The sequence below is a fragment of the Piliocolobus tephrosceles genome, chromosome 2 (genome assembly GCF_002776525.5).
Source record: "Piliocolobus tephrosceles isolate RC106 chromosome 2, ASM277652v3, whole genome shotgun sequence".
NCBI lineage: Eukaryota > Metazoa > Chordata > Mammalia > Primates > Cercopithecidae > Piliocolobus > Piliocolobus tephrosceles.
This window is the reverse complement of record NC_045435.1, coordinates 16,201,352-16,345,530: the sequence shown is the minus strand read 5'-3', so window position 1 is coordinate 16,345,530 and position 144,179 is coordinate 16,201,352. Positions and strand designations below refer to the sequence as shown.

The following is a 144,179-nucleotide window of genomic DNA, read 5'->3' as shown; positions in this document are numbered from 1 at the left end:
GTCTGATGATTTGATAGAAAAGAAATAAAGATTTTTTTCGGAAGAAACTCAAGCCCGCTGCAGAAATTAGCATATGTAACAAGGAGCCCAATGTTAATCACCAAGACAATGGAGAAAATGTATCCAGGGCATGTTAGAAACCACAGCAGCACTTCCCATCACAGACCTGGAGGCCGAGGAGAGAAAAATGATTTTATGAGCTGGGTCCAGGGCCTCCCTGCTGCTCTGCGCAGCCTCAAGACTTGGTGCCCTCCTTCCCAGCATTGGCTAAAAGGGGCCAAGGTACAGCTCAGTCCATTGCTTCAGAGGGTGCAAGCCCAAAGCCTTGGTGGCTTATGCATAGTATTTGGCCTGCAAGTACAGAGAAGTCAATAATTGAGGTTTGGGAACCTCCATCTAGATATCAGACGAAGTATGGAAACACCTGGATATCCAGACAGAAGTTTGCTGAAGGGACAGAGCCTCATGGGAAACCTCTACTAGGGCAGTGCATAAGGGAAATGTGGGGTTGGAGCCCACATCCAGAGTCCCCACTGGGGCAGGGTCTGGTGGAGCTGTGCAAGAGGGCCACTATCCTCCAGACTCCAGAAGGGTAGATTCACTGACAGCTTGCACCATGCCTCTGGGAAAGCCACAGACACTCAATGCCAGCCTGGGAAAGCAAGTAGGTGGGGGAGTTTACCCTGCAAAGGCACAGGGTTGTAACTATGCAAGGCTATGAGAGCCCAACTCTTGCATCAACATGTCCTGGATGTAAGACATGGAGTCAAAGGAGATCATTTTGGAACTTTAAGGTTTAATGACTGCCCCTTTGCTTTGGCCCATTTCTCCCATTTGCAGCTACTGTATTTACCCAATTCCTGTGCCTCCATTGTATCTAGGAAGTAACTAACTTGGTTTGGATTTCACAGGCTTATAGGTGGAAAGGACACGTCTTGTCTCAGACGAAGCTTTGGACTTGGACTTTTGGGTTAATGCTGGAATGAGTTAAGATTTTGTGGGACTGTTGGAAGGGCATGATTGTGTTTCGAAATGTGAGGACATGAGATGTGAGAGGGGCCAGGATAGAATTACATGGTTTGGTTCTGTGTCTCCACCCACATCTCACCTTGAGTTGCAATAATCCCCAGGTGTCAAGGGTGGACCAGGTGGAGGCAATTGAATCATGGGGGTGGTTTCTCCCATGCTGTTCTAGTGATAGTGAGTCAGTTCTCACAAGATCTGATGGTTTTATAAGCATCTGGCGTTTCCCCTGCTGGCACTCATTCTCTCTCCTGCTGCCCTGTGAGGAGGTACCTCTCATCATGCTGTATGTGGCCACATTCCAAAATGAGGTGAGGCACGATGTATGTAGACTTACTAAGAGAGTGGCAAGACTGGATTTGCAACTCTCAACCTATCACCCACTTTCAAGCTAAGATTGTAGATAAATTTTCTGGAGTGCTTTACCATCCACCCTCCCTCCCTTGCTGGACGTACACAGACACACCCACACACAAACACACCCCCATGCACTGGGAAAGAAAAGAGGCGGTTCTTCCCTTTTGATCTAAGTCAAGTGATACCACTTGGCGCTTGAGGTTTGTTAGGTACAGAAGCTGATGCCAGTTGTTACCTTCAAAAGTCCACAGGGAATAGACTGAATGGCAGCGGTAAGAGACTACAGTGGGAACAAATCCCATTAAAGGCAAAAGAAAGGTATATGGTGCTGTCTGGCTGGTGAGTAACATAAGCACCACGTGCAGCCTGAAGCCCTTTTAAATGCTACCACAGGTGACTGCCTGGTAGGTTTATATGACCCCAGTAGAGTGGTGGGCCTTTGGATGCTCAGGGCGGGGGCCTGAAGGAGGGGGTATATGCGGAGTGAAATGGACTAAGTGAGAACAGTATTGCTCACCACAAAGATGCCTCAATCAGAAGTTCCCAGCTGTGCATGTGCCTGAGGGAACCCAGGAAGGCATCTAGCAGGGAGTATTGGTATTAGCAAACAACCACATTTAGAGAGCACCGTCCACTAGATTACACCTGTGCCCGTCAGTAAGCTCCTTCCTGTTTCTTACGTCTCTCCTCTTTCAGTCATTAACCTGGAAGGGAGTCAGGGCCATCCCAGAGATGAATGGTAGGAAGGGGTGTGGAACAGCAAGGTGATGCTCGCCCTGGATAGATTCTCCTTATCCCTGGCAAAGTAACTGGGATTAGAACTGTGGAAAGTGAGAATGGAAAGTAAAAGCAGGTTTTGGAATCAGGAAAAGATGTTACAACAAGTTTTTCGAATGCAAACTTTCCTTCTCAGAAACTGACTACAGAGTTTTTTGAGAATGTGTTTATATACAATATTCTAAAATTTATACAAATTTGATGACATGCATTTACAGCATTTGGTGGTTCCTCGGGCTATGGAACTAAGCTCCTCTTAGCCATAGGTATTCCATGCATTTGAACAGGTAATATAAAATGCCCTAGGGCTTTTCTCAGAAAGGAAAATAAAACATCAACCCCCCTGGGAAGTTTTCTCACTAATAATAAATAAATCTTTTAGAACACAATAAACTCTCTGGCTCGAGGAATTTAAGAACCTGGGGAAATATTCTGTGGTAACCCCTCTGGCAACATGTTAATTATGATGCAGTCTCCCCTCCCTGCTCAATGAATCCAATCTATTATAATATGAACACCAATTTATTTACTATAACACATTAAGAAATCCAAATATCTGGAACAGGTCATATCTCATTTGCTATTGCTGATTAAAACAAATAATAGGATAAGATGGCTTTCTGCCAATTTTGTCACTGCACTTGTGTCTAAGACTGCTTTTGAAATAGAACTAATACTTTAATACTTGAATAAATACAATTTTCTAGTTGTACTCATCGTATGAAATAGTTTGAAAACTGTTACTTTAAGTATTTTTGCAGTGGTGACTTAGGAACTCTCACTTATCAAGACTGTGTATTTTGCTGAATACATGAAGGAGGTAATTCTGACACATCATCACACTATGGAAAAATATGATCAGTTACAGAAAAATAAAATTCTCTCTATTTGCCATTTGATTAATAGATCATTTTGTAATTATTGGCATGACCTCTAGTTTCTATTATTTTTCTATGAACTGTAAAAATGGTGCTAAAAGATGGCGTAGAGCATGCTACTAGATGCTCAGTTAAGTGACAAGCAATGGGTAAAACTGAGCCTTTCCTAGGTCTGTCACTGCATGCCCCGTGTTAGAGGACGGACTGTCATTTCTCCACTGTCACTCACTTCATAGTTGTTAGCTATTCTTTTGTGAGTTTAAACAGATTTCTTACACTCCTGTTGAAACACCATTAGTTCCACTATTCATACAAAGAACAATCTTGAAAAGACAGATTATCTATGCATACAGGAAATGATTTACCCTGAAGGGCATTTTCTTTTTCTTTATCCAGGGTATTTTTAAATGTCTCAAGTGATGAGGCTGGTTGTTCAACCAAGTTCAGGAACACACTTTAATTCCACCCATTATCTATCATTGTGAACACAAACCTGCTGTTTTTCTCTGCTGATAATCTATCATCTTACAGGAGTGAGGATGGCTTCAAACCACAGGAGCAAAGAGCAGTCACAGATTTGGCTTACAAGGAGATTTATAAATTGAACTCCACACAGAGAAATATATTCAATTCAACATTTCCTTGTGCAAGTTATATATAATGTTCCTTCCCTGTGCCCTTTTTGGAAACTTAGCTACAATAAAGAAAAGTAACTGGATAATGAAGACAAAGTAGGAATGGGTAAATCTAAAATGTATATCTAGTCTCTCAAAATTAATTTCCAGAATATTGTTTTTAATGGGAGACAAATCCTTATTTTCTGCACATAAATAGAAACCAATGGGGATGTCCTACTGAAGGACTCTCTCTCCTAAATGTCCTTATTCTTCCTTCATTATGCTATCTATTTTCCCAGGATAGCAACATTAATTTGACATGGCTGAATTATGCTACCTACTGTTTCCTGTATAGCACTTTCAGTGCCTCGGGCTGGGTCTCCCGCTTTGGGGATAGGGCCAGAAAGATATTTCTAACTCTCCTGTAGTATGAGAAGCAATTAAGCTACAAGTTGCTTAGCTGTAAGCAGTTAACCTCACAAACCTAATAAATTATTTGATTATATGGAATGCTTAGAACTTTGACCCCTTTTAGTAAATATGCATGAAATTGCAAAACTTACTTTATTTGTTTCACTTGATTATTTTAATATCCCCCACTTTACTCCATGCTTGAAGATGTACAAGTAGCAAATAGAATAGATGCATATGTTCTCTCATTGCCAAATCATATGACTCTATTGTCTTTGCTGCTACTATTTCCATTGTTTCAGTTGAAGATTGTACCACTTTATTTCTGCATGTGAGAGAGAGCAGCACTTCTGTCTTTTCCCCTCTACTCAATTAAAAACAAACCAACAGGCATAAAACATGGACACTAATGAACCAAAAACGGTCTGTAATTAATTTTAAATTCACTACTAGTTTAGAAAATTAGCCAACACTGCAAATTGCATTGACCATGATCAGACCCTTGATAACAAGGCCTATTGTGTGAAATGTGCAAGTCAGCAGAAACACAAATGAAAACCTTTCAGCTTTAAGCATTTCTACCAGCATGAAAATTGAACAAAGCAAGATGAAATCTGAATTTTTACAAATAGCTTTAACAACTATGTCTCACACAAGTCCAATTAATAAATCACTTCAAAGTACACTTTCCTTTTTGCACATTCGTTTTTATGAGGTCAACCCATGAGAGGAATGACAGGTATGAGAGAGTAAAATTCTGTCTTTTATTTCTAGAACCTCAATAATAATATTCCAGGCAGTCTTAGTGCTCAGATTGATAAGTGTAGAAATAGCCTTTATTTGACTGTGAAAATCAATTTGAAAATATGCAAAATTTTAAAAGCTTGCACCGTTATTTTATGCAAACAAAGGGAAAATGTATCCGAACTTTATAGCTGAATAATTCCCTAATCCTGTTTATACCTAATTATTCCTGAGATTGCTTGGCTTTTAAAGAAGTGCTCTGACAACTAAATCAGAAATTTACTTTCATTCTCATTCTCCTGATATGTTATATAGTATTCACCATTTACATATTTAAGACTTGTAGTAATAATTTCACATATATGTATTTGTTGTTGTTGTTGTTGTTTTTCTTACTTTCAAAGCAATACAACTTTGATCTGTGATTTTTGAAATAGTCCAAATGGTACAAATATAGTTCTGGATCACAGTTCATCCTCAACTGTGATGCTCCCTGGGTTTAAAATTCAGTCTCATCAGTTGTCAACTAAGGGAAATTGTTAAATCTATTCAACTCTTAGTTTTGTTAGCTATATAGTCGAGAAATCTGTTATTCTTATCTTGTAGAGATAGTAATTACAGGAGCAATCTATAGGACTGAGTCGCAGAATACAGAGAAGATATTTGTTCTTCTTTTATAATTTTTCTGTTGATAATCCATTTCCTCTGAATTCATGCCCTCACCTTCTCTAGATCTCCAAACAGCTCTGGAACTTGTGGTCAATATTTTTGTTTTTCATCAGTTTTCATCATTATTTGCTTTCTGAGTCCTCTCACTCCTGAGAGGATAACTTTTCCTCATCATTCACATTCTTTTTTTTTTTGAGATGGAGTTTTGCTTTGTTGCCCAGGCTGGAGTACAGTGGGGCGGCCTCGGCTCACTGCAACCTTCACCTCCCAGGTTCAAGCGATTCTCCTGCCTCAGTCTCCTGAGTAGCTGGGATTACACCTCGCCCGGCTAATTTTTGTATTTTTAGTAGAGATGCGGTTTCACCATGTTGGCCAGGCTGGTCTTGAACTCCTGATCTCAGGTGATCCACCCACCTTGACCTCCCAAAGTGCTGGGATTACAGACATTCTCTTTCTTGAATACCTTTCCAGTGAAAAAGTGTACACAACACTTCCTCCTATCCATTGAAAAATCTCACTTCAAATTCTTTATGACTTCCCCAACAAAAGAAAACAGATGCTCCCCCCAAAACTCCAGATGCTGTACGATGTCTGACACCACACACAGCTAATCTGATATAAACTAAAGATTCATTTTTTTCTCTCCTTTATTTTTTTCTATAGCACATTGTTCTGCTTATGAATGTTATACATACAGTCAATTATCTAAGCTAATGGAGGCAAGCTGTGGGAGAGATAATTAAGAACAGTACATAATCTACCCTGCTATTAGTGCAGGTGTCAGCAAAGAGTCTGGCCTGAGACATCTTTGTAGGGGGTGTGTAGTGAGGAGAAGAGAGGCTTGTAATCCCAAGACAGTTATAGAGTGGCAGGGAAAAGCCACTGAGGAGAGATGGGGGAAGCAATCCTGGTGAGGAAGAAAACGTTAAGAGAGATGATCACTCATTAATATGAATGTTGTGAATAATCTGGAATTTACTGTTATGTTTAAATGCCTATTTGGAATATGATACTAATTAGCTTAAAGCCATAAGCTTGATTTATATTATGAGCAGTTTCCCTACCCCACTGGTTATATTTTAAGGTGACAGACCTTGCCGTGGGTCTCAGAAGTCAATCTTACAAATGTGCCCTTATGATAAGTAAAGAAAGTGACATAACCCACTTCGGGTTGGGTAGATTGAAACAACCAACATATTCAGTACAATACATTGAACGTTCCTGTCATTCAACATACACATTCTATAGATTGAGGGTCATTTCTGTTCATTTTGTACATAAAAATCAAGCAGTATGTTTGAAAGTTATAATCAATGGGTGCTTAATACTTTTTTTCAGCATTGTTTCAATCATATGGTCTGTTTAAATGCACAAGAAAATGTGAATTTCTCCTTATTAATTCAGTAACTATTAAAGAAAGGCCTATTATATTGTTTCCTGCCCTATTAAAGCTTATGTCCTGATGAAATTGTGTATATGCAAGAAGGCAATAAACTCTTTCTACATTATAAAGACATAATAAACACTTCACATATACAATGAAATCAAAATCAACCACTGAAAATAAAGAAGCATTAAAATATATATGGTAAAACAGCAAGAGCTGTCCAGAATTACTTCTTTCAATGGCTTAAAAATGATAATAATGGAAATTCCTTGGCAATCTAAGGGAGTTTGCCGTTTTTTTTTCCCCAGCAATTGCATCAAAGCAGGAAAAGAGTAGCAGATGCAGACCTTCAATTTATAACCATCTTTCCCATAGCTTTATGCTCTGGTCTCCGTTGGGCAGTAAGACTCCAGGGTCTCAACTAGTGAATTTTTCAATTGCTGATACTATCCTGCCCTGAGAGATAGGAAGTGATAAAACAACAAGTAAGAAATCATTTTTCATAATTCTTCAGAGTCCAATCTAGCCTTAAACCCGCTTCTCTTGCAGTCCATTCATGCTATGGAAGCTGAGTTTTAGTGGATTCTATTGCCTCAGAGTGGAATCACTTCACATATTTTTCAGTAGATTAGCCTCTGGAGTATTTCTTTTTTACTCACAAAGTCTAGTAAAGCAGAGTATAGCCTATAAGCATCCTCACTAAGGAGACATAAATATCAAAGAAAATAATTTTAAAGTAGCCTTGCTTTCCAATATTTCAAACAATGTTGGTTTCTTTTAATAAGCATCCCAACATTTTTTCCCCAACTGGTTGAAGAATTCTGGAATATTTAGATTAAGGATTCAGTACATAAAATCCCAGTTGATTTGTATTCCAAGAATTATGAACATTATGAAAGGTCTGCATAAAAGAAAGTTGACTATACACAGAAACTCAATTATAACTTGTTATAAAACAATTTCCTCTTTCAAAGAAGAGGATCAATGACATATTGAATTATTAAAAAATAATACAAATAGTCCATTTTAATTGCTTTACTTTTGAGGTCAATAGATAATGACTTTCATTTTTATAAAATATTTCCATGTTAATGACTTCAAGATCTATTGTCTCAGGGATTTTCCCTAGGCACATGAAGCTAAGGTTGAAGCAGTTAAGGGTGCTTAAATTCCTTTACAAGCCTATTATAAGTCAATATTCAATCAAAACGATTATTGCTAGCCATTAAAAAACCCACTAAGTATCAAGGGTAATAACTCTTGCATGTTATTACTGGGAATTTCTACAAAGCAAAGGGCTTTTGTGTTGCTGTTTGCAAAGACTGCTTAATTTATTTGACATCCTTGGGAAGAAAGAAATCTGCTGTTCAACCAAGAAAAAAAAAAAGAGTAGGTTTGTCCCCATTATCTTTGAACAAGAACTGCCAGGAAGCTTCGGGCTAGAATTAACATGAGATAGGCTATTACAGTTGTAAGAGCATTTAGCAGCCTTCCCTACTGACTTCAGGGCGATAATATATACAGCGTGAGTATAATCTGTCTCCTCTGCTGTTCTTTCTTCGCCTGTCCTCCTCTCCTTCTTTACTAATATGTATGCCTTATTGTAAATCATGAAAAGAAGTGAACAGCAGTATTTTTCTACTAAAGTGACATCATTCAATTGGAGTTTTACCTGTGGCAAAGTCATATAAAGAATCACCGTTTATATGTAACCATTTTTAAAAGCCAAACACAACATTCAAATATAAGAATATTCTATGACTCATGCTTTAGAAAGTAAATTATATCTGGTATCTTTTCCAATAGAAAAGGTGTTTTCACATACTGTTAATTTTCACAGCCAGAGAATGCAATGCAAATATTATTTAGACTATGGTATCATCATTTATGAAATAAAAATCAGCAGTATTAATAACTGAAGAATCTTCATCACTTATTGTTTCATGATTAAGAATACGTATAACTATTGTTGTAAATAATATCTACCCGGTACTGAGTATAGTCCAAAGTGCATTTAAGCAAAAACATCTTCTTTCTTGAAACGTGCAAGATGGAATGCACCACAAGTGATGTTTGAGTATTTTTAGTTACTGAATTTCTCCAGGTGTTTTGAGTTTAATTTCTCTTAAGTTGATATTAATCCTCATGACATTAAAAATGCAAAGCAAAACAAATAAACAAAAAAATATGCATGTCATTCAACAATTTTAAAAGGTCAGGCATCATAAAATCCAACAAACAATGTTAGGGTATAAAATTATAAGAAAATTTATTTATCTATGGAAATTTCTTTAGGTCAATTTGTTTTCAGTCTTTACACTACTGACATTTAGGGTTGTCTCGTTCTTTGTTATTGGAGGCTGTCCTGTGCATTGTAGATGTTTAGCAGTACACCTGACTTCTACCTGTTGGATTTTATAAGCGCTCCCAATTCACCCCACAAACACAACATGAATTGTGATAACCAAAAACATCCCTGGGGGGACAGAAGCACCCTCATTGAGAACCACGGCTCTAAGTGAAAAACCTAGTGTAAGTTTGACAATATTATAATTATATCATTAATACTGGGAAAAGAAACTATCACCAAACTGTCAGTTGTAACACATATATTATGGAGAGCAAGATAGAGCTGGGCTTCAGACATATTTCCTATACACATTCTAGGAAATTGAAATATAACAAATACATCAAAAACGTATGATTCAAATATGACTTTTGAAATACCATTGTCCTAGTCTGTTTGAGCTGCCATAACAAAATACCATAAAGTGAGTGACTTGACCAACAGAAATTTATTTTCTCACAGTTCTGAAGGCTGGAGGTCCAAGATTAGGGTGCCAAAAAGCGACATGGTTGGGGTCTGGTAAGGGCTCTTTTTGTAGCTTGCAGAGAGTTTCCTCCTCTTTGTGTGCTTACATGATCTCTTCTTGGTGAATGGGGTGGGGGTGGGGTCAAAAACAACCTCTTTAGTGTCTGTTCTTATAAAGGCAATCCCATTACAAGGTCCACACTGACAACTCATTTAACCCTAGTTACCTCCCAAAAGCCCCGGCTGCAAGCAATACCACACTGGGGGTTAGTGCACCAACATATGAATTTTGGGGTCACAAACATTCAGTTCATAACAACCATTAAATTTCTAGCTCAGAAATTGCATATTGGTTGAGACAAGAAGTAAAATATCTGTTCCTATATTCCTGGAAGAATAAGATAAATAATTGTCAATTGCTTTTAAGTGTATCACGTATCTTCATTGTGTGTTCAAATTAGATAAGCATTATTAACGCTACTGGACATTTTTATTGATTAATTTTAAATTATGCAGGGTCTTCAACTTATCATGAGTTTGTTTTATTTATATTTGTATATAATAAAAGAAAAAGAAAGAAAGCAAAAAATTACTCCAAAATATATAGGATCCAAAAACTATGTAAAATAGCACTTTTACTATTTACTAAAACACTAGTCTCGGTACTGAAAGTATGAATGTGGTTACTCTGACCCACAGGGAAGGAAGAGTGACTCTGAGGGGTTGAGAGGGTGGGTCTAAGAGGATCCTCAGGGTGTCAGAGTTTCTAAGCGGCTGTTTCACGGCAAAGTTGGATACACGTTGTGACTCATCAAGTTTTACACTTAGAATTTGTATATTTCTCTTCATATATTTTACAACATAATAAAATATGTAAGAAATGTTATGAATCATGCATTTATGAATCACACGTTTGCTGCTTTTGCAGGAAAGATAAAGAAGACAGCCTCAACCCTCAAGCAAGTCACAGTCTAAAGAAAGATTCAGACCTGCAAACAGATTGCACAACACAATGTGGTAAATGATAAATGACATATATGAGCAGAGTTCTTTACTAACACAGACGAGGAAATAATTAACTGTGCCTGGGGAAATCAGAAAAGATTTTATGATAAGTAGCATTTGAACTGGGTCAGGAAGCCTTGTGAGGGACCATATTGCTACAAGTTAGTTACAAAAAAAGTAAGTTAGTTTTGAAGAAAAATTATAAATATAGGTTACCTGATTGTCGATCACTTTCTGGTAGCTCAATATTTATTGATTAACACCCAAAAAAATGTGAACCAGATGCAACCAGGTAAAAAAATCCTTGCCTTATTACCCAGAGCTTGATCTAAAATAGTAATAGTAAGCCTGTACATGTGCTTATGCTCCAACTGTGGATGTCTTTGTCACTGGAATAAGTTTTTTGTTGTTGTTGTTGTTAACCATGTGACAATGAAAGGCAGAAGGCAAGGAGGCAATAGAAGAAATGAAATGGTAAAATGTCACATAAATGCTAATGGAGTACATTATGCAAATGGATACTATGCAAATACTTAAATGTGGTCTTAGTAATGAAGACATATGAAAACATGAAAAAATTCTTCAAAAATGGTTGCCAATCATCAGTGGCTGATTATGAATACAAAAAACTAACCCTTGAGGAAAAGAGCAATGGTCATGTTCTCATAGATCCAAGATTTAACTGGAAGGAGATGCAGGCTCTGAGATACAGAGTCACAGCAGCATCCATGTTAACCAGAACTAGAGTTCAAAGAGGAATTACTCTCCACCTTGTATGCTGGTAAGAGGGTCTGTTTCAGAGAGTAGTGAGAAAATGCATTAATTTTAATAAAATAAAATGTTTGGCTTAGGAATTTCTGTTTTAGTGGAACTGTATTCTTGAGTACCGCTCTTCTCTGTCAAAGCCACTGTTGAATGATATGCTGGAAAAAATTACTCAACCAGAAGTAAAAATTCACGTTATTTAAAACCTCTATTTACTTTACTATAATTTTAGTTTGGGAAATTCTCATTCTTTTTTCTTTAGCAAAACTCTCTCAATATGGAACACTCAAATTAGTCAACTCTCAAGAGTGCTCCTGTAAGCTTCAACTCTTAAATTGTGGTTTACTCCTCACAACCACCTAAAATTTCAGAATTTTCAGTCTCTTTCTCCACACTGCATATTTTCTTTAGCCTCAACTTGAGAATTCAATAATTAATCCTACTCTATTTTGCAGCTCAATGCTGAATTTAACATAATGGCATTTGCCACACTTTCCTGGATTCTTTCTTTTTGTCATCTTTCTGCTATACTCTCAAAACTATTTGCTACCCATGAATCAATACAAGCCCCACCTTTAACCCTCTTTTATGATGGATGTCTCACCCACTGGTAAAGATGAATCACATTGCAGAGTCCCTTGGCATTCACACAAAGATGTGTTTTCTACTTTAAACTACATCAATAAGGTGCTTCCTATTACAATTGCACTTGTTTTCTATTATTTGAAACATTTGTTCCAAATATTTACTATGCTCTTCAAATCCCCAAGCATATTCCTATCCCACACTGTTAGTAAAGATACACATCAGTCAAAAATCCCATAACTTCCCTAACAGGCTCAGTTATCCACATCCAGTGCTGCGCACCCACTTCTCCTTTTCTCTTTCTCTGTCTCTGAGATCAAACTTCTCCAATTCTCAGACAGTAAACCTTTGACCTATGAACTAGAAATTATATTCTCTTTCCTTTTCTGTGATCTCACTCCACTAATTATCTTCTTTATTTTTTGCATTATACTGATTCTCTTCTACTTACCTAATTAAAATAGGTAAATTCTACTCAATCCAAAAACAACTCTGACTCTTTTTCCCAGAGAACAACAAAAACCATATCTCCGTGTTCCTGTAGTTACTGACTTATCTCCCTTCACGCCTTTTTTCTGTTTGGGCAAACTTCTTGAAAGGATACTTTAGACTTCCTTTTGTTTATATCCTGAATTTGTATTTATTTCTTGTAAAGGGGTAGAGAAGTGAAAATCCGACTTGAGCATGTATAGAAGGCTGTAATGCTTTCTATAGCCTTATGGACAGATTATATAAGTTTTCTAAGTCCCAATTTCCTATTCTATAGAATGTTGATACCCACTGTGCAAAACTGGTAGAGGAACTGAATAGCATAATATTTTGAAACACTTAACACAATACTTGATATAGTATAAATGCTCCATAAATATTGTCTATCATTATTCCTTAAACTATTGCTCTTCACCCCTCTATTACCACTTCTGCCCAGAAACCCATCCTGCACAATTCTATGGAATCACCCTTGTGAGAGTCACCAACAACCTTATCAAATCCAATGAACTACATTAAAAGTTTTTGTTCTGCTGTAATACTAATATTTGATGTTGTTAGGTGCTCTTGCCACTTGGAATACTTCCTTTATTTGATGTTTACAATGTCTCCCTCCCTCTTAGTTCTTCCCTCTGCTTATTCCTTATTTGGGTTCATCGTTGAATCCTTGCTCTTAATGAGCGGCTAAATACTGGATCTCATCAAAGTTCCATCCTTGATTCCATTTTCTTCACTTCCTTGGATGTTCCTTAGGAGAGTTTACTTGAATAAAGCTGATGACTCCAGCTCCACATCCTCATTGAGCTCTGAACTATTTTCAGTTCGGTGCTGGAGGGCTTCACACAGATGTCTCATATACATATGAAACATAGCATGTCTAGAGTGGAACTCATTTGTATTCCTCTCAAATAATGTGCCTCCTGCAATCTTTATCCTAATTTTCTCTATCTACTAGTCTGCGGTTCTAATTTTGGACCTATCATAACTCAACTGAAATATTCATTTGTTTTTATCTAGTGGATTTGCACACCCAGTTTATCTTTCATACAATTGTCTTCTCAAAAATCACATATTGGCAGTGAGCCAAGATCGTGCCACTGCACTCCAGCTTGAGTGACAGAGTGAGACTCTGCCTCAGAAAAAAAATATATATGTATATCAAATGTAGGTACCACAACATGAATGTACTTAATACTAGTGAATTGTACACTTACACATGATAGATGTTATGTTGTATGTATTTTACCACAATAAAAAAATCAAAGTGGTTCAAATGCTGAGAACATTTAGTGGTCTTTAGTGGTTCCCACTACTACAAGCTCTTCATCTTTGCAAATAAGATATTTCAGATGGGGTTCCAGTTCAATTAAGTCACGACATATGCTTTTCTAAAGCTTACAGATTTAAGAATTTTATTTATATTTGCTGAAAGAGCTCCGTCTTTTCTTTTGTTTTTCTCTCTGTGTTTTTTTGTTGTTGTTGTTTTTTGTTTGTTTGTTTGTTTGTTTGTTTGTTTGTTTTGAGATGAAGTTTCTCTCTTGTTGCCCAGGTTGGAGTGCAATGGTACAATCTCAGCTGACTGTAACCTCCGCCTCCCAGGTTCAAGCAATTATCCTGCCTCAGCCTCCTGAGTAGCTGGGATTACAGGCATGCGCCACCACGTCTGGCCAATTTTTGTATTTTTAGTAGAGACAGCATTTCACCATGTTGGCCACGCTGTTCTCGAGCTCCTGACCTCAGGTGATCCACCCGCTTCAGCCTCCCGAAGTGCTGGGATTACAGGTGTGAGCCACACTGAGCCTTTTTTCTCTTTTTTTTTTTGAGACAGAGTCTCCCTGTGTCATCCAAGCTGGATGAAGTGCAGTGGTGCAATCAACTCACTGCAACCTCGATCTCCCAGGCTCAAGTAATCCTCCCACCTCAGCCTCCTGAGTAGCTGGGACCACAGGCATGCAACACTATACCTAGATAATATTTTTGGAACTTTTAAAAAATTAATTTTTAATTTTTGTGGGTACATAGCCAGTTTATGTATTTGTGAGGTACATGAGATTTTCTGACACAGGCATGCGAGGTGTAATAATCACATCATGGGAAACAGGGTACCCATCCCCTCAAGCATTTATCCTTTGTGTTGAACATAATTCGTTTATACTCTTTCAGCAATTTTTAAATCTACAATCAAATTATTTTGACTATCGTCATCCTGTTATGCTATCAAATTCTAGGTATTCATAGTAACATCATGGAGAATGGGGTAGCCATCCCTCAAGCATTTATCCTGTGTGTTCACAAGAGTGTATCCACTTATACTCTTAGTTATTTTTAAATATACAATGAAGTTATTACTGACTGAAGTCACCCTGTTGTGCTACCAAATAGTTGTAATTTTTGTAAAGACAGGGTTTCACTTTTGCCCAGGCTGGTCTTGAACTCCTGGGCTCCAGCAGTCCTCCTGCCTTGGCCTCCCAAAGTCCTGGAACTTGCCAGGCGCGGTGGCTCACGCTTGTAATCCCAGCACTTTGGGAGGTGGAGGCGGGTGGATCATGAGGTCAGGAGTTCAAGACCAGCCTGGCCAAGATGCTGAAACATCATCTCTACTAAAAACACAAAAAAATTAGCTGTGTGGTGGCATGCACCTATAATCCCAGCTATTCTGGAGAGAATTTCTTAAACAGGGAAGGCGGAGCTTGCAGTGAGCCGAGATCGCGCCACTGCCCTCCAGCCTGGGGGCACAGAGTGAGACTCTGTCTCAAAAAAAAAAAAAAAGTGCTGAAATTACAGGCAGGAGCCACAATGCCCAGCGAAAGAGGTCTTTTAGCCGCTTCAATATTATTTAAAATTATTTATTACAAAGCTTTTAATTATTAATTATTTTATGAATACACATAAAGAAAAATGCAAGCAGACTATATCATCTTGGGCAGATTACATGACTTTTCTAAGTTTCAATTTCAATTGGTTATGAAATTCCTACAATATATTCAGAGTCAGAGTCCCACTCTTTTGAATCTCTTTTTGATTTACTCATCACTGACTATGTTTTCCCACCAATTACCATTCTCTGTACTTCCATGTGTTTTGGATGCACAGTTTTTTCTTATGACCTCACTATTTTTTTCAAGATTTTCATCTGAACTCTGACCCCTGTTCAGCAGGTTTTGGTACCTGTCACTTCATTAATCTTACCAGAAGATATCAATAGGTATTTTTCTTTTGACAACAAGGACTTACACCCTTTCTCAATGGTCCTTTGATGGTTGGTTGATTGAAAACTTGGAGATTGCTGTGGTCCACTCTTACTAACTGCAATAACAACCATATAGTTTTGGGTACGTTTATTTTTAAACACAACTGATGTATAGCCACTATCTAACTACAACCAAAAAGTGAAATAATGACAAATGTTAAAAAGGGAATGTCCCTGTTTCATATAATAATAGGCAGTCCATTAGCTCAGTCATTATCCTCCATTTGTGTGTGTATGTGTCCATGTGCACTTGTGTGTGCATGAGAATACAGAATAGCATTTTGGGGGAGATATTCATCAGAAGTATTTTAAAGTCAAAAATTCAACAGAGAAGAAATGTTTGGTGATTGGCAGTTATGCACAGCTTCACAATGATATCATTGCCTTTCTTCATCCATGTTCATAATATTCAACTTTTTAATGTCTTTAACATTGACAGGATCATTGTGAGACATATTAAAGAGCTCCAAGATTCACTGGCTTAGCCTACTTGACTCCACTTATGTTTATGGTTTTCCTCAGTTGAATCACATGTTGTTCAAAGTAAAAACGCTACTACTCAATTAGCTGAAAATTTCTGACAAGCTGCTATCAAACACCTCAAAGATAGTCCTGTGCTGTAATTGAATTAGTCACACAAACTTCTCATTTGTTTTGATATTTCATCAATCTACTCTGAGATACACAGCAATTTCCCTTACCTTGGGTTGCATTGCCTTTTATATGATAGCCAATCTTTTGACAAACATCTCAGTAATAAATATTTGACTACCTCATATGTGTGGATCCCATTAAAGCTTTGGTTATTCTTTATAAGAAATTATAGATTTGTGTTCATCCTCCTCTAATGAATATTTGCTTCATTAATGTCAAATCTATGCCCCACTGCTCTGTTTTCATGCCCTTCCAAGTACACAACAACATACTGTTTTAATGCCAAATCACAGAGTAATCTTTTTGATGACATTTTTAGCAATCCACATAACTCAACTTAAGTGACAACATGAATAGCTATAATGGAGTTCCCACATGGGCTGGAAATAACAATTCCATCAAGATTTAGCCAGCCCTCAGCTATTAAAATGGCAGGGAAAAAATGTGCCTTATAAACAACAAAATATTGTTGATTCTTAGAATATACAGAACAATGACTATTCTAAAAATTCTTTTCTTTTCTCTCAACTGACAGTTTCACCCATTTACTTCTTTCTCACTCGATGACTTCCCTTTCTACGTTACATAGAGAATAGGGGTGTGATAAGAAAGCTGCTTATGTCCTCACATCTCATCCAGTCTTTGTTCCTTTGCTTACATCTCAATGGCAAAGTTATTCTTTCTCCTTTCCAGGGATAAACTCTTTCTTTTGATCTTGGACTGGCAAATCTGTGGACATAGATAACAGCCCAGGTGACTGATGTAGGTAGTTTCCAGATCAGTTTAATAAATAATGGTGCTACTATCTTTCCACTGAGAGCTTTCATCTTGTTATAAGTATACACAGGCGGCAACATAAGTTTTCTGTTCCTTCTGTTCCTTTCCTTTAAGGTAATCAATATTAGTAGAGAATTGTTTGTCTTTTTGATGTTACACTCAAAAGAATACAGATGTTCTAAACTATTCTAAACTGAGGACACGATGAAACTTTAAAACAAGAGAATTAGTTGCCTTGCCTGCAAAATACTCTATTGACTTTGATCCTTTGAGGGTGAGAAGAATGAGAAGAAGATGAAAGAGAGAAAAATCTGTGAATGATAAAAGGTAAAGGTACTTCTGGGCACTCATCGAAGGCTGGTAGAGTATGGACTAAAGGGAGCCGTGAATAAAACCTAATACAGTTTCTTACCTTTCTCCATAAGCTATGTGTGTTTCAATCTACTAATTAAAAGAGAGCTGCTGGAGCGATATACACAGCCATTGTGCCATAAGGCACAATGGTGAGGTTATATGTCATTTCAAGTGTCTTGGAAACTACCTACTTCCTTTCATTTTACTCTGAAACTTTTGAAGTGTATTCTATCCTTGATGCCTCCACTTCCTTTCCCACCATCAGTTGGTCTTTAACTCAATGCATTTTGACTTTCTGCCTTTATATTAATGAAGCTGCATTTCTGAAGGTGATCAGTTATAATCACAAAATAAAACGTCTTTTTCTCCATTTCATATTTTTTATACATTCTGTATAATATTTAACAGTTTTGACTACTCATCCCTGAAATTCTGTTTCCCTCTGACTTTCCCAACACTAAATCAGGGTGGTTTAACTTACTTATTTGTGTTGTTTATTTTTCTTGTAATAAGCTCAAACTTTACAAAAGGAAGAAACTCAGAGAGGTTGTTAAAAGAAGGTGGTATATTGAAAGAAAATTCCTACCAGAAAGTCATACAAAGAAATACATTTGGAAACATATTTGGAAACTCTCTATTTCCAAACTGATTTTCTTTAAGGCATGGTAAAGGGGTTAAGACAAAAAGGCATTTATCAGGTAATACAGAGTAAGAAATATTCTCTCAAGCATAAAGACAAGAAAGTGAGCATGTTATCTTTCTCCTGTATGCAAAAAGACATTTAGTAACATACTTTTAGAAACCACGAACAGAGGTGATTTCTTGATTCACAATAATTTCTTTCACAACTGGACATAGCACATTACTTAGTGGCTACATTTGTACTCAGTGCTCTGTATTCTGAGTGTGCCTGAATCGCAGGGGTAGACATTTGACCCAAATTAAGAATACAGATTTGCTAACCTTGGAATCAGACATTTACAAGGAAGTGACACAAAGATTTGCTGGGCATTTTATCTGGGTCCTGCTAATAAATGTCAGTATCTAGAAAAAAGAGGAGTTCCTCAAAGTGCTTACAGTTGCCCTAGTCTCTCCTCTTCAGATATACAGTGCAGCGCTCAATCTTTTAATTAAAGGTGTAATTCAGTAATAAATACTGCATAAACTTACAGAGATAATCTAGCATTACCTGGTCCCTCGTGTAACAGATACTGAAACACTCCATAAGGGCAGAATGTGTTTTTCTCCTTTGTGGTTCCTCATAGGTTTTGGAATGTGGATAAAGTTAAATCATATGAAAACTTTGGTATTAAATAGTGTTAGAAAATGTTTCTCTTTTCAGGTTAAATGCTTCATAGAGTTTCATTATAAAGTTCAATCTGTTTTTTGTATCTCTTAACCATTTGTTTTCCTTACTGTCTTGGCTCAGAGAATGCTTGCATGTTCAGAGTTACTTTTTATTCTCTATCCTTTACAACACACCTGTGAGTTAACAAAATATGATTATTCATACTCTACAGATGGTGGGACTAAGGTATAATGCCATCTAAAAGCTTAATAGCAGAGTTGAAACCAGAATTTATGATTCCCCAAACCTCACATAGAGCAGTATTTTCTGGGATATCGCTGCCCTCTCTTTAATGTTATGAACAAAAGGCTGCGTATAATTTCAATTTCAAATCAAAATGCCAACTACATTTTCAGAATGGGTTTGGTCTTTCACTTCAGTACAGTATAGTGTATTAAAATAAAGATAATGTTATCAGTCATCTTATCTGATCAGTTTACCAAAGATTCTATCTTGTAAAGGTATTTCAGTTTTTCAAGCTTTGTCACAAATGTAATGCCAATCCCTTTTTTATCATCTTAGTTTATTTTAAAATTTATTTGCCTCCATCAAAGAGTATGTCAGAAACATAATTCTTAGTTGATTTTAGAAAGTCCAATCTTCTGTATTATGCTTAGGTTTAATTCCTTTCTTGTTTGATTTCTTGTTTGGGGCAGGTTTATTGAAAGCAAGCAGTGATTTCTGGTGGAAGTAACATGTTGAAAACAGCATGTGCTATAAAGTACAGTGCTCAATCTTTTAATTAAGGTATAATTCAATAATAAATACTGCATAAACTTACAGTGAGAATCCAGTATCAGCTGCTCCCTCACTTAACAGATACTGAAACACTCTGGAGGGGCAGGATGTGGCTTTCTCCTTTGTTGTTCCACTTAGGTTTTCAAATGTGCATAAAGTTAAATTACATGAAAATTTGGGTAATTAAATATTGTTAGAAAATGTTTCTGTTTTCAGGTTAAATGCTCAACCTTACATGCCAGGTTTGGAAACCTGTCAGCTTGATCATTCCGAGTAAATCACATCTTATGCCAAGAAACATGAAAATTCAAATTAAACATACTCGACTTCTGATAAAGAAAGGACAGAAAAATAATTTGCACTGATATACTTTTGCTCCTATTTATAAAACAGCTATATATCAATATTAATAAAAAGTTATTTTTCCAAAAATGTTTAAGTACAGGAAGAAAAGGTATTGGCCTGAGTATGTATTTTACCAATTTCTTTTCTTCTAGGGCCAATTTTGTAGTAACTCAGTTAACGGAACACATAGGATAATATCACAATTAATTTACCATAATGCAGAGCAAAATAAATATTTGCAACATTTATCATTTAGAATTAAGATTTCTTAAGGGATTTTCAAAGTTTAGTTTGCCACCCGTGTTGTTCTGATTTTCTTTCTGTCCATTAATGCAGCACAGGGGCTAACCTAATTCATGTGATTTCCATCTGTCATCTCTGCAGCAGAGACGAAACCCAAAATGAAATTCCATCCTTCATTCAATTCCTGTACCTTGATATTAGTTAGGTAATCAAGCACAACTCCCAGACTCTTGTGTTTTCAGATGAGGAAACTAAGGTCAAGTGACTTGCCCGGGGTCACACAGCAAGACATCATAAGAGCAGGGAACCGATCCAGTAGCCTGGGACTTCCTCAGACATTTCCAAGACCACTGAACCATACTACCTTCCAGGTAATTGCCTTTTGTAATATTAAGTGGGTCACATCTTTTTTTCTTTGTAAGCAGAAACCATTTCTTTTTCTTTTTTCTTCTTTTAAACAGGCATGTAGAAATGCTGTTCTCTGTTTAGTATTTCTGGTAATTATCTTCAAGAAAATCAGAATACAAATTTAAAGTACTCATTAACATGCTGATTAGGAATTTCTCTCAAAGACTCAAAAGGCTGGAAGAGACCCCCAGAGATGATCTGATCCAGCCCCTGACTTCAGGCATGTTTCACCTAAACAGTTTCAGGCAGATGGAAAACTGTATTTATGACCCCCAAGGAGAGAGTCCCCAGCCTCCCTTGATAACACAACCTTGGGCTTAGATCTGCTCTTCTACATAATGGGTTATGTGCAAAATACAGAAAAAGAACCTGCCCTCCCTTGTAATGTCAGATATTACTAATATGGCTAAGATTATCCATATGTGTTTGTATTCATGTAACTTCTTATCTGACCAATATTTCTGATTCTATTTTGGAAAAGTCTTCCTAGTCACTAGGCATTCTTTTACATAAAACCTGTTCTGATTTGTTTTTCAATTTAAAATTGTATCCTCAAAGACTCTGAATGTCTCTACAATTTTAACTGAGCTCAAACGTCTGTCTTTTTATTTTTATGCTTTTCTGCTTCTGCAATGAAGAATGTACCCCACAGAAATACTAGTACTTTCTCCCAATCCCTACCCCTTCACCCTAAGCAGGATAACTTCAGACTGGGCTTGAGAGAACTGTGAGAACTAAAAGCTAATTTTCCTGGCTTAGAAATTGTACGATGACATGTGCACATCATGACTTGTGGGAATTGCCTTCCTCACTTTAAATGTAATCTTCATGATCTCAATCCCATTTCTGCTTATGTTTTATCAGAGTCTGATCTCATCTTAGCCCAATTTTGCTTCAGTCCTAAAATAATTTTCTATTTACATTAAAATCATAGTATCTTTATATGAATATTAATGAGTATATTTCTAAATCTCCACATTGAATGACAGAAAACATTTACGAGGGAGAAAAAGAAAGTTCTTAGTCCAAATGTATCTAACAGAATGAGAAGTTTTCCCAAGAGGCTGGCCTCTGATGTTTACACATTCAGCCTGAGTAAACTACATAAATTATACCCTGGGCACTGAAGGTGGTAGAAACATCCTGTCATTTCTTCATATGCCAAAATGTCTGATTGTATCAACAATTTGTACAGATTGCTGAGAGCTTTCCTTCTAGATCTTCTCTCCTCTTCTTTATTTTCTGCTGCTTTATTAAGACAGATCTACAGTACGGGACAAGCATTGGGTTGAAAGCTGGATCACGTGAATTCCTAGTTGTAGACCTTCTGCTGAAAAACAGGTATGCAATTCTGTGAGGTGTGGCAATTCTTTGTTATATGTTCTGATGCACCTGTTTGTAAAATGAAGTCCTTATAATAGATGACCTCTAAGGTCCCTTTAACCTCTAAAATTTTAGCATATGTAAATGAACACATGAATAAATGAATAACAATATATAATTATTGAAAATGTTGATCTAGTTCTGCCTAGTTTGTCTTTTTACAATAAAAATTGAATGGTATTTATCAAATATGCATTTTTAAAATGTATTTCTAAAGTTATTTTTATGGATATTTCAACTAAATTATTGAGTGTCTTAATTACATCTTTTTTTTTTTTTTTTTTTTTTGAGACAGAGTCTATCACACAGGCTGGAGTGCAATGACATGGTCTCGGCTCAATGAAACCTCCACCTCCTGGGTTCAGGCAATTCCCTTGCCTCAGACTCCCAAGTAACTGGGGGACTACAGGCGTACTCCACCATGCGGGGATAATTTTTGTGTTTTTAGTAGAGATGGGGTTTCACCATGTTGGCCAGGCTGGTCTCCAACTCCTAACCTCACATGATCTGCCTGCCTCAACCTCCCAAAGTGCTGGGATTACAGGTGTGAGCCACTGTGCCCAGCCCAAATGTATTTTAATCATAAATTTAACATAGATTGGATTTTTTTGTTTTACTTAATATAACAAATATGCGACTGGGTGCAGTGGCTCACCCCTGTAATCCCAGCACTTTGGAAGGCCGAAGTGGGTGGATCGCCTGAAGTCAGGAGATCGAGTACATCCTGGCCAACGTGGTGAAACCCCATCTCTATTAAAAAAAAAAAAAAAAAAAAAAATTAGCCAGGCATGGCGGTGTGCACCTGTAGCCCCAGCTACTATGGAGACTGAGGCAGGAGAATCACTTAAAACCCGGGAGGAAGAGGTTGTCGTTAGCCAAGATCACACCACTGCACTCCAGCCTGGGCAACAGAGTAAGACTCCGTCTCAAACAACAACAACAATAACAACAAATAATATGTATTGGATCCTTAGGTGCCAGACATGTGGAGGATAAAATAAAAAGGCAGTCCGTTATTGAAACCATTTAAAATGTGCTCATGGTGAATGCCATGAATGCCACATTAGCCTCAAATTAAATGTCAATTAAGAAAAATTTCTAGGCTGGATACAGTAGCTCATACCTGTAATCTCAATACTTCAGGAGGCTTGCAGTGAGGGGACTTCTTGAGACCAGGAGTTTGAGAACAGCCTGGGCAACATAGTGAGGCCCTGTCTTTTAAAAAACAAACAAACAAACAAAAATTAAAAAAAAAAAAAAATTTAGCTCAGCTTAGTTGTGCACACCTGCAGTACCAGCTACTTGGGAGACTGAAGAGGGAGGATTGCTTGAGCCTGGGAGTTGGAGGTTGCAGTGAATTATGATTGCTGCACACAGGAGGAGACACCATCTCTAAAAACCCCCAAAATGACAATACTAATAAACAAAACTTTTGTTAAATACTAAAGTGGTTTATGCATCCATAAAGCAGGTCTTGGAATAAAGCATTAAACCAAGTCTGTTCCAGTGAAAAATGTCATGTCAGGATTTGTACAATTCATCTTTCCTAGAAACATTCTAGGGTTGATGTGAGAAAACATCAGGAGTACTTCTGCCATGTGAAGGCCAATTAGGTCAATATTTTGAACATGTCTAACCATAATGCACAATGGTAGCAAAGGACAGCATATTTGTGTCAGGAATGTCAACAGTGCCCTTAATAAACATATGGAAGGTGTCAGGTACCATTGGGAAAGCAATCTACAACTCAAATAGCCCAAAGAATACCACGTAGGGCCAATGAATATATACTTTATTTAAAAACTTAGTCTCATCTATGGTAGGCAGAATATTGTCCCTCAAATACGTTCACATTCTAATCCCTGGAACCTGTATATATATCATAGTACATGGCAAAGGGGAATAAGATTACTGATGGAGTCAAGGTTGCTGATCAGCTGACTTTAAAATAAGGAAAATATCAGATAATATTTGAGTGGGTCCAATGTAATCCAAGAGTCCTTAAATGTGGAAGATGGAAGGGCAAGAGAGTCAGAGTCAGAGAGAGATCTGAAGATGACAGGCTGCTGCCATTGAAGATAAGAAAGGGGCAAGTAGGTAAAGAATGCCGTCAGTTTCTGGTTGACAGAAAAGGCAGGAAATAGATTCTTCCCAGAACCTCCAGAAGGAGAGCAGCCCTGATGAAACATTGATTTTAGCTCAATGAGACCCATTTCATACTTCTGGCCTTCATAACTATAAAATGATACATTTGGGATTTTTAAGCCACTAAATTTGTAAAAATCTAGTAGAGCAGCAATAGGAAACTAATACAGCATCCTTCTGTCCCCAACTGAGGGACAGCATCCAAGAGAGTTGGGAGAAACATGTCTGAACAATCTCTCTTATAAATCAATATCCTGTTCCACCTGAAGTCAAAATTGTTCTTAAGACTCTCCACACCTCCAAATGAAGCAGATGTTGGCATAATAACTGTTGTAATCCATAAAGTCTGTTGCGACATGATAATTCAACTTGTTATTCTGAAGTACAAAGTTAATCCTCTTAATACAAGGTACTTTGCCTGTGTGATTAATTGTCACTGTATTAGTCAATTTTCATGCTGCTGATGAAGATATACCTGAGACTGGGAAGAAAAAGAGGTTTAATGGACTTACAGTTCCACATGGCTGGGAGGCCTCACAATCATGGTGGAAGGCAAGGAGGAGCAAGTCACATCTTACATGAGTGGCTGCAGGCAAAGAGAGAGAGCTTGTGCAGGGAAACCCCCCTTTTTAAAACCATCAGATCTTGGGAGAATTATTCACTATCAGGAGAAGAGCATGGGAAAGACTCACCACCATGATTCAATTACCTCCCACCAGCTCCCTCCCACAACACATGGGAGTTGTGGGAGCTGCAATTCAAGATGAGATTTGGGTGAGGACACAGCCAAAGCATATCAGTCACCAACCAAAATAGATTCTCCTTATTTTGATAAAGACCCTGTCTTAATACTTATTTATAACTCTTTATGCAATGTATAGAATAGGTCATCACTAAATATGATTATTGATTGCATTATCCCAAGGAACTCTTAAAGGTTAATCTCAGGTAAAGAGCCATCCCACCACAGGTATAAATACATATTATTGACAAAATTCCAACAAACTGAATGTGTAGGTCTTTGTTTATGAATAATTACCTAAACATTTTATAATATAAAAGTAATATTCAAATTCTAACTTTTTATTGCCTTCTTTTAAAATGATGGTTAGTAGCCAAAATTTTATATTCTCACAAATAAATTAGAAACTGCAACTAAGGATAAGCAATTTTCGTATTAAACTCTTGAAAATATGATACAATATTTTTCTAGAGTCTGAACATTATATACATTCAGATATTACTTATCATTATTGTGTCTATCAATAAATTCATGGTTATACATTTTAGATATTATATTTCCAGATATAAAAATATCTAAAATTATTTTTAAACTTGTTTCAGTTTTTCATCCGATCTTAGGCATGTTTGAGCTTCTGAACCACCTCTTGTATGTAGGAGAAACAAATTTAAGTGAAGGTATCTTTTTAATCGGCATATATTTTTAAATATAATACATGAACTATAGCCCAATTATTGACAATATTTCTAAACAAAATTTGCACTCAGAAATTCAATCACTTATGTAATTTTGTTAGTGACCCCAAGTTGTATAGCTATCTATGGTATCTTGATGTAGCTCCCATAACTTTATTGGACTTTTAACTCCTTTGGAACAGATCCATATATAGTTCATTCATAGATTCCTCAGAGTGACTAACTAGCACTATGCATTTCATATAGCAGGTGCTCTATAAGGATTTGTTAGATGACTAAATTTAAAAAATGCACAGAAGACCACATAAATGCAGCTTGAAATGGTGATTATATAAAGGCCACCTTATTTGTATAGAAAACGCAATGCCATTGTTTTAGTTAATTATTCATACTTAGTAATAAACATCCAGCCAGCGCCTCTCTTAATTCCTATTCATTTAAAATATAAAGTGGGATAGCTATTACAGTTTTATTTCATTTTATTGAAGAACCAAATACATTACTCCCATACTTAAGTTCATTTCTATTTTCTATGGGAGTAGCTCTGCACTCTAGAGTCCTTATTGAATTGAAGAGCAAATATATACATATGCTCTGTTGTGCCAGGGGGCACAAATTCTGTTTTGATTTAGTCATGTGCAACTCCTATTAACACTGAGGAATTCAGGGCAAAGTTTAGTTTATTTTTCAAGAAGGATCATGTTGTTACATATTCCAAATAACACATGAAGTCTTTTAGACTATAAAACCAATGATGTGCAGCCATACACATTTAGGGTACTCATTTAGCTTTCCATTGACTAAGTCTCTCAATAGTCTCACTCATTCTTTATGGCATAGAGTTTTAAAAGCAAGATTTGACAAAGAGGAAATGTGCTGAATTCCTGGAGCTATTAAAGTATAAATGCAAAAATTATGAAAAAAATTCCAAATTTTAAGGTTTACATACTGAAACATGAAAATAATGTTCCATGCATTATTTGGTATGAAATATACAAAAATTATACCTGTGTTTAGGTTAACTTTATTTAATTGTTGTCTTAGTTAGAATAAGTGCTGTCTACTTGCTCTGAATTTGGGTAAGTTGAGAGAAGGGAATGAAGACAGGAAAGTAATATATAACAGAATTTCCTTCTAGTTAACCCTCTCCTGAAACCTGACCTTTTGTATTCCTCTGTGAGTAAGTGTGGAAAGTGACAACCTTAGACAGGTCAACACTCTTCACTGTCCTTCCCCCTGAGCACATACAACCTAGCCAGCTACCATCTCAAGAAAACGGACAAACAGCTTACATTGCTGGTTACAGGGTCTGAACATTCAAAGAGTCTGTCCTCACATATTCTGGCTCAACACCTTACTAACTATGTAACGTGGGGCAGCCATTTTATTTCTGTATTGATTGCTTACCTCTTATTATGGGCTGAATGTTTGTGTCCCCCTAAAATTTAAATGTTGAAACATAATTCGTATTGTGCTAGTATTAAGAGGTGGAGCTTTTGGAGGTGTTTAGAAAATGAGGGCTCTACTCTTATTAATAGAAATACTGTCCTTAAAAAAGAGGTGTGAGGAGGCTTATTGATATGGTTTGGCTGTGTCTCCAACCAAATCTCATCTTGAATTGTAGTTCCCATAATTCTCACGTTGTGGGAGGGAGCTAGTGGGACGTAATTGAATAATAGGGGTGAGTCTTTTCCCTGCTGTTCTCATGATAGTGAATAAGTCTCACAAGATCTGATGGTTTTATAAAGGGAATTCCCCTACCCACACCCTCTTGCATGCCACCATGTAAGACGTGACTTTGCTCCTCCTTGCTTTTGGTCATGATAGTGAGGCCTCCCCAGCCACGTGGAACTGTGAGTTCTCTTTTCTTTATAAATTACCCAGTCTCAGTTATGTCTTCATTAGCAGCATGAAAATGAACTAATACACTTATTCATTCCTCTATCCATGTGAGGACACACAGAAGGTGATATCTATGAAAAATGGTTCCTCACCAGATGTGGGACCTGCTGGAACCTTTATTTTGGACTTCCCAACCTCCAGAACTGTGAACAATAAATCGGTTTATAAATTACCCAGTCTAAAATACTTCATTATAACCGCCTGAATAGATGAAGTCACTTATAAGAAATATTTTTTGACTTTAAAAATGATGATTCTCTTTGTCCTAAGCTTCTATATATCTCTAAAAAATTTTTCAATGTTATATAAATTAATGTTTTATTCTTAATTTTGTTTATGATAGTCATGTAGCATTATTATAGTCACTGTAGCATTATTAAATGTAAAGCAGAATACAATGTAGTTAGTGAAATAGCAAAACAGCTTAAAGTATGCTCAAATTTGAATCTATGTGAAACATGAAACAAATGAGTTGATGTTTACACTAAATCCTTACGTAGGTACAGAATTATTTATTGACTTTGATTTGGGTTCTCTAGATCTCTACTGTTCATGGAGATAGATCATGTTAGCTGCTTTTCATATATATACTTGAAGTTAAATGTGTCAAATCAACAAAAATGTACCAAATGTGTGTGTATGTGTGTGTGTGTGTGTGTGTGTGTGTGTATGTCATTTGGTGTTAAAACATTGAAACATAGATAATATGGAAATCCTATTGCATATTAAGTTTCTATTAAATATATTCATATTCTAGTAGGAAGGTTATTGAAGGCCCTGACAAGACTTTCTCTCTGAACCCAAGGAGTTTAAGACTGAAGCTGAGGAGAAAAGACAAACAGAAACAAATCTGCCCTGAACCCTTCCAATACCAATTTTAGACCATATTTCTATAACAACAATCATGTTTCTATAACTATATTTCTTTTTATTTTTTTTTTGAGACGGAGTCTCGCTCTGTCACCCAGGCTGTAGTGCAGTGGCCGGATCTCGGCTCATTGCAAGCTCTGCCTCCCGGGTTCCCACCATTCTCCTGCCTCAGCCTCCCGAGTAGCTGGGACTACAGGTGCCGCCACCACGCCAGGCTAGTTACTATATTTCTATAACAAGTCAATGTCTATAAAAATAATAGATTTAAGAACAAGAAAACCATTATCTTATTATTTATTTGTTTATTTTACTGTAAGTTCTGGGATACATGTTCAGAACGTGCAGGTTTGTTACATAGGTCTTCATGTGACATGGTGGTTTGTTGCACCTATCAACCCGTCATCTAGGTTTTAAGCCCCACATGCATTAGGTATTTGTCCTAATGCTCTCCCTCCCCTTGCCCCCCACCCCCTGACAGGCCCTGGCATGTGATGTTCCCCTCCCTTTGTCCATGTGTTCTCACTGCTCAACTCCCACTTATGAGTGAGAATATGTGGTGTCTGGTTTTCTGTTCCTGTGTTAGTTTGCTGAGAATAAAACCTTTTTTTTTTTTTTTGAGACGGAGTCTCGCTCTGTCACCCAGGCTGGAGTGCAGTGGCCAGATCTCAGCTCACTGCAAGCTCCGCCTCCCGGGTTTACGCCATTCTCCTGCCTCAGCCTCCAGAGTAGCTGGGACTACAGGCGCCCGCCACCTCGCCACCTTGCCTGGCTAGTTTTTTGTATTTTTTAGTAGAGACGGGGTTTCACCGTGTTAGCCAGGATGGTCTCTATCTCCTGACCTTGTGATCCTCCCGCCTCGGCCTCCCAAAGTGCTGGGATTACAGGCTTGAGCCACCGCGCCCGGCCAAAACCATTTTTTTATTAAGGAGAAAGAAATGGGCTAATTTGGGGAGGTGGTGGCTGATAGGGTGAAGGTAACCAAGATCTGCATCAGAAAGCCTAAATCTTCAATTTGTGTTTTCCCTACTACAGAGGAGAGAATTTCAAAGTGAAGAGATTACTTGAGAAAGCATAAAAAGGTAAGAGAGCTGGGAACAATAGTACAGACAGCTAATACCTTTTGAATGATTATTGTGTGCTATGGTGTGAATGTACCCTCCCAAAATTCATGTGTTGAAACTTAATCACCAATGTGATAGGTTTTAGAAGTGGGATATTTAGGATGTGATTAAGTCATGAGGGTGGAGCCCTCACGAATGGGATTAGCTCCCTTATAAAACAGGTGTGAGGCAGCTGTCTACTGCCCTTTGACCCTTCTGTCCTTTCTGCCACGTGAGGACACAGCATCTCTTTCTTCTTGAGGATGCAACAGCAAGGCACCATCATGGAAGCAGAAAGCGGCTCTCACCAGAAACAAAACCTCTGGGTTCCTTGATCTTGGACTCACCAGCCTCCACAACTGAAAAATAAATTTCTACTGCTTATAAATTACCCGGTCTATGGTATTTTGTTGTAGTTGCACAGCCGGGCTAAGACATCATGTGTCAAGGGTCTAAGACATTATGTGTCAAGCACTACTTTGAGTGTTTAATACATTAACTCATTTAATCCTTGCAACAGCTATTAGGTTGGTACAAAAGTAACTGTGGTTTTTGCCAATTACTTTTGCACCAACCTAATATATGAAAGGTGGACTAATGTTATCTCTATCACATATGTGATGAAAGAAACACGGAGAGCTTCAGTGAATTGCCCCAGGTCTTAAAACTGGAAAGTCACAGAATTGGTTACAGACCTAAGCAGTCTGTGTTCAGAATCAGCACTCTCCAATGTGATGCTGTCTTTCTTCAAAAGCTCAACAAGGAGAAGAATGCACCCATTCCAGTTATAACCCGAGGTACCCAAACACGAAAAAACGGCAAATATTTCAGTTTCGGAGGAGGAAGCTATGTTATGAAATACTCCAGAAAACAACATATATTTAAGTGTATCATGCCTTTTAAATAAGGAGTGATATAATAATACAAAATGTGTACAGGTGAAATGTGGCCACCAACTAATCAGAATGGACTCTAGTTAGACAGGTGCAATCAGCTGAATATCGGTCTTCTTCAAACTATGGGAGAACAAGCTATTAGAGTACCGAGTTTAAATAGTAAATATTTCTATTTTGTCTTTATTGTAATGAACAAGCCCTGTCTTTAGCTCCTGCTGTGCACTTTTGGAGGGTCTTCCATATGGTTGCTGCTAAGTATTTTGGCATTTTCCCAACTGTTACAATTGGGTCAGTGGGGGGGATTGTATAGGAGTAATAAAACAGGGTGACTACAGCAGGGAGGGGTACGATTACTACACACATAACAGCTTATTGCCTCTCATGCGTTCAAGCACAGCTCTATGCCATTCATTACAACAGACAGCCAGGGCAAACTGCCATAGAGCTCACTCCAGAAAAGGCCAGGTCTTGAGAGCAGAGACTAAATCTTCTCACTTACATGTCTTCCTAATGTTTCCTTACTTCATCTTCCCATATCAAGTATAACTTGAGGAGAAGCAAAACAATTATATCTCGCATATTACTATGTCATTCTTAAGAAAGTTTTCTTGAACAGACTCTCAGCTAACTTTTATCGGCAGCAGCAGCATTATCAATGGCTATGAGGGCTTGGATATCTCAGGAGGGGAAAAAATGGGAAAGGCTGGCTTGATTATCATAAATATTCAATAAGCCTTTTTGATAAATCCAGAAGTGGCTAATAATAGTGTCAATATTCTTCCATATCAGAGATCATATTTATGAAAAAAAAAATGCTACTATTATTTTTATCCTGTGGAAGGCAGTGTTGCTTTAAACAGTAGAGAGCGTATACAGGTACACACGCGTAGATTGTATTTTCCATTTTATACATGCAAGGATTCTTTAAATAATTCATTACACTTTTTCTTTAACATACGCAGTTTTTCACAAAAAACCCAAGTAAAGGGCTGTGAGGACTTCTAATAGGATCACCGTATAGCCATGACACTTTCTGATTCATGATTTACAAGAAATCAAGAAATAGAGTTGGAGACATTTAGACTAGCCTACAAATCTGTGTGTGTGTGTTTTAATGTTTCCAGCCAAGAACCTTAAACAAAAAGTGTAGCATTAAAAAACTTCCCTTCGTCTCCGAGATCCCCCAACTCTAGACACTGGATCCCCGGAGACCTAAGCTGGGTCATCCAAGTCTGGGGCGCCTGGCGGCAGGTGAGCGGCTCGGGTCCCGCAGGGGTCTGCGCGGGTGGGCGCCGGGAGGTCGCCGAGCCAGTCAGTGCCGAAAGGACCGTGAACTCTCCAGGGGCCAACGATCACCGGGTGCGGAACTCAACGTTTCCGCCAGTTCCTGGACTTACTCGAGTAAAAACAAACAAACAAACAAACAGCAGCAACAACAAAAATACTAACAGCAATGGGACCGTAATAAATCAACTCGGGTGGGTGCAGGCGGTTCCGGGACAACCCACACTTAGTCTAGGATCCCGAAGATCCCTCATCCAGCTTTCCCCGGGGCAAGTGGTGAAGCGCTAAGTAAGGCTGATCACTGTCCTCAATCATCACCGAACCCGTGCACAGAACCCGTGGCCCCACGCTCTCCTACTCCCGCCAGCCCCAGACCAGTCTCACTGCCACTCCGCACGCAGGAGGAACTGGCAGCCGCGGACGTGAGGAAACCTGCTGCGGCTTCAAACTCCGTAGTGCGCAGGCGCGACACACAACGCGCAGGCGCCGCCTGCAAGTGACTTCTCCAAAAAGTGTCTTAGTTCCTGGTCACCTGAGCTCCGGGTGACGCGGCTGCGGTAGCTGCGGATACACGCCTTCCGCGGGTCCTGCCTGGCGACCCCGAACTCCTCCTGCTGTCTCTCCGCTCCGCCACCCCAAACCCGCCAAGGTCGTGTCCTTTTCCTCCTGTCCTTTCCCAGCGTTGGGCCGGACCGGGCCGAGCCGGGCCGCCCGGGCACGGTCTTGAACCATGGCGTGCCTCTTCAAGAAGAAAACCGTGGATGGTGAGTTCCAGGCCGGGCTGAAGGGGCCCAGCCCTGCGTTTTCCCAGCGTCTTTCGGGGCCTGCCGGCCGGGATTCTGCCTACTGTCTGTCCCTGGAGGCGGGGCTGGATCAAATGGTCCCACAGGTGACCGCCCTCGCTGCACCACTTCTCTGCCTCCCTCTTGCTTCTGACTCACCTCACCTTAGGCTCACCTAGGCAGTCTGGTTACTTCCCTATCCTCACACTTCCCCCACCCTCGGGTTTTCCTCAGCGGGATGCTGAGCGTTTCCAGAAGGCTAGCGGGGTGCTGCTGGCCCTTGAGTGTCAATGGATGGGAGAGCTGATGGATTTCTTGTTGGTTTCCTCCGCTTCGATTGTTGCTCTTCGGTTGGGAGACGTACTACTTGTAGGCATCCAGACGGGGAACTTGCAGCCTCGGAATGGGGAGGGGAGGGGATAACAGGCTCTGGTTAAGAAATGAAGTTGGATCTGGGTCGGTTGCTTCTTTAAGAACACCCCATCAATAAAGAGATATGAAACAAATGCTTTTTTGACTGACCCCAGTAGAAAAATAAACCCAAGAGAAGGGCCTAGATTTAGTTTTCATAATGGATTTTTCTCCCTTAAGATTATCATTTGCCAACTAAAATAAGAGATGGGGTATATATTGTCTTCATAGAAGTTTAACATGTAAAGATACTTGGGTTGTTTCCCACATTTAGCTTAATATCATCTTGAGGGGAGAAAAGTGAATGTAAAAGAATGTACAAGTTTTATGGTGCTCATATGCGATGCCTGTAATGTGTTTATATAATACTTGATATTTTCATTGACTGCTACCAGCAATTAAATTCATCCAAGTTATTTAAAAATTGTGTTCCCCATTATATGCTTAGTCTAGGTTGTTGCTGGTTCAGCCAAAGAATCACTTCTTTGTAAGGGTCTAATTCTGCCACAGAAGGAGCAGTGGTAGCTAGACGGTGATTGGTACAAATAGGGTGCTCCGTGCAGACCTGGAAGTAATTCCTTCATTCCTTTGTGTTGACTATTCCAATGCCAGCAAAATTATTTTGGGGAGGATAACAAAGAGGTCATCTCTGCCCTGCTACTCTACTCTTCATTTCAACACATGATGCTACTTTACCTCTAATTTATCACATGACATAATACATTTTTCCTTAATCTGGGTGACTGAACATTTTTTTTTGATTTATTGACTTTTTATTAAGTACCATTTGCAATACCTGGAATAACTACCAACTTGGTATATAATGTGATCAATGATGTGAAATGGATTTTATGTGTGCTTTTCATGAGAATGCTGCTTAATCTTTAATATGGCACTTTATTTTTTCAATGTTTTAGCTACCACTGTTGTGAGCTTCACTTATTTTACAGTACTCCAGGGAGTGGAGATGGGGGAACGATTTATTTTCTTTTTGCTTGAGTTTTATATAGTTACAGAGTTTTTTGTTGTTTAGCTTTATGTAGTGAGAATTTACTAAATGGAGGAAAAATGGTTTAATCTCCCTTACTGTGATGTTATGATTAGAGTTAATTTTTTTTAACAATAAAAACCAAACATTCTAGTTTTAATTGCTTAATACCGTCAAATATTTTCAAAGACATAAATCTCAGTTCTGTGCTTCCTGGTGCCTTTGGAAATCTAGTGACTATTGTACTTGAAGTGTAGAGGGGAGAAAAGAAAGACAATGGGGATGTACAATGAGTGTTTAACTGTATACTCATTTGCAGTTATTTCTTCCAAGAAATAATGTTTTTGCTGAATAGATTTATTTGTAAAAAAAAGTCCTAAGGACTCTTGCTAGGAACTATGCCACTAAATTAACCATATGTGCAATTTCCAAATGTAAATTTGGCCAGCAGGTACATTTACTATAAACTACCAAGATGCATACTTGATGTTTTCTTACATTATCATTTCCATTCCAATCATTTACTGACATCTTAATAAATAGATCTGTATTTTCATTATTTTGATGTAGAGCTTTACTTTTTTTACTCTCTGTTTTATTGAAAGGAAGGTTTTTTGTTTTGTCTAAAAGGTGACAGCATTCTTCTTGGTAATGAGGCTGTATATTATGAATATGAAATTTAATGTATTTTTATTTCTTTCTCTCAGATCCTTGGATTGATCATGAGCTCTTTTATTGTGTGCTGACTTTTAAATCTGTTCCAGCAGTAATGAAATTCTGATATATCAGAGAAATATGTACCTGCCTATAGATCTGGGAAATAATTGAATCTTTTTTTCTGTTTGGATTGGCTGGAAGAGTTATATACTGTATCATTAAAGACTACTGCACATGTAAATTAAAAAGGAAGACAACATTACAGCACTTATTACTATTCAGAGTTATGTTTAATTCATTTTTGACACAAAGATGTACAAGTCTCTGCAGTGTATACTTTGCTAAAGAAATTAATAAGAGGTATACCTCAAGAGAAGGGAAGAATCCTTTGGAATTTGAAATTACAATTGAGTACTACTTGTGTAAGGATATACATATATATATATTATTATGTTTACCTACAGTGTTTATTTTCCCCCTTTGTAGACTAATAGTGACCTATTTAGGGAAGCTAATTATGAACCTGTAAATCAGGATCCCACTAGGACTTGTCATAAATGCACAACTAAACATGCCTTAAAAGTGAAGTTCTTTAAACACTATATAATTTTTGTCTGTTAACCTCGGTAGAGACAAATTTGACTAAACCAACACTGTGCTAACCATTGTGCATGCAGTATCTTATTTCTCGTAAAACCTGCAAGTACTCATATAACATCCTTAAATGAGAAAAGCAAAGGACTAAGTCATGTGTTCAAGATCATACAGCTATTAAGTGTCAGAACTAGGACCTCTTCCCTTTGAGTATTATTACTACTTTTTTCTTATTAGAGATTGATAATCAAACAGTTTAATTTTGCTCCTCTTATCAAGCACATGAAATTCTCAACGTTTGGTAGATACCATGCAACGTTTACATTCTTTCTGGAACCAGACTTTTCTTTTGGAATTAGTGGTAGAACTTTACTTTGTAATGGTGGTGAAACTGGAAATAACCCACTCCTGACTCTCCCTGGACACAGCATTTCTTCGGAAGTATGACCAGTTTCTTTTTGCTTTTATCTAAACCTTTTGAAGGAGTAGTGATGTCGTATCTCCACTTCTTTACTTAACAGAGTGCCTCCCTCACCTTATAGCAGTAGATGTTGCTTAGATCATCAGTAACTTCTAGATTGTAAAATCTAATGGCCGTTATTAGTGATCATCTCTTGGGCCTGTGTTTTGCATTTGATCCTGATCATTAATTTATTCTCTGAAATTCCCTCTCTTAACTTCCAAGACATAACACTCTCTTAATTTTCCCCAAATTCCTCTGACCACTCCTTTCTTTCTCCTTTCCGTATTTTTTTTTTTTTTTTTCTTAAACCTACCCCTTATATGTTAATGTTCTTCTTGGTTCCATCCTAGGCTACCACTGTTCTAACTGCATTCTCTCCCTGCATGATTTTTTTTACTCCTATTTTAATTATAACTTAAGTACTGATAGATCCCAAATCTGTGTCTCTAGATGTATTTTTGAGTTTCAGGCCAGATGTGCAACAATTCGCTGAGTATCTGTACCTAGGTGTCTCACAATACCTCAAACTCAAGATCCCATACAGAACTCATCATCATATCCTCTTCCAGTGTCGACAGTGCTTGATGTTGCCCTCTACCATCAACTCATTACCAAGTCCTGCTGCTTTTGCTTCTTAAATATTGAACACATAGGATCTTCCTCTGTGTTCCTGCAACTCTTTGCTCAAATTCGGATCCTACTTACCTTGTACTTGACTATATCACCTTTTTGCTTTTCTTTCCTGTAGCTTCTTAGCCCTTAAATCCTTCATCTACAAAGTTGCGTGTGTAATTGAAACTTGAACCCAAATCTGACTATGTTACTCCTCAGTGTAAACCCCTTTATGAAATCTCTGGCACCAACAGGATCCACTGTGAGTGTTTCAGTAATGCGTGTATGGCTCTCCTTGAACTGACTCTTCCCTTTCTAGCCATCTCTCTGGACATTTGGGTGTCCAGCAGCACTGTTCCTCTGTTCATTGGTATCTACCGTACTCTTTCTCGCCCTGACGTATTTTTGCTTTTGATGCCCTTATGCCTAGAATTCCCTTTTTCTCTTCCTCTAGCGCACCTGAACTATCCTAGGTTTGTTTCTTCTCAAAGTCTCTATTAAGTACCTCGCTACTTATGTTCCCCTTTTGTGGCATTTTTTTTCTGACTTGGATTCACTAGAACCATAATAGAGCCTCCTGCACTTTCAAAGTTGAATAATGCTTATTCTGAGTCTCTTCTACATTCCATGTTTGTAAGGGGCTTCAGAGTCTTCAGCAGAAATGAAAATATATCTGCAAGAGTTTCTAATTTAGAGATTAAATCTCTAAAATAATATCATTTACTAACCAAAGTAGTATTTCCAACATCCAGGGCTTGGAAGAACCTGGATCCACACTTTGCCACCCACTGTGAACTTTAGTGCAAGTTAGAGGTAATTTGAAAAACACTACGGAGAGAAGAGGAACAAAGCTTCTTGGCTTTTGCTTCATTGGGATGATATTTGCATATGCTAGTTGTCCAGAGTTCAGAAACTATGAGGTTTTGACTAAGTTGGGATAAATTGCCTGTCAGTGTATCAGTTGTGATGTCACATTTCTGATGTTAAAAGGAAGTAAAATGGAGTATCTTTCAGAAACATTTTTTTTTCTCTATTCCAGAATAAAATACACCATTCTTCTGGTGGCACCTGCAGAATTCAGGTCTTTCCCAGGATGTCGTGTGTCCTTTTAGTGCTCCTTATTCTGGATATTTAAAAAACTCAAATTTTACTTTCTACTTAATCCCTCCATTCTTGACATACCATAGAAAAATAATTGAACATGGGATTGAGGAACACAGTATACTCCTCTGAGCATTTTCTTAGAAAAACGTTCTTCCTCCTTTTAGAACAGTTATTTCTGTAGGCAAAATGTGTTCCTTCTGTATTTCTGCATCCCCAGCATGACACCAAAGACAGACATTTCCTTTCCGGCTGCCATTTCATATCTTCAGGTCCATTGGCCTGTGAGGCTTTTCTTCCAGGACACATTCCCTCTCATTCTCTCATTTATCTAAGCTGAAAAATGCGCTTTGACAGTTTTCTGAACTGAAGTTTTATTGATGGTGTTACTAAAGCTTTAGTCATTGAGGACCAAACGAGACTCAAAAGTCTGCTGACATGTGCCCATCTCAAAACCTTGTTTTAGTTCTTGAAAACACTGGCATTTTTATAATTGTAAATTGTTTCAGATTAATTCCTCAGGGCTTGAGTGACTTTTGAGAGTTACTAGTAGGAGAAAAAAATTATTTATATGCTACCAGGGGTCTTGGCTTGACTCTCCCATTTTCTCTTCAGTGTTTTGCCTCTTCCAAGTCCTGCTGTTTCTCAGCTTAAACCTGGTTCTTAAGTTGATTGGCTCCCTGACCATGTATAGGTAGAATAAAGCTGTTGGCATGATCCCCCTTTTTTCTTTTTGTTTTCTATAGTTGCCTTTTGTTTTCTTTTTACCATGTATTAGAACTGATTTGTCCCTGAGTGTCAGATATACCATTCCCAAAACCTGAGAAGCAAATTTGGTTTGCATATCAAATTCTAATTACTTTGTACCCACTCTCACTCTCATTTTCCTTGTGCATTTGAGTAAATCTTGTTCCTAGAACCAGAACTTTCTAGATAGTGACCTTTAATGTTTCTTTTTAATGCCTTAGCTTTTGAGTTTGTAATATTTTTGCAATTTTTTTTTTCTCTTCATCAACCCAAGATGAAACATCCTCACATAGCCAGGACCTCTTTTCACTTTACTGTTCATTGGCAAGCTCCATCATGCCTAGTTAGCTGAATTCGCACTCACTCTGGGATTTTCTTATAGCCATAGCACAATTAGGGTTTGTCCAGTGCTGTTTCCAGCGTCACAGTGCTCCCTGTTCCCACTGATACTAGCTGTTACAGAGCTTGTAGGCGAAGTCTCAAGTAGAAGCTGCCTCTTCCCTGGAGATCTTGATACCTTGAAACTAGTCAATGGAGATTATAAAGCAGGATATGGGAACATTTTGTTTCTATCTCAATTCATATAATGATTAGGTTTAGAGGAACTGATAGGCAATAAAATCGCATAGATAAAAATGTATTTTCTCAAATTAAATACATTTAATAGTAGGAAATTTGGCTTATTAAATTAAAAAGTCTGTTATGATCTTATAGTGAAAAACACAACATACAGTATAGTGGCTACTTGTCTGCTAGATCAGCTTGAATCCTGCTGACTGGTGGTGATTTGTGTACTGTTCCCGCATTCCTGAGGCACTCATCCTGAACTGCCTTACAAACTTGAGATAGCCCCCCACCTTCCCCCAAAAGAAAGGCACTTTAAATAGTGTTACTCACAAATTAATGAATGTCCATATTTATACTTGATAAATACTTTTCGCTTTTATCCTCAAATGTACAAATTATATCTAAACTAATAATAGGGAGGACAGGCATGATTCAAGTTGGGGCTTGCCCTCAAACCCCAAGCAGAGAATTCTGGTGAGCTAGACTGGACCATATGGGAGACCTTTTTTGTTTTGTTTTTATTTTTTATTTTTTGACTTTTTATTTTTTGTAAGCAGGTAAACCATATTGACTCAGAACCAAACAAGGCAGAAACAGCTGTCTCTTAAGTCCAAGACTTAAGTCTGTGATCTTATCACTCTGCTGTGGACCTGTGTATTTCCTTCAGTAAGAAGAACCTGAAAGACTTGAGACAGGCTTTTAATGCCCAGAGTGGAGCTGGCCTGGGTGGCCTTTTCTAAGTGCTGTGCTGGGCATGGGCGAAGAGTGGGTGTTGGATGAATCAAGCCTCCAGACCCTTTTTATCTCACTGAATGGTAAGAGAGAGAATATGCTATATCATATCCATGTACCTTTGGCATTTTCACAGTGTGAAGTTTTCTATTACCCCCTATTGTGATGTCTTTGCAGCAAACCACAAGGTAGATGAAGTCCTAGAGAATGAAAAATTCAGTGTACACCCTTATCTGCCTGAAGAAAGAAGCAGAGGATAGACAGGAGTCAAGCACTCTGTCTCTCTTAGGTGGCCACAGTACCCTGTACATGTTTCTGTCATGATCTTGCCTCACGTTGAAAAATGGGGAAGGTAGAAAGTTGTAAGGGAAATAGCCTATTATTTCAGTGCTCCACGTTTCCATTGTAGAAAGCTAGCTGTCATATTTCAGATTTTACTATTGTTAAATTATCTTTTTTAACAACTGATTTTGTTTTATATTTTAAATACGTGTTAAATATGCCTGTAAGAGGAATCCTTTCACATTTCAATGTATGTGTTTGTACTCCCATAGATCGCTACTAAGTATGATGTATTGGGATGGTATTTGCGTGAAGAAAGGTGGTACTACAAACAAGCATGTATTCGCTTCTCTTAAAGAGATTGTAATCTTGGGATGAAATCATACCTACTAAGAAATAAATCTAGTGGATAATAAACCTGGCTGTAAAAACATGAAAATTGTCTCAGACTGTTTTCATATTATTCCTTCTGAATTATCTAGAAGACCAAATTATTAAACATGGATTTAATATAGCGATTGTTTTTAAAAAAAGAAGAGTAATTTGTTAGTTTTATAGTATATTTCTGTTGTCTCATATGAAAATATGTTTTACTGTCTTTCCATAATATGTTTTAAAGTGTTGTGATTATGTTTTAGTATGTAACATTAGCCGCTCTGAGTTTATAGCTTAGAACTGTTTAAATATTAATAGGCCTATTAACAACTATGAGTCTGTGGAATATGCGGTAGTTAATTTTCTGTATTGTTCTTTTATAATATACAGTGACTGTTATGGTGCATATAGTTACATTAAATTGAGAAAAGTGAAATCAAACTGTTTTACTTAAATTACATGTTTTGTTGAATTCGCATGTAATCATACTTGTTTTTCCATAAAGATGGCTATACCTAGCCTCGATGATTCTCAGATACCTACTGGGTGTTCAGCAATTCAGTTCAGTTCTGACAGTAATTATCTAGAGGTAGGGCAGACACTATAAGTGAAAGACAGTCCCGCAAGACTGCCCTGCTTCAGATGCCACTTGGAAGTCCTAGGTTGCCACCAGTACTTCTGACTGACCAGGTTTTCCTACAACTTCATCTTCAGGTCTGATAATTCACTAGGACAACTCTTAGAACTCATCAGAGTGCTTCATTTACTGTTACTGGTTTATTTTAAAGTGTACAACCAGGAATAGCCAAATGGAAGTGATCCATAGGTCAAGGGTCGAGGGTGGAGGACAGAGCTTCCACGCCCTCTCTGGGTATGCCATCTTCCTAGCATATCAATGTGTTCACCAACTGAGAGATTCTCTGAATCTCTTAGTTAAGGTTTTTTTATAACCTAATCTCAAGCACCCACCTCTGCTGACATGTGGGGGTGGGGTTAAAATGTCTCACCCTTTAGTCAACTGTTTGATCTTTCTGGTGACCAACCTTTCTGAGGCTATCAGCTGCCCTCCCACACCTACCCCATATACTCAGATATGGTGCACAGGAGCTTGTTGTGAATAACAAAAGACATTCCTATCATTCAAGAAATTTCAAGGGTTTTAGGCCCTCTGTGCCAGGAACCCAGGACAAAGACCAAATTTATATGTTTAATTATATCACCCTCGTAATGAAAAAAATGTATATAGATAGAATTTTAGATCTTAACTTTCAGCAGTTGCTGTGCACCTGTGACAATTATCTGGCCACAATTTAACTTCTCAGTATAGTGGCTTGTCTTTCTGAGGAGTACTGTTGTAGCTTGTATAAGACCATCATCATGACCTGGCGCAGTGGCTCATGCCTGTAATCCCAGCACTTTGGAGGGCCGAGGCAGGTGGATCACCTGAGTCAGGAGTTCGAGACCAGCCTGGCCAACGTGGTGAAACCCCGTCTCTACTAAAAATACAAAAATTAGCCAGGCTGTTGGCACATACCTGTAATCCCAGATACTCAGGAAGCTGAGGCAGGAGAATCCCTTGAACCTGAGAGGCGAACCAAGATGGCACCATTGTACTCCAGTCTGGGTGACATGAGTGAAACTCCATCTCAAAACAAAACAAAACATCTGATACTGCCAATTCATCTTATACTAGTTGAGTTTAGGGAGTCCTTAATACACAAAGGAGTTGTACTCCAGAAATTCATTTATTATTTGAGTTTAAAATTTAGAGCACATTTTCTATGGAAACAGTGGGGTAAGTGGTAAATGTTTTTTATATCAGTCCATTGGCTTTGACAAAATAGGGAACTAAGTCCAAAAGAAGATCAGGTGTGTTTGAGTGTTGCGGATGAAGAGGTTCATGATTCCACTGAAAGATACGGAAATGAGAGTATGTTTGTTATTTGGGGTCAGTCTATAGATGTCTGAGGAAAGGTGTGTATTACAGACTGAATTGTCCCCTCTGCCCCCCACAATTCATATGACAAAGCTCTGACCACTCGTGACTATATTTGGGGATAGTGCCCTTAAGGGTGTAATCGAGGTTAAATAAAGTCAGATGAGGCCCTGATTCAATGACTGCTATCCTTAGAAGAAGAGAAAGATCCACAGGGAAAAGGCCATCTGAGAACACAACAAGAAGGTGGCCATCTGCAAGCCAAGGAGAGAGGCCTCAGGAAAAATGAAACCTGCTCTGGCACCTAGACTCCTTTCAGCCATCAGAACTGTGAGAAAATACGTTTTTGTTGTTTAAGCCATCCACTTTGTGATATTTCGTTGTGGCAGCCCTGGCAAACTAATACCGCATGTTCCAATCCATATTCTAGGGGATACTAGTGTCTAGGAAATATTAATAGATATTTCTTAAAAACAATTCTTAATACATTTGGTCAATAATCTATGATATATTCTCCATTTAAAGATTAACAATGCATACCCATGTATTAAACATTCCCAGAAGCCTTGAAGCAAAGAAATGTGTTTAATTTTTTTTTTCAGTTTTAACATTTCCCAAACATTTATCTGTGGGTCTTTCACACCCTCTCTTTAAATGAAATGTATGTTTCCCATGAAGTCTCACTCATTTTAGAAGAAGAAAGTAGGTGGCAGGAGAGAAAGCCTCCTCTTTCTTGATCTCTATTAGAGATATGCTATGGTTTCATATTCCTGTATTTAAACAACATGTAGAATACCTTACTAGTAAATCCTAAGTATTAGATGCCCACCAGTATAACATTGAGAAACAGAATAAGCAAAAGAGATATGATAGATGTCTTGTAGGTAGGATATAGGAGTTTTGACATCTTATTTTAACTTTTATTCAGAAAGTCATTGTGGTTGATTAGTTTTATCAATAATATGACTATAGTAACTATTAACTGTAACTATTATAACTATAGAATAACTATCTTAAAAAAGATAATGCTTTTTGACTTTGTTGTTTTAATTGAAGTTAAATTCATATAACATTAACCATTTTAAAGTGAGCAGTTCAGAGACATTTAGTACATTCATTCACAATGGTGTGTTACCACTACCTGTATCTAGTTCTAAAACATTTTCATCACCTCAAAATAAAATCCTATACCTATTAAACAATTCACAATGGTGTGTTACCACCACCTATATCTAGTTCTAAAACATTTTCATCACCTCAAAATAAAATCCTATACCCTTTAAGCAGTAACTTACCATTCTCCCTTCTCCCCAACCCCTGCCATATACCAGTTTGCTTTGTCTGTATGGATTTACCTCTGATATATAAATGTAATTATAAATTGTGATGTTTTCTATCTGGCATCTTCACTTACCATAATGTTTTTGAGGTTCACGCATGTTGTAGTATGTATCAGTACTTCATTCTTTTGATAGCTACATAATACTCCATTGTATATATACACCACAATTTGTTTATCTGTGCACCTCTTTGTGGTCATTTGGGTTACTTCCACCTTTTGGCTAATGTTACTAATGCTGTGAGCATTCATGTAGAAGTATTTGTTTGAATACTTATTTCACTTCTTTCCGGTAGATATCTAAGAGTAGAATTACTTGGTCATACAGTAATTTGATGTTTCACTTTTTGAGGAATCACCAAACTGTAAAGCATAGTAACCAAACCATTATACGTTTCTATGAGCAATATGCAAGGGTTCCAATTTTCACATTTTCATTAGCACTTATTTTCCTTTTATAAAAAATTATTCTAATACATGTGAAGTAGCATTATTTTCTTTAGGACTAATGATGTGGAGCACCCTTTTTATGTGTTCATTGACCATTTGTATATCTTCTTTGGAGAAATGTCTGTTCAAGCCTTTAGCCCATTTAAAAGTTGGGTTGTTTGTGTCTTGTTTCTTGAGTTATAAGAATTTTTTATATATTCTGCATACCAGACTCTTATCAGATATATTATTTGCATGTATTTTCTCTTATTCTATAGGTTGTCTTTTCACCTGATAATGTCCTTTAATGCATAAAAAATTTTAATTTTCACCAAGTCCAATTTATCTTTTATTTTTCTTTTGCTCTTTATGCTTTTAGTGTTATATTTAAGAATGTAATGCCAAATCCCAGGTCATAAAGATTTACTTGTGTGTGTTCTAAGGTTCAACTCTTACATTTGGGTTATTGATCTTTTTTGAGTTAATTATTGTATACAGTGTGATGTAAAGGTCCAACTTTATTCTTTTTCATGTAGATGTCCAGATTTCCCAGTACTATTTGATGAAGAGACTGTTCTTTCTCTGTTGCTGCTGTTGTTTTTAAATCTCTTTGTTAAAAATTAGTCTCGTGAAGTAGTTAAGATCAGTGGTTCAAGAGACAGAATGGTTGGATCCAACCAAATCTGGTGTTACTACTTGCTACTTACGTGGCTTTGGGCAAGCCACTTAACCTTCCTAACATTCAGTTTTCTTATATATAAAATAATAGAAACTCCATAGCCTTATTATGAACATTAAATTGTGTAATGTCTGTAACTTAACACAATTTCTGACAGTAAGAGATCAGCGTTGCCAAGAATTAACTAACACTGATACCTGATCTTTTGAAGAAACCACTGTTGAGTAACAACTAACCCAGATTACAGTGCATCAGGCCTAGAGTAAAATTTTAATTCTTCAAAAGGTAGGTCTAAAGAATCCAAATGAATTCAGATAAATTGGAAAGATATTATAATTGAGAAGATACTTACAGTATGTCAGAGCATTTGTATGTTATTTACTCCTTACCGTCCTTTCTTATGAAAAAGAAAGCTGAGGTTTTGAGTATCAACTAACTCTTCCAAGGTGTAATCATGATGATCAAGTGGCTGAGGTGAGATTCAAATCCAGATCTGCCTCATTGGAAAGTCTGGTGTTTCACTCTGTTAATACTTACTGCAGAAAACCAAACATATTTAATAAACATGTAACTTGTCTTCCTTTCTGAATTTCATACAGTATTAAAGTAAGGAGACATGAGAAGGGTGTGTGTGTGTGTGACATATATATGTGCTATATAAAACATTGTATACTAATCAGTTCTCTAGGGGAATATTTTATTGTGATTTAATACTTTTGGCTAAATCTCAGACTGTAGCATATTTGCATTCACCTGTTATCAATTCTTTATATTTTATTAATATTTATAATTCAGGTTTTAATACTTAACTAATTTTTTTAGCATATTAAAGTAAAAAAAATTGACATCTAATAAATCTAAGGGTTTTTTTTTTTTTTTGGAGATGGAGTTTTGCTCTTGTTGACCAGGCTGGAGTGCTGGAATACAATGGCATGATCTCGGCTCAACGCAGCCACCTCCCAGATTCAAGCTATTCTTCTACCACAGCCTCCCGAGTAGCTGGGATTACAGGCATGTGCCACCACACCCAGTTAATTTTGTATTTTTAGTAGAGATGGCTTTTCTCCATGTTGGTCAGGCTGGTCTCGAACTCCTGACCTTAGGTGATCCACCCGCCTCCACCTCCCAAAGTGCTGAGATTACATGTGTGAGCCACTGTGCCCAGCCAATATAAGATTTTTAAAAATCATGATCTGTGAATCCGGTATTTTAAATGTTATGGAAAATTTTACAACCCATAAATGTAGGTTTCTTTTGTGATTCTCCTAGATGTAATAAAGGAACAGAATCGAGAGTTACGAGGTACACAGAGGGCTATAATCAGAGATCGAGCAGCTTTAGAGAAACAAGAAAAACAGCTGGTAAGTAGAACATTAAATTTCAGTTTAACTTTTCAAACAAATTTGGAAATGACTGTAGGAATAATTAGCTAACTTAAAAAAAGGCACATGGCAGGTGGCAAGTGATTTACTTAACTAAGAAATGGCAGTTAATAATTTTTGTATCTTCTGCTTACCTTTGTTTATTGTGTCATTCTGCTGACTTTTATCGGGATTCTGTGTATTCTGTTGATTATAGAATCAAATTATTCTTCAGTTTGTGAGAGTCATGAGTATCTAGGAAGAAATATTGCTCAAGGCAGAACCACCTTCTTAGTTAACAGCAAAGATAAAATAGTCATGGAAAACAAGGAAAGGTTATTTAAAAAATTACATTAACTCAGAGGAGTCTTGCTTGATATTTTAAAGATCATTGTGTCTTTGACAGTGAATGTACTTTTATAGTAGACTGATCTGCTTCATTTTTAAATATTCTTTATGGTATTTTTTATGTGTATGTTGCCTCAAATCTTTAAAAAATAGCTTTATTGAGGGATAATTGACATGCAGTAAACTGTACATATTTCAGGTGTACAATTTGATAGGTTTTGACGTATGTATAAACTCATGAAACCATTATTACAGTCAAGGTAATGGACATACCCATCTCCCCTAAAAGTTCCCTTGTGCACTTGGAAATCCCTCCTACCCATCCCGGCCCGTCTCCCTTTTTCCGGGTGAAGCAAATACTGATCTGTCGCTGTAGATTAGTTTTCATTTCTAGAATTTTATGTAAATGGAATCAGAATATCAACTCCTTTTTATGGCATCTTTCACTCAGCTAATTATTTTGTGGTTAATCAGTGCTGTTTCATGCATTAGTGTTAATTACTTTTTATTGATGAGTATTATTCAATTGTTTGGATATTTCACAGTTTGTTTATCTGTTTACCAGCCAGTAGACGTTTGGGTTGCTTCCAGGTATTGGTTGTTTGAATAAAGTTGCTTTAAACATTCAATCAAAGTTTTTGTGAGCATGGTTTTCATTTTTCTTGGGTGTATTCCTGAGAGTGAGATTGCTGGGTCATAGGGTAAATGTATGTGTAACTGCTAAAAAATTAAAATTAAAGTGCTGAAAAATTTGCAGAGTGCCCGTAATGTTTTCTCTTCCCATTAGTAATGTATGAAAGTTACAGTTGTTTCCCATACTTGGAGTTGACAGTCTTTAATTTTAGCCATTTTAGTGGGTGTATAGTAGATTGCCATTTTAAATTTCATTTTCTTAATCACTAACGCTGTTGAACATCTTTTTATATACCTGTTTACCATCTACTTATCTTTTTTGCCAGAGTGTCTATTCACATATTTTACCTATTTTTTCATCAAATTGTTTTCTTACTTAGTTACAATAGATTTTTATATATTGTGGAAACAAATGCTTTATCAAGTATATGTTGTGAAAATATTCTTTCCAAGCTCTTAACCTTGTCCTTCATTTTCCTAAGTGTCTTTTGAGGAATGAAAGGGTTTTTTTGACTTATTTTGATCAAGTACAATTTTTTATTCTTTTATTCTTTTTTTCAATGTTGGAGTTTCTTACAAATGTCAATTGGTTCAAATTTGTGATAGTATTTTCTAAGTCTTCTGTATCATTGCAGATCTTCTGTCTACTTGTCACAATTAGAGTGTATGCATAAGAGTGGAGTTGTTAATATTGCTCATCCTTTTTTCTATAATTAGTACTTTTAGTGTACTACTTACTTTTAGTGTACTAGCTCTGAGTGCCTAACCCAAAGTCAGTAATATTTTCTCCTATGTTTTCTTCTAGAAATATTACCGTTTTAGTTCTTACATTTAAAACTGTGAACCATATTGAATTAAGTTTCAGTATGGTGTCAGGTAAGGGTAGAGGTTCACTTTTTGCATATGGAAGGTCAGTTGTTTCAACATAATTATTGCTGACACTTTCCCTTGTCATTTTTGTGGGAAATCAGTTGTCCAAATGTAGGCATCTTTCTGGGCTCTATTCCACTGATTTATATGACTGTTTTTAAGCTAATACCACATTATTTTTGTTAATAAAGGTTTAAAGTAAGTCTAAAAGTTAGCATTAATTCTTCCACTTCACACTTCTTTTTTCATAATTGTTTTGGCTGTTTTAGGTGCTTTGCATTTCTATAGGAACTGTAGAATACAGATCAGTTTCTACAAAAAAGATCAGATTTTGATTGGGATTATGTTGAATATGTACATATTAACATTGTGTCATAAGACATATTAACATAGTGTTAATTAACATTAACAGAAGACATATTAACATTATGTCTTCTGACCCATGAAGATATTACATCTCTCCATCATTTAGATCCCTATTTATTTAGATCTTCAATTTTCCTCGGCAGTGTTTTGTACTTGTTGAAATGGTTGTGTGGTTTTCCTTTTTAGTCAGTCAATACAGTGAAACTTTGATAATCAACCTTTTGTTCCAGGCACACACCTCACTTGTTAATGACATATTTTTTAATGTATTTTCAGTTTGCTGAAATTTTAAGAATATCTGCATCTGTGTTCACAAAATATACTGATTTGTAGTTTTTTTTGTGTGTGTAGTGTAGGAAGCAGTGCAGTGTTTTTATTTGATTTTGATATCAGGGTAATAATGCTGGCCTAGTAATGCTGGCCTCATAGCATGAGTTGGCAAGGTACTCTTTTCTTTACTGGAAGAGTTTGTATAGTTCTTCCTTAAATGTGTGATAGGATTCATCAGTAAAGTCATATGTGAATGAAGATTTTCTTTGTAGGTAGATTATTAAACCACAAATTCTTTTTTAAAATAGATATACAGTGGATTAGGTCATCTGTCTTATTGAATGATCTTGGTGGCTTTAGTCTGTCAAGTAACTTGTCCATTTCTATTAAATTTTAAAATGTACTGATATGTTGTTTATAATATTCCCTTACTATCCTTTAACATCTTTAGGATAAGAAGTGATGCCCTTCTTTGCTTTCTCAGTGTTTGTAACTGTGTTCTTTCCCTCTCTCTGTCTGTCTCTTTCTCATTTTTCTTCGTCATCAGCCTGGTTAGTAGTTAATCAATTTGATTGATCTATTAAACACACACACACACACACACACAAAACAGCTTTTGCTTTTTGGTTTCGTTGATTTTCTGTATGGATTTTTTTTTTTTATTTTGTGATGGAGTCTCATTTTGTCACGGGTCTGGAGTGCAGTGGCGCCATCTCAGCTCACTGCAACCTCTGCCTCCCAGGTTCAAGTGATTCTCCTGCCTCAGCCTCCCAAGTAGCTGGGACTACAGGCACCGCCACCACGCCCAGCTAATTTTTATATTTTTAGTTGAGACAAGGTTTCACCATGTTGGCTAGGATGGTCTCAATCTCTTGACCTCATTATCCACCCGCCTCGGCCTCCCAAAGTGCTGAGATTACAGGCGTGAGCCGCTGTACCTGGCCAGATTTTTCTTTCCTAGTTTGTATATTTATTTTCTTGTTTATCTTATTTCCTTACTTTGTGTTTCATTTGTACTTCCTTTTTCTATGTTATGTTGAAGCTTATGGAGTATTCGTTTTTTTCAAATGCAAACTTCAGTGCTGTAAACTCTTCTAAGAGCAATTTTAACTGCAGCTCACAAATTTTTATGTTGCATTTTCACTTGAGTTCAAAATACTATTTCCTCTGTGCTTTTTTTCTTTAACCCATGACTTATTTAGAACTATTATTTTTAAATTTCCACTTATTTGTGATTTTCTTTTCATATTTTTCTTAGAAATTTTTAGTTTCATTGTAGTTAACATACTTTGTGTGATTCCAGTCCTTTAAAATTTATTGAGCCCTGTTTTCTGATGTAGAATATGGAATACTTTGGTGATTGTTTAGTGACACTTGTAAAGAATGTATATTCTGCTGTCAGTGTTGGAGTTTCCTACAAATGTCAGTGAGGTCAAATAGGTGATGGTGTTTTTTAAGCCTTCTGTATCACTGCAGATTTTCTGTCTACTTTTAGCAATTAGACTTTATGCTTAAGAGTGGAGTTGCTCTCCAAGACACATAATTGCCAGATTCACCAAAGTTGAAATGAAGGAAAAAATCTTAAGGGCAGCCAGAGAGAAAGGTCGGGTTACCCACAAAGGGAAGCCCATCAGACTAACAGCAGATCTCTCGGCAGAAACTCTACAAGCCAGAAGAGAGTGGGGGCCAATATTCAACGTTCTTAAAGAAAAGAATTTTAAACGCAGAATTTCATATCCAGCCAAACTAAGTTTCATAAGTGAAGGAGAAATAAAATCCTTTACAGATAAGCAAATGCTTAGAGATTTTGTCACCACCAGGCCTGCCTTACAAGAGACCCTGAAGGAAGCCCTAAACATGGAAAGGAACAACCGGTACCAGCCATTGCAAAAACATGCCAAAATGTAAAGACCATCGAGGCTAGGAAGAAACTGCATCAACTAATGAGGAAAATAACCAGTTAATATCATAATGGCAGGATCAAGTTCACACATAACAATATTAACCTTAAATGTTAATGGACTAAATGCTCCAATTAAAAGACACAGACTGGCAAACTGGATAAAGAGTCAAGACCCATCAGTCTGCTGTCTTCAGGAGACCCATCTCACATGCAGAGACATACATAGGCTCAAAATAAAGGGATGGAGGAAAATCTACCAAGCAAATGGAGAACAAAAAAAAGCAGGGGTTGCAATCCTAGTCTCTGAGAAAACAGACTTTAAACCATCAAAGATCAAAAGAGACAAAGAAGGCCATTACATAATGGTAAAGGGATCAATTCAACAGGAAGAGCTAACTATCCTAAATATATGTGCACCCAATACAGGAGCACCCAGATTCATAAAGCAAGTCCTTAGAGACTTACAAAGAGACTTAGACCCCCATACAATAATAATGGGAGACTTCAACACTCCACTGTCAACATTAGACAGATCAACGAGACAGAAAGTTAACAAGCATATCCAGGAATTGAACTCATCTCTGCACCAAGCGGACCTAATAGACATCTATAGAACTCTCCACCCCAAATCAACAGAATATACATTCTTCTCAGCACCACATTGCACTTATTCCAAAATTGACCACATAATTGGAAGTAAAGCACTCCTCAGCAAATGTAAAAGAACAGAAATTATAACAAACTGTCTCTCAGACCACAGTGCAATCAAACTAGAACTCAGGACTAAGAAACTCAATCAAAACCGCTCAACTACGTGGAAACTGAACAACCTGCTCCTGAATGACTACTGGGTACGTAACGAAATGAAAGCAGAAATAAAAATGTTCTTTGAAACCAATGAGAACAAAGATACAACATACCAGAATCTCTGGGACACATTTAAAGCAGTGTGTAGAGGGAAATTTATAGCACTAAATGCCCACAAGAGAAAGCAGGAAAGATCTAAAATTGACACTCTAACATCACAATTAAAAGAACTAGAGAGGCAAGAGCAAACACACTCAAAAGCTAGCAGAAGGCAAGAAATAACTAAGATCAGAGCAGAACTGAAGGAGATAGAGACACAAAAAACCCTCCAAAAATGCAATGAATCCAGGAGTTGGTTTTTTGAAAAGATCAACAAAATTGACAGACCGCTAGCAAGACTAATAAAGAAGAAAAGAGAGAGGAATCAAATAGACGCAATAAAAAATGATAAAGGGGATATCACCACCGACCCCACAGAAATACAAACTACCATCAGAGAATACTATAAACACCTCTACGCAAATCAACTAGAAAATCTAGAAGAAATGGATAATTTCCTGGACACTTACACTCTCCCAAGACTAAACCAGGAAGAAGTTGAATCCCTGAATAGACCAATAGCAGGCTTCGAAATTGAGGCAACAATTAATAGCCTACCCACCAAAAAAAGTCCAGGACCAGATGGATTCACAGCTGAATTCTACCAGAGGTACAAAGAGGAGCTGGTACCATTCCTTCTGAAACTATTCCAATCAATAGAAAAAGAGGGAATCCTCCCTAACTCATTTTATGAGGCCAACATCATCCTGATACCAAAGCCTGGCAGAGACACAACAAAAAAATAGAATTTTAGACCAATCTCCCTGATGAACATCGATGCCAAAATCCTCAATAAAATACTGGCAAACCAGATTCAGCAGCACATCAAAAAGCTTATCCACCATGATCAAGTGGGCTTCATCCCTGGGATGCAAGGCTGGTTCAACATTCGCAAATCAATAAACGTAATCCAGCATATAAACAGAACCAAAGACAAGAACCACATGATTATCTCAATAGATGCAGAAAAGCCTTTTGACAAAATTCAACAGCCCTTCATGCTAAAAACGCTCAATAAATTCGGTATTGATGGAACGTACCTCAAAATAATAAGAGCTATTTATGATAAACCCACAGCTAATATCATACTGAATGGGCAAAAACTGGAAAAATTCCCTTTGAAAACTGGCACAAGACAGGGATGCCCTCTCTCACCACTCCTATTCAACATAGTGTTGGAAGTTCTGGCTAGGAGGGCAATCAGGCAAGAGAAAGAAATAAAGGGTATTAAGTTAGGAAAAGAAGAAGTCAAATTGTCCCTGTTTGCAGATGACATGATTGTATATTTAGAAAACCCCATCGTCTCAGCCCAAAATCTCCTTAAGCTGATAAGCAACTTCAGCAAAGTCTCAGGATACAAAATTAATGTGCAAAACTCACAAGCATTCTTATACACCAGTAACAGACAAGCAGAGAGCCAAATCAGGAATGAACTTCCATTCACAATTGCTTCAAAGAGAATAAAATACCTAGGAATCCAACTTACAAGGGATGTAAAGGACCTCTTCAAGGAGAACTACAAACCACTGTTCAGTGAAATCAAAGAGGACACAAACAAATGGAAGAACATACCATGCTCATGGATAGGAAGAATCAATATCGTGAAAATGGCCATACTGCCCAAGGTTATTTATAGATTCAATGCCATCCCCATCAAGCTACCAATGAGTTTCTTCACCGAATTGGAAAAAACTGCTTTAAAGTTCATATGGAACCAAAAAAGAGCCCGCATTGCCAAGACAATCCTAAGTCAAAAGGACAAAGCTGGAGGCGTCACGCTACCTGACTTCAAACTATACTACAAGGCTACAGTAACCAAAACAGCATGGTACTGGTACCAAAACAGAGATATAGACCAATAGAACAGAACAGAGTCCTCAGAAATAATACCACACATCTACAGCCATCTGATCTTTGACAAACCTGAGAGAAACAAGAAATGGGGAAAGGATTCCCTATTTAATAAATGGTGCTGGGAAAATTGGCTAGCCATAAGTAGAAAGCTGAAACTGGATCCTTTCCTTACTCCTTATACGAAGATTAATTCAAGATGGATTAGAGACTTAAATGTTAGACCTAATACCATAAAAACCCTAGAAGAAAATCTAGGTAGTACCATTCAGGACATAGGCATGGGCAAGGACTTCATGTCTAAAACACCAAAAGCAACGGCAGCAAAAGCCAAGATTGACAAATGGGATCTAATTAAACTAAAGAGCTTCTGCACAGCAAAAGAAACTACCATCAGAGTGAACAGGCAACCTACAGAATGGGAGAAAATTTTTGCAATCTACTCATCTGACAAAGGGCTAATATCCAGAATCTACAAAGAACTCAAACAAATATCCAAGAAAAAATCAAACAACCCCATCAAAAAGTGGGGAATAGATATGAACAGACATTTCTCAAAAGAAGACATTCATACAGCCCACAGACACATGAAAAAATGCTCATCATCACTCGCCATCAGAGAAATGCAAATCAAAACCACAATGAGATACCATCTCACACCAGTTAGAACGGCAATCATTAAAAAATCAGGAAACAACAGGTGTTGGAGAGGATGTGGAGAAATAGGAACACTTTTACACTGTTGGTGGGATTGTAAACTAGTTCAACCATTATGGAAAACAGTATGGCAATTCCTCAAGGATCTAGAACTAGATGTACCATATGACCCAGCCATCCCACTACTGGGTATATACCCAAAAGATTATAAATTATTCTACTACAAAGACACATGCACACGTATGTTTATTGCGGCACTATTCACAATAGCAAAGACTTGGAATCAACCCAAATGTCCATCTGTGACAGACTGGATTAAGAAAATGTGGCACATATACACCATGGAATACTATGCAGCCATAAAAAAGGATGAGTTTGCGTCCTTTGTAGGGACATGGATGCAGCTGGAAACCATCATTCTTAGCAAACTATCACAAGAAGAGAAAACCAAACACCGTATGTTCTCACTCATAGGTGGGAACTGAACAATGAGATCACTTGGACTCGGGAAGGGGAACATCACACACTGGGGCCTATCATGGGGAGGGGGGAGGGGGAAGGGATTGCATTGGGGAGTTATACCTGATGTAAATGATGAATTGATGCTGACGAGTTGATGGGTGCAGCACACCAACATGGCACAAGTATACATATGTAACAAACCTGCACGTTATGCACATGTACCCTAGAACTTAAAGTATAATAAAAAAATAATAATAATAAAAAAAAAGAATTGGAACTCTAAAATCTTCATCATGGAAAACCAAGAGAAATAGATGAGACAGGCAGGAATGGAATCTGCAATATCAAGCAATGTAAGTTTTTCATTACAATTAATAAGATAACATAAAGTAATCTTTATAAATAGTCATACAAAAATTAATGGATAAAATATATCATTTTGATTGTAAAAAAAAAAAGAGTGGAGTTGCTGATATTTCTCATGCTAATTATGCATTTGTCTATTTCTCCTTTCAGTTCTGTCCATTGTGTTTTATATATTTTGAATCACTTTTATTAGGTACATATACATTTAAGATTGTCCTGGTATCTTTATGTATTGATTCCCTTATATCATTAGAAATACCCCTTTCTGTTTCTGGTAGTATTCCTCGTTCTCAATTTTATTTCATCTCTATTAATATAGCCACTCTAGATTGGCAGGTTTTGATAAGTACGTGTATAGCGTATATTTTTCTGTCCTTTCACTTGACTTTGTTTTTGTATAAGTTGGTGTCTTCAGATAGCATATAGTTGGGTTTGCTTTCTTATCTAATCTGACAGTCGGTCTTATAATTGAGGTATAAAATGGACTATTTTATTTAATGTAATGATATTATTAGTTTTAGATCTATCACCTTGCCCTTTATTTCTCTGTCCCACCAAGTCTTTGCTTGGGTGTTTGTTCTTTTTCTCTTACCTTCCTTTGGATAGTCTTTTTTTTTTTTTTTAATTTTCTTCTGAGCTCTACATGTGCACTGTTTTGTAGACTTGCTTTGTATTCATGGATGAAGATACTAGTTCTGTCCTTTCCATGTAAACATGTAGGCTAAATTTCCTTCTTAGATTACTCTTTTGCTCTATGACTTTATAATAGCTCCTTCCCCTCTTCATGATCGGGGAGAAAGGGTCTGTTATGTATATTAGATCTGTTCTTCTGAAATAAATTATTGAGGACTACCCCTTAATGATTTTATTTTATTTTGTTTGTTTCTTCTCTTAGGAATTAGAAATTAAGAAAATGGCCAAGATTGGTAATAAGGAAGCTTGCAGAGTTTTAGCCAAACAACTCGTGCATCTACGGAAGCAGAAGACGAGAACTTTTGCTGTAAGTTCAAAAGTTACTTCTATGTCTACACAGACAAAAGTGATGAATTCCCAAATGAAGATGGCTGGAGCAATGTCTACCACAGCAAAAGTAAGTGGGAGCTTTTATATTCATAGATTTATAATTTTATAAGTGGTATTTAAATATCAATATTGAAAGCAGATTTAAAAGCACCTTCTGGTATATATGTGGTACAAAATGTGTGTAATTTTTAGTAAAATGAGTTATAATACTAGATAATCCAGGTAATTACTTCTAGATTCTTTATTGATATGTTTTAATACAAAATTTATTGTTTGAGGACAATCTATTTTCTTTTTTTTTGTTTGTTTTTTTTTGAGACGGAGTCTTGCTCTGTCACACAGGCTAGAGTGCAGTAGCAAGATTTCGGCTCCCTGAAGCCTCCCCTCCTGGGTTCAAGAGAGTCTCCTGCCTCAGCCTCCTGAGTAGCTGGGATTACAAGCATGCACCACCAGCACACCTGGCTAATTTTTGTATTTTCAGTAGAGATGAGGTTTCACATGTTGGCCAGGCTGGTCTCGAACTCCTGACCTCCGATGATTCGCCTGCCTCAGCCTCCCAAAGTGCTGGGATTACAGTTGTGAGCCACTGCGCCTGGCCAACAATCCCATTTTCTAAAGATCACATGTAGCTTCTGATTTTATAAAATTGACTTTTAAAAGTATTTACTTTTTTCCCCTCTAATTGTCAGATGATTTTTGACCTAATCTCATTGTATGTTCTGACTACCTTTGAGTGATAATTTCCTCTTGATTCATTTTTATGAATGTGTCAGAAGGTCACATGAATAGTAAGAAAGATTTATCAGAATGTTTGTCTAGAGCTGATGTTTAACTTACTGCACACACACACAAACACATTTTTCTATATCTATAATCAGTGTTTTTACTGTAGAGTTTAAAGGACTCTGATTCTTTCAGTCATTTAATAAATAAAGCACTCCTTGATACTGTTAGTAATCAAAAGAGGCTAAGACAGAAGCTCTGCTTTCACAAATTTTATACTTCAGTTGGGGGAGCTTAAGATATATCTCTAGGAACCTACCCACTATATCAGTCGTGCTAAGCTTTATGAATTGCACAGACCTTTGAATAGGGTGATCTAAAATATATTGCATAAGACAAAGGTTTTAAGAATATCATTAGAGGTTAGATGTACAGAAGAGGGATTATGAATATGAAGTGCAAAAGAAAAAAAAAGCTTCAGAGGAAAGTACAAGCTTTATGTTAGGGAAATGGTATACACGGGCGGTTTTTTTGTTATTCATAGTAGTTATGTCCCATGAAGTCGGGAACACTGAAATAGTGCATATTGAACCGTTGCTCCCAGGGGAAATACTGAGTTATATTTCTGTGAGCCTTTGCCCACAACATTTTTTCATCACCTAATCTGTACCTAACTAACCTTGCGTTTCTGTGTAAAGATGCCATATTTAATAGAGAGTTGATTTGCTCATATTGAGCTCATGACTAATGGGACCCTATCATTCCGGAACAAAGCTTATCTAACATATATTTTCTCCATAAAGCGCATCATGTCCTTCTTTCACTTAGGAACACTGGGCAGCATGTTAATACAATGTTTGGGGATCATTTTTTATCAGTGAAATCACCAACAAAAAGTACAAAAGTGAGAAAAATGTGACACTAAATACACTGTGGAAAGGACACTTAATTTGCAGTAAGAAGGCAGAACATCAGCTTGTTTGACCTCAGCTGGAAATGTGCATGTTGGGTGACTCAGATGTTTTGCTGCTTTGTAAATGTCCACAGATAAGCCTTAAAACACTGCAGGTATTTATTTGAGGTTACAAATACATTTTAATGAGTAGGTAAATTCCCAAATATGGAATCCACAAGTAAGGAGTATTAACTGTAATTGTGTTTTAGACAGCAGAGCACATGAAAGTCGAATGCTGTTCAAACTTAACAGTTAGAAGGAATAACTTCAATCTTTGATAGCAGAGTAGGGAGATTATAGTTAACAAAAATATGTTGTCCTTGGGTGGTGGACACCCTAAACATCTGACTAGATCACTATGCATTATATGTGTGTAACGAAATTTTATATGTGCCCAATACATTTGTGCAAATAAAGAGTAGAGTGCATCCATTTTGTGAAGTCCAGAAAGTACAGTGACCCATTATAATCTTTAAAAAGAGAAAGTTTCAAGCCTCAAGCCGGGCATGGTGGCTCATACCTGTAATCTCAGCACTTTGGGAGGTCAAGGCAGGCAGATCACTTGAGGCCAGGAGTTCAAGACCAGTCTGGCCAACATGGCAAAACCCCATCTTTACTAAAAATACAAAAATTAGCTGGGCATGGTGGTGGGCATCTGTAATCCCAGCTACTTGGGAGGCTGAGGCAGGAGAATTGCAGAAACCTGAGAGGCAAAGGTTGCAATGAGCCGAGACCACGCCGCTGCACTCCAGCATGGGTGACAGAGAGAGACTCTGTCTCAAAAAAAAAAAGAGAGAGAACGTTTCAGTATACATTTTGTTTCTCAAGTTACCTTATTCTTTTTGATTGTCTGATTTTTGAGACGGTCTTGCTGTGTTGCCCAAGCTGGAGTGCAATGGTGCGATCTTGGCTCACAGCAACCTCTGCCTCCCAGGTTCTAGCGATTTTCCTGCCACAGCCTCCCAAGTAGCTGGCATTGTGGGTGTGAGCCACCATGCCTCGCTAATTTTTGTATGTTTAGTAGAGATGGGTTTTTACCGTGTTGGCTAGGCTAGTCTCAAACTCCTGACCTCAAGTGGCAAGAGAAAACATAGTGTGTTTAAGGAATAAAAGATGTGTCTAGAGGGCAGTAGTGCAAAGTTTAATCCATGTTAGGGCTCATAGGCAAATTATGGAATTTGACTTTTAGCACTTAAGAGCACTGGAAAGCCACTAGAGAGTTAGGTGTGTTGGGAGTGGGCAGGGATGAGGGGAATGCAGTGTCATACTTGGAAAGAATACTTTGACTACAGCATTGCATGCAGTTGAGAAAGGACTGTTTGCTTCATATCTTTGAAATCAACATGTTTTCTATTGTATGGTTTCTTTTAATATACTGAATTAGCTATATAATGCATACATATATGTTTATCATGCATATATTATGCATCATATATATAAAAATGCAGTCATGTCTGCCTTAACATTCTGAAAAATTCATCTTAGGCAATTTCATCATTGTGCAAACATTGTGGAGCATATTTACATAAACCTGGTGATACAGCCTACTACACATCTAGGCTACATGGTATAGCTTGTTGGTCCTAGGCTATACTGTACTGAATTTTGTGGACAGTTGTAACATAATGGTTTAAGTATCTGTATATCTAAACATAGCTAAACATAAGAAAGGTATAGTAAAAATGGAGTATTATAATCTTATGGGGCCACTGTCGTGTATGCTGTGGGTCATTAACCAAAATGTAAGCACATGAATTGTAAATAAATTTTGGTGATACTAGAGAACATTAATCTCTTAATGAAATGAGTTGTGAATGTATAATGTAAGAGAATTGTTTTCACAGTTTTTCAAAACTCACATTTTTATATTTTTTTAAAGCATCTTTTAAATGTGTTAATAGATTAAGTATGTATGCTAGTATATCTTCTAATCTTTTTAAATTTAGACATTAAAAATATTAATGAAAGTTTTTATAAAAATTAAATTTAACAATTTATTGACATTACCTACTTGCCACATAAACAGGTAAGTTTAATTTTCCTATTTGAATAGCAAAGGATCTTATGCTAATAATGTTTTTTATTACATAATTTCTTGCCTGCTGTTCAGATGAGGTTTTCCACACTGGTCTTTATTATATAGATGTTAAGCAGATGGTTTCCAAATGACTATTTCATGTTTTTCTAGAATATTTACCACTGTATGTTTGATTACGGTAGGATGGCTATCTTTTAAAAGCCTGTCTATATTTGATGTGTTCCCTTTTGACTTATTTCATAGTAAAATTTTCCGAATTACGAAAGTAACATGAATCTTGTAAATACATTTAAAGACAATGCAGGCAGTTAACAAGAAGATGGATCCACAAAAGACATTACAAACAATGCAGAATTTCCAGAAGGAAAACATGAAAATGGAAATGACTGAAGAAATGAGTAAGTTTAATAAGTTGTAATGAAATGTATAGTTTTCTTATCTTTGAGTTAGACATTTGTTTACTTTAAGTCTCATATTCTCATTCACGAAGGTAGAAATGATGAAACCAAAAATGACAGGCTCAAAATTCGATTTGGATTTAACTGAGGGAAAGGTGTAAAATATGTTATGCCGTACCTCTATTACACATGGGCTTTAGCGGTTTTACTTTATCGATTAGTATACAAAAACCAACTTGTGAGGTAGATAATTCTTCATGACATCAGTCAGGCAGTTTCAGAGTTACGTCGACTCTTCGGTACTATAGAAGATTTGCCTGTATTAGGGGTAGAGGTAATGGAGCTCTTTTTTGTTTGGTTTGTTTGTTTGTTTTTCTCATTTTTTTCCCTCTCACAAGAGTCTTCTAATATTTAGTTTTTGTCTTTTTGAATATAAACTAATTGCATGTTATGGTGGAAATACAGAGAATACAGAGACAGAGCATATAAAAATCATCACAGCACTCAGGTGTAGTTACTGTTAATGTTGTACATTTATTTTCTGTTTTTCTCTCATAATCTTGATCTACAAAAGTGAAGTCACCTTTTATGTACAATTATGAATATCTTGCTTTTTAAAAACATAGTAGTATAACATAAGCATATACTTGTGACCTTGACATTAAATCTTTTCTGAAGTCTTTTTAAAAAATAGCTTTAATATCATTTAACATCAGTATACGCTAGTTTATCAAACCATTCTTGTGTTGGTCAGTAAGATCGTTGTAAAATTTTTAACGTGTTTGATAATCCTTTTAAAATATGTTTAAGCATTATCTTTGACTGAATTTCTGCAATCTCCTTAGAATATTAGCTTTTATAAGGCTCTCGGTTTGTGCTACCAATTCTTTCCAGAAAGACTACACCGATTTTTATTTCACCAATAATGACTGACCCTTCATAGCACCCTGATCAACATTAGATCATTATTTATATTATGTTAAAAACTGGCATCATTGTTTTATAAGTATGTTTTCTAAATGTTTTACAACTATAAAACATGAAAAATAGAAAAATTAAATGTTTTACAACTGTGTAGGGATATACCAGTTTAGCTTTGCTTATCTGCTAGTATTTTAGTTTGACAGCATTTAATAACATTTAGTGTATAAAATAGTATCTAATTAAGTTACCAGGGTTAATAAACTCATTATTATTCTAGTATTCTATTTCAGGATGCCTATTTTTATTCTCGGTTGTAATAATATTGCCTGTTTATCTTTGACAGCTCCAAAAGTTCTGTAGTTTTTACTTCAGGCCTTTAGTTTGAAAACTATGAGTTTTTTCAGGTTGTTGAAACATCATCAATCATATTTTAATGACTGAGAGAACTGTTTCTTATATAAACTGTTATTTATATAATGATCATAGTATTTAACATGTGATTTCCAATGCCAGTGATGGCAGTCTTTACCAGAGAAATTAACTTTTCCATTAAGCTATAATGAAAAGAATCAATAACCCTTACTTAATCAGATATCTATACCTACTGCAGTTGTTCTCATTTGTATTTTAATACATTGCAAATTAGTCTATAGTATAATAGTAGTTATTGATGGTTACTCATTTTTTTAACAACCTAGTAAAATACACTAACAATATTTTCATCCCAAAATAAATTCAAGGTGTAAATCAATATGTCTTTTTCCAGTTGGAATTTATATTCTACCATGTTGCTCCAAAGCTTGTTCACATTTAAGTTAAGACACAATCTCTTTGGGAAATCTTATAGTATACCTGTGATGAGCATTATTACACTTTTTCTGAAAGCGTTCTTCTTTGTTAGTCTGATTACACCTCTCTCATCTTTTTCTTCTATCTACTTCATTCATTTTTTTTTTTTTTTTCTGCAACCACTTCTTTACTTAGGACCTTATAAACTCCGCATGACCTGGACTTCACATCTCCCGTATTACTTTGCTAAGTTACATCTGAGTAACATACGGCTAAATTATTTTTTTCCAGGATCTTACCTCTGAGCATATTGATTAAATTCCTTCAGGAGTTTTCTGCTTACTACAAGATAAAATCCCCAAATTTTAAATAAAAAACACGAAGGAAGTATTTAGGTTATGAAACATCTTCAGTTTATACCCTGGATGACTGCCTACCTCACGTGACATTTTCCAGGGAGTCATGGTGCATAAACCCATAGATGATAGGTTTGTTACTACAGCAGTCCTAAACCAAGACACCCTGGCACAAGCGTTCCATAGACAAGGACTCTGGGAGTAAACATTAAGCCTGTTGGTCAGGAGCCACAGTTACCAACACGATTACAAGGAAATCAGACTAGGTTACCTGTCTTTCTTCTTCTGGGGACATTCCTCAGATACCAGGAGAGGAACAATTTTAGGCTAACTGCTGTAATTTTTTTTTCTCCCAGATGTTTTCCATTTATGTACCTTAAATAACAACCACACAGAAGAACTTACTCTTTCTCGCTTGTGTCCCTGTTGCCTCACCATGGCTTCGCCCAGGCCGTTCCATTTCTGTGTCTCTGTGTGGTTAAACCCTGTGTGTCCTTGCCGGAGTACTTCACAGGTTACTTCCTCCCAGTTGGATGTAATCTCCTTCTCTGAAACTTCGTAATCATTTATCTTTTCTCTTACCGCAATCTGTTGAATTTTGTTTCTTTTATACTCAAGTGTCAGCTACCCGAGGTCTTTATTTTTCTCCGTCTCTACACCCATTGTATTTGTATTGCATTTCAGGCACTAGGTGCCCAGTTTCAAAGATAAAAAAGACACAATCTCAATCCATCAAAAATTGTTTCCCCACAACTCAACATGATGCATTCTATACAGAGTGCTTTCAGTAAATATTTTGGGGAGGGAAGAGAGGTAGGAAAGGTTGTAGCAGTAATAATCCTGTTAAATCGGACATCATTCTTTAGGCAAATTTATTAAAATACTGAACCTTAGATTTCTTTAGAATGTTCTACATGTATCTTGAATGTAAATTTAAGAGGTATAAAAATATGATTATAGATATAAAAAGAGTAAATTGTTTTCCAGATATTAACAGGATATTTTATTCTTGCATATTCTTCCTCTACCAGCTTAATGGATACAATTTGTGAAATAATATTTACAAATCTTAAACATGTAGGTGTGAATATCACATGGTTTTTGTCTATTAGATGTAATTTTTTAAATGGCTCAAATATGTATTTATCAATGTACTTCACTGACATTTTGAAGGATTTTTTTAGTTCACTGAATTTGCTTCTGTAATATACAAAATAGTTGAGCTAGACTGTAAATATGTAAATCTAACCTGAAATTTGTTTGAAAGTAAATGCTTTGCTCCTTCTCCCTTATCCCCCAGTCAATGACACACTTGATGACATCTTTGACGGTTCTGATGATGAAGAAGAAAGCCAGGATATTGTGAATCAAGTTCTTGATGAAATTGGAATTGAAATTTCTGGAAAGGTATGGACATCATCTTTTCTTAGTTGGAAATAGTTTCTACCTACCACCTTTGTCACTTAATTGTTTGGTTTTTACTATTAGGCACATGGTTTTTATTTCTGTTTCAAAAGTAAATTAAAGAGACCTCTTTACAGCACATCCTGTTATGTCCTAGTCCAAATGTTTGCTAACGCACATTTTTGTTTTTCTTTGTTGAATATAGATGGCCAAAGCTCCATCAGCTGCTCAAAGCTTACCATCTGCCTCTACTTCAAAGGCTACAATCTCAGATGAAGAGATTGAACGGCAGCTCAAGGCTTTAGGAGTAGATTAGTCAAAAAATGTCATAATATTTTGCTTACTTATGTAGTATAAACCAAGCACAGTGCAGATTTCTTTTACAAAATACATGTATTTTACGGGAAAAAAAAAAAAAAATGAGACTGTGAGTGAACAGTTGTTTCCTAACCCGTGGCTATTTTGAATCTTTTGCCAAAGAATGACAATGATGCAAAAATGGGAACAGTTTGGATTTTAATTAGAACTATTTAGGAGTGATGATGTGTAAAAACTTGACTTCTCTTTTGCATGGCACAGAGAAATTATATTCCTTACTTGATGTCAGTTTATGTTCTAAATCTTTTTCACTGAATATAAAAATCTTGTTAAATGCTGTTAGGCACCAACTTCAAGAGGGTTGTAAAAATATTAAAAGTATATCATTAATTCTGTATCTGTTGCTTGTCTTTTGTAAGTGATTATGTGTTATGACCATAGGCAGGTACAGCTGCCACATTATTTTTAAATGGTCAAAAAGAAGAGTGCTATTTAAACGTCTGTCTTAAACAAAAACTGTCATAGCTTTTCTTTTTCTTTTTCCGTTGGGAGAACATTCTAGTTGGTAAGTTTATTACCTTTCAAAATGTGCTTGGCACCTGCCTTAAATAGCACAGATCTATTGTGCACATCTTAAATCGTTTCAGCTGGCAGAAAAGAATTACATTTAAAACCGAAAGCAAGGCCTCAATACAAAGATTATCCTGGCTCTTTTCTATCTCTGTGGGCCTCATTGAAATATGTACTCTTATTTTAGACACTCCTCTCTTAAAACAGACCAGGTTGCCCTGGTCTCAGAAGAAACCTATGATGACTTGTCCCTTTGATGCCATTACTGTGCATTGAATATAATTAGTAAAAATAGACAATGAATAAATAACACTTTATAGTAAGTAAACAATATATTTTGGCTGTCTAATCCGTTTGAGGATTATAATTATATGAATTATAATTTAAACTGTTTAATTTTGTTGAATGTGTATATTGAATCTTCTAAATTGAAGCCATTATTCTCAATTAAGTACTACATCTATGACAATGCTTGACCTACATTTTTAAAATAAAAATTAACTTTTTTTGATAAATAAAGCACAATTTTACCAGAAATTACTGTCTAAATGTGTATTAGCAGTATTTTTTAAGGTGAAATTGCCATGGTATCTAATGAATGTGTAGACAGAGAGAGAAAAGGAAGGAGTGCCAGACTAGTTAGAATAGAAGTTAGGATTAGGTTAGTTTTGAAAAATGATGTTGTAATATATGGGTTCTAACACATCCTACCATGAAAACTGGAGGAGATATGTGTAACCTGGTTAATTTAGGATGGTGGACATTTTGGGCTAATACTGACAAAATACATCTTAGGACTACTATACATGTGACACGGATTGCTAGGAGGAATGAAAAAGTAAACTGTATAGTTTATATTCCATAAACCATTTTATAATGTTCAAAGATTAGGTTTCGTTATTGATAGTATTAAATACACAGTTTCTCTTAACAGTGATGGGTCAAAACATTTTACTGGATTATGGAACATGTTTTGATTCTTGGATGTACATAATAATGCCATCTAACTTATTTACTTTCTTGTTTACATGTGAGAGCTTTTGTTTTTAAAAATTATTTTGTTAAAAAATATCTCAATAAAGATTTATTATTGTTGTCCTTTTCTTACCTTTTTTGCTCTTTTTGGTTGCTGCTAAAATTAAAAATTTTATTCTTATTTAGTAATTTTTCAAAAGGATGATCTTTATTATTTTCCCAGAAGTATAATTAGATAAACTCTGCTACTTACATTTAAAAAAAAAAAAAAAAAAAACTATCTTTTTAAGAAATAATTGGTAGAAGACTAGTGTTTGTGAATGTAATAAGCCTAAGATTTGGTGGTTTCACATTAATAATTTTTTCCCAATATTCCCAGGGATTGAACATTTTTAAGTTTTAATTTTGAACATGTAAGTCCTAGTGACTTATTTCATTTCAGTCAAACATGGATACCACAAAAGAATTTGTACATAAAAGACAGAGAGGTCATCTGATTTGGCTACATTTATAAAGTGTTGTGGTGGCAGTTTTCATAGTCACTGTTACCCTATCCTTTGCTAAAAAGAAAGCAGTGACTTTTGAGCCCTTAAGGAATAAGAAATAAGGGTTCTTATAGATTGAGCTTAATGAAAATACTGTTTTTTTTTTTTTCTTTTTTTAACCTGCTTTTTCTAAAAGTTTTCTTTAGGCACACAAAAAAATGTAACAATTGTAATCAAACAAGAGGTTGCCATAGAAAGAATAGAAGAGTATCTCTGTTACCGAAAAGGATACAGCCCAAAGCCACATTTTGTTACCAAATGAAAAAGTTATTTATGGGGGAAATTTCAGAGTACCAGAGAAGTAGAATGTGATATGAAAATGTCAATACTAATGATAACACCTGTTAGAAAACCTAAAATGACCATCTGTCGGATGATTATGTTGCACACACTATACTGTGTGCTCTGAGGGGAGTATCTGGTTATTGCAAGAGCTAATGGAAAGGGGCTCAAGACTGTGACCCTATGGCACAGAGAGAGGAAGCTGTCAGCCTATGGGCTTTATGTTGTTCGACTTGCACAGTGATGTATATTTTACTAGCATTTGAATGTCTTTAGAAAAAACCTGGTACTCTCTTTTTGGCCAAAATGCATTTCCTACCGTCCTAGTTGCCATACTTCTCACCTGATCTCTGTGAGCCTAATTGAAATATGTACTCTTATTTTAGACATGCCTCTGTTAAAACAGACCAGGTTTTCCTGGTCTCAAAAGAGACCTGTGATGACTTGTCCCTTTTATGCCATTACTGTGCATGAAAAGGTGTTGGCAACTTCAGAAACACAGATCAACCTTCCAATTTCCTCTCTGTAGAAGCTGAGGATTCAAAACCATTCTAAGCTTAGTTGTTTTAGTAGTCAATTGGGTTGGTATTGCTGTAGAGGAAGCCTGAAGACTGTGAAACCAGATTTCAGGTGCCCTATTGTTGGAACACCACATTCCCCTAACAATTTGAAAATACACACACACCCCCACCATCCCCAAACACTGAAAATATTTGACTGGACAAATCCTTTCCACCTTTAGAGATGGAAAGGTAAATTGTATGAATGAGTTTATCAGCCGCCTTTACTAGGTAAAGTTGAATGTACCAAACTAGTAGAAATGACAAACATCTTTCTTCCATTTTAGTGGACAACTCTACTGAATTCCTGCAGACTTAAAGAGTTCACAAGTATATAAGAGGGAAAGACTATGGCTAAAGTCAGCCTTTGTCATTGATTCCCCAAGTATGAACATATCAGTCTACACAGTGAATTATATGTCATTTGTTTAATTGAGGTTTAGCATTCTAAATGGCATTAACCATTTTCTGTTGTTCTGAAGATTAATCAAAATATATTAAAGTATTATTTTAATGTAGTTAGAAAGTAGTCTCAAAACAATACAAATGAGTTCTGTATAATACAAAACAATACAAATGAGTTACTGGTATTTACTGGTTGGGAAGGCCTCGGGAAACTTACAGTCATGGTGGAAGGTTCCTCTTTGCAGAGCGGCAGGAGAGCGAATGAGAGCCCATCTAAGGGGAAAGCCCCTTATAAGACCATCGGATCTCATGAGAACTAACTATTGTAAGAACAGGATGCGGGAAATCGCCCCCCTAATCTGCACTTGGTCCCTCCCACCACACGTGGGGATTATGGGAACTACAATTCAAGATGAGATTTGGGTAGGACATAGCCAAACCATATCAGTTAGCAAAGAATTGCTATTTCACTGGGCACACCGGTTCATGCCTGTAATTCCAGCACTTTGGGAGGCTGAGGAGGGAGGATCGCTTAGGTCTAGGAGTTCACGATCAGGCTGGGCAACATAGGGAGACCCCTGTCTCTACAAAAATTTTGAACATAACCAGGCATGGTAGCATGGCACCTATAGTCCCAGCTACTCAGGAGGCTGAGGTGGAAAGCCCAGGAGACTGAGGCTGCAGTGAACAATAATCATGCCACTGTACTGCAGCCTGGGTGACAGAGCGAGATTCTGTCTCAATAATAATAATAATATAATAATAATAATTTGCTATTTCAATAGTAAGTATTAAAATAATTTATTTTAGGGAAAAACATGGTTCCCAATACTGGTAGTGTCTAAACTTGAAAAGAATGACCTTATGGATGAATGTTTGATGATACTGATTACGATCTAAAACATATTGATGATGTAAGCATATATACACGCTTATTTTTGTTACATAAAGAGGAAACATTACCAGAGGAATCATATTTAAAATGCAAAACAACCACTAATCTAGATTTATACTGCATGACATTTCTATTTGCAAGTTTCAAAGTGCATATATACATTTTTGCATATATACATATACATTTATGTATACATGATCTGGCTTTTAGCAAACTGAAGAATCCCTTCCCCAGTTAATGTGTTTTAAGTAGGCGAAGAAATATTGAGTTATCCAGAGAAGGAACTTGAATGACTGTGTGGCTGAATAATTTGGAATTTACTCTTAAATAAGAATGTTGTATTTCATATCTTTGGGATGCTGAATGTGTGCTTAAGCATGGATGATTAGGCCACTGAAAGCTGTTTTGTTAGTTAAATGTCTATCTTTGTTAGTAATATATCAAATTTTACCCATCCAATTGATGGTGATTATGTATGAACATACATATATAATCTATGTAGATTATGACCTGTAAAAATGCTAGGTCTTTAATAATATCATAAAAAGAGACTGGACAGTGTAATTTATTTTGTAAGCATTCTAATTCAACAATAAAATTTGGTCTAATTGTTACCACTTTTGTTATATAAAATAAGTTAGATAAACATAGCCAGCAGATTTACATTCCAAATGCAAAAAATAGTCACTATTCTAAGTTAATATCACATTACAGTTGGCTTCTACTAGCATGTTTCAAGGTAATGCATTCTTATAATTTAAATAAATATGTTCTTTTCGATACAATTCTCAGAATTAAAATTAAAATCTCAATATGTCAAACTTTTTCACAAATAGTAAATCGGATTCTAATCAATTATACCAAAAGTGATCATGTCTTGTTATAGAAACCTGGATAATTTTCCAGATTGTGAGATTTCAAAAACATTATAATTTAAAATTAGGTGATACCGTTCACATTTGTAGCCATTGTTAACATTACACTCCTTCATTTAACAAATATTGTGTGCCTAATATGAGCAAGAACTTTCCCAAGTCCTGGAGAAATAACACCAAAACAAGCCAGATCTCTTCCTGTCCTATTGCAGCTTATAGGCTAATGGTCTGAGGCTCAAGAATCCATAAAGCATTATTTTCTACATCTACATATCAAAAAGCTAATATTTAAGAAGAATAAAAAGATCGAAAATTAATGTTTCCACACATCTCTTTTGAAATAGTTCTATCAGCTATATGCCCTAACTTTTAGCTTCAAAGTATCAATTCTGATTGAGGCTTATTCCTTAAAGGTAGTAATAAAACTATAAGACACCTCCAGCTCTAAGTTCAAAACTTGTAGTTCAGACAAACTAGTAGAGTTGGTAGAAAGCAGAACATTGGCTAATTAATTTTTGAATTAGATATTTCTTGTGATGTGCTTTACATATGTGTCATTACTGACTTAAATGTTAAAAACTAACACACATAATTGGAAAAGGAATCTATAAACTCATATGCACACTCATATGTCAGTGTATGTGTGTGTGTGAGAGAGACAGAGATCGTTTTATTACTGTTAATATATTTGGCTTAAAATGTATAATGTGGCCTCTGAGAATAATTATTTCAAGTAAATAACATCACTATAATTTAAATTGTTGGTTTCTTTTTTTAAAAAAAGGTGGAAAAGTAAAGCTTCTGTAAAAGCTATTGATATAAAATGATTTTAAGTCAACCAAGTAATTCCTGTTTTTCTTGAGGAAGAGAAAGGAATGAAACAGGGGGGAAAAAAGGGCTATTATACAGTAGAAAAATCTTATCTGCACTCAAGATGCTCCTTAGAAATAGAAAATAAACTCTGATTCAGACTTGTTTTCACCCGTTTTTCTCTTTGCCTCCGGTTGCAAAACCAAACTCTTACTACTTCTTTCTCCAGATTCAGTTCTTCAGCCATCCGCATGATCTCTTGAGAAGAAGGTTTATTGTGTTCTCCAAAGTGTCTCTCCAGAGCATCTTTAGCAGCAATGCTGGGGTGGGGTGGACATAGGGGGTGAAATTATGTTGTTTTTAGTGAAGTTTGTGGTGGATCAAAATTAAGGTAGGTTGAATTTCCTAAATATTAACATGAAAAGGAAACTAAAAACTCTGAACACACATGCAAGACACTTTAACAAGGAAAAATGTATAATTTGTTAAATGTGTAGATGTTTTGTCTTACGCAAGGTAGAGTTGCACCAGAGTCACAGAAAGAAAGAAGTAAGGGACCCAGGCTTTCTATGTTTATCCCACTTTGTGCCACCAGAGGGCACTGAGTTCTTGAAAAGGAAATGAAGATGTTCCTAGACATTTCTAAATATCTCCCCAAAATCATTTAGGGCTGTTTTCAATAAAGAAAATCGCTAGTGAACAACTGACCAACCAAAACAAAACCTGTCTTTTAGTATTTCCTAAGCATGTCTCACAGAAACTACAAAAAGATCAATGAACAATCTTTCTGGGTTGAAATGCAAGAGGTCATGTTGAACTTTAAGAGACGGAAACACTGATTACTAGTGTCACATTTTTAAATACTACAGACACCATGCATACTACATTGCCAGAGCAATAAGTTATATCTAAAAGGGGAGAAGATATGGCCACTCTCTTAGAAATGATTGTTTTCTTTCTGTTTATATTCATAATTTCTGGAGCAAAAGTGTTCTTGAATCAAACAATACATAATTTTCCATCAAATGTTAAAAATTATTAGCTCTCCATTTCTCACAGTTATTACATTATTTTTTTATAACCCATCCTGTTTCTTCATTAGACTGTATTTACCTATTTTATTTTATTTTATTATTTTATTGTTTGAGAGTCTCGCTCTGTTGCCCAGGCTAGAGTGCAGTGGTGCAATCTCGAATCACTGCAACCTCCGCCTCCCAGGTTCAAGCCATTCTCCTGCCTCAGCCTCCTGAGTAGCTGGGATTATGGGCACCCGCCACCATGACCGGCTACATTTTATATTTTTAGTAGAGACAGAGTTTCACCATGTTGGCCAGACTCGTCTCGGACTCCTGACTTCAGGCCCGCCTTGGCCTCCCAATTCACCTTACATTTATATGTTATGTTACACCTGCATTACACTCAAATGCTCATTCCATTTATAAAATACCAGTTTCGTCCTCAGTAACTTTTAATATAAAGAATACCTTATAGTTGTTCTTCGTTTTCTTTTCCTTTCATTTGCTCCCACTTTTTCATTGTACAAAGCTATAATGTGGAAAAGAGAGATAATTACAAATACAAAGTAGACTTTTTATAAAAAAACTATCTGATTTGGATTTCAATTTGTTTTCATAAAACAATGCAAAATAAAAATGCCAGACATTTTTGTCTTAAATTTTTGCAGTCTAAGTCATTTTCTATTACAGACCTTAGTGAAAAATATCAACGCAGAAATAAATGTTAACCTCGCAAAGACACTTTCTACAAATAATATCCTCACTTTACTTTTGTTGGAATGCTTGCTGTAACTACTCTCAAACCTCACTGTTTATCCAGCTCTGACATTTGTATGAGTAGATAATTTTATCTCATTAAGTTGCATATCTAGCAATTGCTTATATTATTTACTTGGAAGACTGGTGTGTGCAAATGTTTGTGTACACTAATATTGGGATGCAAATGTGATTCACATATAATTTCTCTAGTATAAAAGAGAGGAAAAAAATGGATGTGTAAAAAAATAAGCATTTTACCCCTTCATGCTAATGCCAACTTACCTTGTAAGCTTTCCTTATATAGCTTATTCTCTCCTCAATAAATTTATCTCCATACTTACATTGCCCTTCCTTTTTTGTTGTTGTTTTTAGTGTGATATAACAAAATGTTTATTTTTCATCTCAAAGAGAAAAGGAGGAAAAAAAAAATCCCTCAAACTTCCTGCTTTAGCATTAATCCTACTGATTGAAGCCATTATTTTTAGGTTAAAACATAGCACTGCCTTCAGAGACACAGTTTAGTACCTCCTACTTGCTCAGCTTCCTCCAGCCATTTGGATAATATTGCTTTCAGTTTGCATGCATTTTTAAAGCTGAGCTGCAGATTTTCAAATCGGCAGATTGTTGTTTGACTGAATTCAGAGCCATGCACAGCTGCCAGGGCCTCCCCAACATTTGTTTGGGTGTATCCTGTGAAGGGATAATAAAGACCATCAGCTCCAACTTTCCAAAAAATGTTAATTTTGGTTCATTGTCACACAAATCTTTGTATCTTTGTCAACTATTACATACTGTTTTTTAACTATATAGTCTTGGCAAATCAGAATTATTTAGTAAGATTCATTATACTTTGAAGTATTTGTCCAATACTTCAAAACATATTTCTTCTAGTTAATAAATTACTGTTATCTACTCATCGAAATAATTCAGATAGAAACATCTGCCATTCATAATATTTAGCCAGTGTTTAGGCGTATCCTAAACACTTTATAAGGCACTTGAAAATTATAGCTCTTTTTATCATTAGTGTTAAATATCAAATAATATATGCTCAAAAATCTTTAATATATTAACTATAATGCATAAAATATATGGTTATATATCATAAAATTTTTTATTTCAACTCTAAAAGATTCAATGATATTGTTGAAGGGTACTAGATAAAACTAAGAATTATTCTGCTTTCCCTAAAACCGTGTTTATTAAGAGGTTACGATTACGCATTTCACGTATACCTCTGAGCCCGTTTTATAGTTTTTGGTATTGCCTCTATCTTCAGATTAATGATCCTTATTGTTTGTCTGAAACATTTTTAGAGTACAGCTGAAATAATCAACATGTAATCTGAAACATTCACAGTAATATAAATAGAAAAATGAAAATGAATTTCACAAAGATTCCTACTACTGTGTTTACTACATGTAATAGCTACATATTATTTCAGGACCTAAGGCTATATACCTATATGTATAAAATGGTTGCATATGATGTCCATCAATAAATATTCTTATTAAATTACCTATGGTTCATTCTGCAAGTGCAGAGGTTTGAACTGTTATTTCAATCCATTGAAAAATATACACCACTTTATGCAATTTAACCAAAGTTAATTGTCATAGTTGTTTTATTTTAAAAACACTTCAATAGAAAATGAGCAAAGACTCTGAACAGATAGTTCACAGAGAAAGAAACAGAAATGATTGTCAAGCACATTAAATAATACACTTTATAATCATAATAAAATAAATTTTAAATGAAATGGCAGTGAAATGTCACTTTGACCTGTCTGATGTGCAAAGATCTAAAAGATTAACAGCGTATTTTTTCCTTCAACCACTATTTATTTATTTTGTGTTCTAGTTACACTCTTCTAGATGCTGGAGATATCATTAAGCAGAAAATAAAAAGAAATAGATTTTAAAAACTCATGCCGTTTTGGAGTCTATATAGCCTGAGGATGTTGAAAAAGATTCTCACGGTGACAGTAAAATTTGGTACAACTTCTCTAGAGACCAGTTTGACAACATCTATCAAAATTACCAGTACACATACTTTTGATCGAGCAATTGTGCTTCTAACATTTTTCCTACACATTTATTTATATGGATGCAAAATAACATTTATAGGGTTAATCATCGTGGCCTTGTTTCTAACAGTCAAAGATCAGAAACCACCTGAATTTCATCAGGAGAGGACTGGTCAAATAAATTGCAGTATATTCATAAAGTGGAACTTGACAGCTCCAAAAAGGAAAAAGAGCTCTAGAAAAATTACTACCGAAAACTTCAAAAAATACTTATGTTGGGCACAATACATATATTTGCATATATATTTGCTTATCTATCCATGAGCTATCATTGGAAAGATACACAAAGAACTAACAACAATGATAAACAGAAAAAACAAGCAGAATTACACGTCACTTACACTCTTTTGTACTTTTGGATCATATAAAAGTATGGCCTCACACATTTCACTACATATTAATATATCAATATGTACGGTTCAAATAAAATATAGCTAAAAATGGGCACTTCGAAACTAAAGTTGATGTCGGTAAGTTTTGAAAGAGTATTATTAATTTTAAATTATCTATTTAGGCTCTTAAGAAATTATCAATAAACAAAGGTTTTTGGAGGATTTCCACAACAATTAACTACGTCCACAGTACAGATGAAGAATGACAATCATCTTATACATTTGAGTAACATATAAGAGATTTAACAGCAATAAAGATTTGCAAACCAAGTTCTTTTTCCCGTTGCCTTTAACAAGCACATACCTAACTTAATTCTTCTCACTTTAAATTCATTGGCAAACTTTTCGAGTTCTCTGATTTCTGGAGAATCCATGTCTATTGGCTCTTCCACCAATTTACTTTTCCGCCTGAGTTCCTGCTTGAAATCAGCCGCTGTGGGGTCCTCTGCCAGGAGAGGCTGGTGTAAAGGAGGAAATCCATGACTCAAAGTGTGGTCAGGAAATTTATAAAGACAAGGGGTTAAACTACCTGTGAGTAAACAAAGAAATAAAATGAAAAAGACCAATTGTAATTCTTCCTTATTTCTATATAAGAAAGGATTTTACCTGATTTAGCCCATTATTCTGCTCTAGCCTGTCTCAATAGTTAAAAGGTTACCTTACATTCAGTCTTCTGAAGAAGGAGTCAAAGTAGCTTAGTAGAATTGAGATTATTTATCTTCTACCTTCTCCAGAGCAGCAAAACCAAAGATAGGGTTAGATAGGAAAGAAGCAGGGGACTGCGAATAACTAAAATAGAAACAAACAACTTCTCTCGGAAGTGTACATTTGCTATCATGTTTTTCTCCTAAATGACACCTATTCCTGGGAATCTGAGGTTGAACTCTAACCAGAATCTCTGCATTGAACTCTGTTTTCTTAATTCATTGAACAAATAATGGGTGATGTTTGTTGTACTCATGGCACTAAATGCTTCAGCTAAGTGCTATGCTGAGAAGTTTTCTTGTGATTGGGAAATTGATTTCACAATATAAAAATGCCCCCCTATTTAATCAGTAAAAACTTGACTTTATTAGGAAAAATCACATCTTTTTTAATTAAATGAAGGTAGGCAGAAAAAGGATGATAAGAATATAAAATATATTAATATGGCTAAATAGGCTTGAGGAATGATTCAACATTAACAAAAGGTAACCTCGAAAGTTCTATTAAAAAGTCACTAACAAGATTTCTTGAAAAATATACAATAGAATAATTTCTTGATTATTATTTAAGGAAAAGCAAAAATAAGTAGCAAGGAAGTTTGCGACTTTATATACGATAAGTAATTACCCATAAATGATAAAGCATTGGCTCTATTGAGTGGATACGTTAAAGCACAAAAAATGTAAAAAGGTCTGAAATTATTATACAATTGCTTCCAGACTTCCTTCTTCATTGGAAGAGTCTATCTCAGTTGGGAAGTATAGGTGAGAGAGTAGTATATAAGCCAAATTCCAACACATTTTGTTTCTTGTTTTCTTTATCAATGCATTACAATTTTGATGGACAAAGATTTTACTTCAATTTATATTAAATGACATGTCTAGTGTGCCTTCTGTATCCATGGGTTCTGCATTCATGGATTGATGCAACAGTAGATTAAATACATTTAAAAAATAAAGTAAAAAATAACAACACAGAAAATCATACAAATAACCCAATAGAGTATAACAATTATTTACATAGTATTTGCATTGATTTAGATATTATAAGTAATCTAGAGATGATTTAAAGCAGAGAATGTGCCTAGGTTATTTGCAAATACTACACCATTTTATGCTAGGGACCTGAGCATCCGAAGATTTCAGTATCCTTGGGGGTCCTGGAATCAATGTGCCACATATATAGAAGGATGATAGTGTAAGCAAGACATTTTTATACAAAAATATTGAGTAATTAATCATTTTCTTATAAGTGTAAATATTTTAAAGTAAATTACTATGGAATACACGCAATAATGATTCTTAGAAACTTACTGAAAAATATACATCAAGAGTTCATGCCACCTATAATTACTCTACACATACATTCTCAAGTCAAAGACATGAGTAATAGTATATTTTCCAGAATACATAAATCTTACATTAATATATCAATATGTAATGAGCAAAGAATACCGCAACTCAGCAAATTGTTGGTTTATATTATTTATATAAAGATATGTAATTATAAAGTGCACCCCATCTAAAAGGGTATATTATTTTCCTAAAGCAAAGTAAACATACAAATGAGAGATTAAACAAATCATCATAAAATAAATTTGTCTGCTTTAAAGCTGGGAAAAAGATGTGAAAGAAACTATTTTTGTCTTTAAAAAATTCCTGCTACTTTTACAAACCAAAATTATCCAGGTTTACTTTTGTAAAAGTCAGTTAACTATCCAGTTTATGCTTTATTGTGTGGCATCTTAATCAGCCCAGAGAACATTCTTAAAAACAATTTCACCAACTTTTATTATATAGCTTTTCTTCAAAATGTTTATTGCTGTGGGGTTCATTTTTAGCTTTTTATTAATTTTAGTTTTCTGCTAAATTAAAAGAAGGACTAATAGATGTAAAAAGAAAACTGATGACATTTATGTTAGCATCTATTTAATCTGATATTTATCTGAAGAGTTGTCTTGTGCTTATACTTTCAGAATTGATTCACACATATATTTATAAAACCTTCACTTCTTTTATTATTAAGGTCCATCAGGTATCACTTAATACATTTAATGATAAAATACCATGAGAAAGAGTACAAAGAAAAGCCAGGCTACTGTTAGATTTTGTGCATTTAACATATTTTAAGACACTTTAGATGACTCATTTAACCTATGTCAAATTATGTTTATCTTATATAAACAATTTGTGTGTTTTTTACATATGCATACTATAAGGTCTGAATTTGTTATCAAATTTTATTATTATTTGCAATTTCTCTTGCTGTTCATAATCATGTACTGCTACAAATCTTCTATGCAACACTTTGTGTTGCGTTAATTTCACATTTGTCATCATCTTTGTCTTTATACAAAAAAAAAATGAGTCAGGAAAGATATATATTTTTCACCATAATTTACAATGTAGAAAATTTAAGTAGAAAGAAATTAAATAACTTGCCTTCAGTGCCCAACGAATTAACTTTGCAGTTTCAACCAGAACTAAAGTCTAGTAAGCATTGCAGCAAGCCACATCAAAATAATTGCCTGGTTCATTTTCCAGGCAGTTTATACTCACTAAATTAAATAACTTCCCTTTAAAAGGTTTTCTCTGCATTTAAACACCTTTGGCTATTTTAAACAAATGCTTTTAGACAAAAAATATTACAATAAAATGTATATAAAATGTGTCATCCTTATTTCCATAAAATTATTTATTTATTTATTTATGCTTATTTATTCTTTATTTTTAGAGATGGGGTGTCACTCTGTCTCCTGGATTGGAGTGCAGTGGTAAAATCAGAGCTCACTGCAGTCTCGAATTCCTGCCCCGAGCCGTCCTCCCACCTCAGCATCCTAAGTAGTATCTACAGGCATGCACCACCATGCTCATCTAATTTTTTTAATTTTTTGCACAGATGGGATCTCACTGTGTTGCCCAGGCTGGTCTCAAACTCCTGGCTTCAAGCAATGCTCCTGCCAAAACTTCCTAAAGTGCTAGGTTTACAGGTATAAGCCGCAGAACCCAGCTACAAAAATTGAAAGGTAGTTTATACATTGTAAGTACTCTGGTGAAGTGGACACACAGGAGAAAACTTTGAATGGAATCCAGGAAAAATACACAGAAAATACCATTCTCCAAGGTTTGGCATCCAGAACAAGAAGCAAAATGTGTTGTGTGATACATTTTTTTCTTTTTTCCTTTTGCTTTTGGTTTTTTTTTTTTTTTTTTTTTTTTTTTTTGAGACAGCATCTGGCTCTTGTTCCCTGGGCTGGAGTGCAGTGTGCAGTGGTGCCATCTCGGCTCACTGCAACCTCTGCCTTCTAGCTTCAAGCAATTCTCCTGCCTCAGCCTCCTGAGTAGCTTGGACTACAGGCGCCTGCCACCACGCCTGGCTAATTTTTGTATTTATTTATTTTTTTATGTATAATTTTATGTATAATTTTTTGTTTAGAGACAGGGTTTCACCATTTTGGCCAGGCTGGTCTCAAACCCCTAACCTCAGATGATCCGCCTGCTTTGGCCTCCCAAAGTGCTGGGATTACAGTTATGAGCCACTGCACCCGGCCCACTTTTATTTTTCATTATATGAAAATATCTACAATTATCTGCAAGGTCACAGATTTCCTGGAACTAACTTCACACAGAATTTCATCACAACCATTTAAAAGAACAGCCAAAGTAACTTCTGTTTCTAGCATCTGAGACTGCATTTGGGGGAGTGTGGAGAGTGATTGGAGTGATACGTATAGCAATACATGTTTCAAATCGTTTTAAAACCTAGATTACTGAAAAAAGTAGAAATAAGATGAAAGATGTGGTGAGTCATGTGCAACAGAGGTCTCATCAACATTTTCTGAAACATGGATAAAGAAAAATTATCTTGAGGCCTGGACAGCACACACACACACATAGCTTGGAAGTGTTTGCACACCATAGTTCCAAATACATTTTCACGTTGAAGATTAATTCACCAGAGCCTTTCTAAATTGCTGTGTATGCACTTCTGTGTGACAGAGGAGGGAGAAGAACAGAGGTAAATCTTTTAAAGCAGGCAATGGGGGTCAGAGATAGGACTTGCCTTACTAGGCGCTGACTCAATGTACCATAGCATGGGGCAAATTGATCTTTGCAGCATGTGGTTAGCTTACAACATCATCTCAGGTTACTGGCTTGATGCCTTAAAAAAACAAACAGGGGAAGCAGAGGGACACAGTAAAATACGCCACCCTGCTGTGCTTGTAACACGCACAGGAACATGTATCTGAATATTTGCATATATTCCCCTGTGTTCCTTAGGCATAAAAATTCAAAGGAAATTATATACTTCCACTGTGATCTTTTCACTTGTGTGCATTGGTAAATCCTATCCATGTACAGCAGGGGCCCATTGCCTGTTTGGTTTAATTTGAAACGCCTATTTCTTTACATACAGCCTGTGACTGCTTTCCTGCTACAATGACAGAGTTGAATAGTTGCAACAAAGACTAGAAAGGTTGAGATATTTACTGCCTGGTTTTTTACAGAAAAGGGTTGCCAACCCCTAGTCTGGAAGTGAAAATACATCATGTTACTGCTACCAAAAGACCTTTCATGATGCAGAAGCAAAAGATCTTCCGAATTACTTGTTTCCTTAGAGTTGTTACAACCAGAACAATTTAGGGCCAAATAAAGCAAAGAACTAAGGAAAATAAGTAAATTAAGAGAAAAAAATTTCAAACGTCAAAAAATGAAAAGATGGGTTCCCAAATAGACTATACCCCCTGTCAATTGTCAGGCTGATTTCCACTTTGTGTGCAGCAAGAATATTTCCAGCCATAACAATCTTTTCTTTTAATATCCATTTCTCATCAATAAGAATTGGATGCTCATCATCTTGTTTAAGTCCCAAACTCTTGGGACTTAAACCCTGTTTAAGAGTTTGGGACTTAAACAAGGTTTTCGTTTTGTTTTGTTTTCCCCTTGAAATTAATTTTTAAAGCAAGGACTTTCACACCACTTCTTGGTTTGACCACTACATCATGTAAAGAGGGTGGGTTTAACATTCATCACAGTGAGGTTGATTTGCTGTTTCCACAGGACAGCGGAAAGGGTGAACCCTCAATGAGCTTGTTTCCTGAATTGTGCTCTGCTTCAGATACTGGAGAACAGAAACAATCTCTCAGAAACCCAAAAGTCAGGGTTGTGAGAACTCTTTTTTGATATTTTGTTTTGTTCTGTGTTTATCTAGGAGAGACTTTGAACAGCATTTGTCATTCTCGATTTTTTATTATTTGTACTGTAAGATGTTGAATTTGAATTCTCTAAGTTCTCAGGAGTGAAAGGACAGAAGGAATGTAGCTGCAAGAGTATCTGAAGAGAAGGTCAAAAGAGAAATCATTCTGAGCTGACACAAATTTGCTACTACTCAATCCCAATAGAGTTGTAGTACCCACCACCACTTAGATATGAAGAGACTGAAACTCAGAAGTGCTAAGTCACTTGAACCATGTTAGTAATTAGTTAATGGTATGGATAACTCAGTACTCTCAATTAGTCATTCTCTTTATTTTGCCTGCACCTGAACTCTTAGGTATGGTGAATTCATCTGATCATTAAAATTCTACCTACCAACCTGACAAAATATTACTTATAGCTCTTCTTTTCCTGTCAGTTATTAATTTAATGAAATGCTCAAACTAAATGTAAGCATCAGAGTATGGGTAATGACATAGCCATATGAAAATAATTTCGTATCTTTTAAAAATATAGTTCTTTCTGTAGCTTCACTTTTATATAGAGTATGTGACACCATGTCATTGGTGTTGTTAAGACACTTCTGTGGATTGTGTGGAAGTGGCTGATTTGATTCATGCCGTAAGACTTCTCAGAAAATTCAAATGACATAATCAGGTTTCTATTGTGTACTTTATACATTTCTCTCTTATTTACCTTTTCTCTTTTATTTCTGAATTGCTGTATTTTGTAACTCAATTTATGCAGGTTTACTGGAGATAAAGGCAGGAGAGTTCAGATTCTCTAAGATCTAATCTCTCATGAAGCAAATGCTAATACTGAATCATGTCCCAATATAGACATTCTGACATTTAAAGCATATCACATTTTAACAAAATTTTTGAGAGAGATTTAACAGTCCCTCTCAAAAATATTCAAATATCGGCCGGGCGCGGTGGCTCAATCCTGTAATCCCAGCACTTTGGGAGGCCTAGACGGGCGGATCACGAGGTCAGGAGATCAAGACCATCCTGGCTAACACGGTGAAACTCCGTCTCTACTAAAAATACAAAAAACTAGCTGGGCGAGGTGGCGGCGCCTGTAGTCCCAGCTACTCGGGAGGCTGAGGCAGGAGAATGGCGGGAACCCGGGAGGCGGAGCTTGCAGTGAGCTGAGATCGCGCCACTCACTCCAGCCTGGGTGACAGAGCGAGACTCCGTCTCAAAAAAAAAAACAAAACAAACAAACAAAAAAATTCAAATATCTTTTTGCTTGTGATGGTGAGTTTTTCTTTCAGTCGCAGAATATATTTAATTTTAGACCACAGCCATAGCTCCAGACCTCGGTGTAAGTCTCGTGCTCTTGATGTCACTAAGCCAGGGTTTTGAATCATTTTGAAAGGTTCTTCCGGGGGCCTTTTCGTTTTAATTGTAATGAGGAAGTGGTTCATGGCAGAGGGTTTGCTGAATTCCTGCTGGGGGAAACTTGTATCAGAAGGACATGAGCTGCCAACACTCTCCATGTGAACATCGGCATATTGGCTCCAGTCCTGGAAGCAGGAAGGGTGTTAGAATTCTGAGGCCAGCTGCAAACTCCCGACGCCAGCGGTGGCCCTCTCTGATTTGGCGGGGTGGGAGGTGGTAGCAAAACTATCTGACGGTATTTGGGCAAGAGATTATTGGCCGCCGGTCTGTGACTGGTTTTAATCTCGGTGCCAACCTCAATCAACTGGCAGGGACTGCCTCTGTGCTGGGTTAAGAGAGAAACTAACGACGTACCTTGGTTCCTGGGAGTTCCTGTAAATGAATTGTAAGGTCTTTCCGCCAGGAAACAGCAGCATGTGTTTGTCATTTCCTGTCTCCTAATCAAAACGTTGTAAAGGCCACAGAAAGCATTCCACCTGCACCTCTAGTAGCTAAACACATTTGTTTTACTACTTTATAATGAAAGTAGTTCATCATTGAGGAAGGCTATTCTCATTAACTATGAATACTATTTAAGCATGTTGATCATAAATAATCCATTTCCAGAGAGGAAGAAAAAATATGGCTTTATTTCTTAATTATTAAAAAAAAATCAGAATTTACAGGTCATCGTTAAGAACCCCAGTCTTCATTTAACCATAAATGTTAGGATACTGGTTTATTAAGAATGTTGCTTGATAGAATGTAGGAGAAACTAATATTTTCCTGGATTATTATTTTAAAGTTTTAATGTTTTATTTAGTCTTAAGTAGACAAATTTTGAGACATCAAAGGTTAAACAATTTAATTAAAATTAAACTATTTGCTCCATTTTACTTGAAAAATTATAGGAATAAATCAATATTTGAATTTTGCTTTTTTTTTTTTTTTTTTTTTTTTACTGCTTATCTGAATGATAACAAAACACAAGTCAGTTAGAAAAGATTTCCCTAATAGATGATTCCTTTATCCAAAGTTTCTCCCTCATTATCACACACATACACATGCACACACACATTTTCTCACACAGCTTTAGTTTGTCATCAATAAGAGTTCTTTTCAAAGAATTTCTTTAAAAATAAACCAACAAATGAAAATCCTGTGCATAATAAAACTGTGCACTTTTTAAAAATGATTAAAATCTTATGTGGCCATGCCATGAAATTAAGCAAGAATTTTTGATGAATAGATCTCATAAGCCAGATCTGCCCATTCCTCAAAAACTCTGCTTCAATGCTTTTCTAGAAGGATCAATAAACAGGTAGCTATACTTGATACAGTCATACTTTACTTATTTATAGGAGAAAAGTATGTAACTTCAATGATTTCAATCTAAGACTCATTCAGAAGCAATTCAGAAAGGGCTGCTAAAGCCTGAAACAGCTATCACTAAAGCCCCTGCCAATCACTCTTACCTTCAATCAATGTCTTATTTATCTTTATGGACCACATGTCCAGAAGGAATATAATGATGAGGGGAGGTGTTCTATACACCTGTGCTGTCTGATATGGGAATCACTAGCCACATGTGGTTATCGAGCACTTGAAATACAGCAAGTGCAACTGAGAAAGTGAATTTGAAATCTTATTTTATTTTACTTAGTTTACATTTAAGTTTAAACAGCCACATGAGGCTAGCAGCTACTATATTTTTAGTGAAGTTAAGCCTGCCAATAGCATCAAGTTACAATTAACAGTTTGACAATAGCGAATTTGAATAAAAACCATACAAAGCAAACTCAAGAAGCACAGCAGTTCAGGGACATGTGAGTAGGGAAATTAGGTATAACCCCTATGGTCTCTGCGGGTGTCACAGGAAACAAGAAGTGGTGATTTTTAACGGTAATTTTCAAAGTTAAGAAATCGAATTTCATGTCACACTCTGATCACAATTATTTCAGGCCCAGAAAATCCATCTAATTGTCCCCAAATACAATAACATGTAAAAGACAACTTTTCTTACCTGCCATCACTCCATAGCTTGATGGCTGGTTTCCATAATGACAGGAAGGAACAGAATAATGAAGTCCCGTTGCTGTGTTTCCCAACGTTGTCACCAAGAAATGTGTGCACAAACATTTAGGAGTTTGGATCAAAGACAAAATAGATGGGACTGGTAAGAAAATGTATAGGGATTCAAGACACATTCATTTTATTTCAAAAATACACATTTATGTGGTTCCTAAAGTTATATGCCAATATTTTTTCTCATTTTGGGTAAGTTCTCTGATGAATAGGTTAAAACAAGGGGGGATCAAAGTTTGTCTCATGTAATGAGATAATAAATCATCAAAACGAACTTCATTAATTATCCTGTGCTCTGTGCTGTGGCGACGAGTGCCTCATGAAGGGGTGACTGAGCAATTTGGACCTTGGCTTTTTGGGACTTGTAGAATTCTTGTAGGTTCTGTTCACTGCAAACATTGCAACTCACCGACTAGAAGAATAGTCCCTTAAAATTCTTGCGTTGCATGATATTATAAAGCAGTCTGTATGAATGAATACAGAAACTATCTCTTGAACACTGTATTTTTGCTTATTTGTCTGATGAATGTGTTTCATCCAGGTGGAAATGGCAGAGCAACTAATCTTTTATTAGATACAATCATAAAAATCTCACCAATTCAGAGTGCTATTAAAAACCTGTAACAATATATGATCTATTTATTTTGATGTTGAAACTATGAGGTTGTAAGTTGTCTGCATATACACAATTGATACAACCATTCTAATGATAAAGCTGGTCAAAAAATAAGTTCATTGATTGGGTGACTTAACATCCATAAAGCCATAAAGCTGTATATAAACGTAACTATTCATAAATGGTTGTATGCTTCAGGAAATCAATGTGTATTTTGAAAGTAAATTGGAATTATTAGACTTTTATTAAGTTTTAAACACAAAGCATCAAGTTGAAAGGGAGTGCAAAATAGTGACAATAAAACCACTGGTCAATATTTCCTTATATATTTTATTTTCTCAATTTTTTCCTTCATATTCTGAATATATTGGTTAGTTTTCATAAACATAACTATCTTCTTTAATAAATGAGATGTTATAAAGTACAGTTAGAATCCTTTGAGAATACCGATATACAATCTAGTGATTAAAGACATAAAGTAAAATATGTTATTTTAAAATAGAGAAAAATGTTTAATTTTTAAAAATCTGTATTCATTTTTATTTTATAACTAATAAGTCAAAAGAACTAAAGTCATTTTGCAATATAATGATTACATATAAAAGTCTTACTGTGCATTCCAAAATTAAACAAATTATCATTAAGCACATTTAATACTCAAGTGTTCCCATTTAAGTCACTGTTTCTGTAATAGTTCCTTAGACAATTAGATGGATATGATTAAAATTTCATTAAAATATTATAAATCAATGCTATTATAATTTAAAACATTTGTAGGTCACTTTTATTAATTATAATTCTTTTTTAATTTTAAGGCTTAAATAATGTTTGCGTTTCAGATTTTCGGAAGTTAACTACAGGATAGGCGAATTTACTAAATGAATTGTCACTTATTTTTAAGTAAACAAATGGCATTTTTAGCATAAAATTAGATTTTACTAGATTATTATCTCAATTCTGAATTTTATTTTCATGCTGGCCAAATTATCTTCAAACACAGAAATAATGTATTATTCTCATTATCCTCAATCTACAGGATGACATACTATTTAAAATATATGATTAGCTATGTGTTAATTGCTTAGATTTATTTATAGCATATATTTTTGATAAAAATTCTTTATTATCTTTTCCAAAAATGATGTTGGAGGATACTTCCTATATTACCCTTTACATTAAATTATAGAAATCTTTGGTGGATTTCCATAATTTAATTTAAAAGGTAATATTGAAAAATCTTTACATTAAATGATTTTACCAAAGTCTAAATATCTGACCTCCAGATTCTTTAAAATCCAGAAGATTGGTGCCAAACTTACACATATATTTAGAAAGTGCTTAATAATAATAAAAGATAGAGCTTAAATCCTTCAAATCAGAATATGAATGTATCACCTCTAATTTTGATTTCTAAATGTATATAATTTCATTCCTAAATATAAGGCAGGTTGCATTTAAAACAAATGGAATGTAAATATTATATTGTTATTGAATGCAAGAAATTTACTCAATTCAAGTCTCTGTCCATTTGTAAATCAACTTTAATACACTTTGTTACTGCATAAAGAATGAATACATTGGCAAAACATACGTATTTGGCTGATTGTGTTGAGCCTTTGAATTCTTAAGTTTAATTTTTGTTTTAAAAAGTTATGTGAGATAAATGTTAAAACATGCTTATAAGTGAGGTAAGTCTCTTCAGAATGCAATCTTGAGAAAATTTACCTTAGTTAATGGGCTTTAAATGCCAAGTTATTTGTGGCTATAATTTCTGTATCTTACGCTAAAAATATGTTAATTAAAACTCAATTATTTTATTCTATGAAATCCATTGTTGTTGATATTTGGATTTTTCTGCTGTGTTTAATATAAGGTTTATAGCTGTTTTTAGATAGTAGTAAATGTAATTTAACCACCAAATAAATCTTTAAGATAAAGAAGTAGCACCTTTTAAACATTACGTTATTTTATAATATTCATTTCATTTGCTCATTATTCTATAAATATTTCCATTAAATGGTTTTTAGATTTAAAATGTCCAAGTTCACTCTTTCCTTATGTAGAAAACAGATTTTCTTTCTCATAACAAAGCCAACAATGATTTAAATTACTATACTTACTAATATTTCTTTAAAAAATCTTTGGCATGTTGACTTTTTAGATATGCTTAATACTTACTTCACTTAAGACAAATTAAATTGGAGGGGTAAAATGAAAGAAGCAAAGAGATTTTTAAGTACCAAGATTCAAAGCATTCATTCTGAAATCTTTAGGCCCCGCCAGATGTAAACTGTCATAGGATGCAGTACCTGTAGACATCACATTGGTGGCATGGTTGGAGACTGGTAGACACTCGGCAGCACTGTGATGCATTATCAGAGGCAGGGTTGCAGAGGCGTCAGAATTCAGGGGTATAAAGGTATCAGCTGAAGTAAAAGCTTGGCAACTCATTCCCACAAGAGAGTAGAAAAATAAGGAGAACCGCTGCTCCCCAAATCAGAGTTTTACTATATTACTGTCTCAGAGGGCCGATTCAATTCTCACTACCTGCATATATACATCAGGGAGGCTCTGAGGCACCAGGAGGGTGCGCGCTAGTATTTATATTGCAAGGAAATCCCTTTATACATGTTAATAGTCTTTTCCCAGGAGTATTGCTTTATCAATCTGAACCGTCTTCCTTTTTTACCCAAACATAATCCATGGCAGAAAAATAAGCTGATTCTGGGGTATAGATGGAGGGGAAGGGAGAAATCTGAAACCTTATTTGACAACTTCAGTAGTTCAGACCTTTTAGAGAGGAATCAACAACTTTGAAAACGTGTCCCTCAAAAAAAAAAAAAAAAAAAATGCCACTGTAAACTGAAAAACAGTAGGTGACTTTTTGCTACTAACATGATTGCGAATGTATAAATATGAGATGTTTTTAAACAACTTCTCATTAAATCTGTGATATAACATGAAACGAAGTGCAGACTATTATACATAACCTTAAGAAACTGAATATTTAAGATTATATTGAGAGAAACGTATAAGACTAAATATGAGAAAATATGTTGTCAATTACTGATTCATACTCAACAATGCGCAGCTTTTACAATGAGATCACTTGGACTCGGGAAGGGGAACATCACACACCGGGGCCTATCACGGGGAGGGGGGCGGGGGGGGTTTCCTTGGGAGTTATACCTGATGTAAATGACTAGTTGATGAGTGCTGACAAGTTGATGGGTGCAGTACACCAACATGGCACAAGTATACATATGTAACAAACCTGCACGTTGTGCACATGGACCGTAGAACTTAAAGTATGAAAACAAACAAACGAAAAAAACGATGACAACCAATATAAGTTTTATTATATTAGAAGTGGAAAATTGGAAAAAAATTGGATAAAATGTAGTAATGATAGGTTAGTGCAAAAGTGATTGCAATAATGGCAAGAACCGCAATCACTATTACACCAAAGTTAAATACAAATAACATATAGGTAATTGTATCTTTACCTCGATTTCAGTTTACTCATCAAGAACCCAATATTTAGTAAGCTGTTACTAGATGCTGACAGTATTCTAGGTATTTATACAGTTATGTCATGCAAATCTCACATCTACGTGAGTTATGTACCTTGCCATTCTCACTAAGCTAGACTCTGCCAGAGGCTGAGATCTTGGTGGTTCTGCCACAAAGCCTGAGATAACCATAGTAGTTGCTAACTAGATGCAAACTTCTCACACAAAATATATTGACTTTATATGAGAATGAAAAAAAAAAATACGCTAGAGCCAACTATTTCAAAGATAAATATCAGCATCAAAATTTTACAAATTATGAGTATATAATGAGTAAATAAAGTACTATTTATGTATTGTATGTTAAGGTAATATAGCAAATAGAAGTAATTGAACAGGAATAGATATTATGGATGTGAGTAGACATTAATTTTGTACTATGGAATGTTTCAAGATAATTTGGAACTGGTTGCTTTGTGTCAAATTTAACATTAATATTGATACGACATTTTCAAAACAATTGAACACTTTGTCAGTAAGTAGCTGGTATTTTGAAGGAAAATATGTAAAAGCTTGCCCAAATCATTAGATACGGAATGAAAATATTTATTCTAAAAATGACATTTTTTTCATTCTGAATTCTATATCTTTGAAGCTCTATTAGTCTTTTCTAATGAGAGAAAGTTTCAAGTAATCGAAAGCATGATTGTACCCTTGCAGAAGTCTGATCGTTTTCAGACTTCACATGTACAAAAAAGTGATTTTCAGTATTCTATTTGGAGTTTCTGTTAAGAAAATTAAATAAAAATATGTTTATTGGGCATCATGTATGTTAAAAATTAAATAATATTTATAGAAAATAGAATTTGAAAATGTCCTTTAATAATTTTACTGTTGTTATATAGAGTCATTGGAATATGTTGGTAAAGTATGTGAAAAATATACTTTATGAAGTATACTGAAGATATTTTATGAAGTAGCATAAAATCTGCCTAGCAAACAATATAAAAATTTCCCAGTTATTTACCATGATATCTAAAAATGTTTAAATTGCAATCTTAGAATTTCTTCCATAATGATTTTTAAAAATTAAACACCTGTTCTGTTAAAATGAGGTAAAGTCAGGAAATAAATGTTTCCATTACAGTCTTCTACTATGTAATATGTCCATAGGATTACCTGGAATGTACCTCTTTAAAATAGATTCTTAAAAGTAGAAATACTAAGCTTAAGTCTTACAAACTTTTAACATCTTGAAAACATTACTAACTTGCATTTTCAAATAACTAATTATATTATGATTTTGATGTAAAATATCAGGAATAAGTCAAGCAAAAAAGAATTGCTTATTATCAGGAGACTCGGGAGTTTCTTGGCACTCACAGAAAAGAAGAAAGTCAGGCCATAGAGAGAGACTGAATAGAAAATGAGGGCACACCTCTCTGACTCTCCTAATTGCTTTTTTTTTTTTTTTTTTTTTGTCTCTCACTTTTTTCCATCTCTGTGTAATAGCTTATGCTGATTCTCCATCCATGATCACCTCAAAAATCTCGAGATCATGCCTTAAACTTCAAGGAGACAAAGAGACTCTCTTGTAGCTTTCTCAGTCGACATTTATGATTTTTTTTTTTTTTTTTTTTTTTTTTTTTGAGAGTCTCACTCTGTCACCCAGGCTGGAGTGCAATGGCGTGATCTTGGCTCACTGCAACCTCTGCCTCCCGTGTTCAAGAGATTCTTCTGCCTCAACCTCCCAAGTAGTTGGGATTATAGGTGCTTGCCACCACACCTGGCTAATTTTTGTTTAGTTTTTGTGGAGATGGGGTTTCACCATGTTGGCCAGGCTGGTCTCGAACTCCTGACCTCAAATGATCCACTCACCTTGGCCTCCCAAAGTACTGGGATTACAGATGTCAGTCACTGCTCTGGGCTGAGAGAAATATTCTTATTGGCTATAACTTTTTGGTAAGTTCCAGAAGTATAAAGGTGGTTCTCAGTGGTCCACACTTATGAATGGGGAGGATTGTCCTAGATACATTCAGATGTTTGTAGACAAGGAGGGATAGAGCATTGTCTTGGAAGACACCCTTAAAATATGACTGATGCTCTTATACCATCTTACACTAGCATTAGTGGTGCAAAATTCACAATTGTCTGTCATTCTCATTGTTAGTAATAAAGTGTAAATACATATGCCTTATTAATCTGATAGGATAATATTTTAATCTGAATTTTTAATTGCTAATATGATCTGTTTTCAGATTTATATTTGCTACCTGTATTTATCATTTCGTTAATTAAGAGATTCTATATTTTTTCCTTTTATTTAAAGGGCATTCAGTTTTATTATCCATTTGTATCTTTTACAAATACACCGAAAATTTTAATTTTCATTGTTTTGATCATTGTATGATTAAAATTTTCTTAATGTCTCCTCTTCTAAATTTATGCTGGACCTTGCTATACATAGTATTTTATGTAAGAGCTAAATATTTAGTTCATTTTTTGCATGCATTTTTAATGATTTCAGACTTTAAAATTCTACCTTATCCAAAGGCTTATTTATTTATTTTTACTTTTGTTTTGTTATTTTGGCACCTTAAGAAATTTTCTATTGACATTTTAAGCTGCCATATTCAGTATGTTTCTAGAGCTCATTTATAATCACTTAGATAATAACGCAAATTGGAGCTCAATTTGAAAACTACCAGATAAATAAGAAGAAAATTCTCCTTCAATCTAAGTTGATAAAAGAAAATATGCAGAAGAGAAGTCTTCACCAGGTGTTTTTAGCCTAATTCATTCACTGTATTTCCTCTTAAATTAAGCAAAGGATTGATTTTTTTAAATACTCTGAGTTTCCAAAGAAAATCACATTTTGAGAAAAATATATATAACCCCAGAAAAAATCCTATGTCATTCTAATATAAAGACACATGTACACTTACGTGTATTGCAGTACCATTCACAATAGCAAAGACTTGGAACCAACCCACATGGTTGTCAACGATAGACTGGATGAAGAATATGTGGCACATATACACCATGGAATACTATGCAGCCATAAAAAAGAATGAGTTCACGTCCTTTGTAGGGACACGGATGAAGCCGGAAACCATCATTCTCAGCAAACTAACAAAGAAACAGAAATCCAAACACCGCGTGCTCTCACTCATAAGCAGGAGGTGAACAATGAGAACACATGGACACAGGGAGGGAAACCTCATATACTGAGGTCTGTCAGGGGGTTGGGGCTAGGGGAGGGAAGGCATTAGGAGAAATACCTAATGTAGATGACGGGATGATGGGTGCAGCAAACCATCATGGCAAGTGTATATCTATGTAACAAACCTGCACGTTCTGCACATGTATCCGAAAACTTAAAGTATAATTAAAAAATAAAAATAAAAAATAAAAAATGGCTGGGCGCAGTGGCTTGCGTCTGTAATCCCAGCACTTTGGGAGACTGAGGCGGGCAGATCACCTGAAGTCACGAGTTCCAGACCAGTCGGGCCAACATGGCAAAACCCCGTCTCTACTAAAAATACAAAAATTAGCCAGGTGTGGTGGTGGGCGCCTGTAATCCCAGCTACTTGGGAGGCTGAGGCAGGGAGAATCGCTTGAACTCGGGAGGTGAAGTTGCAGTGAGCCAAGGTTGCGCCAGCCTTGGCGACAGAGCTAAACTCTGATAAAGTCTCTGATAAAGTCTAAAAAAAAAAAAAAAAAAAAAAAAAAGAACAAGAAAAGAAAAAATAAAAATATATAACATATAACCTCAGAAAAAATTCTATTAGGAAATAATATTCAAATCTATCTCTGGGTTATATATAAAATTAAAACCTCTTTTCCTCTTTTTATTTTTCATATTTATGTTTTCTAATTTTTCTACTTTTTTTGAGTTCAGAAGCAGTATATATATTCAGCATGGAGAGAGATTCTGTAATTAAACTGTCTGGCTATAAATCCAAGCTTTATATCTTAGTAGCTATATATTGATGGACAAGTAATTTTATCTTTTAGCGTTTTGGGTTATTTTATCTGTAACACGGAGATAATAGTAATATTCAACCCACTTACAACAACGACTGGCCTGTAATAAACTTTCAATAAATGTTAGCAATTACTAATTGCAAAGCTTTTTAACTGTTGGTTATGGTTAGTGAGTCTATGTGCTTTATATGTATTATCTCATTTTATTTTCACATTAACCTGGTGAGATAGGCACTAGTTTACACACTGGGAAACTTGGACACAGGGTAAATTCTTACCGAAGGTCATTCAGTAAGCGGTGAAGCCGGTGTAGTAATATAAGCCACTTAAAACCTGAGCAAACTACCTAACACTGTCCTCTACTGTATACGGAAAATCTATATTGATATTGAAATTTGTCTAAGTCTAATTTCGTATCTCATCTGTGTATCTTCATATGCAGACTTTTTGTTTGTCACATAGATTCAGAGAGAAAACATGGAAAGAAAGCTGATTCTTAATGATGTAATGATCTTTTCAACTGTAACTCAGTACCACCCCGTATTAGTACTGTGCTATAGTACACGAATGATAAGGGCATTATTCCTTTCAGAGCGATGGACTGGAAATGCGGAATAACTTAACCCCATTCAATAATGTGTTCACTTGATGCTAATAATCGTTATTTCCACTAACTCGCAATTCAAATAACTTTGAACGGATTACAAGTTGTGGATAATTCATACACACACACGTATGATATAAAGACAAAGGAGTTAAGACGGGGGCTTCCATTAGGATAAGAAAGTGAAAATGAATCTAAATTAATGTATTCAGTTAGCTTAAGTGGCAATAAAATGTTGTACTCCCACAATTCCCATAACTTTTGAAAAGATGGTAAGTTTTACTCAAAGTAGTTTATTAAGGAAAAGATTACTCAGTCTTATGGTTTAAAAAAGGACTCTGTCACACAGAATGCAGACATTATTTAAGGTGCATATCAGTCATGCATGCCATGTTGGGATTTTTATTGATAGCGAAAACAACAATGAATATACACATTATGTAGATTTCCCTTGCTTAAATTATTTTATATACAGAAATCAAGGTTCTTTATTGCCCAAGGAAGAGATAACGTCGACGGTTTGCCACCTTGCTGAAGATGAATACTCTCTTAATGCTGTCTAAAGGGTAAATTTGTAACTTATGGCAAATAAATGTCAAGGTGAGACACTGACTTAGAAACGATGCTCGCCCCTAAGGGCTATCTCCCTGTTGTATTATAGCTCGTGGGCAGATTTATCATTTGTCTCATTTAAATAGATCCAGCCTTGTCCAAACAATATACCACTGTGTCTGAGTTAATTTAGTTGGAAAATCTCTTTGCTCTGAGTTTTCTCAGACCACATTAATAGACAATGCATAGAGGTACATTTTAGAGTGTGTAAATCTTTCACAAGAGATACATTTGCTAATGCACTTGAATAAGAAGTCAGATTTTCATTCCTTATGCCCACGATGTAAATAAAAGGAAAAAAAAATGATTAGCTCTTTAGTAGTCTTACTGGGTGACACAAGGATATCATATGGTGTAACAAGAAATGAATACAGAACATTGCAAATTAAATGACATTGTGCTGAGTGAGTCTGCCACCTTTTTTCATTTAGGCATCTCTAAAGATGAAAGAAGCAGAATGCTTTCTTAGTTACTGCAATAAGATTATTTAATTATAATCATCTGGCTATGGCTTAGTTCATGACACAAGATAATCTAACGTAGGGATTGCAGAAGGGAGATGAGGTAAACAGGGGTGCAAAGCGGGAAGAAGAAAGGTGTTTCATTTCCTCTGATGGAGATCAAAAGTTGTATTTGATTATTTGGGATTTCTCAGTGTTTTGTTTTGTTTTGTTTTGTTTTTGAGGGGACCTGGACTATGTTAACTAAAAAATTCAGCCTATCAGTACTGTTTAAGGAACACTCAGTCATGTCTCTGTAATCCACAAAATTTGGTAAAACAATTTCATAAAAGTGAAGGTAGGCAAAACTTACCATAGATCACAATGAAGAATTAGAAGGCTTTCAGAAGGAGGATTCATCTCATGTTCTACTTTAAGACAATCTATGCTACGATAAATTGTTTATACAATCTCTGCCTATCCTTGTTTATTTTTTAACTACTATATTTCAAAGTCTAATTTATGCTGTCTTCTTTTTCCCTACCTAATATGCAGACATGTAATGGGCAGATGAAGTGTTTATAAATTTTTGTTCCTTCCTTTGAGAAACTGGGGATCTAATAAATTAAACTTTCATAAATCATAGTTATTCTGAATCACTAAGGAAAGTAGATGTGGCTGAATCTTACTTGATTTATGATTCAAGCAGGAAAAAAATGAGTGGTTTGATGGATGTGAGAGAAATAAATGGCAGCATAACTAAATGTATTGAAAAATCCCAGTGACTGGGGGACATTACTTAGTGCTTAAGGCTGTTCCTGGCATATAGGCATAGGAATGTAGTACTCTTTTTGATTATTTAGTGATTAATCATTTAGTAATTAAGAATGTAGTACTCTTTAGTGAAAAGAAAATTGTTTCTTTTATAATAAGATAGTTCTTTCTGAATTCAAAATCAGATTCAGTTAATGTTTATTGAACATCTACTTTGTGACATATTTGTACAATGTACTTTAAAATACATTGTTATTCTACCATATGTTGTTTACATTGTTATAATTTTAGTGCTTTCTCAGTCATCTGCTCATCTCTGTCCTGTATTTTCACAATAGTGTTGGAGAGATTATTGTTTGTAAATTTGTCATTTACCTTTTTATTAGTTTTAAAACAATATGTTCCTATATGTTTCTTATAGTGTTACTATCACAGAAATATTCAATATTCTGGTTTATATTCAATATTCTGGCTCATATTTAATTTGAAAATCATAACATTCACACATACTTTTTTTTTATCAAGTACTAGAACTCTTTCAGTGCAGGAACTGAAAAATTACTGTGCAACTAAATGTGGTGATAAATTCAAGTTTAATTCTGAAGTGTCATGCTGAACAAGTGAAATATGCTGTCTATGCTGGAGAAAATGGAGAGAACAGATTAAAGACAATTTATATGAGAATACTTCCTTATGTCCCAAATAGCAATGAAATATGCATGTATATGTGTAGGTATGAATATATGTATGTGTATATATGTGTGCATGCATGTGTGTGTATATATGTGTGTATATGACTAATTGCTGTCTAGATAATAAAGCTCTGAATAAAACAAATACGATTACATTACTTTTGATAGGAGCCTGGAAATTTAAGAAAAATTGAAGGATTCAATAATGGGTAAATAAAATTATAATTTCTCTCACTGAGACACCTACCTTATACTACATTGATTCTGCAAATGAAAATTGCCACTTTGTGCCCTGCAGAAAAGGAACTGTGTCTGCAGCTAAAGCTGTTCTTCTCACGGTTCTCAGAGAACATGCAGGATGTAAACAAAGTGCTTTGACAGAATTTTTTAAAACTAGGTTAGTTAAATTCTGAATTTTAAAGGATGATAAATAATCAATCTGAGTAAAACAGCTGACCTGAAAATGTTTGTAGACAATATATTTAAATGCATAAAATAAATGAAATCAATGACATTGATATTATTAAGATACTACAGATAAGTGAATATTAAAAGTGAGTTTTCATGAAGTCAGGTAAGGAACTGTAAAATCAGAACTGACTAGAATCTTCTAATTACTTCATCCTATGAAGTAAGATTATTTTTAAGTACATTACATGCTATAATACATACAATTATTATTTTTCTAATGAAAAATTGAAAAGCTGATTCAGAAGTTATGGATGATTAATAGTTAAAATGTTGCTAATATTTACAAAATATAAAAACACATGACAATGTTTTCTAAAATACATTCCCTCTTAATAAGCCTACGTATTGACTAATACACAGTGAAATAAACATGTACCTTAACTTGTCTTACTTTAACTCTATATACTTTCAAGGAATTAAATAGACTAGAGAGGATGAGGGGAAAGAAAAGGATAAGGAAGAGAAGAAGGGGTCCAGGGCAGTAAGATGCAGAGACAGAAAGATTGATCATATACCATAAATCTAAAAGGCCCATGTGTGTATCATGGGAGGTAGGAACATGCACATGGCACACATACAGGATAAAATACTGTTCATGATTCATATGTGACATATGCAAAAGAGAAATATATCATATATAAAATTCAGTTTATTGTAATAAAGATAGTGCAAAGGAAAATATTGTAAAGGATTTTGTTTTTGTACTCTTAAATTATTACTTGTAGTATCTGCTCTATTTGCACTTGATATTCGTAATTTGGAGAGAAAAATTAGAGAGATGGGAAGGATGAAAATAGAATGCGTAGAACAAGTTCTTAGGATCAGACAATTACGCAAGTTCGTAAAGCTAACTACAAAATTCTAGTTTAAAAATGACTAGTAATGAGAACAAAAGTTCTTTAGAGTTCATGGGGGCTTTGCAATATTTTAATTGCTTCTTTTGTATTGAAGAAAAAAGTACAAATCATAATGATGTTGAGAAACGATGACCAAATGGAGATTAACATGAACGCACTCAGAAAATCCTTTTCATTTTTATTCATACCTGAACTTTGGGCACATACTTCTGTTTAATGAATATTGATGCAATAGACAGAAAAACATCATCTGTTCAAACACAGTCGGTAGATTAAGGTTTCATTTTTCTATCAAACATCTTGCAGACCAAGTGATTTCATCAACATATTCAAACCAAAGTCTAGCACTTACTAAAGGTCACTTGTAATACTTTGAAACATAAGACAGAGAAGACAAGATTTTAACCTGAAAACATTATAATGGAGTTTTTTTCTAATAAAGTAGTAATTAAAATTTCATATTTATAATGATTCATTAAATTATACTAATAATTTCAAAATCACTTATACAAATCTCATTGTAAACATTTAGTTTCTGATGAAAATGTTTTTAAAATGAGTAGGAAAAAATGTTATCTAATAAATGGTATGGTGACACCTGGCTTACATTGAAAAATATTTTGAGCTTCACTTCCGACCATATACTATATAAGCACACATAGACTAAAATGTATTGTATAAAAGTGCAGTTACACAAGTAGAATCTATAGGATATTATTTCATCTCATGTTGAAAATTGACCTTTAAAGAAAAAAATAAGGATTCTTTTTGGAAAAGACATATAGATTTGTATGTATACACATATAAAAATGTCTATACATTAAAATCACCCTAAACATACTAATTTTAACACTTTCAGCTCTGAAAAAATGACAGTCTTATTAATGGAGAAAATGTTCTGCCACAACTAGGAATGTTGTATAAAATAAAGTTTTTAAATGTATAACTGGACTCACATACACACACAAAAGAAACCACAAAGAAAAGGAAAAAGAAAAAGAAAAAAGAGAATGGGAAATCTTCAGATATCAGGGAAAAGGGAGGTAAATATGTTGGTGAATCTATGCCACACTTGGGTTACTGGTGTGGTAGAACAAATGCCTGGCTTAGCAATAGTTAGCAACTTGGGTTTTAGTCGCACATTTAATGTACAGGAAACAAAGGCATGGATCCATACAAGGTGAACAATTGGATTCTAGACAGCTCTATTACTACATCATCTTCTAACGCCTGCACTTTCACTGGAAAAAAGAATTAGAGAAAAAGTATCTGCTAACAGAGTAAAAGAAAGATGACAAAAACAGCAACAACAACAACATCAAGAAACCTATCTCTGCCTGGGCTACTGGTGAAACACACACACACACACACACACACACACCCAAACATACACACACACACACACACACAAAAGCTTCCCTTTATACTTTTCCTAGAAAAGAGGTATTTTTCACTCTAAGAAATAATGATAAAAACTATTCCTGTGAGAGTCATAGTCACACTCTCTATAAAACTACTAGAAGAAAACAGGGAAAATACTTCCGAACAATGGTCTAGGCAAAGATTTTACAGCTATGACCTCAAAAGCACAAGCAACAAGAACAAAAATAGACAAATAGGACTATATGAAACAAAAAAGATTCTGCACAGCAAAAGAGATGTTCAGTAGAGTGAAGAGGTATCCTGTTGAATTTAAGAAAGTGTTTGCAAAATTATTTATGCAACATGGGACTAATATCCAGAATATACAAGGAACTTGAACAACTCAATAGTACAAAAAAGTGGACAAAGGACACGAATAATTTCTCTAAAGAAAACATACAAATGGCCAATAAGTATATGTTTTGTCTGTGTCCCCACTGAAATTTCAACTTGAATTGTATCTCCCAGAATTCCCACATGCCGTGGGAGGGAAGCAGGGTAGGTAATTGCATCACGGGAGCCGGTCTTTCCCATGCTATTCTGGTGATAGTGAATAAGTCTCACTAGATCTGATGCTTTATCAGGGGTTTCTGCTTTTGCTTCTTCCTCATTTTCTCTTGCCGCCGCCATGTAAGATGAGCCTTTCACCTGACCTCATCATTCTGAGGCCTCTGCAGCCATGTGGAGGTTTTTATACATTAGGAATACAATACAATTGAAAGTGCAATTAAACCTTTTTTGTTGTTGTTCTCAGTTTTAGGTATGTCTTTATCAGTAATGTGCAAATGAACTAATACAAGGTATATGAAAAAAATGCTCAACATCACCAATCATCAGGGAAATGCAAATTAAAATCACAATGCCACAGTTATAATGGTTATTATTAAAAAGACAAAACAACAGATGCTGGGAAGGATGAAAAGAGAATTCTTTCATCATTGGTGGGAATGTAAATTAGTACAACCACTATGGAAAACAACATGGAGATTCTTCAAAAAGCTAAAAATAGAGCTACCATATGAACCAGCAATCCCATTACTGTTTATTCATAGGAAAAATATTTGTATATAAAAGGGATATCAGCACTTACATGTTTTTCGTAGCACTATTCACAATAACAAAGATATGAAATCAATCTAAGTATCCATCAATGGGTGAATGAATAAAGAAAATGGAGTATATGTTCACAATGGATGACAATTTGACCATAAGAATGACATCCTGTCATTTGCAGAAACATGAATGGAACTGAAGATCATTATACTAAGTGAAATATTTCAGGCACAGAAAGACAAATAATGCATGTTCTCACTCATATGTCAGAGCTAAAATAATTCATCTCAAGGAGGTAGAGAATAGAATGACAGATACCAGAGGCTGTGAAGGGTGTGTGGGTAGAGGGGTGGATGAAGAGAGGTTGATCAGTGAATATAAACATACGGTTAGATTAATATTTTTTATTTTGAGATAGAGCTTCACTCTGCTGCCCAAGCTGGAATGCAGTGGCACAATCTCAGCTCCACCTCCCAGGTGCAAGCGATTCTCATGCTTCAGCCTCCCGAGTAGCTGGGATTTATAGGTGCCAACCACTACATCCGGTTAATTTGTTCTATTTTTAGTAGAGACGAGGTTTCGTCATGTTGGCCAAGCTGGTCTCGAACTCCTGGCCTCAAGGGATCTGCCTGCCTGAGCCTCCCAAAGTGGAAGGATTACCAGGCATGACCCACTGCACCTGGCCTCAAAGAAATAAGTTCTAATGTTTAATAGTAAAGTAGGGTGACTATGATCGGCAACAATGTATTGTATATGAAAGGGGCTAGAAGAGAGAACTTGAAATGTTTCCATCACATAGAGACACTAAATACTGAAGGTGATGGTTATCCTAAGTATCCTGACTTGATGATTACATTAATACATTACATTAATACATTCTAAGCATGTAACAAATACTCACATTTACCCATAAAAATGTAAAATACGATGGATCAGTTATAAAAGAAAAATCTGGGCCTGGAACCGTGGCTCATCCTTGTAATCCCAGCACTTTGGGAGGCTGAAGTGGGTGGATCACTTCAGGTCAGGAGTCGGAGACCAGCCTGGCCAACATGGTGAAACCCCGTCTCTGTTAAAAACACAAACATTAGCCAGGTGTGATGGGGGGTGCCTGTAGTCCCAGCTACTCGGGTGGCTTAGGAGGGAGAATGGCTTTAACTTGGGAGGCTGAGGTTGTAGTGAGCTGAGATCATGCTACCACACTCTAGTCCAGGCGACAGAGCGAGGCTCTGTCTCAAAATAAATAAATAAATAAAATAAATATAAAAAAGGAAAATCTAAGCAATAAACAAAATCAGCAACTATTAAATCTGGTGTTAAATATGTCAATGTCTGAGTGTTTTATACATTAGGAATATAATAAAATTAAAAATAAATTAAGATATAAAATACAGTTAATAACAAATTAAAGTATGTTCATGTCCTATTATGTTTCAGTTAGTTTTAGGCCCTGGATATAAAATAAGGAAGGAAACCCTCACAAAGCACACACACAGTCATTAAACAATATAAACAATATTCTGTTACACTAATACTCAAAGGAATAAAAATTATAATAATGAGATATGACTGATCATATATTAAGATTGAAAGAATAAAAAAAGATAACAAATTGAAAAGGTTGTTCTCATAACTGTGTATAGAAATGCAATCCATATTACATTTCTTATAAGTATCACATGCTAACTGATTGAGCCACTGGAGCTACAAATGGGTATTACGTGTCTATACATCTATTTGGCATAGTCATCAATATGAGGATGAATCTCAAAGTGTTAATGTAGTCTTCTTGCCCGTATAAATGTATCATAAATATTTAGAGATGCCCACAAATATTTCTGTATGTGTTTTCATAAAATTAATATTTTCTTAATAAGAAATGAAAAAGTCGATGATACATTCCTGTAGGGTCAGCCCTGATTAGGAAGCAAAAAAGCAATAAACAGATTATGAACCTCCAGGTTCCCAAAGACTTTGCATCTTTCCCATAATTTGGCACTAATATACTAGGTAGATAAAATGCTCAAATTCATATTACTCCTTTCATTTTAAACAAAGTGTTGAAAACGACCAACCATACGAAACCTCCACCAGGAATTCTTTAAGTCACTGGTAAAACTGATCATTTTTCCCAGAAAAAGGTCTTCAAGAGAATAAAACCTATAGTAGATATTTTTATTGAATGTACTTATGCTTTGTACCCTGGCTATTCTTAAAAATTATTTTAAGTCACTTACTGAAACAAGTATTTAAAGCCAGATAATTACAAATGAAGTAAGAAAAGAAATATCCAAGTTACGTAGCAGAAGGGACGCAGAGAGGGGTACTGTGGCCTTCAGTTCAGGGCAGGCACATGGATGACTGCATTAAGGGAGACAGCAAATATTCCACACACTAAATGTTTTCATGGCAGCACTGTGCAACTAGAGCACACCATAAAGACATGAGCATTTCTAGAATCCCCTCTGGCAAATGCTCAGAAATGTGACTTTATACCAACTTTGCTTATTACACAGTTTCACCTTCAGGGTGCATCTGCTTTGCCATTTCTCTCCTACTTTATTTTTCTGCCCCAGGAAAAGAACAGTAAACTGTTATCCAAAATATGTTTGGAAGGATGAGTTGAACAAAATTAAGAGCAAATTGCTGAGAGTTAATCCAGAGTGATAAAACTTTTATTTCATTTATTCAATAAAAACAAACAAACTTTCTAGGCAGGGATCTGTCATTCCTGGCCTCTCCCCATACAAACCCTCTAGAGGTAAATTACAAGCCTTTTGTAAGCCTCACCGATACTTCCATTCTAATTATTTTTATTTTGAGTGCAGTTTTACATTTCTGTTAATTGTTTAGGTGATTTCCATGAATAAAAGAGGTTAGAAAGAGAACTTGAGAGGGGAAGAGACAGGTCTGTATTGTGGGCTACTCTGACTATAGCATGCAGTGCTCATTCACCAGTAGACTCAGGAAACATAATGGAAAAGTGATTAAAGGCATGTTTATTATTGATGAGAGTGCCTCGCACAAATTGCATGTAAATATTCTTAAAAATCTTAAAAAACTTTTTGTATAAAAAATTTAGAACAATTTCAAACAAAAAGTTGAATTAAAAGCAATTCTTGTACCTAAACCAACTCCTCAATAGAAACTTTTGCTTGTGTTACAAACGTTTTCCAGGTCGTGGATGGACACTTTTACTGCATTTTTAAATGAATTTTTACACTTCTACAGCATTTTTAAATGAATTTTTAAAAAGTAAAATTCAAATTAGTTAAAGTAACTTCATGGACTTTGCATAGGGTACATTACTTAACTTTCTAGATTCTCACAGTCCACTTTTACACTACGCCCACTATGTTTGCTTTCTCCCCCACTATACTGCCAATTTCTTTAATTACACCAGCAGGTGGCACTATGATACACTGAACCAGGGAAAACAAAATGAACTGTTAACATTCAGCTGGGTCGACTGATTACTGTCAGGAAAATCAACTTCTCAAAGTCAAGTCATATTTTAGTATTTTTCTTTAGTAAAACCTGCAAATAAAAAGACAAAGTTTGATTTCTGGGTACTTTTATGAATTATACAGCGATGATGAAAGGTATATATCTGTTTCTTCAGAAAATTTGAAGCCACACAAAAGAGAGGCACCCAGAATACACATTAAGTGTGTTTCTAGGGCAAATCTGCCTAAGATATAGGCAGATATTTATGAAAAGCTTTAAAGTGGCATTTGCTTAGAAAGTTCCAAATGTACTTATTTATTAATAAAAAATTATGCTCCAAAATGAAACTGTTTAAAATCAACTCTGAATCATCAGTAAATGATAATTCTGTCAATTTTCAAGAAATACATAACAACTATTTATTTTATTGTTTTATCTAGTATTACCACTGAAACCATTGATACATGAAAGATTATACTATTTTTAAAATAAAGCTATGCTGTACTGCAAAGGTTTTTCAAAATTTGCAATACCAAAGATCACATTATATATGTTTGCTAGCATACATTTTGGTGAATATCAGAAAGTGTTTAAGGAAAATGTACTCTACTGAGGGAATATTGCTTTATTTACTTTATAAAGTTGTATCTCTACGTACAATTGAAACAAGATATGTTTTTAGTTTAATATATTTTCACCAACACTCTAGAACAACACATTAGCAAAACTCTTTAGGCAGCCAAATCTAGGCCACCACTCATTTTGTCAACAAAGTTTTATTGGAACGTAGCTATGTATATTCATTTGTTTGTGTATTGTCTATGAATGTTTCACACCAACAGCTGGGTTGAACAACTGTGTTAGAGATGGGCTGGCCCACACAATCCAAAATCCTCATCTGCCCTTTACAAAACGGTTTGCCAAATTAATTCTTTTTTTTTTTTTTTTTGAGACGGAGTCTCGCTCTGTCGCTCAGGCTGGAGTGCAGTGGCCGGATCTCAGCTCACTGCAAGCTCCGCCTCCCGGGTTCCCGCCATTCTCCCGCCTCAGCCTCCGGAGTAGCTGGGACTACAGGCGCCCGCCAACTCGCCCGGCTAATTTTTTGTATTTTTAGTACAGACGGGGTTTCACCGTGTTAGCCAGGATGGTCTCGATCTCCTGACCTCAGGATCCGCCCGCCTCGACCTCCTAAAGTGCTGGGATTACAGGCGTGAGCCACCGCACCCGGCTTGCCAACCTAATTCTAAAATACAAGTTTGATTTATATTTTTCCTTTCAAATTACGTAAAGAAATTGCATGAATAAAAAGTACAATGATAATCTAATATATGCTTGTGATTGCTCTCTACCAATTATTATACAAATAATTAAATGAAACATGGAAATTGATTAATTAATACTGAATTCTTTTGACTTCAAATAATTTTGGATGGATATCCCGTGAGACACAGGGGATACAAATAGTTATAACACTCCGTTACTCATATGCAGAGCTGATAGTGTTTTTGCAGAGGTAATACACTTAAAAAAGAGAACTGCTAATACAAACCAAGTTAAGCTAATTTCCAAAGATTAGATATTGTGAATAAATGCTGTAGGAATCAGGAAAAGGATAGAACATTGTATAAGGTAACTAAATTTGGAGGCTATATTATCAATAATAATTTTAAAGATGGAGAGTTTGCTTAATCATAAGAAGTAGGATTTACAAGTTTGGTTGGCAAGGATAAGAAAGAACATTCTAGACCAAAAGAATGGGTTGACTCATTTTGATGTAGGTACATGTATTCCAAACATTTATAACATTTTATAATTTATTTTATAATTAATATGTTAATGCGTTCTTGAGTTTTTGATAGTTTTGTCTTTTAACTTAAAATGGAAATTTGTATCTAATTTGTAAAGGATAATTCCTACCAGAAACATATTTTATAGAGAAGTAATGACTACATGATGACTATAAAAAACTATAGTTTATGTGGTGCCTAAATTTGTTTCCTTCTAGTCTCCAAAAGAGAGTGACTTTTAAATTCAGTTAAATATAATTAAAACAATATTAGTAGAGCTTACTATACAATTTGTCTTGCTTTTTACCAAGGTATTTTACCTAGGTATTTACCTAGGCATACAAATATTTTATCTGAGTATGTCAAGAGAGACAGCTCAAGGGAACAGAGTTTGTTAATACAGAAGAGAGAATAATACTATGTATTTTATCTTCAATTTAATCCATGTGCTTTCATTTCAAGGGCCACAAGTGTTAAGATAATTCAAGAGGTTAGTAAAAATGTATAATGAATTATTATTGGAGTGAAACAGGTATTCAATGTTTTTAAACACGGAGTTTTGCTTCATATTCAGAGGAAAAGAAACAAGTTAAAAATATTGTTTTAACAATATTTTTTAATTGCATAATATATTTTTATATTGTATAATATATATTATATTGTACAATATATTTTTAATTGTATTAACGCATATTAAATGTTGTTTCAGTATGAGTATTCTGTCTTCAGTGGAAATGCTGGGCAGTTTTGATTGCTTACTCTTTGCTTATTTTAGAATACATTGTCTATAATTTTCTCAGATAAATTTGAAATTAAGAAAAGAAAATAAATCTTCTTAGGATTTACTTTTGCTACAATTTAGAGTGTAAATATGGAGAAAGACCTAAACAATATGACTTTGGAGTACAGGAATTATAGCCTTAAATAGGATATTGGAAGAGCAGAAAATTCTAATTAACTACAGTAACATGTCAGTTATTTGGCACTATTCAAATAAATAATAGGATGTGCCAAATAACATGTAATGTATAACGTTACATGTTATACATTACAAATAACATGCCAAATAACACTGTAATAGGATGTGTTCAATAGAAATGTTTGTCTGTGAAACTAGAGACAATCCTTTCCAGTGTTAAAACATTTTAAAAACATTTAAATATCTTAAATAACTAAGATTCTTGAAGATTATATAATTTTTTTAGGTCATGCAAGATCATCATCGTCAATATCAGTCATCGTCACCTTATTAGGCATCAGTAGTCATATTTGCCTCTCTAATTGGAAGGACAAACAGATTTGGACGAAACTAGTTGTGGCCTATGGGAATATTGTTTCCCATTGTTTAATTCCTTCCTCTGCCATATGACCTTGAAGGGCACTAGAGTCTGTGAAATACATTGCTCTGCTCCATCCATGTTGGGCTTAGTCAAATGATTGTTTTAGCCAAATGCAATATGGATAGGTCTTAAGAAACACTGTGTTTCTACTTGCCTTCTTATGCTCATGTTAAACGTCAAAAGAAGAATATGCCCCGGATAGTTGCTGGTCCCAGAGACCTGTGGAGCTCCTTGGAACCCAACCCTTACCCTGGAACCCCACCCAGCTGACCTACAGACTGAAGCAGAGCCGCCCCACATAGAAGAATAAATGTTGCTGCTTTTCTGAGCCATTGAACGTAAGTAATAGCTCTATAATATACAAGGTATTCTGCATGAACCAAAGAATTTATTTTTGGTGACTTCAGCTTATATTAATCTATAAGTCATGAATAAAGCATAAGGCTTGTTTTTGAAAATTGACGGTGGAAAACTCACTTAGTTTTTTATACCTGCATGATGCGAGTGAAGCTGTAAATTGTAGAAATTTCTGAATCTTTTCTAGATGCCTGATCAGTTTTTCCTGTGTCTGAAATAGATGGTCCATGGACGCAACTATAGCCACAAATGAATTTTTGTACTTGTTTGATAAGGTTTAGAATTTATTTAACAGGGTAGGGAGATGTGTTTTATTTTATAATTACATAAATAATTTTAAATGAATAAACTCATGGGAGAGAATCATTCTTTGGTAGCTTGTCTCCAAAAATGGGAACTAGCCATTCCTCCCAACTGTATTCTGTGTATGCTTCTCCTTGATCGAACGGTGAGGTCCCTGACTCCTCTCCTTTACTCTGTGTTGACCTTGTGACTTGCTTTGACCTTTTATCAGTTTTGAGTGTAGAGCTTAAGAGATCTGACAGTTTCCACTTTTGCTGTTTTGAAAGCCAAGCACCACGTAAGAAGTTGAATCTTGTTGGAGAGAGAGGACCAGCCAGTCTCTGGCTGTCCAACTTGCAGCTAAATATATTTGCTTAAATTACCTCAAGTAATGCTCTCTGGAACTGAGGGTGATCCAGCTGATCCAAAACAATCTGAAAAACATCATGAAATCTAATCAACCCTTTTTATGCCACTAATTTTTGCAAACCAAGTGATATTATGTAATAAAATTATAGTTTCATAACTTTTTTGGAATATTAATTAAGCTAAATTAGAATTGGAAAGAGAAGAAAAGTATACTAAGGCCGGGAACAAACCAAGAATTCTGATCCTGCTCTGTCTGAAGTTGAAATTTACTTTCTTCTTAATTTCTTTTGGTATTTTGTTGAAATTTCCTATGAAGAGAGACTGACTTGGCTCTTGTCAGCATTTGAATTTCTGAGCCCTATTTCATGCATTTCAGATATTTCTAACTCTTGTGTTTTGATATGGTACATTTTGTGTTTTGTATTCAAATTGCTAAGTGATATGAAAACTACAAAGAAAAAAGAACCTAACTTTCTTTGACTTGGCCAGCATCCTGCTTGAAATACTGTGGAGAAAATTTTATCTGAGTTGAATAGGAGAAACACTAGACTCAAAGTGCCTCAGTTTTCCAAAGCTGCCATCTTCCTGTAGGTTTCTTATGCAGAATAACTTGTACTATATTCAGGAGGTGAGTATCAATGGTTTCATAAGTGGATATCAATATAGGATTTGACATATCTATTACCTTATTCTCAATAAGATTATGAGAATGTATGTATTAACTGTTTTTGTTTTGTTTTTGTTTTCTTGGCTTTGAGGACTACAACTGTAAGTCAACCATATATAAAAGCACATTAGAAAGTGTAAAAGAAGCCATACTTTAAAAAGAATAGATCAGATATTTATAGTGACTTGCTTCTAACTTACTAAGAACCAAATAAAATAACCTATTTTCTCATAACAATTCAGGGTCTTGGGGATTTACAAGTGTTTAAACAAGTTCTAAATTTGTTGCTCATCCAATTCTCAGAGAAGTTTAAATTTGAAATATAAAATACTTTTGCATTCTTCTTGTTGCAAGCATCCAGATTTGAAACCATTTGCATTTTCCCTGTTAAAAACAGAAATTGGTGAGAAAAAAAAAAAAATCTCAGATTTAGGTGGGCAGTTTAACAACGCATGAAAAGAGTTGGTAGGGATCTAAAAAAAATGACAATGACACAGCAGTTATTTAAAAGTTAAAAGACTTGTAACCAACCCAAATGCCCACCGGTGATAGACTAGATGAAGAAAATGGAATACTATGCTACCATAAAAAAGAATGAACTCATGTCCTTTGCAGGGACATGGATGTAAGGAAGTCATCATTCTCAGCAAACTAACACAGAAATAGAAAACCAAACATCACATATTCTCACTCATAAGTGGGAGTTGAACAATGAGATCACATGGACACAGGGAGGGAAACATCACACACTGGGGCCTGATGGGGGATGGAGGGCAAGGGGTGGGAGAGCACTGGGAGAACGTTAGGACAAATACCTAATGCATGTGGGGCTAAAACCCTAGATGATGGGCTGACAGGGGCAGCAAATTGCCATAGCACATGTACACCTATGTAACACACCTGAACATTCAGCACATGTATCCCAGAACTTAAAGTAAAATTTAAAAAAATAATAAAAGTTGAAAGGGATCTTTCCTGCATTAAGAATACCCAGCCACTATTCACTTCACCATGGTAGTATTGGAAAAGGGGGAAAGCTAATGCACTTAACACTCTTAACAAAGAGTGATTTAATCATATTTTATACTAAGAACAATGGAAGTTAACAGGGACTTTTAGAAAAAAGACATAAACATATGTATGTTTTAGAAAGATCATTCTGAATACAGCGTAGAAAATGGGTCAGAGACAAGCACATTTGGAAGGAGGACTTCAGCACTGGCCCAATACTTTAACTCTGGTGGCAGAGATGGAAGCTCTCAGGCAACTTCTGCCTGGGATCCCCCATTCCTGCATTTTCAGATGACTCAGCCCTTCACTTCTTATGTGTCTCAGCTCAAAATTTGCCTTATCAGAAAGGCTTTCCCCAAGCACCCTATAAAATAGCTCAATTATCACTCTCTACCCCCACTTCATATTATATCCCTCTGCTTTATTTTTTTCATAGTATTTCTTTTCCTCTGACATTTGTTTATTTTCTGTCTTTCTTCATTAGAATGTAAGCTGCTTGAGGACAGAAACTTTGGGTCACTGGCATCCATGGTTCCCAAAATATTTCAAACAACTTGCTACTCCAAGTATGGTCTGTGGATCACCAGCAGTATTGCTATCACCTGGGAACTTACTAAAAATGCAAACTTATAGACCCCATTCCAGAACTACTGAATTAGTAGCTAATTCAGTTTGACAAGATCAAAGGTGATTCATGTATGCATTAAAGTCTGTGGAGCATTAGCCCAGCACACTTTAGATTCTCAATGAATTCTGAATGACAGCATGATATTAGAATAGGTAGAAGGTGGCCACTGTATGAATATACAGACAGAGCTACAGGAAAAAGTCAAGGATGATAATTGAGTTTTGGTGCTTCTAGCTTAGGCAATTAGGGGGGTGGTGAAGCAACTCAAGAAGATAGGAAACCCAAGTTTCTATCTTGGGTTTAGATGAAAATTCGATTTTTTTAAAAGGTGAAAATTCAGTTTTGGATATTTTGAATGTATCCTATGAACAGCCAGTAGATAATTAAATATGGTAACCTGAAATTCAAAGGGAGATCAAGATTAGGCACATAAATCTTCTACAAATATAGGTGGAATGATTCAGAGACTTAAACTTTAATAGATGTCCCAATTATACCGTGGCCAGATGAAGACAAACTGCAGCGTTCACAAAAACATTTCTATTTCAATGTTGAACTAATGGAAAGTGGTTTTAGTTAATTCTCATTAACTCAATTTTGCCCCAGTCAGATGCCCTTCATGATTTAGAAGGAGTGCAAACTTCTTGCTTCTTATTACCCAAGATGTTTAATCCTTTTAACTTACAGTTCATATTATTAGTCAATATTGGCTGATATTAATTACATGTTGTGGTCATTATCAACTGCTTACAGTAAAATATAGGGAGACCAATCTGCTAAAGGTTTTCTTTCTAAAACTTCTGCCTTAGCTATGTGTACATTATATACTCTTGGCAGGGAATCAGAATAAACATTTAGGGGGCATTTTTTCAGCTTCACTGAAGCATTTAACTTAATTGATTACACTTGGCTTTTCAGAGAATGAGGCCTCCGTGGCTGTAAATTGCTCAGATGACTGTTCTCAATGGAAGAGGATATAATTCACCAGTAATTTCTGTTTCAAATGATAACATACAAAATCAATGGGCAGCTTCCATTTGCTTGGGGATCAAATAATTTAGAGAAATTACAGACTATCACTATTTAAAAGCAGCAAGTGTAAAAGAGGAGACTAATGGTTTTCTGGTCAGTTTTTTTACTATTAAGTCAGAGAATTCTCTAAAAAGATAATGCTAGCTGTATTGAAGCAAACTAGTGTGTTTATTGGCTTCTGTGAACACCTTTAAGAGGTTCAGTTTGCAAGGGTGTATCAAACATGGGGGAACTTTTTTTATAATTCTGCTTTAGTATTCCACTTCTCAGAATCTCTCTCAAATAAATACTTTAAAATAATTCAAAACAAAACAAAACAAAACCCCACACAACTATCTTCAACTGGTTATTTTGTCACTATAAATGAATGAAGAAAAAAATTATTTTAACTGTCTCTTCTCTCTCAGAAGTGTGACCAGATTTTGGAATCTTTCTTCTGGGATTCCTCTCATAAGGGAGAGCAAGTTGAATAAATCCAGGCTTTTGGAGAAAACAGGCAACAGGATGCTATTGAAGTTGGTCATTCAATAGCTGCTTCAGGAAAGTGGAGGCCCTGTGCTTTCAAAAGCCTAAGACGGAGATAGGAATAAGTGAAGAGTTTACATGTTATGGGGGACCTAAACCAAAGTTTAACACAGAATGACTGGGGGTCCCTGGAGGGGCACACCCCACCCCTGAGGATTCCTGAGCCCACGGACTATGCTAGTGTGATGCTCTGAGTCACAGAGCCCATCCTCAGCTTCCTGGATTACTTATATCCAGGGCTCTTAAAAATTCCCAAAGAAGGTCACACCCTCCCTGTGTCCCTTAAAAAATGATTAGAATTGTTACAAAATCTTCAATATCTAGTGGTGATGGTGAGGCTGCGGGATCCATTACAGAAACCATCATTACTGCTTACTATCTTAAATCTATTAAACATATTTGATCAAATTCTCCTAAATATTCATTTGAAACAACACAACTAATATATCAGGTTCTCTTAAGTGTTTGAAACCTATAAAGGTACCAAATAAAACATAAACGATCACAATAACACCTTATTTCTATCTACACACATACACATATATGAACTGGTCACAAAATACTACAATTGCATGCTTATCTTAGCATCCTCCAAGAGCAGAGCCTGAAACAAAGGCTTGCAGGCAGATGGTTCATTGGCAAATGATTCCAGGGAATGTCAGCAAGAAATTCTGAGCAGAGTGAAGAGAGGCAAAGCCAATCAGGGATGCCTTATGAGGCTGATCATCACTCTTGACAACTAGTGGTGGTTCTAAATTAATTTATGAATACATCAAAGAACTATTAGCAAGGAAACAACAGCTCTTTCATCCTCATTGGTCAAGGGAAGCCACAACAGTGTTAAGTATCTCAAACTTTCAGTGTGCACATTTGTGGACTCCCAAGTAGGTTCTTTTGAGGACAGGAAGTGAGAGTTATGTGACTTGAGCCCTAGTTACAAATCCTGTGTGGATCTGGTCATGATGGTAATGTCTAGAGGAACAGACTAAATCAAAAAGTTTCAAAATCATCTGTAATAATTTGCCATCGTCAGTGGAACATTATGTTGTACTCACTCTTTCACCAAATGAGTTCCTGGCTGACTGCCACTTTCTACAATAATTATGACTCCTGTCATAATTCTTGTAGATTTCTATATCCAGTTAATGATTGACTCTAGGATACTGGCCATTCAGTGTCTTGATCTCCCTTCCATTCTACCTTCACCACTAGTGGGCATATATTAGGCTATGTTATTACTAATAATGGTAACATCCCTTCTATCTCTATGAAACATCCAACTTTCCATACCTCACCTACTATGTTTTTGATAACTCAACTTCAACATTTCTTATGCCTCACAAGGACCTGTAACCCATCAATACTTTGGATTGTTTCTCCATCTCTTGTGTTCTCATTCCCCTTCTTACCCAAATGAACTTTCTTACAAAGTGTTCTAATTAGTCTCTGATATATGTCTTCAAATGTCTGTCCTCTCCCACAGTTTGATGAAATCACACAGATAAAGTCACTCGTCCTAATCTGTGCATCCTCCCACACAGAGAGGGAAATCACAGGACCAGACTGAGTGGTCTCACTTTAAACTCACCACCACCACCCTCAAGTGGGCTCTTAGTGCTGCTCAGGAATCAAACATTTCCCTATTCCGTTTACTCTCCCACTTTGGCAATGATTTCCCCTCATTTCCTCACTCCGCAAGCTTCTAACACCTTTCTTATCTTCATTCTCTGCTAACCACCTTGCCTCCCATTTTACTAAGAAAACACAAGCAATCGAAAAACTTCTAGGAGCTCCCACTACCTCTTCTACTCTCTTCCCTGTATATTTTCCTGTGTACTCTACCCTCTCTCCAATTTCAGAGAACAAAGTCCTCTTCTTGTAGTCTAAACTTTATTACTTTGAACCTCTCAAAGTCAACTTGCAAAGAGAGTACATTCAGGTTTTGTGGGGCCTGAGCTTATAAATTTTGGAGGCCCTCTTTAGGAAAGAGTATAAAATTATACATATAAAATTAGGTACAAATGTGAATATTTATTTAAGATAAATCTCCACATACTTGAAATATAAAAAAATTGGAAAATCCTATAAGAATCTTTAAATTAAGAAAAAGATATTTCTATTAACAGCCTAGTATGTTTCTATAATGCATTTTTTCTTCTATATTTTGTTGCATACTTGTTGTTTGCCTTTGCATATGACAAGAATAAATTTTAGAATAATTTAAATAGATTAGAGTGGAATAGAATGGTAATCCAGCCATTCTTTTAGTATTATTGATTTTGAATTTATTGTTAATATTTTAAAGAATTTAATTTCAACTTGAATATTGGTAATGTCATGTATATTTTTAAAGACTGTTGTCAATTTGAGACAATATTAGTTTTTTTCACATATGAGTTATAAAATTTTACTCTTGTGAGTGACAACTTTTAAACACCTGTATTCTTTTAGTGGATAACAGTAACCAATTTGTTATGATATCATTATAAGTTGCATATTTCTTTATCAATGTCATTATTTTGTGGTAAACTATCAAGAAACTATTTTTTTCAATGTGTTCATATGATTTATTTCTTCTTATAAATTGGGTTATCAAGTAAGCTGAGTCTATACATTAATTCCATTAGGAAGTGGCTACTTACTTAATTATTGATTTTTATAAGATTAAAAATATTAAAGCAATTTGGCTTCTTTGATGTCAGAAATAACTTACTTTGCTTTAATAGAGGAATATATAAAAAATGATTTTATTGGTACAATCATAATTTTACAGACTGTATTTTCACGTATATCCCAGACACAACTTGTGTTGTGACTAGTTATCAATGAAAAGCAAATTCTCTACCTCCAAGTTTTGATATTTTATAATTTGAAGAATTTCCCAAAGACTAGCTGCTGATTCCACACATTGTAAACTTTTTCCTCATCCATTACTAACATAATTCAGGTACTGGGCATGGCAGGTCACTCTCATATTGAGATGTGGCCTCCGATCCTGCCAGGATGCCAGGCGAGTCAGCACTGTGGTAAGAGATAGGATTGCTGGAAGACATTGTACATGGAATCATGCAGCAGTGACTGTCAACTACAGAAACATATCTTGCTAAACTCAAATCAATTGCATTCCCTAGTTATATCTACCCCTAGCCTAATCTGCCAAATGCTGGTGACCACTCTGACACCAACTAACATGAGTGATGGGAAGCTGAAGTGGAAAGAAATACTAGTCCTAATCATTTTGAGGCAGGATAAGTAGTCGAGGAAGTAACTGAGTTCTCAGCATGCAGCAACCCTGGTGACCATACAGCCAACACAATAGACCTAAGAATTCGCATTGTAATTGAGCTCATTCAGGCTCCCTGTCTTCCGCAGGGAATTGCCCCTGTAGAGAGCACATGCACTTTGATTTTACCTGTCCTCAGAGTGACTCTTCTCTCTTTTTAATGGTAAAAAACACCTCTGGGTGAAGATTTAAAATGCTAATGAGACGTGAGGTATGAACAAGCATGTACAGCTGCTGTACGCGTATACCCAGAGGACTATCTGGAACATGCTTACTGTAACACCTCTTTCCACCTCCTTATGGATAATCCTATAAGACTCCCATAAAGATTGTTTCCTGGCCAGGTGCAGTGGCTCACACTTGTAATCCCGGCACTTTGGGAGGGTGAGGTGGGAGGATCATGAGGTCAGGAGTTCAAGACCAGTCTGGTCAATATGGTGAAACCACGTGTCTACTAAAAATACAAAAATTAGTCGGGCGTGGTGGCATGTGCCTGTAGTCCCAGCTACTCGGGAGGCTGAGGCAGAAAAGTTGCTTGAAACCTGGAGGCAGAGGTTGCAGTGAGCTGAGATCGCGCCACTGCACTCCAGCCTGGCGACAGAGTGAGACTCGGTCTTAAAAAAAAAGGTTGGCTCTCTTTGCCCGTCTTTGCTGTCTCACCTTTATGAGCAGCTTGCCCTGAATTCTCTCTCTCCGTGTACACAGGGTATGCTGTCTATTCTGCACTTCCTTTAATTTTTTTTTTCCTTTTTAATAAATTACTCTATCTTGCACTTCTTTTGCTGTGTGTCTCTTATTTAAATTCTTTTAAATTAAGAAGACAAGAACTGAGGTTTCACATCAGCCATCAAAAATTTGTGTTTAAGATTTCCTTGCATTTGAAAATTTTACAAGAAAACATATGACAATATCAACCTATTGCTTAGGTACGTTTTATGGCCTTGGGAGTAGCCTGTGAAAGTGAGGACCCCTGAAGCTCAAACTTCATTAGCTTTATAGCACATCTGCCTATTCTTACCAAGAATTTTGTTTCCTTCTCCAACAAAAATATTTCCCTACCTGAGGTTTTTCTCATCAGTAAACAAATATTCTTTTACATAGATCGTGAATAAAATGTCTTGACAATTCTTTGCTCTCAAACTATTATCTCATTATTTTTCTTTCCTTTACGGTAAAACTATTTTCTAAACAGCAAAACTGTGTTGGATAAATTCACTCTAATTCCTCCCCTCCTAGGTTCTTCAAATTTGCTACATGCTTCCTTAATCTTTCCCTCTTCTTTCAAACTGTTTCTGTCAACGTCACCAGTGAAGTAACCTCAAAATCCCACATTCACCCACTCCTACCTGCAGCTCCGGAAAACTTTCTCATCTCAGTTATTAGTGACTTCATGCTTCCACTTACTCAGGCCAAAATACTAGAGTCATCTCGGATTCCTCGTTGCTCTCATAAAATTGTCAGAAAATCCTATAGGCTCCCCCTTCCAGTACCTCTTGGTATAAGTCATCATCCTCTATCACATAGAGTAATGCTACAGTCTCCTAATTGGTCAGTCTCTTTTTATTCTCAACAGGGCTGTTGGAGAGTTTGAAACTGCAAGCCAGGCCCATCCACTGCTCAAAACACTTCCATGGCTTATACTTTTACTTGGAATATAAGCTGAAGTCTTTGCAATGGCTCAAAAAGCTCTTGCCAATCTGTCCATGACCTTCCTGCCCGAATTTCTACTCCTCCTTTGCTCAGTCAGCCTCCCTTGTTAGTCCTTGAATATCCAGGTGGTCTCCCAGGCAGGGCAGTTCCTCTATCTGCAGTGCTCTGGCTCGGACTATTCATGCTGCTGGACCCTTCTCGTATTCAGTCTTTACTCAAATTTTATCTTCTCAGTCATGCTTCCCTGATCATTCTATTTAAAATTGCACTCTACAAATTTCCGATAGATTTCTGCTTTAGAAGTCTATAGAACTAATATACAGCACTAATCTCTACTCATATTCTATAGATCATGATTATCCTGTTTATTATCTGTGGATCCCCTGGACCCCACTCCCACTTTCTAAGAACAGAACCTCCAAGAAGGCAGGGTACTGCTGGTATGAAGAATATTAGCCAGCACACACACACAAAAAGGCGCTCTGTAAAAATTTATTTGTTGAATACATGAAAGAACAAATGAGTGACTACAACTTTCTCTTATGTTTCTGATGTACCGCTCATCAGTAACATATAACTGGAATATTTTTTAACTCGGTATAAAGTACTTATCTTTTTTTTTTTTTTTTTTTTTTTTTCAGATGGAGTCTTGCTCTTTTGCCCAGGCTGGAGTGCAAGGGTGCAATCTCTGCCTCTGGGATTCAAGTGATTCTTTTGCCTCAGCCTCTGGAGGGGCTGGGATTACAGGCACATGCCACCATGCCTGGCTAATTTTTGTATTTTTGGTAGGGATGTTGTTTCACCATGTTTGGCCAGGCTGGTCTCGAACTCCTGACCTCAGGCGATCCACCCACCTTAGCTTCCCAAAGTGCTGGGATTACAGGTGTGAGCCACTGCACCCTGCCGACTTATTGTTTAACTATCATGTTTTATTCATTTATAGTAATAGTAATTGATGGTATATTTTCGATTTTTTCTCCCATCTTAGTATTTTTGAAAATGTTGCTATGTCTACACATCTTTCACTTTTCTCCTTTCTTGTTTTCGATTGGATTGCTGAGAAATTTTTTCTCATTTCCAATTTTCCCCTCTGCTGACTTGGAAACTATTATCAACCGTCCTTAGAAGCATGGGCACTCTATTCATAGGTTAATTTGCTAGTCTAATAAATGGATTTTTTTTTAGCTAAAGAAAGCACTAAGCTTCACCATTTACCATTCTTCCTTGTGCATCTGTAAAGTTCAGAAGTATAATGACAAATTTTTAAGTGTAACTTTTAAAACTAAACAAAATATTATACTCAAGCATATCTCAGCACAAATGGAAATTTGAAAGGTGAAGCTGTTCTCTTATATAGTTAGAGAACATGCCTACTGTTGATAAAAAGAATCAAACACTGTAAAATATTTGAAGATATTTATTCTGAGCCAAAGCCTGATTAATGGACCATTACACAGCCCTCACAAGATCCTGAGAACATGTGTCCAAGGTGGTTGGGTTGCAACCTGGGTTTCTACATATTAGGGAGACATAAGGCAACAATCAATACATGTAAGATGTACCTTGGTTTGGTTCGGAAAGGCAGGAAAACTGGAAGCCAGGGCTTCCAAGTCATAGGCAGATTCAAAAATTTTCTGATTGACAATTGGTTGAAAGAGTTATTATCAATAGAAAGTAATGCCTAGGTTACCGTAAGGGATTATGGAGACCAAGGTTTTGTCATGCAAATGAAACCTCCTGGTAGCAGGATTCAGAGAGAATAGATTGTGTTTATTATCAGACTTAAGGAGTCTGTTCTGTCAGCAATTCCAGAAGAGAAGAGGGTATAATGAGGTATGTCCAGCTCCTCCTTCCCATCAAAGCCTGAACTAAGTTTTCAGGTTAACTTTGGAATGCCCTTAGCTGAGAGGAAGGGTCCAGTCTGATAAGATGGTTGGGGGTGGGCAGTAACACTTTATTTTTGGTTTACACTACCTTAAGACAATCTGTACCGTAGAATTACTTCAGAAACGTTAAACAACACTGATGCCTGGACCTCATTTCCACCCAGTGAAATCATAAGCCTCAGTGAGGAACAGGTAGCAGGCACCTCCAATGATTCTAATGTGTAGTCAGAGCTAAGTGTCGCTACCATGAATCATTCATATGCCTGACCTGGCAACACCTGGCATTTTATATTCCAAATATCTTTCCATATTATTCTCAATCTCTAACTTTCTATTTATAGCAGAGAAAAATTCACAGATTCTTATTTTCCACAAAGTTTTTATTCTCACTATTTGAAATTCTTACTTATTAGAAGTTATGTTGAATTGACAAACGTTTTGTAAGTCAGATATCATCTATAAAGGTACAAGCAGTGATGTGTTGGTATTTAAGCCTGATTTTCTCAAGGGGAAGAGGACTGGTTTGTAGCATTTGCCAATTTCCTTGGTGTAAACACTCCCACAATGAGTAGTGTTAAGCTATCAACTAGCTGTCACTAAAATTGGAATTTGAAAGAGAGGTGCACAGTTAGTTTTCATGAGCCTGTGCGCCTGCTCCAGGACACGATTGAGTGTAAGGTTTTCAATCACATTACATAATGATAGATTCACCACCTCATTTCACAAATGAAGGATTCAAGATGCAGAGGGTTTAAGTGACTTGTTCTAAATGAAACATTTACTTATGAGAATATTGGTAATTAATATTGAAGCAGAATGTGAGCTGAAACTCTAAAATTATATGAAAACACACACACACACACATATTAACTAATAAGAATCCCAATTAACCTAACACTGTGTATTGACTGACTTTCTTTTCTTTTGCTAAGGTGTGATGTCTCGTCATTCCTTAGTAAGTGTTTATGTATAATAAGCATGTTCCTGGTTTGCATATTATGCTCCATTTCCTCTATTACTCTTCTTTAGATTAAAATTTGTTCTCACATTTACCAGGAAATTCTGCCTCAATTCTCCTCTTTTGAAATTATGGCTTGGCTCTTTCTTACGTATTTTTCCAGATATTTTTAAAATATTTTAAATAATTTTCAAATTATTTATAATTTTGTTTAGAATTAGCCAATTAAATATGTAATTAAAGAAAAATAATAGTTATTTAAACATTAGGAATTTCCATCAGAAGAATTTTAAAGCATTTACTATTTTTGTTGTTATTAGGAGTCAGTTTTCTTTCTTTCTTTACAAGAAAATGAAAGACTTTCATAGAAAAATTATTAATTCTCTTTCTTGGCTAATTAACTTATATTTTCAAGATATGAAAACATATAAATACAAAAAACTATGCCATAAATATGTATACAACCATACAAATACATATATATACACATTTGGTTCATTCTCAAGTTGCATATTTGCGAATTTGCATGCTCACTAAAATGTCTTTGTAAACCCACAATCAATACTCCTGGTGCTTTAATGGTCATTCAGTGTCAATTGTGACTATGTACAGAGCAGCAAAAACTTTGAGTCACCCAACTCATGCACATTCCCAGCTGAGGTCAAACAAGGTGATGCTTTGCCTTCTTGTTTCAACTGTATACCGTAAGAAGTGCCCGTTTTGTGGTCCATTTAGTACTGTTCTTTAAAGATTTTTTGTGCTTTTTGTTTGTGATTTTTGGTTTAAAATGACTTCTAAGTATAGGACTGCAGCCTAGTGTCCCTAAGCACAAGAAAGCTTAATGTGTCGTAAGAAGGAGAAAATATGTGTGTTAGATAAGCTTCGTTTGGGTATGAGTTATAGTGCTGTTGGCCTTGCAGTATATCCAGGAAAGGGGAGAAGAAATTAATTGATTTATACGTGAAGCTTCTACAGAAAGTGCTAAAGTGACACCTATAAGTGTTTAATGAAGCTACAGAAAAAAATAGAAAATGGGTAAATTTGTGTCATCATGGGATAACAATCAATAAAAAAGGTGTATTAAACATCACTATGGTGAGGCTAAAAGCCAAAGAAATTTATAGTCACATAACCAGAGTCAGTAAAATGATAAACGCTTTGTGGCTAGTGTTTTATTATGAAGAAATACTGCATATAATTATTTGTAAGAAATATATATTAAATACTGTCTTTTAATAGAAATACACATAAAACAGGGTTATATATTGACTGGTTTATGAAAATGTTATGACCAGAGGCTTAAAAGAACCTAACCCTGTATTTTACCTGGGACCAGTAACACAGTATTCAGTAATTCAGTGTTGGCGGTGATTTTATAGAAGAACATAATTACCATGACAGGAATCAACTCTATATGATTACATGTATTTGTGTGTTTTATGTGAGTGTGAATATGTGTGTGTGTGGGTGTGTGCAGGTGTGCTAAAGGAACAAAACATTACCTAGAATTCTGTAACACTTATACAAACAAGAGGAATTTTTGTATATTCATTTGAATACATATCTTACGGAGTGTAAGTAGCTGACTTTTATGTACTTCGGATGTTGTATGTGTGTGCACATATAGATTACTATACACATGAATTTTCTATCCAAACATTTAAGTATTTTCTCATATTATTATAAATTATTTCTCACCATTACTTTTAATGAACACTGAAGGTTTTTTGTGGAGAAATATACTTATGTCACCATTGCCCCTGTGTTTAAGGAGTCATTTTCAAGTTTCTAATGTCTAATATAGAACTAAATGAATTTTATTATCCACATATAGGATTATTTCTTAATAATAAACTGTAGGAGTCCTTTTCTGCTTTGTCATAATGTTGTAATATTTCTTTATTTAAAAAGCTTTAAAAACATGTTCTCATTTTTTATATAAATGTAAAAGTAAAACAATAATTTTGAAACTCCTATATGAAATATTAGGAATATAATATTTTTGTGTCATCTTTTGGAATGACAGAACCTAACTACCCAAACTTAACTACCCCCAATTAAAATTATTTAAATGATTTCATTAATTTAACTCAAGATTTATTCTTTATCTGATTTTCTGTAATATTTAAATTTGCATGCAAATTTATAAAGAATTAGTTTAGATCTATATGTTTATTTGGTTTAATGCTCAAAGTCAATTCTTTTCAGTAATAATAACCTGGATAATAGATACCTGATTTTTATTTTAAGGATTATTACTGTTTTTAGCAGACCTTTATCCAATTCATCATTAACATGAACTTTATCTTTGCATTTTTTACTTTTCTTTTCTTTCTTTCTTTTTTTTTTTTTTGAGACAGAGTCTTGCTCTGTCACCAGGCCAGAGTGCAGTGGCGCGATCGCGGCCCACTACAACCTCTGCCTCCCAGATTCAACAGATCCTCCTACCTCAGCCTCCTGAGTAGCTGGGACTACAGGCCTGTGCCACCATGCCCAGATAATTTTTGTATTTTTAGGAGAGTTGGGATTTCACCATGTTAGCCAAGATGGTCTCAATCTCTTGACCTCATGATCCACCTTCCTTGGCCTCCCAAAGTGCTGGAATTACAGGCATGAGCCACCGCACCTGGCCTGCATCATGAACCTAGATGATTTACAACTTGATGATATATGATTGGGCGCTGATTTTTTTCTACCTGCTTTGCCAGCCATTTCAGTTTATAACATTTCTCCAGAATGCCAAATAAAGGTTTTAGAGATATTGCTTTATTTTCTTAGATCATTTGGTGGTATAAGATACATTTTGAGGTCAGTTTGATGTTTGTTCCATTATACATATGCTGTTTATGTTGTTTCTATTGTTCAAATCATTGGATCAAATTACTGAAGATGGTGGTATGTCATCTTGTATATTCAAATATATTTTCCCCAAGTTCTAAGACTAAGTATTTAACATTCTAAAATCATATGTATATTAATTTTTAAAACCATATTATTTCAATTAAAAACAGCTTTGTTGATGAAACATTGCAGAACAGTTATTTCTGTTTGAGTTTCATTGCTACAGTATAATCTTGATAATTTGTTTTTGCTTAGAAATGTGGACAGAACAAGATAATGTATTATGAGATATTTTAAACTATTAGCATAAACTACGTATGTGATTGGAAGATTTTTATATTTATATAAATGTAATTATCTCCATTATTTCTTTGAAGATTATATTTTCTTCACCAAAATAAAATCCATTCATTGTAACCAAAATATGTTAAATAAATTATAATACAATATCTTATAGAATATCTTTGATTTCCTTTAAGAAGCTAGTATTAAATTGACTGATAGTATTGTTCATTCCTTTGGATCCTTTTGGTTTCCTTTAAAGCACACATCTTCAATTTACATAATCTATATTAAGGTCAAACATTAACTAAAATGCAATCCTATGCATTTTATGGTTGATCATAATCTTATGGTTATGCTTATCAATGTGTACAGATGACTGTTTTAATAAAGTGCAATGCAGAGTTACAGTGCAGGCAAACCAGGGTTTATCATCCCATTGAGTAGCATTTAGCTTACCACAACTTGTTTTTCTCTCAGGAGAAAATAACACTCAATGCAACTTAAGATTTTCTTTCCCTATCAGAATCTCCTTAGCCATCATGCAACATTAAAACCACAGGCAAATGATGTTCATTAAAGGTGGGTATGATCTTTACAATGAGGTACATTGTGTCTTTGAGAGCATAGACCTTGTGGATATGTGCAGAAAAGCAGTTAATATTTCCTCCCCATTAACTCCTTAGAGTTTGAGGTTTGGCCATCAGCCATAGTTTCTTTCAACCACCTTTCATGCCTTGTTATTTACTTCTGCTCAGACTGTAGTATTTTTTTTATGATGTTCTTTATAAAACAATGTGTAGCAATGCCTAATAACCTATTGTTGCCATCTGTTTTTTCCACTAATTCCTGGAGCATTCACCTGCCCTTAACATTCATAAAATTTGCATTTTAACACCCAGTGTGACAATTTTTCTAGGAGTTTTTGATGTCCCTCTAGTACTGTATTTTCTACCTGCTTTGCCAGCCATTTCAGTTTATAACATTTCTCCAGAATGCCAAATACAGGCAGCGACTAAATTAGAGTAAAACAATAGCTTACAAAAAGGCACTAAATTTGGGAAACTCCACAATGGCTTTCTTTCTTTTGGCAGAGAACATAAGCCATTACTCATTCTCTTTCGTTAACAGGCAATAAAAAAGTGCTTATTAACTATAATCTTCAGCATAATTCTATCATATTTTGGCAATGAACTGAACTTTGATAAATTAATGCTGTTCTGCAGCAACAATAAACACATTTAGCCAACATTTAAACCCTTTGCAAAACAACTTCAACCTGTCTTTCCAGATTTTTTTCTTTTCGTTTATGCAGGAGGTAATGTATTGTCATCACTGGTGTGATGGTGAATGTTTAACAACCAGCTATTTGAAAAAAATTCTGATTTTTAGTGTTTGCCAATTTCTCAAGTGTGAATACTTCAACCATGGCTGATTTCAAACATGCTCCTTTGAGAAGAGATCTGCATAATCAGCACTCAATATTTTATACAAGCCAGCCCAGAACGCCCTTGCATGTGCTAAAATCAGTTTGGAATTCTGTTATACTATTTATGAGTTATGTGATTGAAGTCAAGTTGCCAGATCTTCTTCTTTCTTTATATTCTCGCCTATAAGGTAAAACTTAACATGTAGGGGTTCTTTAAAAATAGAAATGTTATACACAAGCAATGTGTATGTTAGCAAATAATATATTCACAGAATAGTATGTATTGTTATTGTCATTACATCCTCCTACATTTCTGTCTTAGCTCAGGTTGACATAACAAAATACCACAGACTGGTTGGGTTAAACAACAGACATTTATTTTTTGTACGTTTGGAAGCTAGACGTTTAAGATTGAGGTGCCACTGGAATAGGTTTCTACTGAGACCTCTCATCTGGCTTGCAGAGAGTTACCTTCTCATGGTTTTCTCACATGGCCTTTTTCCTCTCTGTGTTCCTGGAGAAAGAGCTCCAATGTCTCTTCCTCTCCTTGTAAGGACAGCAGTCCTATTAGATTAGGACCCTGCTCTTATGACCTTATTTGACCTTGATGATTTTCTTAAAGGTCCTATCTCTAAACACAATGTCCATATGAATTTTGGGGAAACACATTTCAGTCCCTAACAATCCCTGCACATCCTCTAGGATTTTCCCTGTGTACTTGCTATTTCCTAGGCACGCTTTGTTCTTGCTATTTTCTCTAATGATATGTCATGTTGATAGATGAGCTCAGATTGTCAAATCCAAATTTATCAAAGCCCGCCATAGCTACCACTATCCTCAGAAATTTCTTCCTGATCACCCTGACAAAAATAATCTTTCTCATTTTGGCACTCGAAAAGCTTTCCTATGATGCTTATCTTTCTCTGACAAGTGTTATGCCATATTCCATCAATTCTAACATACAGATTTTTCTCCAGTTTAACACCCCTGAGATGTTTTGTTGTGATCTTAAGACAGAATAAAGATGAGGACTGCCTTATCAGTTAAAAATGCTTCAATAACACCTCACATCATTGACCAGTATTAGTAATATGATATAGAAATATTTCTCCAAATGTTCATTTTGCCAATGCTTTCACATATATGCACTTAACAAAATTAAAAGTAAAATTATATCTATGAATAGAAAATTTTCTTCACATGTGAAAAGTTCAGTTTTTGTGTTCCTTTATTCTGTAAAAATGTGTTATTTAGCATATATTTTAGTTCATTTGGCAACTTGCAAATAAGATCCCTGCTCATGTGGACAAATTTAAAATTGGGAGAAATGTGTAACTTTCTATGTGTTGTGATTTTAAATTCTAAATTAAAGAAGCCTAATTTAAATTACCTACATAAAAAAGCACATTTATATTAACTGTATTATATTAAAGTATAATACTCAAAAAGGTAAAATCAGGACTCATATAAATATAAAATAAATATGTATTCAAGGGGTTAAGGTGCTGATCTAAAACTGGTTAATCTGGTTAATGTCTTACAGGGCAATAAATCTTTGGGAATTTGTTGGTTCTCCTAAAAGAAAGTGTTTGCATTTGTATTGGAAAACCATTACAAGTTGATCTCTATCCTTAAGTAGTGATAAAATAGGCAGTTAGAGGCAGAGCAAGATGGCTGAATAGAAACCTCCACCAATTATCCCCCCTGCAGGAACACCAAATTTAACAACCATCTACATAAAAAAGCACCTTCATAAGACCCAAAAATCAGGTGAGTGATCACAATACCAGGTTTCAACTTCATGTTGCCAAAAGAGCACTGAAGAGGGTAGGAAAGACAGTCTTAAATTGCTGACACCACCCCTCCCCACTCCATGGCAGCTGCTGGCCACGTGGTGTGGAGAAGAAATCTGTGTGCTTGGAGGAGGGAGAGTACAGTGATTGTGGGACTTTGTACTAGGACTCAGTGCTTCCAACACTGGGCAAAACTCAGCTAGCACCCATGTAGTGAACATTTAGACCAGCCCTAGCCAGAGGGGAATTGCACATTTCAGTGGTCAAAACTTGAATTTCAGCAAGCCTCCCAACTGTGGACTACAGTACTGTGGCGTATTAAATAAACTCAAAAGGCAGTCTAGGCCACCAGGACTACAATTTACGAGGCAAATCCTAGTGCTGAACTGGACTTGGAACTAGTGGACTTGGGGGGCATGCAACCTATTGAGACACCAGCCAGGGCGGCTAAGGGAGTGCTTGTGGTACCCCTCCCCGGCCCCAGGCAGTGCAGCTCACTGCTCCAGAAGAGATCCCTTCCTTCTGCCTGAGGCGAGCCGAGGGAAGAGTCTTTGTCTTGCAACTTGGATACCAGCCCAGCCACAGTAGGATAAGACACCAGGCAGAGTCACAAGGTCTCCATTCCAGGCCCTAGATCCCAAATGACATTTCCAGATGCACCCTGGGCCAGAAGGGAACTTGCTGCCTTGAAGGGAAGGATATAGTCCTGGCAACATTCATCACCTGCTTTTCAAAGGGTCATTGGCTCTGAAGTTTCAGCAGTGGTATAACCAGATAGTACATACTACAGGCCTTGGGTGAGAGATTCTGAGATGTGCTAGCTTCAGGTGTGACCCAGCACATTCGCCGCTGTGGTGGCTGTGAGAAAAGAACCTTCTGCTTAAGAAAAGCAGAGAGAAGAGCAAAGGAGACTTTCTCTTGAGCTTAGGTACCAGCTCGGCCACAGTGAGAAAGAAAGAGTACCAAGCAGGCTACTAGAGTCCCTGACTTCAGACCTTGACTCTTGGATGGCACCTCCGGACCCACCCCGGGCCGGAGGGAAGCCTACTGTCCTGAAGGGTGAGTCCCAGGCCTGAAAGCATTCACCAAAAGCTAACTAAAGAGCCCCTGAGTTTTAAGTGAACATCATGGTACTCTGGCAAAAGTCCCTGTGGGCCTGTGGTGGTGTATATGAGGAGAGACTCCTTTCCCTGGGGAAAGGGGAAGCAATAGTGGGAAGAACTTTGTCTGATGGTTTCAGTGCCAGCTTAGCTGTTGCAGGTAGATCTGTAAGGTTTCTGACTCCAGGCCCTGGCTCCTGGACAACATCTCTGGACCATCCTTGGGCCTGGGGGACCTTGCTTCCCCAAAGGAAAGGACAAAAGTCTGGATATCCTTCCCATCTGCTGACTGCAGAGCCTTAAGGTATTGAAAAAATAGAAGCAGTAACTAAGTAGTAGTTACAATGGGTTTGGGGGAAGACCCGTTAATGTGCTGGCTTCAGGTTTGACGCTGCACCGTCTCAGTAATGGTGGTCACAGAGGTTTTTATGTCACATCTGACCCAGCACCAAGCAGCTCAGCATAGAGGCAGAGAGAGAGAGAGAAGGAGGGGGAGAGGGGGGGAGAGAGAGAGAGAGAGACAGAGAGACAGAGAGACAGACAGAGACAGAGAGAGAGAGAAAGGCTCCATTTATTAGGAAGAAAGTAAGGGAAGATAACAAGAGTCTGCCTGGTAATCCAGACAATTCTTCAGACCTTACCCAAGACCACCAATGTGATACATCTATGAGTCTGAAAGAACCATAATATTACTGGGCTTGGGGTACCTTCTAATGCAGATATGACTGCAGTGAGCAAAAACTTAGATTCAACACAAAGTCCTTTCAAATATCTGGAAAGCCTTCCCAAGATGGATGGGTACAAATAAGCCCAGGCTGCAAAGGTTACAATAAATACCTAACTTGTCAATGCCCAGACATTGATGAACATCTACAAGAAACAAGACCATTCAAGAAAACATGACCTCATCAAACTAAATAAGGCACCAAGGACTAATCCTAGAGAGACAGGGTGACCTTTTACACAGGGAATTCAAAATAGCTGTTTTGAAGAAACTCAAGTACGTTCACAGTAACACAGAGAAGGAATTCAGAATCCTATCAGATAAATTTAACAAAGAAATTGAAATAATAAAAAGAATCAATCAACCAGAAATTCTGGAGTTTATAAATGCAACTGATTACTTAATTCATCAGAGTCTCTTAATAGCAGGATTGATAGAAGAGAAGAAAGAATTAATGAGCTTGAAGATAGGCTATTTGAAAATACAGTCAGAGGAGATAAAAGAAAAAAGAATAAAAAACAATGAAGCATTACTACAAGATCTAGAAAATAGCCGTGAGAAGCAGCTTCTCCATTCTTCCTTGTATCTCCACTGCATTCGGGCCACCTGCCTCCACTCCTGCCTCCACCGTGTCCACCAGGGTAACCCAGAAGTCCCACAAGGTGTTCACCTCTGGCCCCTGGGCCTTCAGCAGCCACTCCTACGCAAGTGGGCCCAATGCCCATATCAGCTTCGCGAGCTTCTCTCGAGTGGGCAGCAGCAGCTGCTGGGGTGGCCTGGGTGGAGGCTGTGGTGGGACCAGCACAATGGGGGGCATTGCAGCTGTCACAGTCAACCAGAGCCTGCTGAGACCCCTTAACCCAACATCCAGGCCATGTGCACCCAGGAGAAGGAGCAGATCAAGACCCTCAACAACAAGTTTGCCTCCTTCATTGACAAGGTATAGTTCCTGGAGCAGCAGAACGATGCTGGAGACCAAGTGGAGCCTTCTGCAGCAGAAGAATATGACTTTGAGTAACATGGATAGCATGTTCGAGAGCTACATCACAACCTTCAGTGGCAGCTGGAGACCGGGCCAGGAGAAGCTGAAGCTGGAGGCGGAGCTTGGCAGCATGCAGGGGCTAGTGGAGGGCTTTAAGAACAAATATAAGGATAAGATCAATAAGCGTACAGAGATGGAGAATGAATTTGTCCTCATCAAGAAGGATATAGGTGATGCTTATGTGAACAAGAGCTGGAGTCTTGCCTGGAAGGGCTGACTGATGAGATCATACAGGCAGCTGTATGAAGAGGAGATCCAGGAGCTGTCCCAGATCTTGGACACATCTGTGGTTCTGCTCATGGACAACAGCTGCTCCCTGGACATGGACAGCATCATCACCCAGGTCAAGGCCCAGTATGAAGAGATCGCCAACCGCAGCCAGGCCAAGGCTGAGAGCATGTACCAGATCAAGTATGAGGAGCTGCAGACGCTCGCTGGGAAGCATGGGGATGACTTGCATCATACAAAGATGGAGATCCCTGAGATGAACTGGAACATCAGCTGACTCCAGCCTGACACAGAGGGCTTCAAAGGCCAGAGGGCTTCCCCGGAGGCCACCACAGATGCTGAGCAGCATGGGGAGCTGATGGTTAAGAATGCCAACATCAAGCTGTATGAGCTGGGGCCCACCTGCTGTGGGCCGAGCAGGACATGGTGCAGCAGCTGTATGAGTGCCAGGAGCTGATGAAATCAAGCTGGCTCTGGACATTGAGAGTGCCACCTACAGGAAGCTGCTGGAGGGTGTGGAGAGCTGGCTGGAGTCAGGGATGTAGAACATGCAGAATATGAGTATCCATATGAAGACCACCAGTGGCTATGCAGGTGGGCTGAGCTCAGCTTATGGGGACCTCACAAGCCCAGTCTCAACTATGGCCTGGGCTTCAGCTCTGGCTCTGGCATGGGCTCCACCTCCTTCAGTTGCACCTGCTCCATCAGGGCCATGGTTATGAAGAGGATCAAGACCCACAATGGGAAGTTGGTGTCCAAGTACTCTGATGTCCTGCCAAAGTGAACAGCCATGGCAGCCCCTCCCAGGCTACCCATCCTGTGGCTGTCCCAGAGCCCATGGGGGAGGCAGCTGTGCAGGGGAATGCAAGAACCACCTGAGGTTCAGCCCTAGCCTTCAGCCCACCTTCAGGGGCAGTTTACTGCCTGTGGTACCCCCTTTGCCCATGACTTCAGCTACAAGACAATTTTTTCCCCAAAATAAAACCTCAGCTAGCTCTGCACACACACACACACACACACACACACACACACACACACACACACGAGCAAATCTAAGAGTTATTGGCCTTAAAAAGGAGATAAAGAGAAACAGATAAGGCTGGAAAGTTTATTCAAAGAGATAATAACAGAACTTCCTAAACCTAGAGAAATATATCAATATTCAAGTTCAAGAAGCTTATAGAACCCCAAGCAGATTTAACTCAAAGAAGACTATCTCATGGCATTTAATAATCAAACATCCAAAGGTTAAGGTTAAAGAAAAATTCCTAAAAACAGCAGGAGAAAAGAAACAACATAAAATCAAGTTTCAGTATTCCTGGCACAGACTTTTTGGTGAAAATTTTACAGGAAAGGAGAGAGTGGCATCACATATTTAAAGTGTTGGAGGAAAAAGAACTTTTATCTGAGAATAGTATATCCAGTGTAAATACTCTTCAAACATGAAGGATAAATACTTTCCCACACAAACAAAAGCTGAGGAATTTCATCAATACCAGTCCTACAAGAAGTGCTAAATGGATTTCTTCAATATGAAAGAAAAGGATGTTAATGAGCAATAAGAAATCATCTGAAGATTAAAAATTTACTGGTAATAGTAAGCACACAGAAAAACACAGACTATTCTAACCTGTAATTAATTATGTAAACTACTCATATCTTACATAGAAAGACAAAAAGATGAAGTAATCAAAACTAATAACTACAACAACTTCTCAAGGCATAGACAGTACAAAAAGACATAAATAGAAACAGCAAAAAGTTAAAATGCAGGGAGACTATGTTAAAGTGTAGATTTTCTATTAGTTTTCTTTTTGCTTGTCAGTTGTTTGTTTATGCAATCAGTATTGAGTTGTCATCTGTTTGAAATAATGGGCTATATTATCTGCAATACTTATGGTGACCTCAAATCTAAAAACATACAATGGATACAGAAAAACCAAAAAGCAAAAAATTAAAACATATCATCAGAAAAATATTATGTTCTCTAAAAGGAAGACAGGAAGGAAGGAAAGAAAGAAAAGAAGACCACAAAACAACCAAAAAACAAATAACAAAATGGCAGGAGTAAGGGATGAGTCCTTACCTATCAACAATGACATTAGATGTAAGTGGACTAAATTCTTCAATTGAAAGATATAGAGTGGCTGAATGGGGGAAAAAAACAGACCCAGTGATCTGTTGCCTACAAGAAAAACACTTCACCTGTAAAGACATGAATAGACTGAAAATAAAGGGATGGTAAAAGATATTCCATGCAATGGGAAACCAAAAAAGAGCAGGAGTAGCTATACTTATATCAGATAAAAATAAATTTCAAGACAAAAGTATAAAGAAAGCCAAGAAAGATTATTATATAATGATACAGGATTTAATTCAGAAAGAGGAAATAACAATTTTAAATATGTATACACCCAACACTGGAGCATACAGATATATATAGGAAATACTAAAGAGCTAAAGAGAGAGACCCCAATAAAATAATAATGAGACTTCCACACCCCACTTTCAGCATTTGACAGAGCTTCTGACAGAAAATCAACAAAGAAACATTGGACTTATTCTGCACTATAGACCAAATGAACCTAATAGATATAATTCACCCAATGGCTGCAGAATACACAGTATTTTTCTCCTCAGCACATGGCTCATTCTCAAAGGAAGACCATATGTTAGACAACAAAACAAGACTTAAAACATTCCAAAAAAAAATAAATAATATTAAGTATCTTCTCTGGCCACAATGGAATAAAAGCAGGAATCAATAACAGGAGAAACTTTGTTAAGTATACAAACATATGGAAATTAAACTACATGCTTCAGAATGACCAGTGGGTCAATGAAGAAGTTATAAGGAAACTGTTATAAGGAAAAGTTATAAGGAAAATTTCTTGAGACAAATGATAAGAGAAACATGACATACCAAAACCTATGGGATGCAGCAAAAGCCATACTAAGAGGGGAGTATGGAGCTGTAAGCACCTTCATCAAAAAAGAAGAAAAACATCAAATAAATAATTTAATGATGCATCTTAAAGAACTAGAAAGGCAAGAATAAACCAAACTCAAAATTAGTAGAAGAAAAGTAACAATAAAGAGCAGAGCAGAAATAAATGATATTGAAATGAAGAAAGCAATACAAAAGACCAAAAAAAGAAAAAGTTTTTCTTAAGAGCCTAGCAAGATGGACAAACCTTTAGCCAACTAGGAAAAAGAGATAAGACTATAATAAATAAATTTAGAGATTAAAATGGAGACATGACAATAGATACTGCAAAAGTTCAAATGATCATGAGAGGCTACTAAGAACAACTATATGTCAAAAATTGGAAAACATGGGAGAAATGAATAAATTCCTAGAAATGAATAAACTCCTGATCTACAAAGATGGAACCATGAAAAAATCCAAAACCTGAACAGAAAAATAACAAGTAATGAGATCAAAGCCATAATAAAAATTCTCCCAGCAAAGAAAAGCCCAGGACCCTATGACTTTACTGCTGAGTTTTACTAAGCATTTAAAGAACTATTCCCAATCCTACTCGGAATATTCTGAAAAAATACAGGAAGAGGGAATACTTCTTAACTCATTCTATGAGGCAAGTATTACCATGACATCAAAACCAGACAGAGACACACTTGAAAAAAAAAAAAAAAAAAAAAAAAAAAAAAAAACCTACAGGCTTTTATCCTTGATTAACGTTGATGCAAAAATCCTCCACAAAATACTAGCAAACTAAATTCAGCAACAAATTAAAAAGATCATTCATCATGACCAAGTGGGATTTTTTCTGAAGGATGAAAGGACGATTCAACATACACAAATTAATCAATGTGGTACATCATATCAACAAAGGACCGAAACTATGTGATCACTTTCATTGATGTGGAAAAACATTTGAAAAAATTCAACATCCCTTCATGATAAAAACCCTTAAAAAACTAGGTATAGAAGAAATATGCTTCAACATGATAAGCCACATATGACAGACCCACAGCTACTGTCATACCAAATGGGCAAAAACTGAAAGCCTTTCCTCTAAAGGAAACGAAGATGAACACTTTTAGCGTTGTTATTCAACACAGTACTGGAAGTCATAGCTGGAGCAATCAGACAAAAGAAAAACATAAAGGCATCCAAATTGGAAAAGAAGAAATGAAATTATCCTCATTTGCGTATGATATAATCTTTTATTTGAAAAAACCCAAAGACTCCATCAAAAAACTGTTAGTATTAATAAACAAATTCAATAAAGTTGCAAGATACAAAATCAACCTACACAAATCAGTGGCACTTTTATATGCCAACAGTGAATAATCTGAAAAAGAAACAAAAACATGATCCCACTTACAATAGCAATAAATAAGGTAAAATACCTATGAATAAACTTAACCAAAGAAGTGAAAGATCTCTCTAATGGACACTATAAAATATTGATGCAAGAAATTGAAGAAGGCAACTGTAAGTTAAAAAATATTTTGTATTAATAGATTCCATATTTATGGATTGGAAGAATCCATAAAATGCCCATACTACCCAAAGCAATCTACAGAGTCAATGCATTTCTTATCAAAATACCAATGGCATTTTTCACAGAAATACAAAAAAAATCATCCTAAAGTTTATATGGAACCACGAAAGACCCAGAATAGCCAAAGCTATCCACAGCGAAAGGAATAACACTGGGGGAATCACATTACCTGACTTCAAGTTATACTATAGAGCTATAGTAACAAAAACAATATGATACTGGCATTAAAAACAGACACACAGAGAAAAGAAACAGAATAGAGAGCCCAGAGACAACTCCTTACATCTACAGTGAACTCATTTTTAACAAAGGAACCAAGGACATGCAATAGGGAAAGGATGGTTTCTTAAATAGAATGGTCCTGGGAAAACTGAATATCCATAAGCAGAAGAATGAAAGTAGACCGCTGTCTCTTGTCATATACAAAAATCTAATCAAAATGTGTTAAAGACTGAAATCTAAGACCTCAAACTATGAAACTACCACAAGAAAACATTCTGGAAACACTTCAGGTCGTTGGACTGGGAAAAGACATACTGAGTAAAATCTCACAAGCACAGGCAACCAAAGCAAAAATGGACAAATAGGATAACACCAAGTTAAAAACTTTCTGTGCAGCAAGAGAATCAATCAATAAGGAAAGGGAGCATTAAAGCAATCCATGGAATGGGAGAAAATATTTGCAAACTATTCATCTGATGAGGGATTAATAACCAGAATACATAAGGAGCTCAAACAACTCTATTGGAAAAAATCTAATAATCCAATTTAAAAATGGGCAAAAGACTTGATCAGACATTTCTCAAAAGAAGACATATAAACAGCAAACAAGTATATGAAAAGGTGCATGATATCACTGATCCTTAGAGAAATGTAAATCAAAACTACAATGAGAGATCATCTCACCCCAGTTAAAATGACTTTTATTCAAAAGACAGGCAATAATAAATGATGGTGAGGATGTGGAGAAAAGGGAACCCTTATATACTGTTGGTGAAAATATAAATTAGTACAAGCACTATGGAGAATGGTAGGGAGGTTACTCAAAACTAAAAATAGAGCTACCAAATAGTCCAGCAATCCTATTGCTGGGTCTGTACCCAAAAGAAAGGAAATCAGTATACGGGAGAGATGTGCACTCTCATGTTTCTTGAAGCACTGTTCACAATACTTGCATTTGCAAGCAACCCAAGTGTCCATGAACAGACGAATCTTTTCTTGTATTAATAAATGTGGTACGTATACACATTTATTTGGATTTTGTATTTGGAACCAAGTGTCCATGAACAGATGAATCTTTTTTTGTATTAATAAATGTGGTACATATACACAATGGAGTGTCAATCAGTCATCAAAAAGAGTGAGATCCTGTCATTTGCAGAAACATGTATGGAACAGGAGGTCATTATGCTAAGTGACATAGGCAAGCCAGGCACAGAAAGACAAACTTTACGTGTTCCCACTTATTTGTGGGAGCTAACAATTCAAAAATTGAACTCATCGAGATAAAGAGTAGAATGATGGTTACCAGAAGCTGGCAAGGGTAATGGGCAGGTGGGGAGAAGAAGTGGGGGTGGTTAATGTACACAAAGATATCGTTGGAATGAATAAGATCTGTTCTTTGATAACACAACAAGGTGACTATCTTAAATAATAAATTAATTATACATGTTCAAATGCCTAAAATAGTATAATTGAATTGTTTGTAACATAAAGCATAAACGCATGAGGTGAGGAACACTTCATTTACCCTGATGTGATTAAAATACATTGTATGCCTGTTTCAAAATATCCCATATACTGCATAAATATGTACACCTCCTATGTACCTACAACAATTACAAACATAAAAAGTTAAGCAGTTAACAGAGTGTCAAATTCAAAACTGCTCAGAACAAACTTCCAATAATCTCTTTTGCCTATTTCTAAATTTTGGATATGTTTCTGACACCTGTTGGCTCCATGAAGAACTTGAATTTGTCACCATGTAACTGAGCTTATATTGTAAAAATCATAAAATGTTTGTTTGTCCTATTTTCTTTTTCTCTTTGTCCTTTTCTTCCATGTACAACTGCTTGAATGCACATGGTAATTTTGACAGAGGTTGGTTACTGATAATTGTTTAACTTTATAGCTTAACCCTGAGATGTTGTCTGCAAGATTAATGAACTTTGGTTGTTTTATTTGTTTCTTTTTTTTAACATATTTAAAAAAGAACAATGATCTTTAAATCATGCAGGCCTCCTTGATAGCTGAGGCATACAAGTAGCTTGGATTATCAGGGGATCTCACCTCGCCCATTTTCCACTTTACTCATTAAAGCCTCCAATACCTGAACATAAATTTGGGGATACTACAACAGCCAGTGGCCCAGAGGCTGCAAATCATTGCTAACGTTGGAGATATATGGTAGGACATGATGTTAAAGAAAACATTCCCTTTTCTTTTCTTTGTGAAATCCTGGTAGACATTAAGAGTAAACAGTTATAATAACATATTTAGGGAGTTTCTTAGGGATAAGTATTTTTTCATAGTCATTGCCACGTGAAGAGCTACTACCCATGGTATAGTACCAAAGACCTGAACTCAGAATAAATGGGACAGTGACCTAGGTTAGAGGACAATGAAGAATAGAAAGTCAGTCTTAACTTCAAATTTTAACTAAGAACTTTTTTTCCATGACAAATTTAAACATAGGATTGGAGAATCCTAAGACCTCTGGAGCAGACTTTTCAAATTATGTGGGATGAGGGACCAATTTTATTTACTTGTATTTTCCAGCGTGTGTGTTCTACTGGTCCATACGCGTCCTCATGGGCATGACCAGTGTAACTGTACTGGTGGTGCAATATGAAACTCACCAGATGAGTTTTCTGGCACCCACACTCTTCTATATCCTGCTCAACTAGATACGTGCAATGATAATGTAGCTGTATGTCACTGCAATTAAAAAAATTGTTGTAAGATTTTTCAATGCATATTATCAGTTTATTTCTGTACCTTGTCATAGCCTAGTGATAAACAGATCTGGCACCAGCCTACAGACTACATTTTATGTACTGCTCTACCTTAGGACAATAACATGAAACAGCTCTGACATCTTCGGATTTTTTCTTCTTCTCATGCTTAATTACTTTATTTGACAATTTTTAAAAATGTTGACTGTCATCTCAATAACTTTGTTGCCTCTGTTTTTATAATGTAGTTATCAATGTAGCCAATACATGAAGCTTATCCAAGAAAACAAAAACAAGGCAATAAGTTTTCTCAAAAAGTGGCTAATTTACATTAGCTTTTTAATCAACTGAATACAAATTAGGAATTTCTAAATTACAGGTGGTCCCTGACTGATCATTTCTGACTTTACAATGGTACAAAAATGTAATCAGTAGAAACTTTACTTTAAGCACTCATACAAGCATTCTGTTTTTCACTCTCAGTAGAGTATTTAAGAAATTGCATAAGATACTTCACGCTTCACTATAAAGTAGGCTCTGTGTTAGATGATTTTCTCCAACAATAGGCTAACGTAAGTGTTCTGAGCATACTTAGAGTCAGCTGGGCTAAGCTAAGCTATGATGTGTGGTAGGGTAGATGTATTAAATGCATTTTTGACTTATGAAATTTTCAATTCATGATGGATTTATTCTGACACAACCCCATCACAACCCTTGTCAGTTAGTTGTCAGGCATTTATATATATATTTATTTTAAGACTAGCCAAGTGCAGTAGTGAGAAGGGGGAAAAAGAGTAGAACAAGGAGTTCAATCAGTAACTCTGACTGTAGTTATTAGGCTTTTTTAACGTTAAATAATCATCAAGAGAACATACTGATCCATGGATAATAATAAGGGGAAAGCTATTTAAACTACAGAAGACCAGTATTTCACGCTCCTAGAATGTTAATAAAAGTACAAATTGCTTTAAATTCAAGCACTAGCATTTGCTAATCTAGAACATTTTAATTACCCTCTTCTAAAAGCATTGACCTCTAATCAGTAACCACACACACACACACACAAAGGTAAGCCCTTTGGTTCCTTGATTTCAATTTTTTGAATCTGGGTAATTATGCTTAGTTTCACCTTTTTTCCAAATCAAAACATAATATGGAAGAAAAGGACTGAAATTGGTCCAAATAGTACTTGAAATATGTTCCTCAGTAAACATATTTTTCAAAATCCTAAAGGAGCTTTGATTTTGTAGACCGTGGATGGGAGAGGACAGGTTATAAGTGATAAGCATAATAAATAAGTGATACAGTATGTTGAAAGGTAATAATTGTTAAAGAAAGAAGAAAACAAATAGAGAAAGGTTTGAGGATTGAGTTTGGTGGGGATTGAGAGTGTGAGGTGTGGGGAAAGGGGGAAGGTTATGTTGTGATATTAATAAGCACGATCAGTTTCTGCCCCTTTTGAAAAGATAGGGTCTGAGCAAAGATGAGGTAAGTGATACATCTGGGGGAACAGCATTTCACACAGGAGGAATAGCTGATGTAAAGACCTCAAAGCAGAAGTTGTGCCTGATTCGTTCAAGGGGCAGCCAACAGGAGGGAGAAGTACGAGGGGAACTCAGAGAGGAATTGTGTACATGTGGATGAGTAGGGGCCTACGGAACATCATTTCTGTCTTTTATCCCTCCTTTGCTCTGGCCATCACTGCTTCACCTCGGCAGGTAGGGCCAGTAGGTATCACTGCATTTCTAGGGCTGCCAGGGCTTGCTCCTAAGTAAAGGTGGAAGTGCGAAGTTAATATCCCCTGGAGAAGCCCATAACTAATAGGAGATGAGTGATGGTGAATGAAAATTCCCCAATCATATCCTTAAACTAAAATGAAGAATGGGACTGAAGAATTTCTGAGCAGACAAAGCTAGTTCGGCCTTATAAATAACCTTAACCTTGCTTGATTTGCAAACATAAGTGAAACTTAACTGGGGCCATTTTTTGTAAATGTCTACCTGAAAGAAAAATAGAATTGAGGCTTAACTGGTCAGAAGCACGGGCAGATCTTATAATTTTATAACTAGGGACTTTCCAAAGGGATAGATCAAAGAGGCAACAATATAACTGTAACCAATCAAATATTTTCTTTGCTTTACTTCCGTGTTTGTCCCATAAAAGCCTCCCCCTTGCATTTCCTTGGTGGAGCTTCTGAACCACTCTGGTTTGGAGATTCCTGATTCATCATGAGTCACTGTTTACTCAAACTCTTTAAAATTGTATTGCATCTCAGTCTGCTTTTGAGCAATGTATAGGCACGGAATACTCATGACCTCAGGAGGACCTGGCAGGATTGAGTTGCCCAGAGATAACCATCTCAATGACACATCCGTGGACATACTTTTCTCCTTCACTCTACTTCCTCTTGTTCCCTTTCTCTGCGTCTTGAAAGTCACTTTCAAAATAATAAGTTTCTTGTTTGTAAATGCTTGTCTGAGGCTCTGTTTTGGGGACGATAGAAGGAAAGAGAAAGCTAGGAGACTAGATCATGAAGAATCACGTAGGTCACTTAAGACTTCGTAAAAACTTTAGCTTTCTCTGAGTTCAGGGTTTTGGACCAGAAAGTAAGATGATCTGACTCAAAAGGAGGAAACTGAGGAAACAGAGAAAGAGAATACTCTTTATCAATCAAAAGAGTGATTCTAGGTTCCAGTAGGCAACTAGCTGTTTGTCTTCCTGGGAAAAAATATAAACTCAAAATCTTTAGTTTGGATAATCTCAGGGGAGTTTAAAACCAGGTTAAACAGCCATGCTTAAAGTCTCTCTCTCTCTCTTTTTTTTTTTTTTCCTATAGAGAATAAGAAAGAATGGCCTTTCCTTAAGATTGGTACTGGCCTTACATTCTGAGCCTAGTGGAAAAGTCTTAAGTTGGCCTCTGGGAGTTTGTGAAAGTGGGTGAGAATTAAGCTGATTCTAAAAGAGAATTTAGTACTTAATTTTTATTCTCTCAGCTCCTGGATGTTACCACTGTGAAAGGGCAGAAAGCATTTTAAAACATAGAGAATGTAACTAACACAATGAAAATATGTTAATACCAAAAAGTTTGCTCTATATTTGATGTGTCTGTGAATGAATTTTAAAGAATGACTGTTACCCAAGACTTAATGCTTTAAGAATCTATTGATGAAATCACAAAATAATCTGAATGAACTTTTTTTTTTATAGACCTACAGGAACTCTTGATGTTTATTATATTACCTTTCAAATTATATATTTATTTATTCTAATACAACATGTTTTTTCTTCAGTATTAGTGCTAAAAGAGGTTTTTGTTGTTGTTGCCAACAGTTCTTGTAGTATGAGGGATGTTGGTTTCTGACAATCCAAACAGAAATGACATTTTTGAACCAAAACCAGAATTTATATGATAAAATTTTAGCTTCCTAGAAGCAGAATTCTCTTTTAATTTACGGGTGTAGTAGTCCTTATAGATACAAACCTTTGTATATATTTTTGAGATGTCAGGTGGCTTTCTATAATTACATTGAGAAATCAAAATAAACCTTGACTATATTCCTGGTTGGATTTCAACTTTACCCTACTATAATAATAGTTTAATACAATTCCAAGCAAATTCTAAGCTTATTTTGTAAAATGAAAATTCTTAGCATGTATAACTAAGTATATTTATATATCTTAGCAAATGTAGAGGGGAGTCTACTTCCTTCTGTACTGCTTCTGATGCAAAATAAAAAAAATGAAATATGTTCTCAGAAATGAGGATGGAATTAAAAAGAAAAAGTCATTTGATTTGTTTTCTAATAATTCAGGTGCAAGCATAATAGAATTTGGAGAATTTTTGTCATTATGACTGCTGATAAAAGTGATGTTATAAATATCAATTTATTACAAAAGGGTAGCACCCCATATTTCTAAAGGAGTATTCATTTAAATTGCCTTAATTTAATACTCTTAATGATAATGCAAGCTAGGCAGGGCATAACCAGTATTTTTATATTTATTTTATTGAACCAAGAGCCAGTAAAATACCTACCTTTTATAAAGGGTTAATATAAACAATTGAGAAAACTGTTTGAAATATTAAATTTATAGATGGGCAAAAATAGCTGCATTTCCTTTTGGTAATATTAACCCACCATTTTTTTTTCCACTTTGAATAAAGTAGTGATAAATGAGAAAAATGATGACATTTCAGTTAACAAAAATTTAATTATGTATCTGAGCCATTAATCTGAAGATAATCACTGAAGGAAATTTAATTATTAAAATTCTTGTCAGTAATGAGAAAACAAAGATAAGAAAACCATGTGGCCTAAAACATGTTTTTGAAATGTTTTTAATGATAAGAAAAGAAAATGCATGTCTTGCAGTAAAGTGTAAATTAAAGGGTCCAAATCATACATAACGTATATATTCATAAAATCACCCTGCAAAAAAAAATCAAAATAAATTTACAAAAATATAAACAGTGATTTATATAGTAAGGCAATGGGAGTTGTGATTGAATGAGTAAGTCCAATGCCCCTCCCATATCCTCCTCTTTGAAAATCCCTCATTACTGGCAGCTGCTATTGAAGACGTAGGTCTAAGCTGTATCTGCCAGTAGGCATCTGACCCAAGACACGTCAATCAAATCCTGTGTCCTTGTAATTTGAAACTGGAATTCATAGTAAAACTAAGGCTGGGTCAGTTATTTTCTACTACATACCTTTTCATGTATACTAATGCACCTAGAACAAATTTACAGAGAAAGGAAACAAAACTAATGAACCAAAAAGGGAAAACAAGATTCCTGTAGCTTCTGACTCTTCCCTTGCAAATTTCCTCTGCTGTGTATTTCACCAAAGTCCCTGCATCTGTTCAATCAGTGCCCTTTCCGGCTTTAGCTTGTTCGAGTAGGTTTATGTTTCTTACAACCAAAACATACACAAAAAATAATGGATAATTTGAATGCTCTTTAAGTATTTTTTATTTATTCAAAAATCTATAGTAAAAATATAGAATTTTTACATTCAAGCACAAATATTTCATCCAAAAATCTGTAAAAATATGCAAGTAAAAAAATGAAAGATAATATAAGTAGATGGTCAAAATGAAAATATTTTTATACATCTTTATCATGCATTTAAGTCCCAAAAGATTTGAGGTGGTTTGGAGTAAATACATATACTGTAGGTAAAATTAATTTCAGAAAATAAAAATTAAATAAATTACAGAGATGATAGATATTATGCCAGGAAACTAGGATAAGAAAATCATATTAACTGAACATAGAATTTGATTCCAGGTTTTGTAGTTGCCAAAGGGAGAAAAAGCACAGAGTGATTTTCTATCCATTGTCTGAATAAAGGAAGCATTCTTGTTCTTTCGAAAAGATACCTTTTCCCCTGTTTTCTAAGTCTGAATTGAACATCTTCAATATATACTGTTGTATATTATGAAATGTGAACTTTAGAAAAGTAAAAAAGATAGTATTATCCATCCAAGACTCTAATTTTGCCCTGTAGAAGTTTGTGACTTAGTGAGGCAAAATAATTTGCCTTGGGTCACACAGAAATAAGAGCATTTTAGTAAATGATACAGAAATATTTTCCTCCATGGCTGCCTCTTTATGTTAAATTCTTTAAATTAGCATTTTTGGAAGTCATTTATAGAGTAGTTCAAGGGAATTATCTTGGTATGTCACTTTGCAATTATAAAGGGATGGCTGTTTGACATGTATTTCATCTTTCTGAAAAAATAAACTTAGTTCCTAACTTGGTCTTGAATTGATAGCTCCCATTATTATTGAATAAGATAGTTTATTCTTCGCTGAATATCTGGAGTTCAAATGTTTTGCGTTGTTGATTAAAGTGAGAGTCACGGGCTCCAGATGACAGATGTGCAGGTGGCAAAGTAATGTCCATATTATTAAAAAAAATTAAAGAAGGCTATTTGTATTCTTGCCAAGTAGAGAATATTTTCACCTGTCAACTTTGGGTAAAATAGTGCCAGTGCAAAGAGGAAAGATCATAACTCAGAGACTTAAGATGCGGACTTAGAAAGTGAATCCAGGCTGGGCACAGTGGCTCATGCCTATGATCCCAACACTTTGGGAGGCTGAGGCGGGTGGACCACTTGAGGTCAGGGGTTGGAGACCAGACTGGCCAACATGATGAAACCCCATCTCTACTAAAAATACTAAAATTAGCCGAGCATGGTGGTGCACACCTGTAATCCCACCTACTCTGGAGGCTGAGGCAGGAGAATCACTTGAACCTGGGAGGGAGAGGTTGCATTGAGACAAGATCGTGCCATTGCACTCCAGCCTAGGCCTGGGTGACCAAGTGAGACTCTGTCTGAAAATAAATAAATAAATAAATAAATAAACCAAAAAAGAAAAAAGAAAGTTAATCCATGTTACTCAACTCCCAAATTTATTAGGGTGAAACCATGAGAAATGTTTATGGTTTATTTACTTAAAAGATATAAAATACAAAGCTGGTGGAAAATTTCTGGGAAATAATATTGTGCAGTAAAAAAGAGAGTGTAAAGTATATAACATATTGACCTCTTATCTAACTTTACACAGAACTGTTTTTTTGTTTTGTTTTGTTTTGTTTTTTTTTTTTGTCTTTGGCAGAACGTTAAGCTTCATTTGAGTGATTATAGGTCTGAATTTTTCAAAGGTACTTGAGGAAAAGCCACAGTTTCATTTCTGTTCAACAGATACTTCTTTTCTATTACTGCCAAAAACCAAGGTCGAGAAGGTGATTTGGCCAAAGGCCCAGTGTAATCAAAGCCACTGCAGGTAAAGTGAAACATTTAATTATAACTCTCATTTTCCAAATGACTTCTTGACTAAATGGTTGATCAAACACGAACACAGGCTGCCAGGAGTGACTGTGGTTTCTGTGTGGACAAATGAAGGAGATTAAAGAAACCAGCCTGTTCGTGTAATTCTTGGCTGAATAAGAATCCATTCTTGAGCACATATATAACAAGAGAGTCAAAATGAAGGATAAACATGAAAGGAGTAGAAGATAGAACCTGATAGACTGAGGTTAGGCCTGCTTTCCATCGACAGTATCACATCAACAGTAATAGAAGCTGAGAGGAAACAAAGATTGGATTTTAATATGCAGGTTTTATGCCAAAGCAATTGTTGCAACAATCAATAAAGCATGGCGTGACATTAAGATTATTTCAGAAAGGGAAAGGAGTTGGTGCAAGTCAATGTGGGGACAAAGTTGGTGAGAATTCCTTACTTTAAGAATTTACAGTGAGAGAACATGAGTTGGGAAATAAAGCTGTAATAAAATTACATTTATATTTATTTGTAAAATCACACCATATTGGATATAAAAATAAAAATATAAAAGTACAGGCCGGCCCAGTGGCTCACACTTGTAATCCCAGCACTTTGGGAGGCTTAGACAGGTGGATCATGAGGTCAGGAGATCGAGACCTTCCTGGCCAACATGTTGAAATCCTGTCCCTCTAAAAATACAAAAATTAGCTGGATGTGGTGGCACACACCTGTAATCCTAGCTACTTGGGAGGCTGAGGCAGGAGAATCCTTTGAACCCCGGAAGTGGAGATTGCAATGAGCCGAGATCATGCCACTGCACTCCAGCCTGGCGACAGAGCAAAACTCCATCTCAAAAACAAATGTATGAACATTCCATTATCCAACAACTCCTCTTACAATAATCTATCCCACATAAATAATAGAATATGAATACATGTATATATGTGTATGTATATCTGCATGTAGTTAGGTAGGTATATATACACATACACACAGAGATATGTACATATATATCTAAATTCCATTTCAGTATTGTTTACATTAGCAAAAACTGGAAGCAAACTAAGGCACTATCCACATTATGCATCTTTTTAAAGGAAATGTATCATATGTAATAAACTAATTTTAAGTAAAAATGCAGGTTACACACTGATATGTAACAAGAAGTGTTAGAAAGAGATTTGTAAAAATAGATACGCATATTGATATATGTATTATGATGCCTGCATAAGTAAAGCAGAAAGTTAGGAAGTACATATAACTCCCGGTTTTTACCTTGGTGGGACTGGAGGGGTGAAAAAAAGAACTTTAATCTCCTTACAAAATTTTTAAAAGAGCTAATGGCATGAGTAAATATGGGGTAAATATTTATTTTTTAGAACTTTCTATATCTTATAATTTTAAAAAAATTAATGAGATATATATTTATCTGTATATTAAATATATGGTTTGCACAGATAGATTGCATAATTCTAAAGATTTTAAAGGTAATATTAGGAGATAAACATCTCTAATATATCTTCCACTTGAAGAAGCAAAAACTATGATTTTTACATAAATATATCATTTTGTGTTTTATAATTTAATAAGGACACAACAGAAAAGGATATGAAGTCAGGCAAGATTATTTAATGCATATTGATTTAAAAAAAGACTAATACTGCTTTAAAAGATTAAAAGTAACAGAAAAATGAAAACAAATGCATAAGATCTAAAAGAAAGGGACAGAAGGACTACCATCAGAAGAAATGAGAAGATAGGTTGAATTGTAAAAGCCATATCCAGGAAGTCATCAGATGATTTTTTGAATTATTAAATGGAATGTCACAAAACTGATGAAAAGTAAGCCAGTTATATGCTTGCATGTACAAAAATTAAAAAAAATCTATAAGGAAAACAAAGAGAAAAGATGCTTTAAAATCAATATAAAGTAGGATAAAGATGGTGGATGAAAGGGTGCCAATCTAAAGGAAATGAGAAGGGTAGATGCAAGATGTATGATTTCCACTTACCAAATCATATAAAAAGACAAGTGGCAAGCTATGGCTGTGCAGAAATCTCACCTAAAAGATAACGTAGAGGAAATAAAAAGCATCAGGGTCCCATAACCCAAGAGGCAAGGGAATGACATGATGCTGAAGATTAACAGACATAAGAGAAGCTGATCAAGGAATGACTCATATTCCACTTTTCAAGATGAGAAGCAAACAGGAGAAGTAATAAAACTAATACAATTTTGTCTCTATTGTATTAATCAGCATTTCCAAAGAAGCTCATTTGTGAAAGAGAAAGAAAAAAATCTTGGTATCTAAAGGGAAAATATTTTAAGATCTTGTTTAAGTTTTCATAAAACAGTTGAGAAAGAACAAATCTGTGATCCTCCATGTAGCCTCTTTCACGTTTTATAAAAATTGTATACCCAAGGAACTGGAAAAGACACATTCATCTAACATGGTAATTTCACTATCATTCTGGCCTCTCTGCCTTTAATTTCCTTGCTTCTTTCTTTTTTCTTCTTAACCCATGGTTTTGGATAATTATACTTCATTTCTTCAACCCCAATAAGATTCTTTAGAGTATTTTGCTGCTTTATTGACTATGTGCTAGCTAACTTATGCTTAGTTGTTCTAATTAAATGATTATTAAAATTATCTCAGTAATAGACTTTTAACACTGTGTCTCTTTATTGATGGAAGGAAATTAAAAAGAACAATTTACAAGGCCTTAAGATGCTGACTAAATTTGTAGTTGTGACAGTTTCACAAATTAAACTATTTTTAGCACAATGAATGAGCAATGTAGTGACAAATGTAAAACAAACATTGTTTGGCATTGCCTGTACCTACGATGAGGCGCATGGCCTCAGTGCGGGGAAAAGGAATCAGAACGGATAATCAGAAACTAAGGAAGGGACATCTGAGAAAGTGACTGCAGCTTCTGGGCTGTGCTGAAGAACCGCGTGTTCTTGCTGTGTCTCGCACAGCCCTATTAAGGTTTCTTGCATGTGAGGGTCAGCGAATGGGGAAGGGTGTACATATGTCAGCAGAAAGTAATAGAGAATGTATTTACTGTGAATATAGATCCAAATAAATAAAATGCAAACATACTATGTATTATGCCACAGACAAGGAATACAGAGTTAAACAGCAGGTGGCCTTTTTCATAAAGCTTTTGTAGTCTCATGGAAAAAGACTGTGAACAGATAACCATAACAGAATATGGAAAGGGAGGAAGACCTGTACGAAGAAAATGTGGTAGTAATTAAGAGACGTTTCCGGCCTCCTTGCAGGCTGCCTTTAATTCTCACTATTCTACTGAACATAGTTTTCTTTGCCTGTCCAAGGTACACTGCATTCTTGGCATCATGCCC

General features: G+C 35.8%; 2 protein-coding genes and 1 pseudogene across 4 annotated transcripts; 2 read left to right on the top strand and 1 right to left on the bottom strand.

The window, feature by feature from the left end:
* The first annotated feature begins 32,123 nt into the window (after nt 1-32,123).
* Nucleotides 32,124-64,945, top strand: CHMP2B (charged multivesicular body protein 2B). Of its 2 annotated transcripts, XM_023216067.1 has the most exons (7): nt 32,163-32,417; nt 39,133-39,390; nt 45,617-45,708; nt 55,236-55,430; nt 59,375-59,477; nt 62,847-62,953; nt 63,156-64,945. In XM_023216067.1, the coding sequence occupies exons 2-7, from the start codon at nt 39,330-39,332 to the stop codon at nt 63,264-63,266; spliced, it is 669 nt and encodes a 222-aa protein (XP_023071835.1). In that variant the 5' UTR covers nt 32,163-32,417; nt 39,133-39,329; the 3' UTR covers nt 63,267-64,945. The 2 variants fall into 2 exon arrangements, with proteins under 2 accessions (XP_023071837.1, XP_023071835.1); XM_023216069.1 differs by lacking the exon at nt 39,133-39,390 and having other exon boundaries at nt 32,124-32,417.
* A 3,856-nt stretch (nt 64,946-68,801) lies between these two features.
* On the bottom strand, nt 68,802-86,018 carry POU1F1 (POU class 1 homeobox 1). Of its 2 annotated transcripts, none has more exons than XM_023216066.2 (6): nt 85,752-86,018; nt 82,765-82,836; nt 73,743-73,967; nt 71,486-71,650; nt 70,670-70,730; nt 68,802-69,505 (listed from the first exon to the last, which is right to left on the bottom strand). In XM_023216066.2, exons 1-6 carry the CDS (start codon nt 85,891-85,893, stop codon nt 69,295-69,297), a joined length of 876 nt encoding a protein of 291 aa, XP_023071834.1. In that variant the 5' UTR covers nt 85,894-86,018; the 3' UTR covers nt 68,802-69,294. The 2 variants fall into 2 exon arrangements, with proteins under 2 accessions (XP_023071834.1, XP_023071833.1); XM_023216065.2 differs by having other exon boundaries at nt 82,765-82,914; nt 85,752-86,015.
* Nucleotides 86,019-87,656: 1,638 nt separating this feature from the next.
* Nucleotides 87,657-127,311, top strand: LOC111545159 (annotated as a pseudogene).
* Nucleotides 127,312-144,179: the final 16,868 nt, after the last annotated feature.

What these genes read in the sequence shown, in the direction of transcription:
- CHMP2B (XM_023216067.1), top strand. Translation starts at nt 39,330, where the DNA reads ATGGGCGAAGAGTGGGTGTTGGATGAATCAAGCCTCCAGACCCTTTTT. An exon ending in CCTTTTTATCTCACTGAATG is followed by an intron (nt 39,391 to 45,616) that starts GTAAGAGAGAGA and finishes TGATTCTCCTAG; the next exon opens with ATGTAATAAAGGAACAGAAT. An exon ending in CAATGTCTACCACAGCAAAA is followed by an intron (nt 55,431 to 59,374) that starts GTAAGTGGGAGC and finishes ATACATTTAAAG; the next exon opens with ACAATGCAGGCAGTTAACAA.
- POU1F1 (XM_023216065.2), bottom strand. Translation starts at nt 85,893, where the DNA reads ATGAGTTGCCAAGCTTTTACTTCAGCTGATACCTTTATACCCCTGAAT. An exon ending in CACCAATGTGATGTCTACAG is followed by an intron (nt 82,915 to 85,751) that starts GTACTGCATCCT and finishes TTTTCTTACCAG; the next exon opens with TCCCATCTATTTTGTCTTTG. An exon ending in AAGCTATGGAGTGATGGCAG is followed by an intron (nt 73,968 to 82,764) that starts GTAAGAAAAGTT and finishes GTTTACTCACAG; the next exon opens with GTAGTTTAACCCCTTGTCTT.